The following is a 144,179-nucleotide window of genomic DNA, read 5'->3' as shown; positions in this document are numbered from 1 at the left end:
CTAGCAGAAATTGTGACTGCTTTTACTTTGCTGAAGGTATAAGATGGTAACAAAAATTTATTCTCTGTTCTGCCTTGTTTATCTTTTGAGTTCTCTGTAGACTCTGGATGCACTGATAAAGGGTTTTGCTCTGTTCCAGTCAGCAGTTTGGGAAAATGAGGAAGAGGAGGGTGGAAGTTAAGCTGATACTAAGAAACGTTTAGAGTTACTCTCCTATTAAAATCTGTGTTTTCTTCCTGGGAAAACATTTCAGTCAGGTGCATCCAAATAAAAATCAGTCACGAAGGGAATATTTATCATTTATTTTAGCTTGGTTGAATGATGATTTCTTAGTGCCACAGTTACTTTGTTTGTAATGCATCTCTTCACTGTGAGTAGCAGATATTCTCCCTCTGGTATAAAACTGATAGGCAATAAATCTATTTAAGATCTTGTAGTTCTGTGGGATTCTAGCCACGACTTTCACCAATACAAATGATACTCCAGATCACATTCTGTGTTTGCCTGAACATTAGATTTCAGTGACAGCCATCTTTTATTATACAACATTAATGAAAGCAGAAACAGAAAGCATGCTTCACTGCAAATATACTGAATCTTTAGTACAGTATTATCTCGCTACTTAACCTAAATTTTGCCTTTCTTTCGCTATGAACAGCTGATAATATCCACTGGGATAAGATATTTCTTTCAAGCACTATTTTAATTTTGGCTTTATAGATTCTGCATTTGCAAGAAATAAATGAGAAAGAAATAGATGTCACAAGTTACTATTTTTCCTGGAAAACATGATTTCCCTCTGATGTAAAACTGTTTATCATTCTTTGAAAGCATGACGGCACATCTATAAGTTAGAGAGTTGTTTTGTAAAAGGCAGCTTGAAGGTAATAGGGGTTGGAAGCCTTTCCATTAAGGAAAGGAAAATATATCTATTTTTTAACTCACACTAGATTAGAGAGGAGCTCAAATTCATAGCATTTATTTGTCAACAGTTTTGCAGTCCCTGATGCCTGATGTTGTGTATGTGCATCTCTGGAGACAGGAAGGAGAGAAGGTCATAGTGGTGAAAGGCTTGGACTACACATATAGCCTAGGTGAGAGGCATGAAACATAGAGAGTTCACATGATTTTAGGGTTGATCCTGGTCAGTGGAGATTTTTACATGTTTATAACTGTAGAATAATTTGTGTTGGATGGAACTTGTGGACTCATACAAACTCCCCTCCATTTAGGAATAATTTAAATGTTGGGGCAGATTGCCCAGAGACCAGCCCAGCTGATTTTTGAGTATCTCCGAGAATGTAGATGTCAAAGTCACTATGAGACAGATTTTTATAGGCAAGTATGTATTTCCCACGTGGAAACTACTGCAGATGAGTTTTCTGTATTTTTTATTTTCTGTCTCAGAATTATAACTAAATAAATGAACATTGTTTTGCTGAAATAAATGAACATACATTGCGGAAAGCATTAGAAGTGTTTTAATTGATGTCTATTAATGTCACTTTTATCTGAGAAATCTAATTGTTTTTCTAATACCAATTTTATCAAAACAATACTCCGTTTTTCACTCGGATTGTAGTTGAAGAAGTTTGTGCTTATGATTAATTTTAAAATTCAAAAGGAGATTTCCCAGATCTTGAGCTCTGGCAATAATAATAATAATAAAAAAAAACTTCAGGTCAAAAACAGCTCTTGAGGAAAACAAAATAAATGACCAACATTTACGAACAATTGTTGTTGGTGTTTTTTTTGTTTGTTTGTTTGTTTGTTTTGTGTGTGTGTCTGTGTGTTTTTCTATGTTTTTTTTTGTTGTTGTTTTGTTTTGTTTTTTTGTTTTTTTTTAATACATCTAGAGACTGCAGGGAACAATCATGATCATCCTTGCTGAACTCCTGCATAACCTAAACTACACAATTTCACCTAGGGACTCTTGCACATAATGTAACAACTTGTGATTGAATTACTAGAGCATGCCAAATTGCTGAAAGTTCTTACATGGAAATAAGTTGTTTGTTCTTTAGGAGTTCACCCTCGGTTGCATTACCAGCTTTGGATCTGTAGTAACATAATTGTCTTTAGTAGGAATTTGCTGTGATCTTGTCTTAGGATGATTGTAATTATAGGTGAGCTATGAGAAAACAAATAGTCATTGATTTAAGACCCAGTCAGTCTTGGCTGAAATTTTAAAATCTTCCAAAAATGTGTTTTGGATCCAATTACTTTTCAGAGAGTGCTCAGATGACCGTGCAGAGCCCTTTCTTCATATGAGCACCCTACACACTATTATTGTCTGCTGAGAGTAAAGACAATCTCTTCTGAGCACACCATTTGATATTATAGCAAAGCAAAGAGCAATAGTTTGCAGAAAATGTATTTGCTTACTCTTTTTTTTTCTTTCTTTCTGTAAGATAGACTCATTTCTTCTAATTACTTTTTGGACTAAACTACTGCCTGAATGGAAGAAAGAAATATATGCCCATTATGTTTCCTTGGTACTACCAGTTATTGTTCAGATCTTCCTATTACAAAAAATGTAATGGTGGTAGAGCTGTATTAAAACTGATATGCAAGAATCATCCCTGTCTAGTTATCAGAGAGAATCTATGCCAACAGCTGAGAATATACAACTTCTAATAAGAACTGGGCTAATATAGTGCGACTGTAATCCACAAAAAAGATTCATGATGACTTTTGCAAGCAGTGTGTCAGGATGGAAATTTAATTAATTTAAAACTCAACTGGTCAAACAGGCATATCAGCTCAGTTTGAGACTGAGTCCTGTGTATTCAATCCTGTGAAGTGCTGAAATCTGGTAACATACTGTATTTGAAAATGAAAAGCATAGAATTTCTGCTAAATGACATGGAAAAGAGCAGTGGCATTTCTGCACAAAATTGTCATTGACATATTCAATAGATGGCTGAGAATCCTTTAGCTTTTATTTGATTATTTAAACATGTGCTTATTTCCATGGTTAAAATTAAACAGATATTCAAGTGCTTTGCTGCATTTAAGTTGAACTATTTAGTGGAAACAGTTAATTCTTTCTCAGTGGTTTCATTAAAACTCTGTGGTTATTCTTGAGAGTTCCTTTGTGTAAATGGATTTGCTAGTAGGCTATTATCTTATCTACAAAACCAAGATAGAGATAGCAATATAGTCTAGAGAAGTGTTTGTAACTGTAGGTGCGTTTTTGAATGCATATTGAGGCTGCAGTTTTGTACATGTAAGCCAATGTAAGGAAAAACAACTGCATATGTTTACAATTTGTTTAAAATAAATAAATAAAGTCAAAGAATTAAGTCTTTAGGATTAAATCTTTAAGACTTAAAGTGGTCTTCCTTTCACCTAACTGAAGTCAATAATAATTAAGTCAATCATTCAGACATGTCAGTGAAGAGAGTGAGATACTCTGGTCTGAACAAAGACTAGGGAACTACAGTAGAATGATAACTTTTAGATGGCCCAAATTAGGTAAGACAGACCTTATCATTTCAGGGAGTCATTAAAGTATACCCTATTGTGTCTAATGCACTGCTCTGTAGCTATAAAGTGCACTGAGGATAGCATTTCACAAGCTTTCCATTGTTCATCATTTCAAATATCAGTCTCTAAAGTGGATATGATGTTACTTGGGATAAGCTGCTTGTTTTACTGACACATGGGACATGCAATTTTGGCTTTGAATAAGACATTCTTACAGCTCTAATATCTACTTCACTGTCTAACTCATGTCACCTAGTGCTCTTAACAGTTTTTTTGACATCAACTCAGGATTTCTCAAGAGTTTAAAAATGATATTTCAATTTAAAGCATTGTAACTGGAGAATAACACTTGTGTGCTGAATAAAAGTATAAAAACTGAATCTGGTTTTAATTGGAAGTGAGTTAATTACTCTGTACTGGGGCCTGTTCTTTTCAGAAGTGCTGTTAGTGAATTTAGAGAGTTCTGTGGAGAATAAATGTTAGGTTTCTTTCTTTTTTTTTTCCCAGTGTTTCACTTTGAGATTGGAGACTGCTCATTTTGCTGGTAAAATCTGCAGAAATCCATGAGCTGATAGTATAATATGCAATATCCAGCATGTAGAAGTATGTCAGTAAACTCTAATTGCATTTCTTCTACTGACTTATTTTTAGTCTTTCACCTGACATGTCATTCCATAGCAGATTTTATAGAGCATGAGGTGAATTGATATAATTAGCTTGGTTTCCTGCCATCTTTCTCATAGGTCAAGCCAATTAAAAGACAACCGAGGGAGACAGTACTCCAAACTGTAGCATATGGCACCATGGCACAAAATACATAGTAAATGGAAAACAAATTGGCTTAGATTTTAGCATTATATTTTAATTGAATATAAACCATGTTTGACTCTGATCCACCTTGAAATTTCCTTCTTTCTCTTGTTTTCTTATTTGCATCAAGAATAGAAACACTATTCTTGGGTTCTTGGGTCATGTTGTGATATCTTATTTGTGTATGAATGAATCCTCGCTGCAGCTACTTCAGTGCTCAGTATTTTTCTTTGGCTGTAAGTAGAATAAATTCAAAGCCAGAATTTATGATTTGTGATGTGTTTGGAAATTCTAAAATCAGTTTTACTGCAGTGAGCAATCCCTCCACTACCACAACCAACAAAGGAAATAGAACATGCAGTTTTCACATTTTCTTGACATTCAGAAAACAGTAAGGTTAACAACAAAGGCAAATATTTTCACTTCAAGTCTATTTTCCCAGCTCTATTCATTATCCAATTTGAGTCTGATCTCTTCAGACAGGGAACCTCCTTTTGCTTGAAACTCAGTAGTCCTGGGGAGTCTGATAAAAATGATTTTGTCAGGAGGTCTCTTATTATGCTTTATCACAAGAGGTGTGCACAGGATATTTCTCAGACACGCAGTCCTACACGTTTGCAAGATGCTAAAGGATTACTTGGCATGTCTTCAGCATGCACCAACAAGCACTTTGCAGACAATTCCTAGGCAAGACTCAAAAGTTAGAATGACCAAGGAGAGATTTTTGCTATTCATTATGTATTGTGATCACCTTCAGATAGAGGCAGAGAACTTGCTAGCAAGAAAAAGGCAGCTGAATGCTCCTGGACATCTAATTGACTAGGAAAGGGCTAAGGGTGGACGTAAAATGTAGTATGAAGATGTAATCTCAATAAGTATGCAGAATAAAGAGCTGGGATTTCCCATGTGAATCATAACATCTAGAAAAATGCCTTGTTTGTTTTCATTCTATTTAGATTATAGTACTTGAAGTAAGACTTTTTATTTCCCAGAATATAGTATATCCCTTGTCTCAACTCAGACATTTCTATTGGATTACAAAGAGAGAGAAAATTGGACTCTAAATCCAGGTAGAGAGTATATGATTGTTTAGAAGAGGAATTGCCTAGGGATTATTACATTTATAGGATTTTTGATTTCCTATGTTTTTTGCACAAAATAGTTCAGACTCAGTATTACTGTACTTTAAGTATAAGTATGCCTCAACTATGGTTGCATAGCTTCTGAGTCTGCTTTTTTATTGTTACTTTAAACACTAGCATAACTCAAATTTCCTTAGATAATGATTTATTTGGAACTGTGACAGTATGCAATCAGAATAATTTAGCATCTTTGTAAATATAGTAACTCCACACTTCTGGATAGCAGGCAAGCAAGATCAAAATCCAGAATAAAACTGTTTTTCCTGGATTTAAGTAATGAATAAATGAGCATATCTATATGCTATTCACTGTGATCCTTGAATGTACTTTGGGGTACTCTCTGATGAATTTCAGAGTGCAGAGCATGACTGCTTAATTTTTAATCTCATCTACAGTTAGTCCTTGTAAAATAATTATTATCGAATTAGATTCTCTGAAAGAATGAACTTGTCAAATTCACGTGCTTTATCTGCTGTGGCAGTTGATGTCAGTATAATAATACCATGCCAGCAGTGCTTAAGCTAAGAGTTTTGTCAGTTGCCCCATGATAAACTCTAGCATTTGAGGGATCTTTTTCATCCCAGTTCATCAAATCACACAGGTTTGACATTCAACATGGAGTCCTCAGGGTTTCAAATGTTCTTTTGCTCTTGATTTATGCTAACAATAGAATACTTGAAAGAATAAATGCTCAGGATTGTTGCAGTGGCTAAATGACTCTGATTAAATAGTTTACAGAAATGAATGTGGGCAGCTTCATTGAAGAAGGTATTTTTGGGTGAGCAAATTTGGAAGGGAAAATAATGTTGAACTTTGTTCTTATGCAGAAGAACAGGGGAAAGCAGCATATTTCCTGAATTTCTTTTATCTGAAGGTAAGGTGGATCCTCGTGTGTACTTGGTATTTGTAAAGCAGGCTTAGGGACACATCTCATTTAATTTTAAAGTCCTTCTCCTGTGGACCCATCACTTTAGACTCAGGCACTGGCCTTTCCAGGACATGATTCTTCTCAGCTTTTGTTGAAAAGTGAATCACACTTTCTGGTACTTGTGTACTAGATGATACATTGATGATACAAAGAGTAGGTGGCAAACAAATATGTGTATGCCAATGATACACATGATTACAAATGAATAGCTCATTTGCACTTAGCACTTTGGACAAACTGAGCAGACAGTGAGCAAGAAGAATGTTAAAGTTGGCAGGCAAAGCAGATAGATTTCCTTCAGGTAGAGCAAATGGTAATTCACTGCAATGGACATGGAAGTCTCCTTTATCAGCATAGCTGCATGGTAGGTTATATTCAACATCACATGGAAACTGGTTATAAACATGTACTTAAGTGGGAAAATATCTTTTTCAGAGTATATATTTTTTTTATCCTGTGTTACAGGTACAAATTCCATTGCCTCTCTTTTTCTCTATTAAAACTGGTCTAAACTTATGATTTTTTATGTGAATAAATTGCGTACATCATTTTTTTTCTCTATTTAGTCATATTTTTTCTATGTTAAAAATTCAGTTTACTTAACTGAGGAAAGTATTGTTCCCTTGTACATAAAACATTATGGGAACACTTTTTTCAGCAAAATTTAATTAGACTTATTATTTTAGTGTTTTCATCTTGGTATCTGAAGAATTTGTGTTAAATCTTTCTAGATATTTTTAACTGGAAATAATATACATGTACATAAGAAGTGAGCTGGGGAAAGAAACCTTGCTTTTGTGAAGCAAAATGTTTATTCTCCCCCAAAAACAGGGGAGAGAAGGTGTCTTTGTTAACATCACCTTTCCAAACTCCCTTTCTCTCCCTCTCTCACTCCATAATTTTTTCAACATTAATTTTAAATTATACAAAACCTCAACTTCTCTGGAAATTGATGTTATATGTTCTTTTAAAATATAGATCTGGACCTCATATATTTCCCTTCTTCACTCAAAACTGTTGCAAACTCTTGAACATAGTACACTAGAGGGCACTAGTGAGCTATGAATGTTGCCTAGTTTACCATTGGTGTATTACCAATATATATTAATCTCTCTGGCTTTTTAGATTCCACTTCTCCCCTAACTATATATAGGCTGTTCTCATAGTATAAAATCTTTTGCACAACATCACCAAATGTAATGTTGTTCTTTTTTTCACTGTTCTCAGGATTTGGTATATTTCTAAGATGTATATGAAATTGGTGAATTTCATTACTCCAGAAAATTACCCACTGATTAGTCTAAACCATTCCAACATGTTCAAGCTTTCCTACAATGCTCCCACTTTGCTCTTTGTCTGCTCTTCAGAGTAATAGCTCTTGGCAGCACTGGTAATACCAAACAGGACTGAGCGAATATGTGGGTTTACGTATTTCCCCTTGGAATTCTTTTAAAAGGCAATTTAAACCCTCTTATTCAAAGGCTATGAGCATAGAAACATTATACCTTGCTTCTGGATGTCGGAATGCAATACATGTGGCAGAAAAGGTGAATTTATGAAGAAAAATTTGCAAAATATAAGAGGACAGCATTTCTGTTTCTTGCTTGAAATTATGATATAGTTTTCTAAATAAGAGAATTTTTCCTTGGAGTCTAAGAAAACTAAGATGTACTCCATGTGTTTCTGTGTTGTTTTGGTTGTAGGTTTTTGTTTGTTTGTTTGTTTGTTTTTTAAACTGATCAGTGGCTTGAACTGAATGACATTTCCAAAATTGAGAAGATAGCCTATTCCCACTTTCTAGAAGTACTGTATTAATTCAGGAGACTGCCAGTAGAAACAATCCCTACAATCCCTATCATTTGACCTCTGCCTCTTGTCATATGGATTTTTCTTGGTTGTTTTTTTTTCTTTCTTTTTTTCCTTCTGCTCAAGCTGGTTGCTGGAATTAAGCTTTTCTGACAGACTCAGGATGGAGGAACAATTTTTTCCCATCAGCTGCCAATTCTGTTTGCAAGAGTGTGGAGATTTAGGGAACAAGTCACTATGACCTTATGTATGTGTAGTACATTTTTAAATGCCAATATGAAGCGATGATATCATTGAGAGGGGAACACATAGGTAATCTCTAATAAAGGCTTGAGATGCACTTTTTCTCTAAACCTTCCTTAGACAGCAGTAAATATTTTTAAATAGTCAGTGGCATTGCACTTTAAAGGAGTTTTGAAGGTGTTCTCCAAATAGCACTGAGGCGTCATCCCCAAACACCAGACCTGAATACCTGATCTGATAGTTGCTATCTTCATCTTTTTCTGAATTCAGGCTCCTATAAGTGCCTTCTTGTCCTTTATGTGGATCAGTTTCTGGCCCCAGTGTCATCAGTGGCAAGTCCTTGGGTGCTGAGCCTGATATGAGGGCCTAAGCTAGCATTTTGCTTTGTTTGTTTGTTTGTTTGTTTGTTTAGTGATGGGGCATAGGAGCTCTGAACTTATTGCATAATTGACTTTTATATTTAATATACTGCCTTCCATTACAGCAACATGCCCTTCAGGCCCCGCTGAAGTCCTGATTGATTTCTAGAAGCTTTTAAAGTTAATACTGTAGCTTGCTGGTATTTTTCAGTACATTTGATTTGTGTTTTTCTCTATTGGCTTCCTAATACATATGCAGATAGTGAAATATATGAGTGTTTCTGATTGGGAAGCACTATGATGAAGGAGAGGAACACCCAAGTTTGTTTTTCATTGCTTTTAATTGAAAATGCTACTAGAAAGCATTCACACAAAGCTGTCTGGCCTGTCAGCAGTCCTGGCGACTAGGACTTAAGTCCTAGGATTTTGTTAGTAGAAGTTATGGCTGTGTCCAAAAAAAGCCTGTTTTTACTGTTGATACATTTACTAATTTATGAAATCTTTGAAAATAACCTGCAGTCTTCAGAAAAAGCTGTACTTGAGACTCAAGTTTAGCCTGTCTGCCCTGAAAGTCCTTTTCACTCAGCTACTTGGAGGAGACCTGGTAACCACGAGGTTAATGCATACAGCATTTATTGAAGGCTATACCTGAGTGTTCTCCCTCAAGACCTTCCACCCTACAGAGAGTAGAACAGCACCTGCATAATGCCTGGTGCATTAAAGTTGATGTGGTGTTGAGCAAGTGTGGAGGAAGCCTGCTGAATGCTGCGTGTCCTACTAAGAAGACAGAAGAAAACCAACCACCTGGAGTCCAGCTTGGCCTAAGCACTGCTGCTGGCAATTCTCTTCCCCTGTGTTGTGACACAGGTCCAGAATGATCTGTGGACTGGCAAACCAGTGCCTTCCCAATTGCTTCCTTGTAGGCAGCAACAAGGGTCAAATGTCCGTGAAGCAGCTGGCAAAGCTGCCTCAAGCCACTTCTGGCTGGGTTGAGAAGAGGCTGCCCAGCAGCAGCCTTCATGATATAGGCTCTACGATGCAGTAAGACCACCTAGCTGCAACCCTGTGCTTGTCCCCATTGTCTGCTCCCTGTCACTCCAGGTCTTGCTGTGTCCAGGTCTGCCCTTCTATCCTCAACAGGCATCCATCGCTGGCAGCTGGAGATGAGTACTAAGTGAGCAGGGGGTTGGGCACAGCATCCTTGGCAGGTTGAGCAGCCCAAGAAATGACTGCAGCTACCAGTTGGCTCTGCCCTGGTTAGAAAATAAAACAGCTTTCCTCAGTCTGGGTGTCATCTCACAGTTCCCACACGTCAGCCCTTAGGAACTCGTTTTCCTTCTGCTGATGGCACAGACTGCTGAGAAGTCTGTCTCTTCTCAGTACTACTGAGGAAAACACTGAAAACTTCATGTCCAGCTCAGTGGATAGATTTGGTGCTTTGTGTTTTCAAAACACAGTAAAATAATTTTCCCTTGCTGCTCTCTTCATGGTTCTTAAAAAATGTTATCTTTATTTAAAGAAGAATGGCATCTGTTAAATCCAAACCAAATTGTGAGTCACTGAGTGTCAGAGCCAATGTTAAAGCTTGGGAATTCTTGGCTTTTTGTTTTGTGCTCAGTAAGTTTTGCCATTTTACCTCTTCAGCAATCAGAAAACTATCACTTAATAAGTATATACAATGTAAGGTGTACCAAGCTCTTCAGGAGGAAAACAGCAAATGTCTTTCAGAAACAACATAATCTCTTTTGTAGCTATGATAATCAAATATCCAGTGAGTTAGCCATCTGCACAGGGTTGAATTCACTGTGGAGTTGATAAGTGATACTACTGCCAGTTATCATAGTTTCAAGCAAACTGTTCATTAAGTTTTTGGCTGCTTTCTATCTGCATTCCTCTGTTTTCACATATTCTTGTAAAAGACTGTACCATGGTTTTATGCAGCCATATGAGAAATACCACTGCATGACTTCAGGCCAACTGACAGGTGCCATATTTTAACAATACAACATTTTTAATGGAGATCAAATAGTACAGTGAGAAAATCCTCCAAATGTTACAATTTTCTGTTCTTCAAAACAAGCAATAAAATGCATGTCAACATTTTGTACATAATAATGCATTTGGTTGGATGCTTACAGAATAATCCTGGGATTGTGATAACTAACAAGTGAACATAAAAAAACCCCAACGGTTCATTTTAGTGCAACTTTAGAAATTATATTTTAAACCCACTAATGTCAGTAAACATGATTTTGAATCTCCTATCATATAGATCAGCCCACATGTGAAAGCAAGAAGTAAATGAAAAGTCAAACGGAAGCAGCAGATTATTTTACATAGATCATGAGCTATTTTTAAATTGACACAGCTGTTTAATTTCACTGGTAGCATTTTCTTCTGATAGAGAAAAAGAATAACTCAAAATAATGTACATTAGTGAAACAACTAAAATATGTAATACAAGCTGCTTGTAAAGAATTCAAACATAAGCTGAACAATATTTCTAAACTTACAAATTTACTGTCAGTGGTGCATTTTCCCGTACAATGAGAAATTAGCCTGTAAAAATAATTTGCTCAAAAGCATATCATTGGAACATGGGAAAAAGTCAAGCAGCTCTGAGTGAGAATCCTACAGTGCTCCTGAATGCATGGGATTGTTTTCTCAGTGATTCTGATGCAATGTGGACTGATTGAAATGATTATCCATTGCTGACGGGGGTGTGTAGCTGTAGGTGTATGCAATATATTTGACAGAAGACTTGAGTGTTGCAAACTGTGCGTGGATTAAACTTCAGGAGCTCTCAATTTAATGCTTTTATTTCTTGGAGATTGTCTCCTTATTCTTTGTAACAGTGGCCAGCTACAGTTCTGCAGAGAGAAACATTTTATAGGCACAAGAGAAAAATAAAACAATGCAAGTGCCTTTTTTCCCACTCTTCTCAGAAGACAAGTTTGTGTCCTGGGAGGGTTTGAAAGCCAACCTTTAAGAGCACAGATGTGCAATATCTTTTGTGAAATGTGTATTTGATCTTCCTATGTATCATTGAGCATGAAAGGGATGTTTTGCTCTTTCATCCATGCATCACTTGTCACCACTTAAATAAAAATTGCAAACATTTTTGAAAGAGAATGCATGCCCAGAAGGATTTCATTTCCTTCAGAGTTCAGAATTCAGGGTGCCTGTTGTGAGTTGATACAAGTCCATTCTTCCTTTTCCCACTTTAGGAAATGTAAAAGGTACGCATTATCATGCAGTCTATAACTCAGTGAATAAAGCATCTTATAAAAATCTAAACAATTAAAACTCCTTATTTATGTAGCTGTCTGCTTGTAACATGACACAGTATATGTTTGGTTTTGGTTTAGGTTTAGGTTGCAACATAGGATATAGATGTGGTCTTGAGCATGATTTTGCCCTTTAAATTTCATCACTGGGTGTCACATAAGCTTTTTTATTACCGTGATACATCATATGAAATCATATGTAGACACAAATGTAAATATATTTATGTGTGTTCGTGTGTTTGATAAACATCCAGAATTGCTACTGAGTATCAAGACCCAGATTCTTTTGTACAGATTTTCCACACTGGCTGCTGTGGAGTTCAGTCCTTCCCTATTCATGACTGCTGGTCTAAGTCCTGTCACATATTATTATTGTTTGGGGCCTACAGTGGGGTAAGAATATGTTTCAGCTCAGGATTCTTTAATTATGGTGCAATCTCTGTCTCTACTGTGTTTTCATTAGGGGCTAAGTGGTAGCAGGGAAGGCTAGAGGAATAGAGAATACCTGGGTTAAGCAGATATGGCCATTACAGGGGGGCAGAGAGTCTCCAGTTCAATGGATGTTGCCCCAGTATGTGTCTACTTTCCAAATGTACATTTACTCAAACACTAAGTGTATCAAGTCATTCCACAGTTAATATACCAGGGTTAGGTATCCTCTCTTCACTATTAGTAGAACGTCCATGTTGTTTCTCTAAAATTCTTGATTCCTCTCCTGAGGGTCTGCACTAATGAAAGTGCACAGATGGTGATGTTTGGATACAGTACTTCAAACTGCACCTATTTCTTAAGAAAAAAACTCCTGTTGTTGCTTCCCATGAAATGTCTTGTTTTGATTTAGTAGTTCCAACAATTATGACTGTGGTGAGTATGGAAACAAAACAATAGGTTCTTATTTCAGGCTCCACAGAGGAGAGGAGCTCCTTTGTTATGTTGCTGAACTTCTGTGAGCGAGGACAGATAGTAAAGACAGCAAATATCCTTGCTTTCTCTTTATTAAACCTGTAGCAGTGGCGGCCTGCAGAGGACAGGGAAGAAGGTTGTGTTGCAAGAAGGCTGTGACATATCTCATATGCAAGCAATTCAATGACTCAATATACTCTTGTTCCAGAGTATGTCTGCACAGTGCACAGTGTGGTCTGTGTGTGAATACATATATCCAGAGGAACGAATCTGGTTCTTGCTGCAGGTAGGAACCTTCTTCTGGTTGAACAGTGTAGAGATTAAGTCTTTTTTTTTAAACTTGAAAATTCCAGTGATTTCAGTGGCTAATGGCTAACTGTCTTAGTTTAAGGAAGGATGGAATTGTTTTCTTCAGAATGTCTGGTTTGATGTTATGTTTTTGGTTCTAATAGAAAAACAATGTTGATAACAACACCACTGTTTATAGTTGCAACTAAGTAGTGTTGTATTGAGCCAAGGCCATTCTCAGTGAAGGGCCCAAGGAGATGAGGGGGAACAAAATTAGGACAGCTGACTTAAACTGGCCAAAGGGATATTCCATACCATATCACCTTGTGCAGAAGGAATCTTGAAGTGCATCACAGTCCTGGGAATATGCCTGTAACATATTGAGCACTTCTAATTTAAGCAGTACATCAGTTGAGACATAGATTTGTATTTGATGGGCTGTCTGGATTAAAATCAAAAAGTCATGACTCTGGGTGGGAAATATGGAAAGACAGTACATTTTGTGAGAAAAAGGGTCCTATAAGTCCACAAGTTCATAAGACAACTTCAGTTGTCTTCTTGCCTTTGACTAAAGTTGCTCTGTTAAGGAAAAAGGCTGATCATGAACAGTGCTAGATAGAATATTTAAACTATTTTTCTCCTGTCTCTTACTAATGTATTTTTATTAAATATTCATTAAACTAACTAAAACCAAAGAAAACCAAAACCCAAAAAAGCCCTTATCTTTTCAGTAGTAGACTGATGCATGGCCCTATAATGCTTAAATTGTACAGAAAAATTGGAAGAATTAAATACTGTATGAAGACATAGTCATACTTCTTCAAATAATAGGAAGAATAGGGAGTTATTCCTGACCTATCTTATTCCCATATTGATGAGGCTAGTACTGAGGTCCAGTAAAGGTCAATATAAGCAGAATTTTCATGGCTCAGCTAGGCCATATACACGTTGTTTATATTACGCAATGCACAGAACTTGCTTTGCATAGATGAATTTCTGCACATTAACAGAACATGAGGAATGTGTACCTAGGGGTTCACAGCTTATCTGTGGAAGTATAGTTTTTTATTTGCTCTCAATTCTTGTAGTTGTGTAGTATATTGACAAAAATAACAGAATTGCATGTCAACTAAAATATATTCTACATTTTCTCAGAAGTTGCAATTGATCTTAAGCAGTTTTATCTCATTAATGAACATTGTCAAGCATGACATAAAGATCTTCAGTTTCATGTTAGGCTACTTTACTTTTCTCTCAATGTATTCACCCTTTAGATACATTTGTGTATTTTTAAGAGTTGAGTGCAAAAAATGTTTTAATAAACAGCTTCTGACTCAGTAACTAATGGCTTCTACTTCAGTTCCTTTGTGGCTTAAAAACAAGTGTTTATTTAGAAAATGCCTTCAGCAAGGATACATTTTGGGATTTATTATATGTCACAGATTAAATTATTTCTTGTTTATTCCCTTCTCTTAAAATGCATAATTAATATTGCACAGTATGCTTAGATTAGTAGTTACATTTGGCTCTTTACTTAATTTTAAAAGTCATTTAAAGTGATCTTAGTGAGACTTAGCCTTAGTATTCTCAGAGCACAACCCATAAATCAGGTTAAATGTTTAAGTCAGGGAGCTTTAAAGCTGCTTTTAAATCTGGAGCATTGACAAAAATTACATTCTATCTAGGTAGTTACAGTAGTTTCTCACCCACCAATAATTAATGACACAAGTTCCACAGCTTTAAGCAACCACAAATCAGGCATCTCCATATTAATTGCTAGAGATTTAAGATCTACAAGCTTTTATTTCATTTCTGTGGAAAATATTCTTGATCTTCATTCTATATTTTCTAATCAGAAATAGTTGTGCAAGTCAGCTCACATGTGTTAATTACATTTCTGTACCTAACAGAATAAGGCATGAAAAAGTCATTATAATTACAAAGACAAATTTGAGTAGAAGCTTGTAGGAACTTAGGATAATTCAAGTGAGAAGAAACCTCAGGAGATGATCTAGTCCATCCTCTTGGTCAAAGCAGGGCCACTTACATACATTAGGTTGCTCAGGATTTTATTCATTTGGGCCAGAACATTTCCCAGAATAAAATTATTTGCAGCTACAGACTGTCTTCCTTTTTCTCCCATTACTGGTTGCTTTTCCCCTTTCCCTTTCTCATTTTTTCCTCATCTCAACTTCCTCTTCTATACTTCAGTCCTCTTCTTTGTATCAGCTCTAAAAAAAATAGTAGATTGATGGAGTGTGAACCAAGTTACTGCTAGCCTAATCATAGACTCACTTAAAAGGGAATGGAAGGGACTTTATGAAGTTATTTAGTCCACTGTGCCCTAAAACAGAAACTGCAAGACCTAACCCCCCTAGCATCTGTCACATCTCTAAAATTGAAAGCTAGAAATCTACCCAGGCAACAACTGGGACCTGAAAATTCAGAAAGTTTTTCTTATGTCCCATCTAAGTCTCTTTAAGCTCAACTTGTCCTCACAGATCATATTTTTAGATCTTTGATAGATTTCATTGCTTGGGAGAACAAATTCTCTTCTTGGTTGGCATCATTTTTGAAGTCTGATGTCCACAACTGGACACAATTTTCATATGGGGCCCTAACACAGCACTTATTACAACAGAAGAACATTTTCTAAATGATGCTTCTCTTTGCTTTCCCCTTTGGCTTTTACCTTTTTCACTACAGCACGATAATGTCGATTCATGCTTAGCATGTGATTTATTTATTACAAGGCTTAGACAGTTTCCTGAAGAACTGCTTTTACTTATTTTCCAGTCATTCTCATCACGATGTTTGCATAGTTGATTACTTCCTAACAGTAAAGTTCAACACCTGTCTTTATCACAGAATCACAGAATTGTTGGGATTGGAAAGAACCTGTAGAGATCAAGTCCAACTCTCCTGCTAAAGCAGTTTCACAGAATCACAGAATATCAGAGATTGGAAGGGACCTCAAAAGATCATTTAGTCCAATCCCTTTGCAGCATCACTGCATGTGTAATTATTCCATATTTTAGGGGAAAGGTAAAGCAGGATTTCTTTCACCTTTAAGTTCCAGGACATTAAAGCAAGGACTTTTAAAACCTTTTGGTTATTTAGTTTCATACATACTTATATAATGTTTTAAAATGGATTAAAGATTCAGACATTATATTTGGACCTTGCTGGTTATCTGAGCATAACTGAGACACAATCTTAATTTTTCACAGTATGTAACATTGATATATAGTATAATACATTGGATAACGTACCATATGCAGTCTTCCATTCACTACTTTCTAAAAATTGAAATTTAAATCCTTACTTATATTAACAAAAACTGGGCCTTCATTACGATCAGTAATGCCTTCTCTCAACTGCTTCCAGTTTGTAAAGAACATCTGAAAGGATCCTTCCTTTGATTATCAGGTCCACTTTCCTTTAATATCAAGTTGTTTCTTCATATTAAATGTTAATGTATAGAGAAGATTTGGGAAGCTATTATAGTTTGGTAAGGAGTACTGGCTCTGTTATAGTCTCTCATTAGCCAGCTAATAACTCTACTTTGTCAAGCTAATTCATTTTTTCCTGCAATCGTGATCACAGTGATAAATATCAGCCATTTCTGTGTTTGCTCAGAAAAGCTAAAATCCATCCCACCAGAAAAAGTGTCTGCTTAAAGAATGGTGTAGAACTGAGATTTTACATCCAAATCTTCACAAAAGCTCTGGAGTACATATGGGAAGTCATATGGTATGACAGCAGAAAAAAAAAAAAAAAACAGAAAAAAAAATTTCTCATGAAGAATAATGTTAATAATAAAGAAACGAAGCCTCCATGAAGGATTTAAGAATATATATATGCTACAAACTAAGATTAACTGATTCCATAGACTTTCAGCATTTATCACAAAGTAATTTTTTTGCCTTCTAAATTACTCAGGATAATACTATACTGTAATTTTTTATACCAAAGCAGCATCTTTTAATATGACTTTGAAGGCTACATTAAGTACAGGACATTCGTTTTCCAAAGTTAATTTACCAATGTAAGAAAACCCCTTAACTCTGTGCCCTTGAGAACATCCCACCCTAGACTGAGGATCTACACATCAATTATACAAAAATAAATAAACAGTGCTGTTTGTGGACTTCACTTTACGTAAAGATTTTTATAATGACTGTCTTAATAAACTTCAAGCCAACCCTTGCTTTACAAATATGGTACTGACAAATAAAATCTCATATATTAACAATTTTCAAATGGAACTCGACTGTACCAGAGCAATGCCAACATTCTTTGCAACTAATGCAGTCAGCACTTTCCAAAACAAAACTGTCAGAATCTGTAAGTCTTATAGTTTTGGGCATGTACAACACAATTTGTGGTATACTACACTTGATGTACCAAGTGACCTTGTGAACACAATGTGGGTGCAATTAAATGAGTGCTGTGCACTAGAGCGAGCTAACTCAGACAACTTGTAAGGGATGGAAACAGGCACTTAAGAGTATGAGAACGTTTTTGACTTTGTTTCTGACTGTGCAGTCCTTATTCTCAAAGGACTCTTACACAGCACCTTCAAAAGATGAATGTGCAGTCTAAAATTCATAGTTCTACATGCAACTAAAAATAAAGGGCTCAATAAAGACACAGGTTTAATGACCCATACCATTTTCCAGCTAAGCTATTCCTCTAATACAGATGCTAAAAACCCTGTTCTTTGTTCCACATGAGCTATCAGATTCTAATATTTCCACTTTTGCTCACTAGATGCTAGCCAGTCTTTTATCCTGGAGTCATCTAATTGGTTAACATAATTTCATGTCATACAGAGAAGCTTGTCTTATAGCTACCATTTTTTGGTCACTTTTCAGATTTGATGAACACAAGGCACTTCTGAGGCTAAAAACTTGCCTTTCCTTTTTTTTTTCTCTGTTTCTTATCCTTATAAAAATTATTTCTTCTGCCCCAAAATTCTTTAATTCTTTCCTGGTAGAGAAAAAGTATTCATTAATGAAATAGGCAAGTATCAGCTGAAAGTAACTGAGGGGGCACAGCTATCACAAGGCTGAGACTGAATGTTTGGATAGAGAAATTCTGTAAAAAAAAGCCCTTCGTTCTTGAAAGTAAGATTATTTTCCTGTGATTTATTGCTTACCTGACCTAATCAGAATGCCTAGTGGCAAATACTGTGTACTGAAGCAGTAAGTTAAACAGCTGAAACCTTCAGTGTGTGACAGCGTTGTATCCTCAGTAAAAGCTTTTAGTTTTACAGGCCTGGAGGGTAAGTTCCAGCACTTGAAAAACAGTTTAATAGGATCTCTGGAGGCAATAAGTTAATGGTCAAAGATCTTAATGGTCTACAACAATTGATGAGTGTAAATTTGTGCTGTATGGGGCTTATCTGAAAGAAGCTGATGAAAAGGTACTATGTGAAGGTAGCTGTTCATGAGATAACATCCATTAGACATGGTGCTATGTTTGAACTAGAAGAGGAAAGCAAGGCTGTAAAATCAGAGACAGTGCTCCTCAGAATGCAGCCAAGAATCAGCAATATTTATAGACTTGGTAGGTAGGTTTAGATCAGATGAATTTGAAGCATGGTTTTCAAGAGGCAGTGGGACTGGAAATTCCAGGTGAGCAAAGCTAATCATCTTTGTGGATTCCAGCCACAGCCTCCTTGTTGAAAATAAGGTATTGAAAAACAATAGTGGGTCTGTGATATATTGCCTACAGACACTAGCTGAAATTGATATTAGGAGTATTGACAATAAAATATAAGGGAATGTTAAAACTGTTGGTGCGTCTCTTTTGCTAAAACTGTTATTAAACAGATAACTCATGTTGTGATACGTAAGTTGCTCTGACAGTAATGCCTCCTTATTTATTTCTATGGAAACTACAAAAGATACGATGAATACAATAACACTATTTGATTGAGCAAATTCTCAGCTACAAAACACCATTTTCCAGCATAGTCATGACCATTAGCTGATTTGCGTGGCTGAGTGATTGAGATGCTCTTAATTTTCACAGAATCACAGAATCACAGAATTGCAGAAACACCAAGACTGGAAAAGACCTACAAGATCATCCAGTCCAACCATACATTTTATGATGTGACAGCTATGCATGACTATCCAGAATGTGCCTTGCCTTTCATGTCACCGTCACTACTGCTGAAACACACTACCCACTGCCTCACTCCGCTTACATTCACTGTTCAGTCTCCATGAATGTCAGTAGCTGAAATTTTTTCTACATGCAGGAATTCAGTGCCATACCTTTGCTTCATAAACACTTCCATGTCAGACACCATTTTGTCAGACTGCCCTTCTGCTGACATCTGTCATCCGGCAACAGCATGTAATGGAACATTGGTGGGAAGGTTCCACTTCTACTCACTTCTACTGCCACTAACATCCCTCTCTGACATCATGAGCCAATAAAATAGAAGGCGTTACTTTCATAACACCTCTTGTAGTTAGCTTAACTCAGTTCAACTTTTTTGCTAATTCTCTTTGAAAATTATGTTTAGTTCCATATTTAATCTTTTGTTTTGAACCGTCACATGTAAATAAAGGCTTTTCTTTCAACAGCATTCCTAGCTCTTATCTGTTTAGCTGTACTGGCTCTTCATACGACAGTACTGTCTTTCAAGTAAGCTTATTATGACATCCTTTGAGATGTTGTGATAGAACCTTTTCCCCCTCTTGTGAAAATGTATTGGAGTGAATGTGTTACTGCTCTTGTTGGAGTCAATATGAAGTCACACAAAAGCAAGAGACAAAAAACACGTAAAGGCAAAATTTATGCTTATGTCTTCCTGGTGTTGAATGACATTTGTGGTCTTCCTGTTGCAGATTTACAGTCTCACTTCCTGTTCTTCACCACACTGGTAAGATCAAGCCCAGAATGAACCTGTTAAAAAATGTTTTCAGTTGCCTTGTCGGTTACAGTCTCTCAGTGTTCTGGAAAATATGCAACTTGGACTGTCTAAAGCAGGTAAATGTTGAGAAATTACAGGAGAGGGAATATAAGATAAAGAAATGTGTTTTTGTTTAACTTAATTGGCAGTTGTAGATAGGAATAAATATCTAGATTGTTCTCTTTGGCTTTTATTTGTTTGTTTATGTTAGCCAATCTCTAGAAATTAGAAAGATAATAAGCTAATGCTGTCCAAAGGATTGAAAGAGGTAGTAATCATATTTGCTGAGGATAAAGAAGCTTCTTCCATAGGGCCAGTTGTCCTCTGGTATAACCATAAAAAAGGTCTCTACCATTTTGTTTTAAAAGACTATTCCTCTTCTCTACTTTTCTCTCAAACTGTTTGTTATATTTCCTTTTAAAAAGAACTAAGGGGTTTTAGAGATTCTCTGCTCTCCTTTACCTCATTTTCTACATATGCTTGAAATACATCTTGTTAAAAATAAAGAGTCTTTCTATTTGGACTACTCCAGCATCTCTGTGTATAACTGCCATGATCATTCATAAACAATTTCCATAGAAGATTAGAGTGACCAGCTTAGACAGTGTATTTGTAAATAAAATTTGTTAAGCATTAGTGATTCTAATTAACTTTCATCAGTTTTTGTTTTTTTTTTTCCTCAATGAAACTATTTGTAAATTCAAATTCCTGGTAACATGCTAGCATCCATAGTGCAGAACTGAATAAAAGAAGTCTGTTGAATAGGTCAGCATAACTTCTAGAAAAAGTAAGAAGAGTAAGAAACTAACTTTCTAGAGCTTTGTGAGGGTGACTTTAGGCACATGGAGAAAGGACATCCAGTAGACATTTTGGATTTTCCTGAAAATTATGAAGAGTGGATAAAGTGAACATAGAACATAGGACACCAAATTCCTCTACAATAAATCAATAAATCTATTCTTGCCTGATTGCACTTTTTGAAGCAACAGATTTCCCTCAGCCAAATGAAAGTAAGTCCACGTTAAATGAAAAGCATAAAATAGAATCAGTCTTGCTTATTTCTGTTATTTCTTAAATTGTAAGTAGTCCTGAGTTTGATATTTTTCCCTCCCTGTAAATATAAACATTAGAAGAATTTGAAAGTCTAAGCAAGTCTACTTGGCAGCATGTGTTCAATCATGCTTGTAATGATAGCTCTAATCATAATTCATGAGTTATCATGTATTCAGGTATGATTCATTCAAGAGAGAAATATACTGAAAAGAAATAAAAATTAGTGAAGTGGTCTGATTATCTACAGGTTGAAGAAAAGGATAGACATGAGGTCATTTCCCCTGTTCACAGTGGAGGGATTAGAGGACTCCCACATACAATTTTGGGGTTGAGGCTGGGACCTTTTAATTTAGAGAACAGATTTGTTTTTATATTCTTATAATCTATTTGTGTCAGCCCTACTTCTCTTTCTTGGCACTGGATACCCTGTCAAGTACTAATAAGCATGGAGCTAACTTGTGGCAATTTCACTGCTAGTGTATTGTAGTTCTTTCACGTTTTTGTCACATGTTTTTTAGATTACGAACTATTTGTAACCATAATTATCTACTCATCTGTTTTTAACTTTCAGTTATGTATGTTCTCATTCATGTCTGATCTGTGGGTAATAGGCATGGTATGTTATTAAAAATGTGTATGAAGCTTCTCAAACAACACCTAAAAAGTTTTTACTTTGAAAGAATAGCATTAGTTTTGTCACTTGACATCAGATACATAATGCAAATTCATGAGTTCAATGCACAAGGACGCATATTCCTGAGTAAGATATGATGGGCTTTTTTCATGTATTGTTCTATTTCTATTTCCTGTTATTATAGCAAGATATGGAATTTCGAAAGTGACATGTATACAGAAATTGACATACATTTATATAGCTGAAGAATCTTCCTTCTATTCCTCAGTCTGTACTGATGACAGAGGAAGATATAATATAAATTAGGGTTTAGTTCAAGTCTTGCAGAGTCTCCCTTAAGCTATCTCTTGGTCCATTGCTTTTCCTGCTGGAACTCCTTAGACCTTTTAAATACTGTTCTGACAAGCAGAGAGAACAAATTTCAGGAGTGGCTTGAGTAGATTATTCCAAACCTAAGAAATATATTTGCTTTTTAGTTCTGCACAGTATTATTAAATACATTTGTGCCTTTTCAAGTTTGATATGTTTAATAATTTCCTTTAATATTTTAAATGATATATTCTGCTAATGGCCAATATGTTAGCTAAATTATTATATGAAATAACAATTCTTTTTGGACTTACGTTTCTGCTTTTGAAAAAAAAAGGTAGGTATTAATTTTTCTGCAGGGTACTTAGCATTTCTCTTTTTCTTTTTTTCTTTGATAAGTAGTGTATATTTATAAAAATAAAGTTTAAAATAATGTTCGAGAGTGTCACACAGACATTTTTTTCTAAATGACAATAAAGTTAGATATGTCTGTGTAAAGCCATGTTTTGGTTAAGAAAAAAAATTCTTTTGTAGTGATTTTACTATACAACATTAAGTGAAAGAAGTACTTCCCCAACATTTATAAAACCAGTGAAATTTCATAATATTTATCTCACCTGAAAGGAGATTATGAAAGTGAAGTGTGAAACTCTAAACAAATTTGACACAAAATAGAAAGGTCAGGAATATGAACTGTTATTTAACTGGCAGTTACAGAACATTTCAGAAGAAAAGAATAATCCCAAGGTCTTAGTTTTCCCTTCCACTTTTCTTATTTACTTCACCAAAAAAGTAAATAAGAGGGTGAATGAGAGTGTTGTGTTGGTCACATGCAACCCGTGAGTTATCGAACAGTAACCCCAACAAAAGTGCAATGCATTCTTTATCATAGAATCACCAAAGTTGCAAAAGATGTCCAAGATCACCCAGTCCAACTGTCCACCTACTACAAATATTTTCACCCCAAAACATGTGCCTCAGTAGAAAATCTGAATGTTTCTTGTACTACTCCAGGGAAGGTGTAGTCAACTGAATGGGCTGTGGCAGTCACCAGGGTCCACAGGGGCCCCTTGGCCCTTGGGAAACCATGAAACCAGAGTCGCCGAAACAAAGGCGACAGGAAGGTGATTCCACCCTCCCTGGACAGCCCATTCCAGCTCCTGACCACTCTTTCTGAGTAGAAATTTTTCCAGTTATCCAACCTGACCTCCCCTCCCCTGCTGCAACTTGAGGCCATTCTTTCTCATCCTAATCCTTGTTATGCACAAGAGACCAACCAACACTTTGCCACAACCTCCTTTCAGGTTGTTGTAAAGGTCTATAAGGTCTCTTCTGAGACTCCTCTTCATCAGACTGAACAATCCCAGTTCCCTTAGCTGCTCTCTGTAAGACTTGTGCTCGACCCCTCACCAGCTTTGCTGCCTTTCCCTGGACATACTCCAGGGCTTCAGTGTCTTTCTTGCAATGAGAGTCCCAAAACTGAATGTGGTACTGAAGAGGCAGCTTCACCAGTGCTGAGTACAGAGGGATGATTACTTCCCTGCTCCTGCTGGCAATGTATTCCTGATACAAGCAGGATGCCATTGGCCTTCTTTGCTATCTGGACACACTGCTGGCTCATGTTTAGCTGAGCATTGACCGATAACCCCAGGTCCAGTTCCCTTACAGTCTTCCAGGCACCCTGCCCCAAGCTTGTAGCACTACCTGAGGTTGTTGTGGCACAACATAAGTTTATAATCTTCAAACAACAGCAGCAAAAAAATCTTGGGTATTTTTCTCAAAACATTTAGATATCTTTTTCTTGCTATCTTGATGTGTAACTATTTTTTTTTTTAAGAGAAAACTTTTCCAACACTTTCCAATGTCACAATCACTTCCAAAATATTATTTTTAACTAATATCTTTAGGCTACTTTGTAAAGAACAGCTTAATGACTATTTTCCTGTGCTTGTATGTGGTCTACTATCCATCACGTAGGTAGGCTCTGTTAGATCACAGGCTAGCATCTAGAAATGAACTGCAGAAAATTCTATATTATCAGTTGCTATAGATATGTATCTAAATGAAATGACTGGAAGCTTATAGAAAAATACATACTTTTTTTAAGAGACAGACGTCCTATGTGTCACAGCTTACATAGTTTTCACTGAACTATAAAGATGGGAAGCTGTCTTAAAATCAGTCTTTATAAAAATATGGTTTTTTTCTACTGGGCGTTTCCACAATCAAATCATAGCAGACATGATGAGGGAGAAATAAGAAAATATAATTGCCGTTATCTTTGTCTTTTAGTCAGACTAAATTTGTCCCATGTAGCCCAAGGCAATAAGTGAGAATCTGACTGCCTAAACTTCTTAAGGTCACTGAAGAAGGATAACCATCTTCTAGAGACTCTTATTCTAAAAACACTCTGAAACTGTATGTTTTCTGGAAGTACCTATCACTTTCACGTTAATTACAGAAGGACTGAAGATTTATCTGAAAGTCTGAGATATAGTACAACTCCTTCTTCCTACATGCCTGACAGTGCTTTCAAGGGACCACTACTTCTCTTCCAGGTTTCTTGTCAGCATACTGCTTGCCTTACAGAATGATGGAAGGAGACTTGTGTCTCCAGATAGAGATGAAAAGTGCTGTCACCCAGCTGACCTCACTGCTTCCTGATAATTACTTTGTGTTGCAGAATGTGAAGCCAGAGCATCCTATGCAGACATCAGCTGACACAGGGGTACTGCAAAACAGTGGGTTGGCCTTTTGACTATCTACCAGCGACTAAGAAAGCAAGAATAGATTATGCATATTCAACAGATTTTAAGATGCACTTGAGGGGCTTCTGAGCTTGTGCTAACTCAACCTTCAGTCCACTTGTCCTGCTTGAGTAGAAGCAAAGGGACACTCCTTTCTAAATGGAAGTAGATATTTGTAAACAAAGGATGTGATTGATGCTATAGCAACTATTTTAGAAAATCCAGAATGATAAATATGCTTATGCACTTATACACTGAAACACGTTATATTAGCTAAAGTAATTGGGAATGCAAAATATTTTTTCTAGTTTTTAAAAATTGGAAGTGTAACTGCCATCCAGGAAATTGTAGTTATGCAATAGAGTTGAAATATAAAAGACACCTATATGCAGCAGATTTTATTTAAAAGATGTAATGGATGTATTACCGATAGTTTAACAATAAAGCAACATTTGCTTTTTACAAGTGCTTGTAAAGATATTGAAATTGTATTAATTATTTTATTTCTTAGTATACTTGCAGAAATGTTTAACAGACTTTTACTTCTCAGTTTCAGTCTTGAGAAAAAAAACACGCAATCCTTACTGTTTCTAGTCTGATTTATTATTTTCATGAATCCAAATGATGTGTGAAATTGAATACAAACTGTGTTGAAACAGTGAAGTTGCTCCCAAAGCAATCAGCTTCCAAATATTTTTGAGGGAAATATTAGAAATGTCAGCCTGTTTATCTGTCAAACTTTCCAGTTTCAGGACTGGACTTTGAATAAACATAAATAAATAGATTTTTATGTTCCTAGGAACTCTGGGAGTAAGTCAAATGAAATGGCCTGATAAATGTTTACATTTAACTATTCAACTATTTAACTATTCAACTATTCAAAACTTTTCTGCTGTTGGTCATTCCTCTCCATGGAAGGAGACTTTCATAAATCAACAGGAATTCATACAGGTAACGTGTTTTACCTTCATGGAAGAGTTCACAAAACCAGGGTCACTGATGCTTATGAAAGTTTATTGGAACACTGCTATTAACTAAATCAATATTCACTCTTCATTAATACAATGTGCACCTATACAGCAATTGTTTGCCTGTGAGAATATTGATTTGTGCCAGCTGTACCCCTCACCTTTTCTGCTTTTCCCTGTGATTGGAATAGTTATATCTCCTGCTGAATCCATTGTTTTGCAGTTATAAAAGCACAAATGTAATGGAAAAGAAGCAGATCAGTGGGTATGAGGCACAAGATGTCCATTTATTTCATTTAGTAAAGAGTTCCCTGTAATATCAATTGGTAATCAATTGGTAATTGGTATCCATTTGAACCCCAGTTCCTCTCAAAATCATTGCTTAAAACATTTCACTGGAGAGTTATAGCTCAAATACATTCCATCAGATAGAAGACAAAACTTTACCTTACAGTCTGAGCATTTTATATGATTGGAAATACTGTCATCTTTGGTTTGTTGCAAACATCCATTATTGAGGAGAACGTGCAATTTACATGTGTTACATGTTACATATTTAATTACCATGTGCTCCCTTCTCCATTTACCATTTACCTTCCTCAATATATTGAATTAATTCAAATCAGACTCTATGTATATGTATTTGAGTGACAGAGAGAGAAAGAGGGAGAATGGGTGAATGATTATTAATAGCAATGGTGGCAAAGAAATATCAAGGTGTCACACAAGGCACCAATTGTAAAAAAAATGCTTGGGGATAGTAACCTTACAACACCCTGGGAGATTCACACTTTCAAATCTTGACCAAGCTAAGCTGTAAAATAATCTTAAAAAAACATTTAAGGTATACTAACTTCTGACAGTATATATATATATACGAATGCTAGCTATGCAAGAATTGTTAAGAGTGAATGAATTATGAGTTCGCTACTAGAGGGAGATGATAGCCTCCTGTAGATAGCAACAGACCACAACCTGTCTTTTCCAGCAAAAATAGGTTTGACTGAGTTGGATGTAACTGCCAAAAACTGTCAAGGAGTAAGTCTAAGCAAGGAAAATATGCATATTGGGCCTCTATTGTAGAGTCTTTTAGTTCTGCATGATATATCATTCTTGACAAGTCTGTGTGGAAAAGGGCTGATATTGGACATGTTCTCAGGGAGAAAGAAGATTCGCAGGTACTGCTTAGAGGCAGAACCACATGAAACCAAGTGGAAAAATTGAAGAAAGATAGCTAAACCTGTTATTGTGGAATGCATTCAGGATAGACACAAGAAGCCTAAAGTGCAGCTTGTTCAGAGGTAAGCATATTCTTTGCTTTTGCAGTGCAGTTCATAAGTAAAGTGATGTGAAAAATAGGACAGCCAGTGATGTGAATATTTGTCTTTGCCTCACTGGTTTTACTGTTGCATTATTTAGTCTTTGGGGATTTTTGTCAGGAGAAAAGATGGGGTTGGGAGGGAAGTAGAGAGGGACTGTTTACTTCTAAACGGTCCTAAGCTGTATGTTGTCTTCTCTCTTTCTGTCCAAATAATGTTGACCTCACAATGGAAAGTGATGACATCCTATGCACTTTCCAGTTGCTACAAAATGGAGACTTTATGAAATTGCTTGTTTTATATATCTGTATTTTACATATTGAAAATGTATTGGAAAAATAATCCTATTTCTTTGAAGCATGAGAATTTCTGGTATGCTTTTGTTTACTCTAAGCAACTTCTCAGTTTTTTTAACATGATGGCTCTAATATTTCCTGATGCTAAAGGACATAAGAATGTTTCAAAGAGGAACAAAAACTGTTATATCTGAGTAAGTTTTATGCTGAAGAATAAACGAATCAGGGAGCTCTGTGTCTATGGGAGAAATATTCTATTTTTGTGCATTTAAAACATTTCTCATGACAGTTTTGTTATCACCACAGACATACCTAAGATCCTTCTGGAAGTTCCAATCTTACAAACTTCTTTAAGTAAGTAATACATGGTCTGTTTATAAAATAAAAGATAATTCACTCTTTAATGTTTTTGATAAAACTGGAAATGCAGTACAGAAAGAGTTGTTATTGTCCAAACAAGTTAAGGCATATTTTCCCACTGACTGAAACTAAGAAAACAACACTTGGAGAAATAAATCACTGTTTTCTTCCATGTACATATGCTTGCCAGGGATAGGTTGTCCTCTTTATGTCAGACTCTAATCACTCAGAAAAGAATATCTAAACATCTTTAAAAGCTATCTCAGAGGTAAATACCTTTAGCAAGTTAGTATACAGAGATCAGTTATATTGCTCCCATCAGCCTTATTAGGAGTCTTACAGTTAAATTCCCATAAGCTAGTTGGAAAACTTACTCTGCAAAATGGAATCATTTGGAGTTGTCTAATAGCAAGAAAAACTGCTCACCAAGGAGTTCAACAAACAATTGGAACACTAATTTACTTCTCTCCTTGAACCGATAAATTGTTTCCTATTTGCACATACTGTCATTTGTTATGTTCATTCTTTTACTAATTTTTTTTCTCAGAATTATTAAGCATTTTTCTTCCAACATTCATATCCCCAAATATAGCATTGGATTGATTTAAGGAACTTTTATACTTCTATTTGCTTCTGGTTACAACTCCCTGATGATAAGCAAAACAATTCCTTTAATGTGTTTCTAGAAACAAGTCAATGGCAAAAAATCCTAAGGTTTATTTCTGCAAAATGCCAAGTCTCCAGACCTTTTGCTGACCTTCCTTCACCATTTTTTTGCTTACACTTTGATAAGCAGTTGAAAAATGAAAAATTATATATGGTGTTTACTACTTGGAAGTGTAGAAGATGCTCGTCACTTTGTTAATTTCAGGCAGATAAAGTCAGTATTTTTCTGTGGTTGCCTGGATATCTCTCTATTTCTTTAAAACTCACCAGGAGCAGATGTCCTATGTTGGAAGACTATTAAAATATAATAAACTTTAAGTTCTGAATACAATGTAGTGAATTTATTTTTTTAACTGTTTTAGAAGTCTTGCATGTGAATTTATGTATTTTACAGCATATAAAACCTTTAATCAGGTGAAGATTTTTTTATCAATCTGCTTATTTTTTTATTTACATATTCAATACAACATGGTTTTCTTCTTTATTTACTCGTTGAATAATACAAATTCTAACTCTTTACTACATATTTTTATAAAATTTCTGTGCTACAATGCCTGAATGAACAGTAATGGAATTACAATATGAATTTCCAATAGTGCAGTAGGCTGTTTTACAACTAATCTAATAAAGTAAATGAGATTATCATCTATTCCTTTAGTTTTTTCATGTACTCTGCTGCAACTAGGCAAGGCTGGTGTAAGGGAGCAAAGATAGCTTTAAACAATCTGCATTTCTCCAGTCTTTTAAGTTACTGAATATTAACCCATTTCTCTTCATATCATGTGATGCAATGCAGCCAAAGCTGTGTTATCTAGCTTAAGGTGACTTTTTCTGGTTCTGCATTAGAAACACCAGCTCAACCATTTCAAATTTCCTCACAGTAGGATTGCATCTCCATTTACTTGGATAATTTGCCAAATTTCAAGTTTTGTTAGATGATGGACTCAGAGCTTTTCAAATATGCAAATCAGGTTGTGCTCTGGCTTCAGCGCTGTCCTGTTATTCTGTGTACTCACTGCTAGCATGGTTCTTGATTGGCTAGGTGAGAGAGTTTATCTACATAAACACTCGCTGATCACACATATCATTTTCTACAGATTAGGTCCTTAAATCTTCTTATTTACCAGAACAGAGATAGCTAGAATGTCAGACAGCAATCAGATGATCTACAGTTTAGAAAATCTATTTTTGTAGAATGTTTTCCCTGACGTAAAAATATTACCATTATGTTGTGAAAAATGGCCAAACATGTGATAGTGTTAAAGTCATAGAAATTGGCCTGAAAAGAGCCAAGAGATTATCTAATCTCATTAAGATCTGCTATATCATATGTATTTAATTTTTGTGATGTATCTTTTTGTAAAGCATGTCTAATGACTATGTGACATTTCCAGGCAATTCATTCTAGTATTTTATGATCTTAACTTCCCCCTCACATGTAAAGAAAATCTCCACTGCTATAGTTTAGGTTCATTATGTATGTATGTATGTATGTATGCATGTATGCATGTATGTATGTATGTACGTATGTATCTGTCTGTCTACCTATCTGTCTTTCCCTTTGTCTCTTTCATTCTTGCTATTGCATGTTGGTATCTTTCCAACTGTTTTACTTCTTTCCTTTAAATACTATGTAAGTATGTCCAGTGTTCTAGCTCAGGAATTACATATGTTGGAAGACTACTGTCAAGACTTACAGATTTACTGTTTCCAGATCTGAAGCCCCTAAAACAGGAAAGATGTGGAACTGTTGGAGAGGGTGCAGAGAAGGGACACAAAGATGATCATAGAGCTGGAGCACCTCCCTTACCAAGACAGGTTGAGGCTTAAAAGCTCAAGGAGGGAAGGTTTAGATTGGATGTAAGGGTGAAGTTCTTTACAGAGAGAATGGTGAGGTGCTGGAGCGGACTGCCCAGAGAAGCTGTGCATACACCATCCCTGCAGGTGTTCAAGACCAGCTTTTTTTGTTGTCAGTTGCAAAACTATTGTAACTTTCTGTGCATTGATATGTTAAGAAGATTATAAAATCCAGAATCCACCATGGCATTGCAAACTGAGAAGGGCAATATCTTCTTACCTGGAACTTTTTAAAAAATTATTATTATCATTACTATTTTAAGTAGCAAAACCTCTTTTTGCCCAGCATTTCATTTCCTAATGATACAATTTCAGAGAACTCTTCGAATACTTTATTAGGGTAGAGTGCACAAGATTTTGAAGATGCGCTGATTACTCTGCTCCTGGTGATATTACAAGCAAATACTCATATTATGTGTACACATTATACCTTGAGTGTCGTGCCCTTCACTGCTATTGTGGTCATGGTTTTCAGATAGAATTGGGAAGGCATATGCAAATTGCTCACTCTCAGCTCAGTGAATAAGACAAATACTTTCAAGAGTTGAATATTTTAACAACTAACTTATTTGAATATCGTTATATGTGTGAATTGCTGCTGTCATATAAGGAATGCTTGGTGTTTAGAGTATTTATGAAATGAGTGGGTTTTTTTTTTCTTTTTTACTGAATATGACATAAACTATAATCATTATGGGCTCTTTTAATAATATATCTCTATTTCTAGTTTGCTTGCTCCTCATTGCTGAAGTACCCAGTACTAGTACTTAACTACTGAATGCAAGAACATTATATTCTTTTCCTTAAATACTGAGTATTATTGAGTAACCTAGTGTAAAGATTCAATTCCAAGGAGAATTGTTGCAGCCTGTTGTTTCAAGTATTTATAATTAATTTCTAGAGAGGTTATTATGCATTTTTACATACCTTCAGTATTCTAACTGCTGCGAATGAAAAAATAATTCCACTTGAGTTTGAGGATATGTTTAAGGACATACTTGAGGACTAAGATTCTCAATTCCCTTACTGTTCAGAAGACAAAGATGATCTAAGGATCTGTGTCAACTCTATAATAGTTACTTGGAAGGTTTAATCACAGTGGTGAATGGTGACTCAAAAAAAACCCAAACCCAAACCCATAAAACAACCATGGTCTAGAAAACTTGAAAACTTGAAAACAATGGAACAGTTAGAAAAATGGTATGTAGTTGTATGTGGTCATTAGTCACAGCAGTTTTTTGTGGGATAACAGAGTTGACTAGGTAGCAGAAAATATCACTCTCTTATATAAAGAATAGCCTGCTAATGCTGCGGTGCTTTTGTTTTTCTACCAGGCATATGACATTCCATATATATATGTTTTGAAACTGTCTATGCATTGATGCGTTTGCCATTTATCCAAAGTACTAAAATACTATTGATAACACAGTGATATTTAGTTATTACTGAGTAGTTCTTGTACAGTGACAAGGCTTTCTCTTTTTTGGACCTTGTCCAGGGATATACAAGAAGACAGGAGGGCATTTAGCCTGGATAACTGTTATGTGGATGTTCCACATAACGTCACCAGCAGCAGTAGAAGCTATGGAGACAGAGGGAAGGTAAATATTCCTTGGAGTTTTATTGGCATCAATCTACTTTTGGGAGGTGGTGATTGTCCTTCTATCACTTGTATTTTCATAGAACCACAGTATTGTAAAGGTTGGAAAAGACCTCAGGAGATTGCCTTGTTTGCTCCTCAGCCCCCCCACTAAAACAGGTTCCCTAGAATACGTTATACAGGAAAGCATCTAGGCAGGTTTTGAATATCTCCAAAGAAGACTCAACAGCCTCTTTAGGCAGCTTGTTCCAGAGCACTGTAACCGTAAAGTAAAGGAGTTTTTCCTATGTTTGTATGGAACACAGGAAGTGTTGTCCCTTGTACTGTCACTGGGCATCACCAAAAAGATCCTGGCCCCATCCACTTGACTTCCACCCTTTAATATTTATAAACATTGATAAGACCCCCTCCCCTTAGTCTTCTCCATGATGAACAGTCTTCAACTTCTCAGCCTTTTCTCACAAGGGAGATGCTCCAAGCTCCAAATCATCTTTGTGAGCCTCTGCTGGGATTTCTCTAGAAGTTTCATGTCTTTGTTGAACTGGGGACCCCAGAACTGGACACAGTACTCTGGACATGGCCTCACTGAAACAGACCAGAGGGGAAGGATCACATCCCTCAACCTGATGGCCACGGTCTTTTTAACGCATCCTAGGATCCCTTTGGCCTTCTTGACCACCAGGGCACCCTGCTGGCTCGTGGTTTTTATTTGTTTACTTTTCTTCCCTATTCAGTATTAAACTATCATTTCTCACTTCTGCTCTTCCTATTCTCTCCCCTGTCCTGCCTGACCAGGATCAACTCACCACACTGGGCAAAGAATCATGCCTCTTCTGTAAGAGGTGGAAATGAGTATTTGTTCTGCATCACTGAAATCCTTTATGTTGTTTTCTTCTAAAAGATTCCTATCACTAGAGGTTGTTGAAAGGGGACTTCTGATGAGGCACACTGTCTGGTCATTTCAGTGATGTCACTTCCATCAACATAAATAACTTCTCGTAATAGACAGGAGGATACAGTCACCACCTGAAACTTTAGTTTCTCTCCACGACTTTTCTGTTGGGAACCTTGACTTAACTTACTCTGTCAGTAGTAATGTGATAGAGATTGACTTCAGGCTGTAAAAATGCTAACAGAAAAAAATCATTGCAGTTTACAATTACTCTCTGAAGTCCCATGGAGGGTAGAGTTTAAAGCATTCAGGAAACAAGGCAAACTTTTACTTCAGTTCCATGATTATAAGTGTTATGTGTAAATAGATTCTTCCCTCCAGAGTTGATTAGTAATACTGATAAATATAAACCAAAAGAGGGGAATTATATGTATATGATCCACAAATCCACCTTTGTTTATATTTTCATCTCTTGTCCCTGACAATGGTAAAAATTGTGGAATACTCTATTAATTTCAAAGTCTAGTAATTATAGTTTATTTATGCTTGAGAATTTTGTTAAATTAGCATTAATAATCATGTTAAATCACTACCCAGAGACACAGCTGAAAGTTTGATCTTGTTTATGTCAACGATATAACAATAAATTTAAATAAATAGGCCCTGCCTCTCCAGAATTTTGGTAAAATGCTTAATTCCTGTCATTTCAAGGACCATTCATAATTACATTTACATAATTAATGTGGTTTACTTTTAATAGCACTTATACTGAACAGTGAGTGTCAGACTGAATGGCTGAACAGCATATGACATGAGAAAATTAATGTATTTCTGAATCATTCATTTAGTGGGGGAAAATTGTGTAGAGCACTGCTGAATGCCCTTCTATTACATTCTAGTCAAAACATAAGTGAATTGACATATGCAGTTGCTAGCTGAAGTATACTTCATGAGGAAGTGCTTGGTACTTGCATCATGAAACATTATTTGAATATGATTAGATTTTGTTTTCTTCTTAATTTCTCAGTAATGATTTAGAAAATAATCTGAAAAGTCTCTTTCTACTTCATATTGTTTACTAAGGAGGATAGTTGACGTTTTAACCAGCTGTTCATTGCATTTTTTTTAAATTTAACAGTATCAAAAGTAGGCAGAATGGGAACATTTCAAAATGTCTTAAATTCCCACATCATGTCTAAGACCTTCTAGATGAATGGTTAATTTACCACTCCAGCTCATTGACTGTGATCTCTGCTGCATAAACACTGTGGTAATTTTTCATCTGGAATATTTTTGACATACACTTTTGTAGGAAAAAAAAGAGGGACTATTATTACTGTCCTGGTTTCAGCTGGATTATAGTCAACTAGAGCCATTAAACACCCCGATGCTGAGCAGAACTTGTGCAGAACCAAGGACTTTTCAGCTTTTCATTTTGCCCTGCCAGTGAGTCCTGGGAGGGGACAAAACCAGGATGACTGTCCCAGGCTGGTTAAAGGGATATCCCATACCATATGCTGTCACACTGAACAATAAAGCCAGGTGTAGTGAGTTTAGGGGTGGGAAGCTGTTGCCTGGGAACTGACTACCCATCAGTCAGTGGATGGTGAACTTCACTAGTATTGCATGTTCTTTTGTTTTCCATTTCTTTTCTGCCCTATTAAACTGTCCTTATTTCAACCCAAAAGTGTTATCTTTTTCTGCCCCATCCCATTTCTGGGGAGTGCTGGGGCAAGAGGAAATGCTTATGCCTAAAGTGGGATTTCCATTAAGCAACTCAATGATATTTTGAAAGCAGACTTCTGCATTTGATCTAAACTCTTTTATACATCAGCAGAGAGAAATAACCACTTTTAAGGTTTTCAGCTTCCAGTCCTCTTCAGAAGTGCCACAACTAACTATGAAGAGAGGACAAGTAACTCCAATATGATCTCAAGTAGTTGCCTAGATTGCTCTCAGAGCTGAAAGTAAATCCACTTTGGTGGAATAAAATAGTCTTGAGGAGCTTTTCTTAATTTAATCTATTGCCATTTAACACAAAGCTTTGCTTAACCACTTGGGTGTTGAGACACACAAAAAAAAGCGCAAAAGGTAAAGCACAAGGAAAAACGCAAACATTAAAGGGAAAACACCTGTCCTCCCCCTACTCAGGCTCAATGTAAAACAGATTCCTTTCTTCATTTCCTCACTGTTTCAGATTGTTTCTGTCCCAGGTAGCACTCACTACTCTCACTTTCCTCTGTTGTTGCTGGCTTATACATTTTCATCTCTGCAGTTCCCTTAAGGCATGGGTGTCCAATCCTTTGGCTTGTATGAGGCCACACTGAGTGAAGACAAATCGTCTTGGGCCACATATACACACGTTGCTCCAGAAGTAATGCCTCCTATTTACTTCCACAAAAACTACAATGAATACAGAGAACACTATAACACTATTTGGTAGAGCAAATTCTCAGTTACAAAACACTGTTTTTCAACATAATCACTAACATTTGCTATTTATTTTCAGCAATGATGAAAAACAGCATGCATACTGTGCTCACAAAAATCTGCTCCAGCAGAGGTGCCCCACTGCAACACTGTTGCCACTTTCGAAACACACAGTTCACTACTTCACTGTGCTCACATCCACTGTTCAGTTTACATAAATGTTTAGCAAGCATCAGTGTATGTCAGTGGGTGCCATTTATTCCATAGGGAGGAATTCAATGACACACCTTTGCTTTATGTGCACTACCATGTCAGATGCCATTTTTTCAGGCTACCCCTCTGATGTCATGTGTTACTCAGCATCAAATGTAATAGAATATTGGTGGGAGGATTCAACCTCTCCTGCCATACCACATCTGATTTTGTGGGCCAACACAATAAAATAGAAGGCATTACTTTTGGAGCAGCCTCCATAAAATATGTAGTATAGTTAATGTACATAAGTAACAAAACTTATTTTAATCTTTTACATGCTTTATTAAAAAAAAAAAAAAAAGAGAGAGAGAGAGCAACAACAACAACAAAAGTGGAATATTCGACTGTTTTTGTGAAACTAATGAATCAAACTGGTTTAGTGGAAGTAGCTACAATTCTCAGTGAGCTCTCAAATCACTCATCAGATATTTTTGATGAAATTTTACTCTTCCTGTACCTCATCCTTGAAAATAGTTGTTCACAAATGTGCATAATGACAGAAAGTGATGATGTGAATAACGTGTTACTGTGAAGCAAAGGATATTTTTCTCTGCTGAGATAGGGCTCATGAAAGTCTCGTAAAGAGACGTGATCAGAGTTTTGAGTTGAGTATCTGATTGCAACTCTACACATTCTACTTGAAAATTCGAAGGTAGTGTCAACTGAAAATGGAGCCACAAACATAAATTGATTACTTTTTTTGCATCTTGAATCCTATTCTCAAATTCTTTTGTCAGAACAGAAAGCACGGCTGTGTATTTTTTGCTGTTCAGAGCACTGTGTTTATCAAGTGTATCAAAATACATACAATTATTTACCATCACTTGAGTGGGCACAGCACAGAACTGCACAACATTGCATTCCCTGTGCCCTGGTTTCAGTCAGCACAGCTTTAATAGTGCATTGACGGTTTGGTTGTTGATGGGTGCGTACCTTGGGCCAGTCAATGGTGAAGAGCTGTTGCCTTTACAGTACAGAGTGAAGGGTGGGCCACATTGCTAGCTGTGCCAGGCCATGTAACGGACACGCCTGCCTAAGGGTATAACCCCCCACCTGTGGATTTCAGTCCCTCAAAGATATCTCTCATCTGACATGCTGTGTTTCCTTCCTCCAGCTCTAAACCCTCAACAAAATTCTTCTACATGCCTCCCTTTCTCGCAGAATCACACAACTGCAGAGGTTGGAAGGGACCTCAAGAGATCATCGAGTCCAACCCGCCCTGCTAAAGCAGGTTCTTTGCAATTGGTCACACAGGTAAGGCACACAGACTGGTTTTAAGTATTCCCATAAACTCCACAACCTCTCTGGGCAACCTGTTTCAGTGCTCCGTCACCCTCACCATAAAGAAGTTCTTCCACAAGATTGTATGTAACATCCTATGTTCAAGTTTTAGGCAATTACTCCTTGTCCTGTCAGTACACACCACTGAGAAAAGCCTGGCCTCATCCATTTGCCTCCCACCTCTCTTTACATATTTATAAAAACTAATCAGATTCCCCCTCAGTCTGCTTTTGCCCAGGCTTTCCTCATATGGGAGATGCTCCAGGCTCTTTATGAGCTTCTGGTCCTCTGTTGGACTCCTTCTAGGAGATCTGTGTCTTCTAAATGTGACCTCACCAGGGCAGAGTAGAGGGGGAGGATCACCTCCCTTGACATCTTTTTAATGCACCCCAGGATCCTAATGACTGTCTTGGCCATAAAGGGCATACTGCTGGCTCATGGCCAACCTGTTGTCCACCAGAACATCCAGGTCATTCTCTGCAGAGCTCCTCCCCAGTAGATCATCTCCTAACCAGTAATGATGCATGCAGTTATTCCTTCCCAGGTGCACTCTACACTTGCTCTTGTTACACTTCATCAGTTTTCTCTCTGTTCAACTCTCCAATCCATCTGGATCTTGTTGAATGGCAGCACAGACTTCCAGTGTGTCAGCCACTCCTCCCAGCTTTGTATCATCAACAAACTTGCTGAGGATGGACTCTATCCCTTCATCCAGGTTGTTGAACAATATGTTGAACAAATCTAGACCCAGCACTGAACTCTGGGGAGCACTGCTATTTATAGACCTCCAACCAGACTCTGTGGCACTGACAACAGTCCTCTGAGCTCTGCCAGTCAGCCAGTTGTTAATCCACCTCACCATCTACTCATCTACCCTATACTTTCTCCTCTCTCCTCTTTTTTACTCCCCCTGCAGTGGCTGGAGGGTTCCCCCAGCTGCAGCTGTTTAGGGGTATGATGGGCTGTTTGCATCAATGTAATCTCTGTCTGGAAACAGCTGCGTTTGACTTAGATATCCTTGGTTGATACCTATTTCTTCTTTCCTATACACGTGGTTAGCACAAAGTAGAAACTCGATATGGAATCTCGTATTAGAAGTCTTCTATGAAGTGTCAATTGATGATAAGAGAATAGAAATTATTTCAGCTTGAATGTTTCTCTTCTGCCAACAGGACTTGTGCAGGAGAGAGCAGATTTGAAATTAATGATCTTAAATTGAAATGAGGATTCTAGCAGTTTTTCTTTTTTTGTGTGTCTTAAGTGAAATGCTGGCTAGAAACCATACCTTGGGGTATTGAAATTTTACCAGTAAAACACATCAGGGAGCTGGGTTATATTTTCTGCCAAAGTCCAGAAGAAGTCTAACCACCTGTAACACATGAAAGGACAATCACTTAGGGTATAAGTTGTAAAAGTGTTTGTACTTCTCCACTGTGTTTTTGCAGTCTTTGTATTGGTACACGTGAGCTGAAAGAGTCTGTGTAGGCAAAGTAAGGAAGGGAGTTTTTCATGTGTTTAACTAGGCTTCAGAGAATGAAGAGCCCAGTGCTACTAGAACTCAGGTAGCTGTCTTGGATTATAGCCATTAAAATTTAAGTGTGATTTTTATTGGTGGAAACACAAGTGCCTGGGGAATCTTTATGTATCCTGAGTTTAACAGCTGTTAGGTTTTTGCTCTGAAGAGACACAGTTTGCATTCAGTTATTTTAATTTAGACTTAGGAAATTGTAGGTCTATGTTTCTTTGCAACTGTAGCTAATACCACTGACTAACACTGCTTCCTAGATTTAGTGTCATTAAAAAAAAAAGTAAAAAAGAATACAACAATTTGTGAAATGGCTGTTGAAGTTGCTTGTCTTGCAATATCATTTCCTATGGTATAGTCTCAGAGAAAATAATTATAATGATTTAGCTAAGGTATGTGAACTTTTTGCATGCTTTCAGAGTTCACCTGCAGAGAAGGAGAAAATACTGGATATTCTTCTTTACTGCTGTAGTTCAAGTTTATAAAACTTAAGTATGCCAATATTTCAGATTAGGTCTTATTCATGTTATGGATTTGAAATGAATTGCGCTTCAAATAAAAGTGAAGACTGGGTATAAGTGATTATAAAATGAGAAATCAGAATATGCAGATAATGCTTGGTAAGAAACATTATAGTGACAGACTATTTACCAGTGCTATAATCTATCATATTAATATAGATTAATGAAAAGTAATAATGGCTGAATTTATTTTTCTTCCTTTGCAATGATATTTCTCACATTGCACTTCTAATCTCTCTTGCTATTAGTAAGATAATTGAATGTGGGATAGTCATTAAGAAACTTGAGGTAATAAAAAAGAATAGTGTTATGCAAACACACAGTTTTAAAATAAAGCCCCTCTAATACACGGGACATTGAGGATGTTCAAAAGAAGGCTGGTAACAACTCCTAAAAATGCCATAATGTGTAGTCACAAAGCTATTTCTGTGAAAATTGTGGGTTTTGGTTTTTTTTTGTTTGTTGTCCTGCTTTCACTTCTAGCCAGCTTCCCTGATTCATATTTAGTTAGAGCTAAAGCATATGGTTTAACATTACAAGCTTTGTGCAGCTGCAGCATTCATTTGGGCAGGGAATTGTAGTATTGCTCAGCTCTTACCTGGTAACAGGTGCAAGAGAACCTTGTGGTCTTCTCTGAAAGCAACGCTCATGAACAGAAGTCTGTTTTCTCTTTGTGTAGCATAACAAAGACTTGTAATGTCCTATCAAGCTGTGAATAGTTGTCTCTAGTTATCATTACAGTTACTAGTCATTGGAGAACACAAGGGAAGGGTATCTAATGATAAGAAAATCTGTCCTCTTTATTAAAGCTTGAGAGTACAATCCCACTGTCACACTAGTTTTAAGAAAAGATAGCCAGAGCAGGTCCCACTGCCTGCTTTGTATTACAGTCAGTCTCAGAATTCCTTTCTGAATGTATAGTGAATAGTACAGTGAATAAGATCATTGAACCAACTCAGGCAAGGAGAAGGAACAAAAAGATATTTCATTATTAATTTTATAATTTCCCTCTCCTTTGTTTTTGTTTGCAAAAAAGAAAAGAAAGATGCTTTAAATATAAACTTAAGAGCTGATTATGATAGTTACATTATTTTTTTTCTATTTAAAAATGTAAAAATTAATAGAGTTGCAGAAATTACTCCTTTTTCATTGTACTAGAGTTAGAACATCAAAATCATTTTTTTTCAGGCAAAAAAAAAATCAAACAATGTTTTTTTCATGTTGCAACATGATAAGGTGTTGTGGTTTAAAGCTCTGATTAAAATCAGATACATTTTTCCCCAGTACAGTGTGATACATTATGGCATTATTTTTGAGAGTGATAAGAAAGTACCGAAGTCTGAAGTTTTTCTCAGAAAATCCTTTGTTCCAGCTAAAATTATTTTTATAAATGTGGGCTGTCAAAAACTCAGCAGTTTCAAAACTGAACTGCTGTAAAATAGGTACATGCTAAAGCTGGTGGAAATACTCTGATACTACTTGCTTATTTTAGTGTTTAAAAATATTAGAAGTTAGAATTTTTAAAGTCCAAGCCCCTCAAAAAAGCATAAAAAATATTGAATGAAGCAACTTCTCTAAAACTGAAAGTTTTGTTTCTAAATATTGAACTGCTACTTTTAACTCTTTTATTGAAAAATATTCTTCAAGTATATATTATTTCCAAAGTATCTATTATGATGAAACACTATCTTTGAAATGGGAAACTATTCTGCCTTCAATACTCTTGTCTAACCATGCTGTCAGCAGAAAAGTGAGTCAGATGGCTCTTTTTGCACTGTCTATGGAAAAATAGCAAACAGTGGTAGAGACAGAAATGGAATTAAAATGTAGAAAAAAATCCTTTCATTCTTCCTTGTGTGGCATAACCAGTCTCGCTCTTCAGATTGTAAAATTGTGAAAACCAGCAATATTTCATAAAACCCAGAAAATCTGGACAAACGCTGATGACTTAAGCAGCATTCTGTGGACTGAATGCACATAAAGTATGTACCTTTTCAGACACAAGATATTTTTATAGGAGAGATGGACCATTTATAACCATTAAATTCCTCATCCAGGCTCCTGACACAACAGACAATGTGATTTTTACATACTTTTACTTCCACCAGTTTAATGAAGAGGAATTGCAAGATGGCTGCATCCCTGAAGTAATTCTTCAGCTGGGGTAAGGCTGAAATAGCCAGTGATCCTAATGAGGAAAAATGAAAGAGCATCACCACTTAATTCATCTCATTATTGGCTCTTAAAATAGAGATAAATGGGAGAGAAATAAAGAACAGGGAAACAGACATGCATTTCATTTCTGAATTGTTATCCTGCTGAGGCAATATGTATGGCCAAGTTGGTCTGTGTGTGGGAATTCTCTGCCTGGTCTGTCAGCAAGATCTGCTCTTTCAAGTTGTGTGACAAGGGCCTTGCCTTAACCATCAACTGCTTATGGACAAGTTCTGTGGGAATGGAGGGAAATACCAGCTACCAGCAGCCTATAAAAGATGGTGGTTTTTAGCTGAGAATACAAAGGCATCAGGTCCTGTTTATGGAGCATTTTCTTCTATAACCCATGAATTGCTTTGAAACACCTTCCTTTTCCCCTTAGGTGTCTCCCTGTCATCTTGTGTATCATGTACTCCCAGCATGTTATGGAAAGCATGAGACATATCTTCTGATTCATAGAACACACTTGTGCTTTGACAAGTGTCTGCCTTTGTTTATTCATTTACTTCAGACAGCATATCTCAACATGTTCTGTGCTTAAAAGAAAAGGAAAAAAACATTTAAATACAAGCTTATGAACAATTTTGCATTTTACATCCTTTTGTTTTTCAAAATATTTAAAAACGATCTACTGTTGTCTGATTTATTTATGGCTATCCCTTTCAAAAAATCTTTATTGGACTGCAAAATTTGAGATATTTTTAATTCTCTTTTTCTCATCATGTTTGTTAAGTAATTCACTGATATTTCCATTCATTAGCACTTGTCTTCTCAGATCCTAACCCTACTGATGTTTAGGCCTTTTAGAATGTCTTGCAGTAACAAAAATCTCAAAGTACATTTCTTGAATTTTATTATTGGAAGTGTCAGTTAGGTGAAAATGCAATCTAAATACAGTGTATTCCAGTATGTCTCAGAAATAATTCTAGCTATACAAAAAAAGGAACTTTAAGTAATGTTCTCCCACAATTTTTATAACTTCATTGTAGGAGGAGTTTTAAGCATCTGATTAGTGGCTACGTCTAATGTTTCAAAATAAAAATGTGAAGAGAACTGCCATGTGTGTCCAGCTTGGTATATTTGTAAAGCTAAAGCTTTACAACAAAGCAACAAACGGTCAGCATAAATAGAACTGGATAAAATTTATTAACACTTTAAAAATGCATCGATAATTAAAAAGAAGTAGCAATGATTGACAAAAGGCAATTATTTTTATCATAGTGTTTGTAAGCACTTTTCCTAATGCACACTGAAATGAGATTCTTAAGGAAAACTAGAAAAAGAACTCTAGATAATTACTTTTTTTTTGTAGAAATGGGTGCATTTGTGTCCTGACAAAACTTTTTATTAAGGAGAATATTTAGTTATACAAAAAGCTACTTTTTGAGGTGTTACTGTTTGCTTGTTAAATTGGACATTAAAAATGTTTAACTTGTAAATTGATGAAAAAATGTAAATTGAGACAAAACATGATTCATTTCATAGCCAAGTGTAATAAACGTGCTTGCAAAATATTTCACAAATAATTTTTTAACTGTCATGTAGCTAATACTGTGTACAAATACCTAATTTTCAATAATATGTATTTGTTTTTTGTAGAAGACTAATTTCATTAACTAAAATTTGGATGGGAGATATTCAGTGCTTCACATCAGCCACTGAGCTGCTTTAGCTGCATGAAATACATCTGCAGAAGGACTTCTGTTTTTTATTTGTACTGGGGTTTGTGTACAATTAGCATCTTCAAAAGTCAAACCATTGATAGATATACCTAAAACTATTGCAGAGGGTTTGTTTCAGCAGTTATTCTTATAGCGTCTAGTTTGTGGAACTCCCTGCTGTGTAACAGAAATTGCTTAACAGAGTTGGGTGCACATGTTCTTGTGTGTTAGCCAAGACTGGATGTTAACAGAAACTGATAATATCAAGAGGGTTAATAGGGTTAATTAAAGATTAATATTAGTTGATATACAGGGCTGGGTGCAAACAGATAGGAGACAGGGTCATACCTGGTCAGCCTGGAGTGCAGAGAGCGAGCTTTTGCTTTTACTGTGTTTGATAATAAGTGCAATCAAAATATTACAATATGAAGTACCCAGGACAGGAATAACTAACACTCTAATGATAGCATGCCCAGTTTATTATCCCAAAAGGATGTTTTTGAAGCACTAACCTGTTTGACTGTGCAGGGAAGATATATTTCTATTTTTTTTCCAGATACTCAAACCATCAAGTTAGCAGATTCTGACAATGCATTTTTCTTCTGTTGAATTTATATACTAGCTACATAATTAAATATTAAAAAGGTTAAAAGAAAGCCAAAAGACTACTTCAGATGCAACTGGCTTGGAATCTCTAACATCCAAATGCTTAAGAATTTCTCCTGCAATTGAGCAGATAAGGGTACAAGTTCCTTATCCATTAGGCTATATTCACACTAAGAAATTAAACGTAATGAAGACTGATCCCTCTCTGACCATAATTTTCGTTTGTTAGAATAACAACCTGAACCGTGCTATCTTTGGGAAAACATTGCTAAAAGCCCTTCTAAAAACAATGCTGTTGAGATGTTCCCTAGAACTTATTTACAAGTGTAGATGCAACCATGTTGACTCGTGTGAGGCAGGTACCAACAGTCCATTCTGCAGCAGTTTGTAGTACAGACTTGGAATGACTCTGAACAAATATGAGCAAAGAAAGGAAATAATTTGAGAATGAAAGGCATGGAATATTTTGTATATATCTGCTAGCAGAAATGTAAACATTTATATGGATAGGGAGAGAACACCCTGGTGCCAGCAACAATAAGATATTGAGAGCAAGTTCCTAAAGATATGGCTAGATCATGTACTGGTTTCAAAAAATACATGCTCAAATTAGGATTTTAGATATCACATTTAAATTATGCATATTTTACTTATCTGCTTCCTGATTTACTCAAGCTAAGGGGCCTTCTAGAGACCTTTTAAGCTGTTGCTTGATAAAGAGATAAAGCTGTGCTGGCTTCTCTGCCAACATATGTAAGAAGCATTGTGCTGAGGCAGTGCTTATCACTTGCAAACTGGTCACTGTTGGATAAGTTAAGTTTCAAGTTATTAAAATATGAAAAAAAAATATTATCATGTTGATCATTGCTGTTTTAATATATTGTTGATATAAAATGTTATTAAAGAAATGACATTTTAAAAATATTTAACTCTGCTGTTATCTCAGAATACTTTTAGCCTTTTATAATTTAAAGGCAGAAATTGGGTGACATTAGTCCATTACTACAGAATTCCCTCTGATTTTTTATCTGTTTTAGAATGTCATTGAACAGTAGTCCCAGTTATTCATTAATATTCAGGAGGTGAAAATCCACTTGTTATCTCTTTGATTAATCCAGCCTATTGTGCTGTATAGCATCTATCAAAAAATATTCCAAAATGTAATGAATTACTATGTGACTGCAGGAAACCATAAGGGATATTAAACTAAACTTAATCTTTTTAACTAACAATATTCTAAAATGAATGCAGAACATAGAATTACTCAATAAATGCCAGAGTAGAAAGCTTTCTCTGTAGTTTTTGATAGATATTCTTGCTGCACACATTCCCTCTGAAGGGCATAACCACTAAAAAAATAATAAAACAATATATCTTTTCTTTCCCTTCAAGCAAATAATAGGCGCTGTAGAAACAGTTTTGAAAAAGAGCTGGTGTACAGAAGTTTCACTCAAAAATTTGACAGTTTGGTTATTGACTTCTTGTGCATGTTTAGAAATTTTTATAAGTAATTCATTTTGAGAGTAACAAAAGCCATAATTAATTCTAGGACAAGTTCACCTAAAACCTTGCTCATCTCTCTGTGTGAAAGCTTTCCCTAGGTGGCACTCCTGAAGAAAGTTGTTCCTTGCCCTTTGGTAGTAGCAGATATACAAAAGTGACCTTCCTGAGACCAACTGCATGTTTCACCCCATAAAGTGTCTGGAGGTTGTCAAGCCTCCAGACAATATTTGCAGAAGGTTATAGAAATTCTGTGCACAGAAAAAGACCAAAGAAAATCCCTTAAAATGAATTGTAGTTTCCAGTCAATGTTTGAATAGATATGATTTGTATGGATAGTCAGGTTCTTTACCATCCGTTGCCTGAATTATGCCTCCTACTTCCATAAACAAACATACATGCGTAGTGGAAAGTGGAGCATGGAAAATTTGTTCTGTGATCACATCTGTTCTTTTTCAATGCATCTGCTTGAGAGCTCTCTGCAGAAAAAAGGACATGACTTTCAGTATGTGTGGACTGGTGTAACAAAGAAGTACAATAGGCTGTTTTGTAATAGCTTTCCACAGGCAGTTGTACCAGAAGTAAGGTAATTATTAGATTCCCAGAGTTCATTTTTGGTTTAAAATTGTTCCATTTCCTCAATAAGAATTGAATAATGAGACCCAAACCTCCCAGTCTAAATCTAATTTTACCTTGATTTTTTTAAAAGCTTATTTGTGTGTTGGTACAGAGTTTAACAGAAATCATGGACTACTGTGACTTTTGCTTGAATGAAGGCTACCCTGTTGTGTTTGCTGAAGGAGAATTAGAAAAAAGTGGCATTAATAAATTATGAAGCAGTTAAAATAAAACTGCAGGCTAGCAGAACAACAGAGCAGAGTACAAAATCAGCAACACAAAACCTACACATTTTACATCTGTACAGCTCAGAATACGAAATAAGTGTGTGCAGTGTCTGGGATGAACACCTGTGAAAGTGAATATTGCTGATTAGCTGTGATAATTGTTGATGCATTTGACAGTGCATTGCATCTCAGGCTGAGAGAGAAAGCTGAGTGCTTTTAGCTCTTAATGAATTCAGAGGATACAAGAGCAGAATTTTTCAAAGGTTCATCTCATGGAATTGGTGCTATCAAAGACAAGACTGTTGATATGTCTTCTACTCTTTTAAAGTAACAAATGGAAAAAGAATATTGAGTAACACAAAGGGGGTGTTTGTGAAGTTCAGTGAGTGTGAGGACAGTTTCTGGAAAGGTCTGTTTCCAAAACAGTGTTTCAAAACAGGTTCTAGCTCTAAGATAACCCTATCTCAGCCTATAAGTCCATATTTGTTCTAACTGAAAAGTGAGACAATTCAAACTATTTGTTATGGTCCACCTAGGCTATGACATTTTGTCATAGCACTGAACATCACAGAAACAACTCAGACATCTGTTTGTGGTAGTACTGCAGGGAAAAAAACACAAGCAGTTCCAGGGAGGCTACATCTGATTTCTGGCGTTGGAGAAAATATAACAGAATTAACAGAGCTTTTCAGTGTAAACCACGAAAACAGGTTTTGCAATGCTTGTGTTCTTGTAGGCACTGATCTGGTTACCCCATTAACTTCCCTGGGCTTTTAAAAGCTGTGTAAAGCAAAGCAGTGTACCCGAAGGAGCACTTCAACCACAACATTCTTTCACACCAGCTGAATTACAAAACTGACCTTGATAAATAGAATTACTTTTCAACTTTCAGTTCCCTGCACGTTACTTTTGAAAAGGATTTAATACATTTTTAGAGATCAGGATTAATCAGTGGAACACAGGAGAGCACTTGGGGGCCTTTGTTTAATACCAATGGCAGCAATTGGTTATTATGAAAACTATAAAATCCTTTTAACTGGGTGTATTGAGTATACATGCTTTTTATACTAAATGGTAATATAAGGCCCAGATTTGTGAAATCTCATGTTAGGAGGAAGACAAATTCTTTATGCAGGCAGATAGTGATGGAAGAAGGGGGAAAGTCTTCAAACTAAAAGAAGAGAGATTTAGTTCAGATGTTAGGAGAAAGTGTCTTATTCAGAGGACTTTGAGGCACTGGTACAGGCTGCTCAGAGAAGTTGTGGCTGCCCCATCCCTGGAGTCACTTAAGGCCAGGTTGGATGGGGCCCTGGGCAGCCTGAGCTTGGAGGGTGGAAGCCCTGCCCATGGCAGGGGTTGGAACTGGTTGGACTTCAAGGTCTCTTCCAACTCAAGCCATTCTATGATTCTGATTCTATGATTCAGCTGTAAAAACACAGAAAGTAATAAGTAAAATAATATCGTATGTAACCAAGTAATGCAGTGCATAATAATAAATCAAACATAAAAAATACTTATTTTTAATATTCATGCATAGTTTCTGTGTAAATCTCCTTGGCCTGGGTTATGAACAGAGTACTACCATAGTGAGAAAGAAATCAGAGGCAGGGGCAAAGGCTGTGTTACAGAACCAACTAGACATACGGCAAAGAGATCCTGGATGCTAGTCTGGTTTAAAAAAGTAAAATAACTAAAACTTTTCTGATGAGGTTTTGAAACCTATTCAGAAAAACTTGTATATATGTCCATAGCATTTGATATTGCTTGTTTTGCTATAGAAATGGAAATTTTGATGACCTGTCATACATTATTTTTTATATACTCTGTTTTTAATTTTTTTCTTCTCTTTTGCCAGGAAGGGTTATCAACCCTTATAATTTCTTCATTCTTCTACCTCAATTTTTTATCAGATTATCAGTTCTCTGAACAATAACTTAAATAAATTAGGAATAATAACCAGAATACTTTGTTGCTTTAATGACTGCAATAAAATTCCATTACTTTTTAACCAGACCTACCTACATGTACATAGCAACATCCACTTTTGCATTTCATTGACTTTTTGTCTGTTAGGATTACAGTAATTAAATTGATTAGTTGCAATGATATTTTACCTTCTATAATTAAATTAATTTTAATGGTTAATCCAGTAACTATGTTTATAAAATGTTTGGCATGGGTCTCTGGGTAGTAGGAAAGTACTTTAATCTGTAGATTAAATCTTCTGTACCTTTTTTAAAGATTCATCAGATACAATATATAATTTGTGGCTGATGATGCAAAGTCAGCATTATAACCAGAGCAGGTAAAGCAAAAACTGAGTCAGACCCTTTTCTGCAGAACAGTTTGATTCTGTCAAGATCAAAACACTTCATAAAATTGATTTTGATTTTGCCAATATGTCCTTTGGAGGCAAGGGAAATAAGAGAAAAAAAAGAGTCCTGAAAATGTTGAAACATGCCATTTTTATAAATGAAATGCATTAATAATTCCTTTTGAATTTACCTATTGTCCCATATACAAAACAATCAAAATAGAGAAGGAATGCTTAGATGCAGAATCAGATTTTTTTTTTTTCTTGGAGTATATGCCCTATGAAGAGCAACTGAAGGAATTGGGGCTGACTAGTCTGGAAAAGGAGGCTGAGGGAATACTTTATAGCTCTCTTCCAATATCTGAAAGGTGTTTACAGCAAGAGTGGGGGTTGGTCTCTTCTCACTGGTGACAGATAGATGACAGGAGGAGTGGAAATGGCCTCAAGTTGTGCTGGGGGGGGGGGGGGGGGAGGGCTGGGGAGAGGGGGAGGGGGATTCTATGATCACTGTCCTCTGACCCTGGCTATTCAGCCAGTTTTCAGGGCACCTCCTTGAACTTGCTTCAGTTTTGTAACAATTGCCTTCAGTATGTACTCCCCCTGTACCTTAAAATATTAAACATTTCTGAGAAATGAAATATTGAAACTGTTTTTAAACATGAGACAGAAGTTTAAGCAATCTTTTTGAAAAAGTAAAGCAAACTGAAAAGGCTTCTTGTTCTTTTAACCCATTTTTGAATTCATATGAGCATCCCTTCCCTTCCCTTCCCTTCCCTTCCCTTCCCTTCCCTTCCCTTCCCTTCCCTTCCCTTCCCTTCCCTTCCCTTCCCTTCCCTTCCCTTCCCTTCCCTTCCCTTCCCTTCCCTTCCCTTCCCTTCCCTTCCCTTCCCTTCCCTTCCCTTCCCTTCCCTTCTTCTTTATATGTCTTGTTCTGATAATCAAATTATTATCAGACAGACTGAACTTAAATTTTTTCTTATTTCAATTCAGAACATAAGGCCCAGAGATTGTGAGCTGGTCTCCAGTAAGTGCCTAGGGAACATGCAGATCTTCCTATATGTATGCTCAGAAATGCCTCCTTTGGGACCCGGTAACACTTGCCTCCTGCTGTTCCTGACTGTATTTTCATTTTTTACTTCACTATCTTGCAAAGCACTGATAGCCCATGGTTGCAGCTGAGAGCTGCTCAAAATGCATGGTTATTTGTTCTTGAGCACAATATCCAGAATTACTAACTTAGAAGAGAAGAATATTAGCTCTGAAGTCCTTTCCAAACCAGAGTACATATCTTCCCAGTACAAAAAAAGAAGTACAGGAAAAGTACTTACAGCTAAGCTGGAAGGTGTTCTTTTGATTGCTAGGTACCCTGTCACTGAGCTTGGTCTGCTTCATGTTTTAGGAATCATGAATTCACTCATGACCACACAGAGATCAGTTTTTTGGGAAAGCTACTCTTTCTATTTCAGAATAACCTACAACTTCAGGAAGAAAACTGAAGTATTATTTAGAAGAAAGAGGCAGGTTCACTTGCTTTATTCAGCTGATTTAAACCCAGAACACTAATATAGCAACACAGAATATGTTATTTTTACAATATTCCAGCATCTTAGGTGGTATCAGTCATGATTTTTGAAATGCTTTGAACTGCCAGCATTGATCATGTGTGCCAATGAGAAGGAAGACAAGGTACACTTAATTCTATATTGCTGTGAAAATGACCTGCATTTATCCAGTAGATGTATATTTGCGACCTGGTGTAGTGAATCTGCTATGGCAGAGGGGTTGGACTTGATGATCTCTGGAGGTCCCTTCCAACACCTATGATTCTGTGATTCTGTGATTTTGTGATTTCAGTAAGACATAAGGAAGGAGAATAATTGTTTTACTGGGAAATCTCAGGAGTGCTCTACCCTATGCAGTGTATCCTAATCTGGTTTGTGAGTGACTGTACACAACCCCTCTTCCAGTCCTTTCTCACACTTGTACAGGGTGCCGTGACTGCATATACAGGCTCAAGAGTACAGTGAGAGAAAAAATATTCTGCCATTTTGCATTACTGTCCATGTTACACTTACAGTATGGCTCTACTGTCAGACAGCCTAACAGTAACTTGCATAATGTAAATTCATGATAAAAGGAATCTTTTTGTGTGAACAGTTATGTTTTTCATCAGGATTTTAAAAAAGGTAATAAATATGTACAACTCCCACATGACTTCGCCCATCATAATCCTGTTCGTATTTGCTCCTCATTTTGATATAAAAGAAAATCCCTAAATCTTACTGACTTCCTCTATGTTAAAACAGATTGCCTCCAGCTATGGTATTCATATGCCACTGCCAGGAGTTTCCACCCGCCAGTCCTTTCAAATGCTGAAGAAAGAGCTCAGACCACAGCAGAGAGGCTGCATGGATTCTGTAGCAAATTTTAGTTTTGAAGACAACTACAGTATGTAGCCTTCTACTGCTTAATGAGGCTTCACAGCTGCAACTCTAGTTGAATTTGCAGTTCTAGACAAATTCTAAAAGAGCTCTGTGGCCACAGGTAACATTTTGGCATCCTAAGAAATTACTGTGGTCCACCACCACAAGAATCTGACAAGTAAAAGTCTGTTTTTAAGCTGTCTTTTCAACCTTCTTTAGAGTTTGTAATCAGAAGTAGTTAAAGATGCTTTTTAAAATGGGAAAATGGCAGTCTTTCACAGGACACACATAGGTAGGTCTTAGCCATTATGACTAGCAGTAAAAGCCTTCTGCATGGTGTTCATTTTCTCAGATGTCTGTCTATCTGCTTTTGACAACAGCTCATCACAGCAAACTACAGTTTGATCTGTAACACTTGTGTTTGTTTTGCTATTTTGTGCATTAAAAGAGTATAGGCTACAAGTCTTTACTCCAGAGTACATCTTGAGTAGTTTATTTAATGTGTTTTTCTTTTGATGCATATTCTTATGTATGCCTGTAACCTTTTGCTTTAATGTTAAAAAATGATCAGAGTCAAAACCATGAGAGTTGAATACCACATGATTATTCTTTCTCAAATCCAGAGCCATCAGAGTCCTATCCTGCAGAGGGCTGATAAGTGCTTTACATTTTTCGAATATGGTAGAAAGTGTGGCCTTTCCCCTTTAGCCTTGATTAGGGTTGGGATTTAACACATGCTGCCTCCGTATTTTCTGTGATTAGATTGTCCTTGGGCAAGTGCATCCAACATGTGCTAGGCAGGTCAGTGATCAGTCTTCCTCAGGGAAAAGAACAAAACCAGAAATATTCATTATTCATTACCATCAGACATTAAAGAACACTCTAGAGATATCTGCTGGTTGAGTGCATTCATTCTACAATATTATTATTATTTTACAATTTGCTCCTCGTGTCAATCATTACCATATGCTTTGGTTATTTTAACAAATTAGTGTTTCTTGTCTTTGTATGCACTATCCAGAGTGTAATTTTTACTATATTTTCCCCTAGAAACATTTTGTTCTTTTAAACAATGTTCTCAGGGCTAAGGAAATATTTTCTGTCTAAAAATAAATAAATCATGCTAAGGCATGATCTTGAATTTAATAAGAACTGCTGAATATTGAAAGCGTAAGACAATTCTCTGTAAGATTTTAACTCTTTTTTTTCTGTATTGTAGTGAAGTGAATGTACATTTTTATTTAACTACATAAATATTTCTTATAGAAGAATAGTGACTTTTTTCTCCTAACCTTTCTACATCTAAGTTGCATTCTTGTATATCTTGAAGTTATGTACTCTGAACCTATAGGCTCTGAACAGTTAATTTTGCCTATTTGCAAGGAGCCAGTATGGTTCCTATGCAACACAAGTTCTACTTAAATTCAGCTTTAGAAAGCATAACATTTCACAAAACCACACAGTAGCTGAAGTTGGAAGAAATTTCTGGATTCCACCTAGTACAATTGCCTGCTCAGAACAGGGGTAACTAGAGTGAGTGATATCCACAGTATAAAAAGGATATTAAGGTACTTGAAAGTGTTCAGAGGAGGAGGGCTTTAAGGAGAAGCTGAATTTCTTAGTTTGTCTAATATGGAGAAAAAGAGGCCAATTGGTGACCTATTTCTCTGCAACTTGCTGAGGGGAGAGTGAGGTGCCAGGCTTTTCTTCCTGGTAAACACTGATAGGATGCTGAGAATGGCACAGAACTGCACTAGGTGAGATTTTTTGTCATGCGAGTGGTTAAAGACTGGAACAGGCTTCCTAGCAATGTGGTTGATGCTCCATGCCTGGCAGTGTTCAAGTTGGTTAGTCCTGAAGTCATCAGGCAGTTGGACTAGATAATCTCTGAAGGTACCTTGCAACTGAACTCCACTATTCCATTCTTTGCAGTCTGTTTCAGTGTTCAGCTACCCTCACAATAAGTGGAGGGTTTTTTCACATATCGTAACGTAATTTCCCATATTTCTGTTTATGCTCATTGCTTCTTTTCATATCACTGGATCAGAGGGAGAATGAGAGCGTTGTGTTTGTCACATGCAACTCGTGGGCCATCCAACAATAACCCCCACAAAAGTGCAATGCATTCTTTATCATATAATCATAGACTTACCAAGGTTGGAAAAGACCTTAAAGATTATCTAGTCCAACTGTCCATCTGCCACCAGTATTGCCCTACTAGACCGTGTCCCTATGTACACCCTGTGTCTCTCTGTCATGTATGTACACACTGATTAGATACTCCTGAATCTTTTGCTTTTAACATACAGCATTCTTCTTCTTGTTGCCATTCACATCTCTGACCACATTCAGTAGGTACATTGTTCAGGTTTGCATTGCTTCCTTTTGAGTCACAGGAAGTTGTTGTTTTTTTTTTTAATCAAAAATATCAAAAGTACAACAAATACATTGCTTACATGTCAGTAAAAACAGCATGTGTTATGTGAGCTTGCCAATATCAAGCTTTTTTTCCCAAACGGGTGGGAGTGGGGAGGAGGAAAGAAAACTTTCAATATTAAATATACTCAAAGAATTTAATACTCAAAGTTGCTGTGGAAATTTTTATTATGTGTGCAGAAAATAGACTTTCTCTTGCAATTACAATAATTCTCCCCAGTTTCTGAATATTTGCAGAACTGTAAGTGGGCAGAAGTCAGTCATTCCTGTTGAAACATTTGACACATTCTTCATTGCTTTTAGAGCAGGTGAGCCTTTTGCCCAGCAACAGTTACAATTAAGACTGATGAAATCATTACATGCGTTGTAAACATTCAGTTTATCCAAATAGAGTTTGGCAACGCCTTAAAGGTCTTCTGTCAGGTTCATTCACTGTTTAATTATTTGTTTTTGGTACTGAATTTCAGTATGATTGTTGTCATTTGTCATTCTGCTCTGTTATAGGTACAGAAACTGATTTTTCATTATATGGCTGGTGGTTCCTAGAAGGTTTCAGTTAAGTAAACATGAAGGATAATAACATCTCCTGAAAGTTTGCAGTCTCCTCATGAAACAAAAGGTCTCTTTTCTTATTACTTATTAACTACAGCAATGAAGGCAGTAACTGATGTGCAAATACTGTAGTTTCCTAAAATCAAATTTAACTTACTTTTCTTCATAGTCATGGCTTGTAACCAAGCCAACCAAGTAATATTTTGAGGATTAGGCTTTTTTCACTTCTTGCTGCTTAAGTACTTTTAAAGAGAATCTCACAAGACTCAAGATGTTTGTCTTGATTTAAAATGATGGAAAAGTCACATATACAAAAGTCCCTTCAGTAGCTTAGACTCTGTGATTTATCTGCAGAGTCTTATTACATTTTGTATTTTCACAACCTGTCCGATAAAGTAGGTAATGTGTGATATTTCCATTGATTAGCTCGTTAGGATTAAAGCCATAGAAAAATACTGCAGGACTGTAATTGTGCTAGTAATTTATAAACCATACATTTATCTTCACCTTCTCTTGTATCTATAAAATATATCTTGTGGCCTTTCAAGTGATAAAGCCTAGACATCAAGACATCAAACTAGATAGATGTGTTTTTGTACTGTATGAGCAGCAAGGACCACAGCAATACACGTAGTTAAACATTTTTAACTAGATTTTTTCAATGGAGGGAGAACTCAAATTTCATTTAGTTTTAATCTTCCCTTAGCATAACAAATAAATAAACCAGATATTATACAAAATACAAGTGTAAGTGTGGAACATGTTACATAGAGAAAGGTTCTTCACATAGGCTGACATAGATGCCTTTCCTTGTTTGTTGCCTATTCTTCCCACAGAGATGACTGGTTTACTTATACAGACCACCTGTACCACAACTATACCATACACTTCTTTAAAACTTATCCCTACAATGATTGGAAGCACACAGAGACAGATAAACTAGAGATTTTAAATGCGTATTTTCAATTCATGCCACTACCCACTTTCGTATCTCTGTTCCTCTTCCCCACAAAGAAGACAAGGTATAGATCTCCTTTCTGTAGTTCCTTCCTTGTTCCATTTTCACCTTTTTCTCTAAATTTAAAAACATCTCTTGACCTTGCTCTGCAAATATGTCTTGTTCATTTTCAAGGAAGAATTGTGTACAAAGCTGTTCAGTTAGAATGTTAATAGAAAACAATTAAACTGCCTTCTGTGTCAATTTCTGTACTTTTTGGCTTTTCTCACAAATGTACTTGCAGTTCTTTCCAGATAAGGCTTGTAATGCCTGGACCCCTTTAGCAACTTTTCATCATAACTCTAAAACTGTTTGACAGCAATGGAAATTGCCTCAATAATGCTCATTTATTTGGCCACAAAGGTGCTGAAAGTCTTAAATAATTAATACATGCAAAACACTTCAAAATCTTTAATTTAAACAACGAGGTGGCAGCTCTTAAAATCTGTGATTTGTCTTGAATTCTATGAGAATATTAACTAATTAATAGAGCATTGCCTGCTTACTATTTGACACTGCTTCTGATAATGGGGTGTTTTTGGTTGGTTATGGAAATCCTACTAAATGCAAAATATTGAAAACAAGTCTCTCTGAATGCAAGTGATGAGAGAATTTTATACATGAAGGACTCTGAAATATATAGTAAGTACAAAAGCAGTGAGACTTAAATGAGCTATTTTTGTTCCCTCAGAATGACTCCTAACCTTATCTGAAATATATTTGGAGCCATGATCAGGGGTTTCTTATTACTGGGGGAGCTCAATGTGAAAAGATTAAATCACTGTGTGCTGCAGCAGCCACTTCAGACAAGTTAAAGCTGCTGTGATTCTCAGCAGGAAGAAGAGTATATTAATCTTGGCAGAACTATGTTAACACACTACTTCTGCTGTATCCAGAGTGGTAAGAGTACATTTGGTAACATGGGTAGCTGCACCTTTCCTTCCTCCTCTCCCAGCCCTAAAATTAATCTAGCTCTTTAGTCTCCTTTTCCAGCTACTGCCAGGAATTTGCAGTTTTTGTTGACTGACAGCAGCAGCTGACAGCACTCAGGCTTTCTTATTCTCATCTTGATGTCATCCTTCTTTCTATACTGCAAAGCTGATGATACTGTTTGCAGCAGCTAGGCTGTGGAAATCTAGCACTGTGCACTGTACACTTCAATTTAGACATCTGCCTAAACAGCAAATTAGCCCCACCTAGTATTAGGTATGTGCACCTGAACACATGAACTCCCCTTGATGTTAGTGCCGAGAAAGTTATGGTTAGAATTCTATATTGATGTATTATCAGGCCTTCACTTGATGATGACATAAGCAACTTTTCAGAAGTACTTCTAAAGGACATCTACTCAATTAAATCTACCTGTGCTGTCAAGTCTTAGTCCTATGACTCCCACCCAATAAAAATTATTATTTGGAATTACTATGTGGCCAGTTACCCAAGGAGTTACCCATATATACCTACCTCAGTATTCCCATTTGCACATTATTAAGAATATCACAATTTTGGCACTGGCTGATGATAAGAAGTGAGAGCACCTAGAGTATTTGTGCTTGTGCTGAAAGACCAATGTTCTTGTGCAGGATTTAGGCTCTTTTATCAATGTTATCCTCTCATATCCAAATCTGCACTACTTCAAGAGAAAAATAAATAATTTTTTCTTAGATATTTGCTTTTTTTTTTTGCCAAATGTGTAGCAGCCTTTAGCAGTTATTGTCTCTCTTGGCAGAATTTGACATTGGAATTTTCCATAACTCAATTCACAGCAGGGCTAATAGGCATATGTATAATCTGGTTTGACTTATTTGCTTCCGTGTAGAGTAAGCTACATCCATGTAATACAATCGAAGCTTTGGCATGTTCTGAAGAGCCACTGTAGATCTTCTATATTTTTAATACTTATATGCTACCCTTAGGATGAATTTCTCATCAATGTGCCATCATTTTGTTGCATACGTAAAAGACAGCCGTCTATTTGCACTTCTTTTAGATCATCACACTGCAGTCTCTTATCCTAGATAATGACCTCTATTACATATAATTTTGGATGCCACATACTGATATGAGGTTAAAATGCTTTATTATTTCTGGGTTATATAGTGTATTATCATTTGTCTTCTAGTGAATGTTGTCCACATTTTTCCAGTATGTGAAGATGATTTTTTACATACTGTACTAGTATGACCTGTAATCTTGTCACTGGCACCTGAGAAATCTCATACTGATTTTAAAGTGCTTAATAAATTACAAAGCTCAGCACCTGAAACGTCTTTTAGCATTTCTTCCCAACCTTCCATTGTTTTATATTTCCAGTCATTTAGGCTGAGCTGTAGTTAATGATTATACCACACACTGTCAGTCTTTTTGAAAAGGTTTCTTTACCTGAGCTTGGTGGCAAAGATGACAGCTTTAAAAGGATTTATGTTTCATTACAACTTCGAGAGGCAATGGCAGCCAAAACTCAGGCATGTTATTTCCTATTTGATGCCTTCTGTCTTTTTTTCTTATTAGTACTCTGAATATGGTTTTTCTCATAGCTACCCTGGATGTCTCAACATCCCTTAGGTGTCAAATTTATTTCAGTTAATCGTAGATATGCATGCAAAAAATTTATTTTTGTGTTTATACTAGTTTAATATTAAATTATTTCACACTGGTGGTAACACTTGTTGCTTGCAAATACCATTTCCTAACAAAATTATAAAGCTTTTGAAATGGAATAAAGACAATTGCTGTAATATTTTACTTAATACATTTGTTTGATCGCAATGAAACATCCAACTTGAACATCTTTTCCTTCTTGCAGCTTTGTGCAAAAAGTTCAGAACAGTAAATATGCAGTCAGAGATTTGGGTAATTGACTGAGAACAAAATCATGATTTTTGTTTTGCAGAAACAAATCAGGGAGTAGTTTGATCACTATTCTATGCAGCGTTTCCTCTCTGTGAAGCTTGGGTCTGCTGCATGGTAAATTAACTTTGCAGTGTAGGGAGGCTGAACATACATGCCTATACACATGTATATCCCTAGTTGGAAGGGAAATGTAGGGATCATTGAGCCCAAATCCTGGCTCCAAACGGGACCCAAAAATCATACCATTTGTCTGAGCATTGTCCAGACACTTACTGAACTCTGACAGGTTAGGGCTGTGGGCACAGCCCTGGGGAGCACTGTGTTCAACCTTATAGCCTACAAGTAGCTGGGAAACTAGGGAGCTCAAGGGAGCTGGAAAATATTTGTATGTCTTCAGAAGTAGGAGGTACAAAATTTCAACTAGTCACCCTAGAATAAATGGTGCTTAAAACAAAACACACATAAGGGATGCAGAAATTAAAAGGAACATGTGCAATGAGAACCCTTTAGTAAAATGACCTTCTTAAAAGTCTCACCATCCATTATAAACCTGAGGGTGTTGGTAGATGGCACTCCCAACACTGAGATTCCTGAGATGATTTTCAGTTTGGATGGGCACAGAAATTTAAATGCCTCCTAAAATTTAACATGTATTTTTAAGTGTTTTTAGAATGAAATACATTTTACCATGCATTCCTGGAACTGTATGCAGATACATTCATTCTGCCCACAGTCCTATTTCAAATCCATTTCTAAAACAGATTTTTCTTTCTATAAAGAGAGATTTTCTATAGCAACAAATCATATTTTCTCTTTTTTTTTTTTCAATTACGATAAAAGTCATGATAGTAAGAAAAGAAAATTTATCTTCCTTAGTTTTCTTTTAGGTATTTTTCAGTCTAAAATCTGTGATTTATGAATCAGAGAAAATGACTTTTTTTGGCACCTCAAGTGTTCCATCCAGCTATCCATGTTTTGCAATGGTTGTCATCACTACGAAATAGAATACCTCCTTTAATACTCTTTCTTTTATAACCTCTATGTAAAGTCAAATACCGTCATTATATGGAAAGTCAAGAGAAGGAAAACATTCTCAAAACACTTAGAAATATTTTTTCATTTTCAAAGTGAAAGTAAGTGACAGAGATTTACATTTCATTGCAGGGCAACAGTGTTTGTGATCTTAAGGTGTCTTTGAAAATTTTTCTGTTTGTGAACTTTGAAGATACTCAGAAAGCACATGACTGCGTGGGAAATTGAAACCTTCCTCCTTTAGGTAGTTTTAATTTAAATAAGAGTTTTTGTCTGAATGAATACTGTTGTTGCAGTCTGACATTATTTCTTTGTTTTTCCATTATTTTTATATCCTACATTTGTTGGGTCACTGTTACTTTTCACTTCTACACAGAAGTGAAAGACTGTCATTTATACATTTTTTCTTATCACATATATTTTTATATTTTGCATTGAAATTGAGGTCATCTTTTTAACTAATATTTTATAGTCAATATTTTCCCTTTCTGGAGTTGAACTTTTTTTAGATTATGTTGTTTAAGATTACACTCCCTCCAGTCCTTTCCGAGTAGTCATTACCTTGCCCCATTTGCCTTTCTGCTTTTTGGGTAAAATCCAATCCCTGCTGTGCAGGTCAACATTTTTCCTGTGAGATAGAAACTGCTGATTATCTTTTCCACATTAATCTCAATCATATACTGATTACACTCTTACCTATTTGATTGCTCTGGTCCATCCTGTATTTCTCCTTGAAAACACAAATGACCCTTGAGCCTCATCTGATTGTTAAAAGCCTTAGTGGCAACAGAGAATCTTTAGATCTCAAGTTCATTATTCTTTCTAGAAACAGTGTCAGAACCTTTACAAGAATGACACATGGGCAAACTTCCTATTACTCAGAGTTAATTGCAGCTGGAAGAGCAATCTCTGATTTCCTTTAAGAGCTACTGATAGCAATCTTAATCCATTTGCTAATAAAATCTCTACCTTATGTTTTGAAGGAGTTCAGTAACCAATGAACACTTCTATTACTCAGATTGGTTTATTAAAACTGGGGTTTCTCAAAAAAAAAAAAAAAAAAAAAAGAAAGAAAAAAGAAAAAAATCAAACTCTTTTTGCTTAGGTTACCTATCTATTTATTTTTTTAAACTGTGTTACTTAATTATGTCAATGTACGTCCACTTTCAATAAATATATTTGTTATCATCCAAAGGACACAGTTTCCTCGGTAGCCTCAAATTCTGCAGTAAATGCCCTGCAGGCATTTTGATGCGTAGGACTTTGCACAGTAAAATTATGTTGCGAATTTCTGTCCTCACTGAAGCACCATTGTTCTTCCTCGCAAAATCAAGCTTCAGTAGTGTGGATGATACAAAATTACATACAGACTTCCAGTCCTAGTATTTTCAAACCCATTCATCTTCTGACATAGTTTACATATCCTCTTCTATTGGGGATAGTATGTTAATTTTCCTGGTCTCCAGAAGGGTATGTGAATATATGTTGAATATGTTCCTTTTGTTGAAAATAGCTGTTCTTTCTGCTTGAGCTACATATCTTCAACCCATTGTTTTAATAAGGGAGGAAGGAGAAGGTACGGTCTTAGATGTTGAACATTTGCAATTTCCTCATATTATTCCAAGCTGCAGAATTTGGGTAGATTCCTAGTGGTGTGTCAGAAGTAGCCCTGCACATTTTTTTCTCCAACATGATATTTTTCCATCAAAAACCGAAGCATCAGCTTATTTGATGTGAGTCTCTCAGCTGGACACAGCATGACTTTGTGCTATGCAGAGCAGCATATAAGGGATTCCAAATATGCAGGATTCTGCTATGTGCATAATTTCCTTTCCCCTCTCCTCTACTTTTTCTGTATAGAAATCTTACTGTAACAGTGACAGAGAAGACTCAGGAGCAAGTTAGTTTTGAACCGAGAAATACACTATTTCTTAAGATTAACACAGTTTCAGTACTCCTGTTCATACTACGCATCAAGAAAAAGCAGTGAGTTGAAGGATTCTTATAATTTCTGGTAAGTGTGATACAGTTAACGCATTGGATTTACAAGTGGTATAATCTTTGTGTTTTTTCTCCAGCAAAATTTCAAAATTTGTGTGTTGTATCCTCTGTCTTCTAAGCACTGCTTATGGATACAAGACAACAACCATCTCTTTGTGCCCCCTTGTATATTACTAATTAACACTATAACTTTCATCAAAAAGCCAGTAGGCATTGATCTGTTGATCTCTCAAGTGATCAGCGACATGAAATTTTTAAATCCTTGTTGCTGCATCGATGGACATGGGAAGAGCCACTGATGTCATCTATCTTGACTTCAGTAAGGCCTTTGACATGGTTTTCCACAACATCCTTCTGTCCAAATTGGAAAGATATCAATTTCATGGGTGAACTGTTCAACTGGTTGTAGGATTGAGTCCTGAGAGTGGTGGTCAGTGGCTCCATGTCTGGATCTAGATTGGTGATGAGCGGCATCCCTCAGGGATTGATGCTGAGGCTGATATTCTTTAAAGCCTTCATCAATGATACTGACAGTGGGATTGAGTGCACCCTTAACAAGTTTGCTGATGACACCAAGCTTTGGGATGTGGTTGACACAACAGAGAGATGGAGAGCCATCCAGAGGGACATAGACATGCTTGAGCAGGGGGCCTCGGTGAATTTCATGAGGTGCAAGACCTTGCATCTGAATCAAGGCAACCACCACTACCAAAACAAGCTGAGGGATGAAAGGATTGAGTGCAGCCCTGACAGAAAAAGACCTGGGAGTACTGGTGGAGGGGAAGCTGGATGTAAAGCAGAAATGTGTCCTTGCAGCATAGAAGGCCAACCACATTCTGGACTGCATCAAAGGAAACATGGCCATCAGGTGAAGGGAGGGAATCCTGCCCCTCTATTCTGCACTGATCCAATGATCCATAGAATGGAACAGCTCTCCTATGAGGACAGGCTGAGAGAGCTGGGGCATTCAGCCTGCGGAAGAGAAGGCTGTGAAGTGACCTGACAGTGACATTTCAGTATCTAATGGGGAGTTACAAGAAAGAAGGGGACAAACTCTTTAGCAGAGTTCGTGTTGATAGAACAAGGGGAAATGGCTTCAAGCTCAAACAGAGTAGATTTAGATTGGATATAAGGAAAAAGTCTTTTACAGTGGGGGTGGTAAGCCACTGCAACAGGTTGCCAGAGATGTGGTTGATGCCTGTCCCTGGAGGCTTTCAAGGCGAAGCTGAAAAAGGTCCTGGGCAACCTGATATAGCTGTGGTGTCCCTGTGCATTGCAGGGGGGGTTGAACTAGATAGCCCTCAGAAGTCTCTTACGACTCTGAGGATTCTATGATTCTATGATTCTATGATTCTAAATAGGATTAGTCTGGAACATGGCTGAAAAGCAGCATACTGATTTTGCTACTTTACACATACATTGATTATAACTGTTCTTGTAGTGAAAGAAGATTGTCCTTCATTAGCTTGGCACAAGCTAGCAGTGCTGAATTCATTCATAGGAAAAGTTATGAAATTGCATAGATAAACTGCTCTCAATGAGGTTATGAAGACTTGCCAATTTTGTTATGAAAATGTTTGAAGATTAGGCAAACTGCATTTCAGTAAAATAAAAAGATCCTGCTAGAATATCTTTTCTTAGTATTTTTATTTCTCATTCAAGTAGAAATATGAAAAAGAGATCCTTTGTGTTTGTTTCCATGTATGTATGCGTGCAAAAGAAAAAAAAAAAAAGAGAAAAAAGATTTAGCTAAGGATTTACTGCAAAAAAAAATGGCAAAGTTATATTTTTGCACACATTCATCTAGGACATTTTCTATGATAGACGAAGGAAGCTGAATGAAATGCAACAGTTTTGTACAGCTTTACACTTATTTCATGTAATAGCATTTACCTTGTGACTGACTCCATTGGTATGTCTGGGTTGGGAGAAGGAAATAATTTCTGAACATTTCATATGCTGTCAAAAAAATCTTGCTCAAAAACTATGGTACTTGAAGAAATGTAATTTTTAATTCAAAGTGTTGAAATGGTTCTTCTCCAAATAGAATATTAAAACTGTGAAATTTACATATTAATAGTCTGATTTACATATTTATTAGCTTTTTAAAATTTTGTTGCAAACAAAATGTTTCAATCTGGTTTCCGGATAATTCTATTGCACTTCAGTTTCTGTGTGCACATACACCACTGACACACATACTGTCCTTTGTCTAGATTTCACAGAATGTGGCTTTTTTCCTCAAAACACTTGTATCATTTCCAAGAAATAAGTTTATTAGGGAAATCTCAAGCAAGAAAAACAAAGCAGTAATCATTTCCATTTTTTTTTCCATTTTTATTCCATTTTTTAATATTTTCAGTTTTTTAAATTAATTTGTAAGATTTTTTCTCAGAAATGTATATTATTTTTATTGTTATGTGCTAACAATTACATATGAAAAGTTAAGAAATGTAGTTTTTAAAGACACATTTTTAGAGATAGCTAGCCATATCTGCAATTAATATTTGTATATATTAATATTTGGTCTATTTAGACACCTTTCATAAATTCAATAATTGAAAATAATTTTTCCTCTACAGTGTTTCAATATTAAAAGTTATACTAAAATTTAACATTCTGGTGAAAACGCCACCTCAATGTAAGCACTCCTTTTAAAATGTTAAAATGTCACTAGATGTAATGCTAACCAAAACACTAGGATGGAATCAGGATGTATAAGCCCCTCCCTTAATATTCCTCCTAGTTGTCTCCATTATCGTTGTCACCAGACAGGGGAAGATACACTGAATAGTAGCAAACAGCAGTTAAGAGGTACAAATGGAACATGTCATACTGAGACAAAGCAGTGCAAAAGGTCTGCATGTCCATTCCCATGAAACACTAAAACAGTAACTTCAAATGGAAAATATTTCAGTTTTGGAGTATCTCTATCTGAAAATATAATGTGTTTTGTTGGGAAGTTTGTGGGATGAGAGAACTGTTATTTTAAAACAAGAAACAAGTCATAAAAATTCTTTTTAGTGATCAATGTGTGGATTTTGAAAGTAAATTCCCCATTAACTGTCACAGAAGACTTCTGGTCTTATGACCAGGTCTCATTCACTGAGGGATCTGGGTTCTGGACCATTAAAAAAAATTCTGAAGGAAATGCTATTTGAAGTCCTTCGGGAACAAAGTGCAAAATGATATATTTCACCAGAAATATTTAACTGTATTCTGAATTCCTCTAGAATAAAAAACAAACACGTTTTTCTGAAAATCAAATTCTTCTTCTGTAAATTCATCATAAGAGTCATCATAACTAAATTACTGTCATGCTAAAGGCTTCAGGTGTCAGGATTTTCTGCAAAAGGAATTAGTTTAGCCTCAATCCAGAAATCAGAGGTTATGATGGGAAACTGGGCAAGCTTGATGATTAAAAGAGGATTTAAATAAAACTGTTTCTGAACTCTAGTGCAGATCTCCTAATGAAATGACAAAGCTATCTTTCCTTTAGAAAGCATTTTGACAAAGTTCTGTATTTGAGGTTAATGACTGTGTACCTGGTTGGATTTTTCAAATAAATGAAAAGGAAGCAGGGAATGTGATGTATAAAGAGAGGAAACAAGAAATAAAACACAAACACCAGCTACTGTGTTAACAGAAGTGTTAAATAATAATATTTCAATAAAATAAATCCTCTGTACAGGATTATATCCTGTCTGTTCCACACTTCACTGTAGTTAGTGGAAACATTGACACCAATTTCAAGACACTGAAAATATCAATTAAAATTTTGCTTTACATTTACATTACACAAAGTAATTATACTATCAGTCTCCATATTATAAACGCTATTCTGCAGTTTCCGTCCACCTGCCACCAATATTTCCCCAATAAACTATGCCCATTAGTACCTCTAGATGTTTCTTGAATACCTCTAGGGATGGTGACTCAACCACCTCCCTTGGCAGTCCATTCCAGTGCCTGACCTCTGTTTTGGAGAATAAATTTTTCCAAAATGCCTCCCCAGGCACAGCTTAGGTCATTACCTCTCATCCTATCACTATTCACAGAATCACAGAATCACAGAATTGTAGGGGTTGGAAGGGACCTCCAGAGATCATCGAGTCCAACCCCCCTGCCAAAGCAGGTTCCCTACAGCAGGTCACACAGGTAGGCGTCCAGGCGAGACTTGAACATCTCCAGAGAAGGAGACTCCACCACCTCCCTGGGCAGCCTGTTCCAGTGCTCCGTCACCTCACCGTAAAGAAGTTCTTGCGCACAATTGTGCAGAACTTCCTATGCTGCAGCTTATGTCTGTTTCCGCTTGTCCTGTCTCCATGTACCACTGAAAAGAGACTGGCCTCACTACTATGGCCCCCACACCTCAGATATTTATAAACCTGGATTAGATCCCCTCTCAGTCGTCTTTTCTCAAGGCTAAACAGACCCAGTTCACTTCTTCATAGGCTTTCTTCATAGGGGAGATGCTCCAGGCCCTTCACCATCTTCGTGGCCCTCCGCTGGACTCTTTCCAAGAGGTCCTTGTCTTTTTTGTACTGGGGAGCCCAGAACTGGATGCAGTACTCCAGATGAGGCCTTACCAGGGCAGAGTAGAGGGGGAGGGTCACCTCCCTCGACCTGCTGGCCATGCTCTTTTTAATGCTCCCCAGGATGCCATTGGCTTTTTGGCCACGAGGGCACACTGCTGGCTCATGGCCAACCTGTCATCCACCAGGACACCCAGGTCCCTCTCTGCAGAACTCCTCTCCAGCAGCTCATCCCCCAGCCTGTATTGGTGCATGCAATTATTCCTCCCTAGGTGTAAGACTCTACACTTGCTTTTGTTGAACATCATCCGGTTTCTTACTGCCCAGCTCTCCAGCCTGTCCAGGTCTCGCTGAATGGCAGCACAGCCTTCAGGCGTGTCAGCCAATCCTCCCAACTTCGTATCATCAGCAAACTTGCTGAGGGTGGCCATTATCCCCTCATCAAGATCATTGATGAAGATGTTAAACAAGACCAGACCCAGCACAGACCCATGGAGGACACCATTGGTTACAGGTCTCCAGCCAGCCTCTGCACCACCAGTGATGACCCTCTGCATTCTGCCAGTCAGCCAGTTCTCTCTATTACCTGGGGGAAGAGGCTGACCCTCACCACATTACAACCTCCTTTCAGGTGACTGTAGAGGGTGGCAAGGTCTCCCCCGAGCTTCCCCTATTTTAGACTAAACATTCCCAGTTCCCTCAGCCACTCCCTGTAAGACTTGTGCTCCAGACCCTTCACAGCTTTTTTGCCCTTCTCTGGACATGTTCCAGGGCCTCGATGTCTTTCTTTTATTGAGGCTCCCTCATCCAAGAGTCAGGTCGCCCAGTCATTGAAAGAGGTGAAGGATGGTCAAGTGAGGTCTGCTTTTCATGAACCCATGTTGGGTGAACCTGATCCCCTAGTAGAAAATAGCTTGGCAATTTCTTCTTCCAGCTCCCTCAGCACTTCAGGTGATTCCCATCCAGTCCCACAAACATGTTACGGTCCAAGTGGAGTAGTAGGTCTCCAACTGCTTCCAACTGAATAGCGGGGAGTTTATTCTGCTCCCCATGCCTCTCTTACTGCTCAGGGGGCTGAGTACTCTGAGGATAACTGACTTGAGTATTGAAGATGGAGATAAAGAAGGTATTGAAAACATCAGCCTTTTCCTCTTCCTCAGTGACATTGTTCCCTGCCGCATCCAATAAAGGACGGAGATTCTCCTTGGCCTTCCTTTTGCTGTTAATATATTTATAAAAACATTTTTATTACTTTAACAATGGTATCCAAATTATGTTCTCGCTGGACTTCACATTTCTAATTTTCTCTCTGCATAACCTAGCAATATCCTTGTACTATTCGTGAGTTGCCTGTTCCTTCTTCCAAACAAAATATCAGTATCTTTTTCTTTCTCCACTTTACCTTCAAAAAGAGTAGGAAAAATGTAATGAAAATCTTATGATACACTTACTATCTTGGGTGGAATGAAGTCTGCGTAGTATGTTAATATGCCCTGCATTTCCAAGATTATTTTCAAATTTAGCCTGTTTCTTATTTTAGAATTGACATGTAAGTTTTCCTTACATATCCAGATTCTACCTATTTGTCAGACCTTATCTGTAGGTTGTCTGTTATGTCAGCCTTCAAAATAATGTGTATACAGTACAGCTTAAATGTAGTAATACGGCAATTTATTTCAAAAATAGACCGGTTGTACAGTAAAATATTTGTATATGATAAAGATAGCTTTCAACTCTTATTGAGAACAGAAAATGCCAATGCATTTATTACGCTTCTGTTGAGGATTTCTGTGTGGGATTTCAGTAGGTATTCTGTTTTGCAGACATTCCTTATCTATGCCAATAGAGTCCGAATTGTACAGCTCAAGCTGCAGTTAGTCTTGAAAGAAAAGCCTAGACAGTGACTTAGAAACGAAACCTATATTTAGTTACATTTATTTTAATACTTTCACTCTTCCAATCCTCTAAATGTCATAAAACCAAGGTCATTTAAATAATGACAATTATATTCCTACAGTTTGAGAATTTCAAGTTCTGAAAAAGATAATATAAATTTCTTTTGCTTAGTTTGACTTGATATAAGCATAATTTTTATACACAGTTTTATTACTTAACAATTTTCAATTATTAAATATTTAAGAAACACCTAAGATTAAGGTGAATCCTTACATTCAGTAAGCAATATATCAGATTATTTTTCACTGCACACTGGTGAAAATGCCTATGATTATGGCTAGGGCAGATGTGAATCTCGAATTTTCCCTTTTTGGGAAGACAAGAACAATAGCATTTAAATATTATAATAACTGGCAATACAATAATTTGATTTTAATTTCCATGAATGTATAACATGCTCCTTTTAGAAAGCCAAATGACTAGCTGGTGCTGTGGCAGAGAGAGACATTGATTAGGTTCTTTCTTTTTCCTGTGCAATCACATAAGCACTGTGACAATAACAATGAATTATGCGACAATAGCAACAGAAATTTGCTAGATAATGAGTTCTCTGTGAATATTTTGCAGGTGACATGAGGGCCTGCTTTGGTGAAGCTGTGTGCAACAATTCTGAGATCAGACAAGTACATTGTTAGGGTGGTACTCAGGCTAAGGTAATTAATAAGAGAGGACCAGGACAGGTGTGTGAGCACATCTTGTCATTGGGTCTCTCTTGATTTTTGATTACCCACAGATCAAATATCTGCATAGGTCTAACCTGCATGAGCAAATTTCAAAAGTGTGGTGAGATATATAAGAAGAAATGTATCCCAAAAGCCTGCAGCGCTGGCAAGCTCTTGTAGCAGATTTTTCAAAACTAGCCCCATCTTCGAAAGAATACCTTCAGAAGAAGCACCTAAGGAAATGATATCACAAAAGTACTTCCTCTTCCTCCTCTTCTTCTTCCATGCCTTCTTTATTTTTTTTTTTCAATTATGAAAAATAAACAGTTTCCGTTTGTTAGTATAAATATAAAAAAAATAATAATAATAACCATCCTCCCCCCCAAAATTTTTTAATTAGAAAACCTTCTGGCTTAAAAAACAAACAAACAAAAACAACAGATTTAAAAAATTCTATTCTAACATTCCTGCTTAAAGTACAAAATTAGTTTTGGTAAAATGGAAAGCTCTCTTGTGCTTACTTGAATGGTGGAAATTCTAAAACTAATGGAGACCATGGAAAAAATTATTTTAGAACTTATCTTAAAGGAAGTTCTTGGTATAAAGATGATCTTTGTTTACCAGTTCCAGGTTGTCTGTTCCTTTGGTTTCACATTTCTGCATTGCTAGTGTGTGATACTGCCTGCATCACTATTGTGGCTTTAATTTTTTTTTTCTTTTAGGATTTTTTAACTAAATGACATAGTTTAAAATGTGTATTTTACCTCTGCAGAATTCTGTCTGAGCTAAACACACAACACTGCACTTTATCTCTTTTATACACTTCTGCAGATTTCTCTCCTATAATTAAAAACAAATTTTCTGCAACATACACTTTTCAATTTTTATTAAAATGATGTGTCTTTTGCCCACTTATGTTTTTACTTTGCTCCTTTATTAAATAAAAAAAAATAAATGGGTCTTTATTAAATATCCCAGTTTTGTGGGAAAAAAAAGTCATAGGACATGTGTTTTGAATGTAGTAACTACTGTTGAAAACTTTAGGGTTGCTTTATTTATTTATATATTTTATTTATTTATTTTAGCATTTTCAGCAAATAAGCAAGAACAATAGCTGTGAACACTTAGTTCTATAAAGTTGCTCTCTGGACATTGGGAACTTCAGATTATTGAAAGAAAATATTTTCAATTATAATTTTATATAGTTTCTCATTGAATCATATAATGGTTTGAGTTGGAAGGACTCTTTAAGATCATTAGTTCCAACCTCCTCTAGAGAAGGTCGCTCAAAGCCCCATCCAGCCTGGCCTTGAATTCTTCCAGGGAGGGCACATCCACAACTTTGCTGGGCAACCTGTTCCAATGTCTCATCACCCTCACAACAAAGAATGTCTTCCAGATTTTTTATCTAATTGTACATTCTTCCAGTTTGAAGCCATTTCCCCTTATCCTGTTGCTACCTGCCCTTATAAAAATTCCCTCCCTATCTTTCCTATAGGCCACCTTCAGGTACCTTGAATTGAAATACAGAAGAACTTCAGGTTCAATTTTATTAAAAAGAAAAACTCTATGGAATAGATATGCCCATTTTCTTCTACACTAAATCTCTCTCATTACAAATGCACTGCAACTTTTCTGCCATCAAACATCGGAGCTTTTCAGACTTCTGTATTGTTTGTATAGATAGAGCTCAGAAATACTGGCTGATCTTTGTTTGACAGACTATCATTTACAGTGTGATGCAGGAGTGAATGAAGTGAATGATGCAGTGTGATGAAGAAGGGGTCTTTCTGTCAGCATCATCTGCCCTCTGTCCATCACTCTTGCTGCATTCTTCTACATGTGAATATCACCACGGGGCTGACTTAACCAAGGAATGAGCCATGCAAAAGAAACAAAAAGAGCTCACAATCTTTCTCTTCACATTCTTCTGTTTTATCACCTGTGCATCATAAATCACCAAGCTCAAGACAACATAAAGCCTAAGTTAGAAATCTGTGATGAGCTAGAACCAGAGCTCTTGGAGCACCTCTGCAGTCTCTGCTTTCTCCACCATTCCGCTCACTGTGCACAGTGATTCCAAGATGGGAGTGTAACACAGTGTGCTTCCCTGCACAGTCAATTATGAATGCTTGGTTATGAATATTTAACATTATGATTAACACTGGAATGAGTACTTACATAACTTTTATTTGTCCCTTTCATCCTGAAGGATCAACAAATGCATCTATATCTTATTGCACAAGGACTGCAAAAAGGTCTCTTAATCCAAAGAGGGGAAAAAATGACTGTTTTAAGAGCATAGCACATCTCATTGTTATTAATGATAATAATAATTCCTGGCACTAGCTGTATGTTCCACCCTTTTTATGAGGCTCTCAGGAAGCAGTTTATAATCAGGTAGTAGAAGTCTTCACACATAGCAGTTTCAATGTACGGATAAGCTTATTACTTACAGCTATCTGTAGGAAAGAAAGGTGGAGGCATACACATTAACTGAGTTGCTCTGGTCAACAGCAGAGTTATAATTGGACATCAGAGGAGCTTTGAAAGAGTTCACATATTCTCACTTCAGTATTATGCCTGTGAACTAAATGTCAAGATAAGAGGTGAAAGAATCTAAGGAAGAAAATCCAATTCCACACTATTTGGATAATTAGGATATTCTAGAATTGAATTAAAAAGTTTTCTCTCTTTTTGTTGTTGTTGTTCTGAGATACTAATTCTAAAAAACAAAAACAAAAAGCAAAACCTGAAGCATGATAGAAATTTCCAGAAATTGAAGGAATTAATTCCAGTACAGTAATATAGAGAATTGTTACACTTGCACTGAAACTATTTAGTCCTTAGGACAAATATTTTGCATGATGTTTAAACCAGAATCCTCACAAGAGGAAAAAATCAGCTCAAGAACAATAAGAAATTTAGTATGGAGATATGGGCTGAGATATAGACTTTGATTTAGCCAACACTCTGTGTGGTGATGGATATGTCCATATGCTGTATGGCAGTCAATATCAGGGCTTTTCTCATCAACAAGGGGAACCTGGATTTTAGCTTTTACATAGCCTGCAAAAGTTCCTATCTACCTGAGCCTCACACTCAGCTCCTGAACTTTTGAACTACAGACTAATTTGCTCTTGATGTCCTGGAATGGGAATCATGGCTGAAAGACACATTTTATTCCCTGACCTTTCCCTGACCTTTCCCTGTCAGACCTTCATAAAGGCAAAAATATTTAATCAGCCTTGGGACTAGTGACACAGTGAACTCAGGCAGCCTATTTAGAGCTTGATGGAAAGAGGAAAAGGGAATGTTGACATCTATTCCCTGTTTCTGCTCTTTATGTGTACTTTTTTTTGTGTGCAGTGTCTTATCTTTCTTTAGCTAGTTAGCCTTCTTTCCAGTTCTCCTTGAAATCTCATAATTGCATCTCTGTCTTCATGGTGACTGAGCTTCCAGCCACCAGGTGAGTAGAAGGGACTACTTCCTCCAGGCAGAATAGGGAACATGTATGTCTGCTCTAACATGTGCCTCAGTTTGCACATTAGGCATCTACACACTGTTTGATATCTTGCATTAGGTTCTTCTGGTTGGATGCCAAAGTCAGTCTCTGCTGGAAGAAATCTTAGAGAGTAGGAGAAAATGTTTCCATACATTATAAATCATCCAGATCCATTTATTTCTCACTCAAGGTGAATATCCTCCATCTCTTCTCCTTTCAGTCCTCCTAAACCCTTTTAATTACCTTTGCTGATCATGTAGATTCAGATACAACACTTTGTCTGCAGTACCTGGATTTAGCAAACAGCAACCAGCTATCTTTTCTTTTGCTCTACGTATCAATCATTCCAAAGAAGATATTAATCTCACAAGACTTTATAAAATTGCTTTAGCTGCTTCTGTAAATAGTTTTCACTTTACAGTAGATTCTTTGTACAGCCCCATTCATTTACACATCCATATCAAAGAGAAAACTTCTGCAAGATTACATATATAATTAACAGCTGTATAATTAATGAATTAGCTGATCCTTCTCTCATTTTTGTGATTTTAAAACAAGCACTGTGAATATTTTAATATGGCCTTCTTAAATATTTCCCCTTACCAATCTTTTTACGCAGAAAATGTGTCATATTTTATTGTATTAAAAATAAAAAGCTTATTACTCTAACATCAGTAAAGATATTTTTAATTTCCTAACTATCATCCCCATTCTGCTGTGGTCAAAACTGAATGTGAGCCTTTTTAAAATAGGCATAAAGTAAACCGCTTGTTGAATAGATCATCATTCTCTCATTAACGCTTTATTGTTCATGAATTTGTTATTTGTAGAAGTATTCCACTGCAAGGCAATTTGGCTACAACATAGTTCCTATAAAGAAGTACTTTTACTTTTAAGTAACATATAAAAGTTACATGAAATATATGTTTTTTATGCAACTCATTATTACCTAAAAACAGGAAAGTCCTCCTCTTAAATTCTCTTCCTGTTAAGAAAAAATCAAGTTACCACAGATGACTTATTATCATAAACACTGAGACTAACCAAAGAATCAGATATGTGAATGAAATCTGAATGTAATACTTGTCAGTGAATTCATAAGGTCATGCAGGAGATCTGAGAATCCTTTAGAGAGATTGCATTTTGTTCAGCTTGCCATGAAGAGGCACCTTAGCCACCAGTCTTTGTGAGAGAATATTGATTACCAAAGAACTCCATAACATCAAAAATCCTCCACTATTACTACATAATCTCAGGACACATCAGAGAAATTGAAGTTCGAGAAATAAATTTAGATTCGAGTAGAAAAGCCTCATAGTCCCTTACCTGTTAACTGGTTTCTATCAACAGGCAATTATATTTTATACAACATCAAAAGGGTTGAGGCATCATGTGGGAATAGGGTAACCTCTTTTTGCTTAAATGGAAAAATCATTCATTCATTATATTTCATGAATATGTTAACAAAATTTTAACAACTGCCTAGATCCTTTTAGTAATGACATGTTTAAATCATCTGGGTATAAAAACCCATTACAAGATGTCATTCTCTTAGTGAAAGGTCACAGGTCATCCCCAGGGTGATGCCTGCCCTTATAAATGCATTTAGTGATTATAAGTCATGCGGTTATCCTGATACTCTGACGTAAATTTGCTAATGAATATTTAGTAGATGTAGTAAAGCACAATTGTGAAAGGAGAAAAGTAAGAGATAACATGAAGATAAATCAGACTTAAGTTGGGTATGACAGACTATAAACCTTTCTTAAAATATTGCCTTTAAAAACACTGAAAAAATAGTCAAGGCCTATTGTGTAAGAAAGGTACCAAGAAGCAAATAGCTAGATGCTGTTCAGTGCTTTCCTGAAAGTTTTTTTTTTTGTTTTTGTTGTGGCTAGAATGGCTGACATCTCTGACTACACATTATCCTATAACTTAGGAGTTGTAGGAAAAAACAAAATCAAGCCCTGATGATAGTGATGTATTTTGTCTGTTATTTAAAAAACATTTTCTTCTATTGTGAAAAGAAATGCTTTTAAAAATTGGTTTTAATGTGGCTAAAAACCTATTTGGAAGCTCACTATTTCGTAAAGTTAATTTTAAGAGACAATGAAATTAGATGCAAGCTAGATGCAAGGAAGATATTTGTTTGTGTATGAATCTTGTCAGAGTAAACAAGAAAAATCTTATTTAGTTTAAATTTAAAGGAATTACATTTATTGGGATTCCCCTTCTATCTTTTCTTCTACTTTCACCCAACAAGTTGCTGTGACAATAAAAATCAGTTAATACATAAAACATGCAAAAGAAAAAAAAATAAAAAACACACACACACACAAAAAAAGAAGAAAAAGAAGAGTAAGGCTGCTAAGTGGAATTCCCCTAAGATCTTTCAGAGATTTGGCAGAAATGAAAAATGCTTTTAATGTTTTACATGCAGAAAAACTCTGCTTTCTTTTTTATTGCTTTCCAAGCCCTCCAGTTTTAGTTGGGCCCATGAAACTAGCTGTTGAAGTTGTACTAATTGCTCAAAAAACCATGACTAAAACAAAAGAAACACCATTATGTATCCTGTGATGTATTTGTTAGAAACCTCCTTAGAAGTTTGAATTGAATACAGTTTCTACCACCAAACCAATAAATTCTGAAATAAATTTTCTTTTTTTTTTTTTTTCAGGATCAGAATCAATTATCCACAGCTCAAAGCATTTCAGAGAACATAATGAGAGTATGATATTAAGCAGTCAATTGGACTAATCTGAGTGACCATCAGTACTCCGAGCAAAAGGGGCCTTATTATACTTACAGTTATTATACTGCTCCACTTACAAGGTTACTTAGAAATCTGCACTCTATCTATCAGCATATTAGAGACTAAAATGCCAAATCATCAAACTGGGAGCCTTAATATACCACTTAGAAATGGTGAGATGAGAAAAGGCCTATATAAAAACTTAGAGGGTCTGGGAACTCCTTGACATTATTCTTCTTCACATCCTGAAGCAATCGTTCATCTGAATGATGTATTGGAACTTTTCAACTTTCTGGAAGTTTTTTGCAGCTTGTGACTTCCAAGAGACACTCTCGCATTGCAGGTCCACATTTAAAAGAACTCACTGAAAAGAATATATTTCATTTATATAGATATATTTTTCAGATTTGGCTAACAAGTGAAAGAGCTAGATGGCTAATGAAGGTGTTGCTACTGCATTACAGGATGTGGAACCACAAGTAATCAGAATATACAACATGTTATTTGCATGACTGGAGGATCTTAGCAGAGTTTTTGCTCTCACGAAATGCCAGGGAGTGTGCTTCTCATGTAAGAGAAATCTTCAATCGTGTTTTATAGCGATGGCATCATAAATGTACAACCATACTGCCTGCTACCCTATGCTTGTAGAGGTTAGATGTAAGGTGGATCAGGATCAAGAAAGAAATAGATCATGGAATCACAGAATCAGAGAATCACTGGGGTTTAAAAGGACTTCCAGGGTTCACTGAGTCCAACTGTCCCACGGGAAAGCATTTGGATGGGTTTTGAATATCTCCAGAGAAGAAGCCTCCACAACCTCTCTGGGCATCCTGTTCCAGTGCTCTGTCACCTTCAAAGTAAATATTTTTTTTCTCATGTTTGTGTGGAACTTCCCATGTTCCACTTTTTTCCCACTGTCCCTTATCCTGTTGCTGGACACCCCTGAAAAGAGTCTGGCCCCATTCACTTGACTCCTACCCTTTAGACATTTATAAGCATTGATAAAATCCCCTCTCAGTCTTCTCCTCTTCAGACTAAACAGTCCCATGTCTCTCAGCCTTTCCTCATAAGGAAGATGCTCCTGACACCTCAGCATCTTTGTGGCCCTCCGATGGACTCTCTTGAGATGTTTCCTGCCTTTCTTGAACTGGAGAGACTAGAACTGGACACAGTACTCCAGATGTGGTCTCACCAGGGCAGAGTAGATAGGATCACCTCCTTCAACCTGCTGGCCATGCACTTTTTAATGCATTTCAGGATCCCAATGGCCTTCTTGTCCACAGGAACACACGGCTGGCTCATTTTGTCCATTGGGACCCCCAGGTCCTTCTCTACAGAGCTCCTTTCCAGCAGAACAGTCCTACCCTGTACTGATGCATGTGATTATTCCTCCCCAGGTGTAGTACTCCACACTTGCCCTTGTTGAACCTCATCAGAATCCTCTGCCCAGCAATATAGCATACCCAGGTCTCGCTGAGTGACAGCACAGACTTCTGTATTATGCCAGCCACTATTTTCAGCTTGATATCATCAGCAAACACTGAAGGTGGCCAGACCTCTTTTCCATATTCCATAAAATTTCATTTGAGTTCTTCCATGAACGTATTGCTTATCCTCTCCGGTCTCCTCCTACCTTTGCCTGATTCTTAGGAATGCACCAATTTTGAGCTTAGAGGAAGAGGTACTTGAATGTCAATCAACTTTCTTGGACAGCCTTATGTTCCAACACTCTACTTCATAGGAAGCCTCCAAATATGTCCTTGAAGATGTTAGTTGACTCTCCTGTAGTGCAGGGCTGTTCTGCTTAAAACTGAGAGCTTAAAACTGAGAGCTGGAATGAGGGAGAACCTGGACTGGGACTTTGGAAGAAATAAGCTCAGTATGTAAGTTACTAGAAAGAAATCTGATAGTGAGAGAAAAAACATGAGTGAAATTCCTTTTTCATTTTCTTAGCTGCACTGACATTTCTCACTGATATGCTTTTGGAAGTTGATGAAGCCACACTTCAATTATAACTGAATTATAGGCCTTGACTAGAAAAAGCTATTTTGCTTCTAATTCAACAAAACAAACAAAATTGAAAGAAAACTTCTGCATAAAGATACATCAGGGCAAAAATGAATATATGGCCTAGCAGAAAAAGGAATTTATTTGTTTGGATTATTCTTATACCAAAACTGTCAACTTAATAAGACAAATGAAAATCTAATGCCAGCATGACCTGATTTTGACTATGAAACTAAGCTTAGAGATTGGTTAGCTTTTGGAGCTACTATTGAATGTGCTTCCTTGCCTGTCTAGCAGAAATCGTTGGTTATAATCTCAAACAAGCTGTTAGAAACACTGACACAGACAGCAAAAGAGAATTAATGTATAGCCAATAAATCTGCTCTCTATTGCATATTCATTTGTGGTATCGTAGGAGTATTTCTATACAGCATTTTTCAGACAAATGTGAATTTACACCATGCCAACTGGAGACAAGCCAACTCCAATCCCAAAGTTATACTGCTACAGTTATGTGACATGATATTCAAGGTGATAAAATCACATTAAGATTATTAAAAGAACAATTTGTTTACTGTACAGTGTACAGTTTATTGTGCCAATTTTATGAGAAGACTACCTCAACCACTTTCATGACAATTTATTAGCACAAGACGGCATTCTGGCTGTGAGACTTATTTTGCTTGTCTCCTTAAATAATTCAAAATGTACTCAAACCGTTCTCATCTCTAATCTGTGTCCATCTCTTCTAACTCTGTTTTAAAGTCGTAATTTTCTTTCTTTCTTTCCTGATTTGTCATCACTCCTGCTGTTGACTGTCCAAATGTTTCCATTCTTGTTCCTTATTCTGTTGCCTCTGGGTTCACAATTCCTGTCCTTCCTTTAGGAAATAAACTCTAGCCTAGATTGCTTTCCTAAGGACTCACAATATGATCATCCATTAGCCCAGCACTAAGAAGAAATAGAATGGATGAATATGTGTGATTGCAAAAGTATTTTGTCACGGAGTTGACCAGATCAATCTATGTCCGTGACAGGGGCGACAGGCCTCTGCCCTCCCCCCCCCACCCCAGTCCCACAAAAATGGGAAGGAAGGAAGGGAGGAAAAGAGCAGCGGCAACAATCTATGGAGGAAAACTTATTTTACTATAATATCGGAATACAAGATAACACAATAGATACAATTTAATTTAAATTGGGATGAATAAATCAGACAAGGTGAGAGAGGGAGAGTTCCCGGGACCGATTCAAACCTGAAAAGCTTGGAACGGCTAGGAAAGCACCCTCCAGCACCCACTGCAAGGCAGCAAGAGAGCGCCCCCCCCACCCGGAAGGGCCAGATCCCGTGACTGCTGTAATGTACAGTGATAGGTACTTGGAATTGGGGCAGTGACACTTTAATGCCCCGTACACTACATGATGTTTTGATGTGGAATACTGAAACCCAAAAACAAAAACAAAAAACATAGAACCATGACATATTTGTACATTCAGTGTAAACACATGCAATATACTTTTTTCTGTATTTTCTATGTTTATATTTAGTATTACATAGAGGTATATAATTTTATGTATTATATAAATTTACATACTGATAAATTTCCTTAGCAATAGATATTCTCAATGTTGTTACTGGTCCATCTTCTACTAACAGATTATTTAAATCTATCAAATTCCATCCAAGCAGTATACTTTTTAGGCATTCAAACAGTAAAACATACATGAAAATTATCTTGTACTTCATTAATGTTTCATTTCAATAATAAACACATTAATTCTAATTTGCATACTTAAAGTGGTCTAAAACATTCTAAAAATATTTTCATTCAAAAATTGAATTGTTTTAATGCAGACTTTTAGTTGTTTAGTAATAAGTGAGCAATGAAATCTTTGTCCTCACTGGAGAAAAGGTATCCCTTCCGTTTTTGATTTATTTTTGAAGAGTTCAGATACTTTTATAGCCTTACAGTTCACAAAAAGTTTTATTTATTAAAAGTTGGTCTCAATGTTCATTTTCATTTAGCTGCTCTATAATGAAGCATTTATTGCTAGAATGTTTACAGTTGGTGCAGAGATAAATCACAAACAGGAATTTAATTCTTTGCTAGTTATTCATATGAGTTCCATTACAACCACGCTGCAGGCAGTGATGCACTTCAAGGATTGTGCTGATGCTGATGTTATAAAGAAGAACAAAGTTTAAATGGTCTGTAAATGTCAGCAAAATCTTGATAGTAAATTATGACCTTGCTATTGACTCCTAAGTACCTTTAGCTACATTTTATGCATTTCACATAATGAAAGTGTAATGCTCCTCAAATCGCATAAACAAAAGGGTAGCACAACTGACCACACTCATGAACCAAAAGAGAACACCAGATATTTATCAGGAGTTCTTTGAAGTTATTTATAGAAGTTAAAGTCATCTGTAGGAAAGCAATAATATCCAGAAAGTAGTGTTGCAAGAAATACTGGTGTCTGTATTCTTGGGGGAATTAGATCTTTTTTTATTATTTTTGTTGGAGTTCAATACACAGAGCTCTCAGATTCAGCACATTAAACTATCTTTATTCTTAAGCATAAAATTGGAATTCCTGGCTTGCTTGTAATTTATATATTGAAGCTTTGTAGCTCTGAGGGGATACATGACTGTCCACTGAGTGTCTGCCAGCAGCACAGTCCATTGCTAAGATAGGTGCCACGCCAAACCGAATTCAGTAATATAAAGCTGATTATGGATAACAGAACCACAATTTTGTGCCTGACATATAAGTGACCTTGTAATCTTCTCCTTAGAATTCTTGCCAGCTTTCCTCCCTCCTGCCACTCTCTTTCATTGTGTTTTAAAATTAGATTAGAAGGACTTTGGGGCAGAGACCATGCTGTCTGTTACATACCAAGGAAGAGCTTATATTTTCTGCACAGCAAATGTATCTATTGTGGAGACCATTTTTTAAGTTCAAATTTGAAATGTTAAAAGTTCATATCACCCTCATACGCATTCCTTTCAAAATCCTAAGTGGGATTAATGGAAGAAAGCTTTATGTTCATTTCATTTCACAGTAACTAAAATTCACTCCATTGGCTCCTTTCTTTTCACAGAATTACTCAGTTTTGCATGCCTTAGCTTTTTCTTTCATATCATTTTACTTTTTGTTGAAAATGTGGGTATAGTTCCAGCAGTATTAATAATATATATATTCATATATTTGCCTAACCTGAATTTTATTTATTCTTTTTTATAAAAAATGTTGCTGTACAGCAAGGCAATTTCTGGCTTGTATCATGTTTAAGATTAGTATCTTCCTATGCTGCTGATCTTCTGTTTAGAACATAAAAGGAGTTATAAAATCGTTCTTGAAAGTCTGTTGCAAGAAGAAATGAGTCCTGTTTTTGAAGGCAGGAGAAAGGAAATAGATAGAAGAAAGCTTTTTGAATGTGGCACCATTCAAAACTGTAGTCATGATAGGCACAAACATTTGTGATTCTCAGCTTCAGAATAGCACTGTAATTTTGGAATGCCTCTTTTGCAACTGTCAGTAAACTAGAAAAGGAATTATTGCAATTCAAGAAGCAAAGAATCATCAACCTCCTTTAGTGTCCTTATCAGAAATAGCTACTGGCTTGTACTGCTAAAAATGGCTTCTGATGAGTACACAATATTACACTGCAGATACATTGAGTGACTTTTAGAGGGCATATGAATTCTGTACACTAGAAATCAGCAGCTCCTTCTGATATCAAAGAAATTCATGTGATGCCTGAAAGTTCTTACATTTGATTCATCAGAAGCTAGCTAGGAAAAAATAATAAATCAAAATCTGTTATTGACAGAAGCACTCAGGAAGGTCAGAGAGCTAAAATGTTCAGCATTTGACAGATGTGGTCAATAAAAGTGGCAGTTCTCTTTTGACCATGCAAAGGAGCTGCAGACTTTGAAATACTCACATTGAATATCATCATATTTTTAGAAATCCCTCATAGCCAATACACATACACTAATTAGCTTGGCTTTTGTAACCAAGAACTAGTGAGGATGCTGAAGATGCTGACATGGTTTGGACATGGAAACCTTGCCTATTAGTGAAGGAAGGTGGAAGCAGACAGCAAGTGAACTCAACAGGCCTTCTGTACTCTTTGAGTTTAGGCATCGTATAAGCCATAACATGTGGTTGGTTAGAGAGAGCGTTACACAATCTTCTGCATGTGCTTGGGAAAACTGATGTGTGAAACCTGATGTTTCATATCTAGCTGTACAATTAATTCTGGTAGATCACAGCCTATGGCCTAGGCACAGACCCTCGCAGCATCTAGATTGTATCACAGTTCATAGTCTTCTGGTCATATTCACCGTCAAGACAATTTAAGGCCATTATCCCTCATATATTTAAGTACCTGTTGAAGACTCACTTTTACAGAGTTGTTTATCAGAGATTGATCTCTACACATAGATATATGTGCACAAACATGATGCTGTATAGAGTAACTTCTCCAAATATTTTGATACAGTTTCTATGTTCTCATATCAAAGATAACATCTCCTTAACTAACTATAGATTCTACTAGAAACACCAAATAAGCACCTATTGATATTTGACATCATTCTTGTTCAAATTCTGATGTGCAATATTGCATTAAAATATATTTTTTCCCAGTTAGGTATCACTACACCAGGTTTTATACCACTTTCTTTAAAGAGACAAGACTTCAGCCTTTGAGAATTAAGCAAATGTTACATAAAAACTTTTAATTTTATGCCTAAAATAGCACTTGCACATGCAGCATGAATTTGCTGACTGGGGAAAAGTAAACCAAAATTTCCAGCACTTTTTGAAAATACATCATGTCCAACTGAAATATAAAAACAAAAAAACCCACAACAACAAAAAACCCACGAATTAAACCAAAACAACAGAAAGTACTACACATGGCACTTAGCTGTTAAAGTAATCCACAGTACATTTTGTACTGATATTCCTACCTAAAATGGAAAAGGAATAAAATCCTCCCTGGCTAACTCAGTACACACTGAATATACTATCGGTTTAAGTGATTTGCTTCTAACAAGCCAACAGGAGCAGTAAAATACCCAACATCACTTTTATTTTATACATTTTATTTTATTTTATTTTATTTTATTATTTTATTTTATTTTATTTTATTTTATTTTATTTTTTATTTTAAATTTATTTCATATCAATATACAATTTTATTTTGTTTTATTATAGTATTTTTTTTTTTTTTTTTAATGTGAATTTGAAAGGAACCACAAACAAGCTATATACCCTTGAGAGACAAAAACAGACTTGTGAAGAAGCCTTTGGAATTGTGTTGTTAGTGTTAGTAATTCTGGGCTACACTGAGACATTTCACCATGCCGGTGAGAGAGAAGATTAAATCCTTCTGTGTGTTGTACAGTTAACTAGTGGCAAGTCCTCCCGCAGGAAAGATGCAGGAGGAGAGAGAAGGCTTCTTTGGCAGATGAGAGCAGATGAGATGTGAGCTGCTGGACCGAAACACTGGAACAGTAAAATATTATTGCTTGTTATCAAGGTCAAAAGGAATTTTTAAGGTTGTGCAGTCTCTGCATCATATTTAACAATCCCATATGCAGTAGCTGCAAGAATAAAGAAGAACCTGGCTGCCCATCTACTGGCAGAAGGGTCTGGAGTGTGTTGTTCAGTAATTGCAGAAGTGATCTGTTTCATTCAGTATCATCACCTTAACAATAGGCACCATGGACCTGTGCCTAATATAACAACCTGCTCATGCCAGACTTCAAAAGCATGTATTGCACATATGTTCTTCTCACAGCCAGATATAGCAGCAATTAGCAAACACTATGGACATTGTGTAGAACACTGAATGCTGATTGTCATTCTACTGACTAAAACAACTGGCAACCTCTGAGAAGTACAGCTCACCAATCTCAGAACCTCAGCACTGCAGCGATCTTTTTTTCATGCAATAGGGCTCAGCATTACTAATTTGCTGGCATTATTTTCAATCTTACCCATCAGATTGAAAAGTAGAAAGTAGCAGTTACAAATTCTGAACTGATTTGCAGTTGTGCACTTTTACCTTCAGTTGCAACCTGCCACTGGACTCTACGGTGTCCTGTTCAACATGGCTTTGACTTTCATGTTCAGCAACACCAAAACTAAGGGAGTAAGATCTTTTTTTTTGCAAACTCCTCAGCAGATAAAATGAACCTCAAAGCAGTGACTTTACACTTGCTTATTTAGCTCTGTTCTGCAAAACATTAAAAACAAGTCATGGATTACTCTTTTCCTGAATTAGTAAGCCAAAAGTTGAAAAACACCAATCTGCCAATGCTATCATCTCCTGCCCTGACCCTGCAATGCCCTCTTTTATCCAGCCAAATTAATCAAGACAGTACATTTATTTATTTCAGTAATCACAGGCTTTTTTTCTTGCCCTGAATTTGTTCATATTTTTGGCATACATGAAAATCTTCATTTCAGTATCCTTTGGAAGTTATTATAAAATCTGCTTTTTCTTAGCACATTTCCCCTCTAGTAAAACTATGGGAAGTTTTGCCTACATGCCTTTAGATGAAGTCTAAAAAAAAAAAAAACCTTTGTAAAGAAAGCTTCACTTGAAATTGATGATGATGAGTATAAATATGGTATTCTAGACAACTTGTAATAATAGATATAATTCTTTTCATATTCTAAGCACTGGCATTCATGGTCTATTTCACACCTGACTCCAATTCTATTAAAAATGAATCCAATTGCAATATACAAAAATTAGTTTCAGAATGTACTATGTAGCATTTTTTGTTCAACATGACCAGTATTTCTCCTTCATGTAATCAATTTTCAAATCAAATATTTGGGTCTGAAAAATAACTTCAAGCTTGGAAGGGTGAAGGGTGAAGGCGTGTAGCTCAGTGTCAGTTCCTGATCTCTCTTTTCTACCGATAGGCTAAATATAGAAACTCTCACTTCCAGCATTTCCAGTTACATTCCAAAAGAAAAACAGTGACAGTTATTTTTGATTACATGCAAAAGAATTAGTAATTTCCCCCATTGTAGACATCTGTATACATATATGTACATTCACGTGTGTATTCATTGTTCTTTGATGGTTTCAAAACTAATTTTCTTCTAGATTGCACATATAGTTCTAGAAGACATTCTGCAGAAACAGCAAATATATAGAATACTGTCCAAAAGTAAAAAATTTATAATGAAATTGCAAAGCTTTGAGGTATTCTGTGGGGACTGGAGTAAAAATGGTAAGAAAAAAACCAGAGTGAAATAAGAGCAGACAAGTTATACCAAAATAAGATTATACAAAACAAAGAACAAATGCAGATCTTGAATAGGAAGATGAGCAGATGAACAGATTAAAATAATTAGTTGTCATACTGTTATGACAGTAAAATTATTTCATATGGACTGGAGAATGCAGAATAAAATTGTGGTATGACTAAAAATACACATACTCCAGCATTACCATGGATTTTTTTTAATGTGAACTTTAGATATTTAGATACAAATTTAGATGTTCAGATACAAAACACCTGTGATTTTATAAATAAGGAATCGCATGTTGTTGAGGTGCTTACAGTTCTCCAGCCAGTGTCACCTTAACACAAGTCAAGACAGAATTTGTGGACAGTTATGACAATTACATCCAGAACAGAAGAGACAGGGCTTAGTTCTTTTAAATTACATTACAAAATTCTACTGAATTTCACTGTTTTTTTTTTTCCTGAGATTTCTTTCAAAACATGCATACCTTTTTCCATCAGGAAACATCCAGTTGTCTGGCATACAGATTGATTTAAGCAAGTCATTGATTAGGTTTGTATGTTAGCATCTTAAGTGAGACGCCTAATATTTGCAAAAGAAATTACCTTCTTTTTAATGTCATGTGGTTATGGATCCTATATATAAACTGCAGTTGCAACTCTACTTCAGAATCTATGCCATTTATTCTTTATATTTACTTTCTTTCAAGAATCGGTCAATCTGCCTTAGTGAACAACAGACTTTCTGTAAAACATCATTTCTTAAAAAAAAACCCAAAAGATAAGCTACCCATTGGGTTATTAGAGTTCTGAAGGGCTTAGTGGTCTAGGCTGTGTGGACTCTATTGTGCATGGAAAGAGTAGAAGAATCGCAGTGGAACAAACACAAAAATCAAAGTGGCTGCCAAAATGTGTTGCCAAAATGTGAGGCAACTGTCCATGAAAATTCAGCTTTCCTCCCTCTTCAAACCAGTCTGTTCTTAGATACCTTTCTTAATGTCTGAGTTGTCATCTTTTCAATCTCAATATTTTCCCAATTTTTCTTTTTATTCTTCGTTGTATAACAGAATAGTCAGAGCAAAAATAAGGACTAAGAACTATCAGAAGTATGCCTGATGAATTTATGCAAATGTCTAATTAGGATCTATTATTGAATACATGGAACTCTTCTTCTTGCCCCCTTATTTGGTGAAATCACATTAAAATAATAATACATCTTAATTTCAGATGAACTTTGCACCTTTCTTTTTCAGAATACCTGAGCCTGAATTTTATAAAAAGCAACTGAACATAGGAGCCAAAATTCATGGGGAAAATGAGGAAGAACTAAACATCTCCTGGGGGGCATTTGTATATACTTTTTTCCACTCTTCAAGTAATCTTAAATTGATGTATGTCCAAGTGGATTGGATAACTTAGGAGGTTGGTTTGTCCAACATTTTTTTCTTACCCTCCTTTGGATGAAAGCTGTTCTCCTACAGAGTACCAGATGAATATCTTAATGTGTTCAGAAAAATCCTGGCGAGAGAATCCCCATTTGGCATATGTTGTTTGGCTAATTCACTTTCTGGCATTTTTCCATCTGAACTACAAGGAAAATTATACCAACTCAGTGGTACAGATCTCAGCAGGACTGTGCCCTAAGCAACACTAGAACAAACAGCACATTTTAGGGCTTTCTTTAAATTTAATTTTGGGAGAGATTAAAAAAAAAAAAAAAAAGCATTAATCTCACAATTATTTTTTGTCAGCATATATTTTCAAAAAGATATATACTTCGACGTTTACTGCTGTGCTTTCAAAATACATTATCGGTAGATTGGACAGCTAATAAGCTAATATATTGTAATAAACTGAACAGTTAATACCTATCTGGAGTAGTTAAAAGGCTGGATTTAATATGAGATTATCACTGTTTTCAAGCGTTTAGTTGTGATGTTTATAATTGATAATTGAAGAGAAAGAAGAAGGCAGAAGCTTAAAGTTGGGATCTTACCCTTGGAAAACTGCCACTTTTTCCTTCTGTGCTTAGTAGGGCCAAATGCTTGCTTTGACACTTCCATAATTTAAGGTTTTCTTACTTTTATCTGTGAATGTGAATGCAGAAACAGAGACCTTCTTGGTTTGCAGTGGCTCCCCTTTTTCCTTTCTGTTTTCACTTGACTTATATAGTCTTATATAGTCTTGTATTTTGTTCAGAAATCCATCTACAAATTGCGTGTCCAGTACTTCTTTTTTTAGAGACTTTTGGCAACATCATTTCCCCACAGAACAGAATATCACCTTTTGTATTAGCAAATACTGAAATGTTGAAAATTTAATATGTAAAGAAATATTGAAAAATTAGCAGAAGTTTTTTAAGCAGAGCTAATTTATATATAGCCATGTAGTTTAGGTAAAATTAGAATAGCCTTGAATGATAGACGATAAAAGGCAATAAAAAAGAATAAAAGGGGGCACTTCAACCACTATAGTGAAGCCAACTGAGAATCAGAGGTGAAACAGAGCTGAGACATAAATAGCAGTCACTTGTGAAGGGCTTCAATCACTCACCTCTGCAACTATCTCCATGGCTGTTAATATAAAAGACCTAACATTAAAAATGACGGATAGGAGAGATATGGTGGAATGTAATTAAATTTGGGCCCTCTGTCATTGTTTCTGCCAAATAAAACAACTGAAACAAACAATCTGTTTATTTTGTTTTAATATAACACCACTAAATGAAAAAGAAGCCCTAAATATAAAGAATGAGCCACCTGCCAGCACCTGCAAAACCACCTCTGAAACTGAATTTCCATGTATAGAATCGTAGAATCGTAGAAAAGACCTAAAAGATCATCCAGTCCAACCATTCATCTATTACCAATAGCTCCCACTAAACCATGTCCCTCAACACAACATCCAGTCTTTCCTTGAACACCCCCAGGGTCGGTGACTCCACCACCTCCCTGGGCAGTCCATTCCAGTGCCTGACCACCCTTTCTGAAAAGTAAAACTTCCTCATGTCCAGCTTGAATCTCCCCTGCCGTAGCTTGAAACCATTCCCTCTGGTCCTATCACTAATGACACGAGAGAAGAGGCCGACCCCCAGCTCACTACAACCTCCCTTCAGGAAGTTATAGAGAGCAATGAGGTCTCCCCTGAGCCTCCTCTTCTCCAGGCTGAACATTCCCAGCTCCTTCAGCCTCTCCTCATAAGCCCTGTGTTCCACACCCCTCACCAGCTTTGTTGCCCTCCTTTGAATACGTTCCAGGGCCTCAATGTCTTTCTTGCAGTGAGGGGCCATGTACTACTCCTCCTAGCAGTAACCTTTACCATAAAGCCCAAAATAAGAGGGGAAATGATTAAGTGTTTAGTGAGCTGGAGCCAGAACATAAGATATGTTGTAGCATTCTCTCAGTTTTTTGTCTTACACTCCCTTAATCATTGCTTACGCTTTAAAGTCAGTCATTTTCAACAAGGTTGTTTCTCTGCCCTTTTCAGTGCAGTTTCCAGCATAGCAGGATCCTTGCCTGGGTTTATTATTGTGATAGTTTTTAATCAGTATAAATAATCTTGATTAGCATTTTCCCATTTAAGATTATGTATGGCATAAATGACATTTCCATGATCAGCTTTGGGAATTTGATAATATATTTTTCAATCTCCTTCTAGTCTACACGAACTTCCCTTTTTATTTAAACTGTTCACTCATAACTCATGCTTTCTGTAACAGTGGCAACAGAAGGAGTGAAACAAAGGCACACACTAGTGTTTTCTAAAGGCATGGAGCGAAGTTTTTTTTGCAAGTTTTTCAAAGCACAAAACACAGTACATTAACTAATGACAAATGTGTGATGAGAAACGTCTGATTACCACAATTCACAACTAGTGAAAGAAAAACTACATATCATTAGTAGCATTAGTTTTTAAACTTTGTATAATCCCAAGATAGATTTTATATGAGCTTTATTTAAAATTATTTCATGCTTAAATATTTTTCAACTGAGGAAACAAGTGAAGGTTCATGGTACTCCAGACTTTTGCATGCTGTGTCGTCTCTTTTCTTGGATAAAAAAGGTAGCAAAGCAATATATGAGATGTGAGTGGCAATGACACACAAGCAGGCTTCATTACATCTCACTTGTTCACATCTAGAAAACAAACTCCACAAACTAGAACAAACAGCTCCTAGAGAAGCTAATAATTACAATGAAGTCATTACTGTTTAAGAGCTGATGATAGCAAATGTGTATCATTTCAGCTGAAGAACATTTCATCAACCATAAACTCTAACACAGAGGTAGGTAAAGAAGAAACTAATTTAGCTACTTGCTCTGTGTGCCTTATGAGCACAATCAATTTCCAGTGTCCTCAGGTCCTACAGAAAACATTTATTTGCAATTCAGTTGAAAATTCATTAGTAAAACTATTCCCTCAGAAAATTCATTGACACCCACCAGTACTTTTATTCCTTTTGGACTCTATGTCATCTACCATGGCTGATCTTGAGGGATACATCCCTAATTTTCATTTCCCACCTGGTAACTTTCTACATAAAAACTTGAGTTTAAAAAAGTAATCCTCTGCAACAGGCAGCCTTCAAAACACAAGAGCCATTGATGTTTTAAGGGAATTCTCTTTATGTATATCCTATCCAGATAAACTACAAGGTTTTATCAATGTTAGTGTATCAGTTATGTTTAAATTTTCCACAGATAATGATAGTAAGGAGGCATGGTGGTCAGCTAATATTTGTGTGGTATTTATTCCTTAGTGAATCACAGAATTACATACAACATAAGAATAAAATATTGTTTACAGATTATGCAGACAGAAGTTAATTTTAATGAACTTGATACCAAATGACTATTACAGATGTTACATCTGTTAGAATAAGCATTTAATTTATCTCTCAAGTAGTTGTTAAAGTAATATTTAAAAAGTTTTAATCTTCAATGCAAATGCATTTACATTTTTCATCATTTTGAGTAAGTCACTGGTAACTTCTGCATTTAAAAACAGGAAAAATAATAGGAAGAAGATTATAGAAATGATGGCTTCATTTCAATCCCTTCTTGGATTTGATAGATGATGTCTTAAAGGGAATTTATGTCTAAGTCCTGAAATTTATATTTCAGGTTCTTTCCGTCAAGAAATTCCAAAAGTACCCATCTGTGTACCCTCCCCAGTCTCCAGGTTTCATTAATTCATTAAAAAATGATATCTTATTAGTTCTTCTAATACCCTTTTTAACTTAGAGTTTGGTTTACTATTGGTGAAAGCTCACAAATGTTGTGCAGAATTTTACATGACTGTGAATGAGTCCAGAGAAGAGGCCTCGGCACTTAAATCACTAGGGACTTCACATATAGGTCTTTTATCACTGTCTCAATTTCTTTTATGGAGAGAAAGTTGTGTATGAGAAACATCTTTCTGTTGAGCTAGATGGCAGTGTATAATATTTTCTTTGCCAACACTAATTAGCTGAAAATGTAATAAGTATTCTTACAAGTTAAACATTTTTTTCCAAGAGTATGAACAGTTCTGTCCAAAGGCTTTGTGAGTTCCTGGTATAAATAATCAAGAAAAAAATTAATTCTGAAAATTTTAGAAGAAAATAATAATTTATACCAGTATTTTAAGAGCATAACCATGATCTCAAACTTTTAATTTGCTTTTTGAAAGCATGAAGAAACTCTGTTTCAGAATTCCTTTAGCAAGAAATTGTAGGCAGTAGCAGCAATAATTAATGTCTTCACAATGTAATATTATGGAAAATGCTTGTTACAGCATTATTCTGTTTGACAGACCTCTCCTAGGACTGCTTTCCACCATCTGGACATAATGTGAATAATTGCTTGCAATTGCATATGTTAAAATGCTTGTAAACTTAAACACAAAGCTGTTACAGTATCTTTTCTAGAAGGTAGGGCTACCAATCCTAGAAAATAAAGTACTTCTGTGTTATGATTTTAATGATTATCTTTGGGATACAGTAAATATTCTATGCTTTATGATAATTAAATCAAGAGTGGTTGTCTTCCCAAATTATGTCATGCAAATTATGTCATGAACAAGTCACAAAATTAAACAAAATTAGGAAAGATTTCATCCTGTTATATTTCCTACAGTTTCTAATTTTATTCCCTTGAACATATGCTAAAATTTTGATTGAATTTTATTAAATAAAATCTAAATAAGCTTTTTGATTATATTGTAATCACTTATGAAGTATATACATCAATATAAGGGGATTTGTTAAGTTTTTAAAAGTTAAAAAGTCTTTCTTATCACTTGTTCTAGCTTTCATGAAGAAGTTATCAACACTGGAAAGTCTGCATGTATAAAATTAGGTGATTGTAGCCTACTGTTTGATATTTGGTTTGAATGTTTTTACACAAACCCAAATTTCATTAAATGCATCATACCCACAACCATAAGGTTCTTTCCTGCTTTTTTGAATATTGCTACTTCAATACTACTTGAAAAATTTGATAAGTAACTTAAAGAGGTGCTTTCAATGTCACTTTCTGCAGAAAATTCTAAATCAGTTTTTCAGCACCAGAATAAATACACAATTCATCGGCACAGAAAAGACCACTCACTTTCTTGAAATCTGTGTGTACAATCTATTTCAGCCAAGGCCATATTCAGTCAGGCACAATATCTCATATTTTATCTGGTTTACACACAGACAAATCAGCTTCTTGCACATGACTTTTCTCCTTGTAAGCTGCTGACTCCAAGCAGAAGTCCCTAAAGCTTTCAGTAGGCATTTAACTGAAGATTAACAGTATCAACTATTTCTCTTTCTGTCCTGCTATCAAAACAGGGATCAAAATGATAGTATTTATGTTTTCCTCTCAGCTGCTGGAGTTTCTGATACAAGTAAATAAGTGTTTTTTAATGATGAAGGAAACACTGATAGGAAGAGAAAATACTCAATCACACTGAGAAACAAGAAAGAAAAATATCTGTTGATGACAGTCTAAACATTACTAAGCCTCAGAATTACTGGAATTGTATAAATATATTATTATCACAGAACAATTCTTTTGTTTGTCTGTTGTTGGTGATGGTGGTGGTCTTTTTTCATGTTATTTTTGAGTTTATCAGCTATTATTATTTTCAGTGAATAATAAAATGAATGTATAAAAACATTGCTAATTAGAATATGTAACAAGAATAAGGCTGCTCTTTTTCAGAGACCACAAATACTTCTACAAAAAAATAACCAAAAAACAACCAACTGGATATGCATCTAGATATTCCAGCTCTCCTTGTATATACAGACATAAACATTGAGGAATGAAAGTTCCTTTTTGTGAAAGAGTAGTTCCTATCATGGAAATGTCAATGAAAACATAAACAGCAATAAAGATGCTGAGTCAGTTTTCTTGGGAAATTTGCAGACTAATCACAGTTCAGAAGAGAAACCAAAGTTGCAAACTGGGAGAAGATTGAATTTCATCCACCTCCTTCTCTGTTGTTTTTTCATCGCTTGTGGTCAAGGAATGAAGTCAGAGCAGGCTAAAGAGTTCATAATGCACTATAAGTTATCTGAAATGCACGTGGAACATACCCAGGATTTGCAGAATTTGTTAAAATTGTTGCTAATAAATTCCCAACGACAGGTATTTGATGCTGGCAGATGATTGAAGAACATCAATGTGTGTTCAAAGACTACCAAGTTCTTCTGTTTTTCCCTTTTTCTCTCCCCACCAATATCCAATATAAGATGGTTTTCACCGTCATTTCTCGGTTTTTCCTTCTTTCACTGTGTATAAATAGTATTACCACCTACTAACAACAAATAACATTTTAGATGATCACCGCTTCTATTTGGATTTTAATCACTTGCCAAAGCCATTTGATCTGAAAAGACAATTTGAAATGCTGTGTGGTGGATAAAAAGAAAACATCTGAAGCTTTTATATTTTATAATGTAGAACTGATAGAGAGGTTCTTACCTATTTTTTCATTATTAAAGTAAAACAAATTTATGCTTTTTTGATAATTAAAATAATATAAGAATGTACAGCTGAAACTGTTCATTAAAGAGATAATTTGTCAAGGTGATATAACTGACTTAATTAGTGGAATTGCTCCTTTGATTGTTTTTTACAAAAAAAACATGAATGGTTGATTATTACTGATATACTATGAAAAGAAAATTCCTTGGAGATAACTTTCTTCTGTTTTACTTGCTTTGCTGTCTTTGTGAGAGGCAAACACTTTCTATCCTGTTTTGTTTGCTGAGTGTGAAACAGGCAGGTACTTAAATACATCAAGCAGAAAAGCTGGATTTGCGTGTGTAGCTGATGTATTTAAAGAGGAGTGAGAAGAGTACTTTGATTAAAAAAAAAAAAAAAGCAGCCTGAACTAATTTTTGTTAATCAGAGTGTTTTAGTCTGAAAAATGAAGAATGCAAGAATGTGGCTCTTGTCTGCAGAAGTTGAACAGCTATTCACTTGCTTCTTATAGAATCTCAGAATCACAGAATGTTTTGGGTGGGAAGGGATTTTAAAGATTTAGTTCCAATATCCCTGCTATGGACATACACTTTTCCCTACAACAAATGTCCTTGCAAATGAAAAATAAGAAGGAAAAGGAGCAAGAGATGAAACTGTAGTTTCATGTGTAGTTGCCTAAACGTAGACATAATTTTAGATGCCAGCTTAGATCCTGTCTGTCTGCAGGTGATGACTGGATGAGCCTCTCACAAGTATTTTGCTATATCTTCCTGTCCATGTGGCTCTGCATGCTGTAAAATATCTGACATGAAACCAAAATCCTGCAAGCAAAAAAGTATGAAAAGTACATGACACAGTATTTATCAGAATGGTAAGAACAGGTAACCAATTTAAATGATGATCTTTGCAGCAATGGTCTTAGTGGACATACACAGATTACATAAACTCAGGCTGGGCAAAGCTCACCAGTACAGGAGATAAGAAGAGCTTGTGTGAAAACATTTCCTTTGAAATAAGTGAAGAAAAAACTTACAAATGATGCAGGGACAAGAAGCTTTTGAGAAATCTGGAGGAAAAAAAAAAAGGAAAATAGTCATAAGGTGTGGTGTGATGAGATCAAAGTGAGGTGATATTCAGAGTAGTCATATGGAGAGGAAAACAGAAAGTTCTGTGTTGATGGCAGAACATCCCATATGAGATGCGAAACACTAAGACAGAAAGACAGATCTGAGAGATAGAGATAATTCACAGAACAACAACAGGGATTTTATAATAAAGATGATAGATGAATCTGTCCTTGTTGATGAGGTCAGATGACCAGAAGAGAGTATCAGTGAGTCTTGTAATAGATCTATAGAATCTATATCGCTGGAAATGGATGAGAATCATCTGGAAGAGAATCTGATAGACCTGGTAGAAATGAAGGACAGCCAGAATAAGATGAAATTACAGAAGACAAAAGAGGACTAGATTTTAAGAAAACATTTGTTTTAAAAAAGAAAATACAGAACAAGAAGACAGAGGACAATCTGCTGATTTTACCATTTTGTTAAAATAAACTTATCTATGAGTATTTTTCAGTGAGTGTAAATGACAAACTAGTCTGAAGATGGAAAGCAAAATTCTTTATGTAAGTTTAGACATTTCATTATTATATCTAAGCAAAATTTGAGATTTATTTTTGAATCAGTGAAAAGGAAGAGCTAAATGCTGAATATTATTTGAGCCCGTGTTTTATGATTGAAATACCTTCCCACTGATCAAACAAATGTCCAGCTGAGGCTTAGATGACTGCATGCTTTCTATACTTAATAACAAGGAAATACTCAAATAAGAGGTGCTCCAGACAAATGGGAATAGTGCTTTCACAAAGAATAAACAAAATCGACAACAAGCATTAAAAAAGGAAGAATACAAATGATGCAGAAGCTGGAGTCAGAACAGAATGAACTGTCCTTGATAAAGTCCACTCTGTGAGAGGATGCAGTGCTTCTGGAGCAAGACTTTCCTGAGCCTGGAGGACAATTTTATGTCTGATATACTCTACTGTGACATTCAGTAGCTGCTGAGAATCTCAGAGAAACAATTCATTTGTAGTGAAAATCAGCTTTCCCCATGAGGCCAAAGAAAATTGTGGTAGTGTTTATAATGTCAGTGAAACAAAATTATATTATGTCAATATTGCAATAGTCTCCAGATAGCTGTATATTTAAGCTGGTGTTAATCTTGAGAGCTGAAAAAAAATTGGTACTAGACAGGGCTCAGCATGTCCAGCATCAACTTAAAAAAATAAAATTATAGGGGACAGAATTAATAATAAGCTTTGCAGATTATCCATATATATTATCCTCCTAAAATCCTGCGTACTTTTGACCATTTTAATATTGCACAGTCATTACAGCTGGTCCTCACCTAAATCATTAGCAGCACTGTGAACAGAATACAAAGTCTTTTACAGCATATACTGTGATATTCTTTGTAACTAGAATTTCTTAGGTCCCTTGATTTGGTTCTTCTGTGCTGGTGTTGCATGAACCAATTCATCTGTGGAACTGACAAATCAATTCCTCCAGATTTTGGAATTCTCTAGGCACACTCTTAGATGTAGTTTGCATTTAATTTATTGGTACCTGCCACTCTTTGTCTAGAAGCAGTACAATCAGCATTCTATTTAATAGACTCATTTAACTCAGTATCTCTCTCTTTTTTCTTGTTTCAACAGTGAGGAAGCCATCCTTGACAGAAATAAAAGGAATGAAGAACAGTCTGCACTTGAAAAGTGTGAATAGAATTCTCCCAGTGATTAGCTTGATCACTCACTTAACAAAACCAATATGGCTAGTATTGTCCTGCATCCAGAGGTGACCTTTTCAATGCTTTAAATAATGGAAAAATGATTTATGGTGATGCATCGCATACTATTACACTTTGACAAGAATAAATGATGTTTTGAAATTTTATAATGCATCAGTTTGCCCAAGTAATCCATAGGTATGGCACCTTTATTTGATAGGGGCCAACATTTATACACTTCCCTTCTAGAAGCATTATTTAGCAATCAATCTGATTAAAAATAATATTAATGACATAAATGAACCATTTAATAAATTAAATAAATGCTAAAAAAAAGTAAACATGTATAAGTTAAGTATTTTACATATGATTGGAAGCCATTATTTCAGTTGTGTATTTCACTGTAATATAATTTGAATAAATTATACTAAAATGCTGGAGTTTATAATACAACATTTACTACTATTTAGAAATAGCATAAAAAAAAGTATATTTTATATAACCATGAAAAGAGAGTTTTCACTGCTTTTTGCCTTTATTTTTTTAAATCTAAGTAACATTCTGGTTCTTCTTTCCCTACTTCTCATCTTTCTACTTCCCCAGTTTTCTGTATAACGGAACATAAGACCTGCCACAGAACCCTATGAAAACAAGATTCAGTAGGAAAGCATCCAACCTCAGCTATGTTTATCTTGATTGAACTACATATAATGTCATCTACCTGCTTTGGTAGAGAGATGACACCATGTTCAGCTAACCAGCGTAGAGGATTATTTTAGGATTCATAATGGTTAGATAAAAAATATCTGTCATGAAATTGGCCTAAAATATTCTATATATGGAGTAGAAGAAGAATGCATCTTCTGCCTTTCAAATATGAATGACAAAGACTACATTTCAAAGCCTTTAATGAGTTGTAGTAGGATGTATATTGTAGGACATGTTAGTTCAGCTATAATGAATGAACTTAAAAATAAAAACTCTCATCTTTTAAATCTAAATCTGAATGAGAAGTGATACCTGATGATTCCAATATTTACTTTGAATGGTAATAGCTTATGTTAGTACCTTTTTTATAATATTACACTAACATGAATGAAGCATTAATCTAGTTAAAGTTGTTCACCATATTTAAGAAAAAAAAAACTACTGTCAGCTGTGTAGAACATAGAAACATCATCTTATTTCTCACAATATATATTTCTTGTGTGTTTATATAAAGAAGAAAGAAAAGGTAATTAATCTTTTTTTTTTTTTTTTTTTTTTTTTTTTTTCCAAAATGTAGTTCAATTTATAAAATGACAGAAATATTCAGATCTGGTGAGTTTTCAGGAAGAAAGCTCTGGTCAGCTATCTGAATATCTGATTAGTATTTGAAAAAATTAGCAATAGAAAAATTTCAGTTTGAATGCTTGGACTGAGATGCTAAAGATACCTGTTACACATTCATGCAGGTATTTTCATCTTATCCAGATCATCCATACCAGAGAAGAAATCTTCTGTAAAATATTCCACTCCTTTCTGCTTGTCTGTGTGTATGCTGGTAAACCAATCTACTGGGATCAGCTGAAAGCATTTCTAATTAATTCTTAGGGAAATGCATCTACTTGTACATGTGTTTATATTATTATTAGTAAAACTGACTTATGAGCAACATTTACATTATTTTGTATAATGACATTTCTCTACATGATTTTTCTGTAAAATGTTTCAGTTGCACATTAATTGAAATCTTATGATCTTGTAAGAATTTCCTGGCCAGATTTTTGTAATTTCAAAGTTTGATTTTCATCTTTATTCTGAAATTAGTTTTTTACATTGGATTAATATTACAACTGCACTTCTATTTTATTGTAAACAATGGGGCTGTTATATATTGCTTAGAATCTCACTGATATTACATGCCATCTAGTTGTTTTTTTTTGTTTTGATTAGTTTTGTTTTTTTGCTAGTGGCTACTTGTACTATCCTGACTGTTACTGCAGCGTAATAGGCTGCCATGTGTCTAATCTATTCACTGAGAGTGAGACTCATGCTATTGTGTACCACTAGCTCATCAAATTCTTCCCTCTGCTACTCCCAGTTACTGCATTAACAATTGGTTTAGAAAATCAGTACAGCCTAGAAACCTCCTGCACTGTTTGTATAATTTTATGTTGACCTCCAGCATAAGCTGCAGCTTCTAGACATGCCTGAGTGAAAGACTTCTCCAGTAATCTGGGGAAATAATGGCATCTTCTTAGACCAGCAGCCTTTAACAGCTTTCTGACAATATACCTGGCACTATGTTCCCCTCTGGTGTTTTTCCCTTGCATTTTGAAGGCTAAAGAAATACAGATTGAAAAAATGGAATTGTCATATTAAAAAATTGCCTGGACTGCCAGGTTTAAAGGGCAGTCATCCCTATATGGATGGTGAATATCTCATACCCCCGGTACCAGAGCCTCTATTTCTCAACATATAGGGAAGTTACTCAAAAAGGTACCTCCTGGAGGTTACTAATTAGATAAAGCTGTGTCTGACCTGCTTCAATGCTGGTGAGTATCCCACTGTAACACAAAATTGATCTAGAGAATTCCACAAAACTGCAGGGTCTTCTCAACTTGCTATCATGACAAACTTCTCATATAACAGGCAGTCTTAACTCTTGGCATAAGACCTGTAAGTTTACTTTTATGTAATATGTTTGTTTGAGAAATGCAAAAGTTGCCTATGTGCTAGAAAACTGCCGTGAAAAAATTATTTTAATTTTTAGCGTTTAGGTTTATATTCAATTAATAGACTGCTGTAGGTTTTTCATCACACTTCCAGAAAAAGCTTATATGCTTGAGTTAAGAGTGGGCACTGTTAAACAGAAGAACTTCTTACTTAGCTGTATTTGTTAATTAATAATATTTGATCAATGGGGATCCACAAATGCTTACTTTTGCTTGCTTGTCTATTAATGATAGCATATTCAGTAAAGTATGTAATAATTTTGAGTGTTTTAGAACACTAAATGCCAAAAAATAGGCAGGCCTATTCTTAAGTTTTTCCAGTAATTTTTTTGTCTGTTGTGGTTTTCCTAGGTGAATTGCAATTTACTGTAAAGTGTGCATGATGTATTGATATACAAAGGACAATTCACTGCATGACAAAATGCACAAATATTCAATGGTTTCTTGATTATAGATTACTAAATCAAGGAAAAATGGACGAACAATTTGAATCTAACATTAACTGTGTCTTTCTAAAAGAATCCATACCTGAAGTAAGAACTTTGTTAATGCTAAATCTTATATAACATGGATCTTTTAAACAAAATTGGAGACAAAGCAATGTAGGTGAAAAGGGCTTTTGAGGTAGAAAGTAGGGTAAGGAAAATAAACTGGACACTTCATAAAATGACAAAAAGTAAATTCTGTTGGTTTATCTGTTCATTTACTGTTGCTGAATCACAGTTTTCTGGGTTTTTAAATATAATAAATATTTTTTAGATGGACAGCTTAGAGGATATGGATGTATAGATATAGTACAAATTGCAAGGGGAAATTTTCAAGATAGCTTTGTTTGCTCCGAAAAGCATACTTTCCTTGCAAGAATTTTTGAAAATCTTATCATGAAAACCTTTCATATCTCTTTTAGCTAAAGGAATGTCACCATTTTTCATTGTAGGCACGTGTTTTCTGTAACTCACAAAATTTAGTTTCAGTTATGCATTAAAAAAATCAGTAAGCATGACCACATTACTTCACTTGCTTTCTGTGGTCTTCTCATGTATTTTTTAACTGAATGAACCCATAAACTGTCTGTCTGCTTCTTTAATTAGTAGAGGATGTAACAAGATTGTTTGGGATTCCTTTGGAAGGTCCAGAACAGTAACAACTTTAGGAAGACAATGATTAGAATTACAAAGACATTCAGGTAGACGCTTCTGAAGATCAAGAAAACTTATTCCCTACTGCAAAATATATTATTTTGACACTTCATTTCCTTTTTATGTTGTTATTGTCTTTCTTCTATTATAATTATTATTGTGTGGTATTCTTTATCTTTGGTGTCTGGTATTTTACTTGGGAAAAAGCAGTCATTATGTGTGGATTCAGAAAACTATTTCCTCCTACTTTAGCATGCCAGGGACATGTACTGCCTTCTCTGCAACATGAGTATGGATTGTCTGCTTGGTTCAATTCATCTGTCCCCTGCTACTGAAACTAATGCTATTTCTCAAGTGGCATGCACTGAAAGTCTTCACGTGAAACAGTTGATGAATTTATTTCTACATTATCAATTAACAATTTACTTAAGTATCACATTATTTCTTTATTTTAACAGACATAGCTTTCATATTTTCATCTTTTCTTATATGACAGTACATGGAAGTTCACACCAAAAAACTATTAAAGCTTCAATATCTTGAAAAAAGACTACATTAGAGTGATTTCTTTCAGCCTCACACAGAATCACAGAATGGCCAGGGTTGGAAGGGACCTCAAGGATCATGAATCTCCAACCCCCCTGCCACATGCAGGGCCACCAACCTCCACATGTAATGTTAAACCAGGCTGCCCAGGGCCCCATCCAACCTGGCCTTGAACACCTTCAAGGATGGGGCATCCACAACCTCTCTGGGCAGCCATTCCAGTACCTCACCACTCTCTGGGTAAAGAATTTCCCCCTGATGTCTGACCTAAATCTCCCCTCCCTGTCCTCATAGGGAAGGTGCTCTAATCCCCTGATCATCCTAGTGGCTCTCCTCTGGACCCTCTCCAACAGCTCCCTGTCTTTTTTGTACTATGGGCTCCACACTTGGATGCAGTATTCCAGATGGGGCCTCACAAAAGCAGAGTAGAGGGGGGCAATCACCTCCCTGTCCCTGCTGGCCACCCCTCTTTTGATGGACCCCAGGATACCATTTGCCCTCCGAGCTGCAAGAGCACACTGTTGGCTCATATTAATTTTGTGAGCTATCAGGACCCCCAGGTCCTTCTCCACAGGGCTGCTTTCAAGGACCACTCCTTCCAGCTTGTATGGATGCCTGGGATTCCTCCGGCCCAAGTGCAAAACTCTGCACTTTGCCGTGTTGAACCTCATCAGGTTCACCCGGGCCCACCTTTCTAGCCCCTCGAGGTCCCTCTGAATGGCATCCCTTCCTTCAACCATGTAAACCGCACCGCTCAGCTTGGTGTCATCAATGAACTTGCTGAGGGTGTACTCGATTCTGTCTTCGATGTCATTGATAAAGATGTGAAAGAGCACCAGTCCGAAGACAGACCCCTGGGGGATGCAGCTCATTACCGGCCTCCACCTGCACATAAAGCCATTGATGACTACCCTCTGTCTGCAGCCTTTCAACCAGTTTCTTATCCATTGAGTGGTCCACCCATCAAATCCACATCCCTCCATTTTGGAGATAAGGATGTGGTGGGGGCCCATGTCAAAGGCCTTGCTCAAGTCCAGGTAAATGACATCAGTCGCCTTTCCCTTATCCACCGATGCCGTCACTCCATCATAGAAGGCCACCAGATTGGTCAAGCATGACCTTCCTCTGATGAAGCTGTGCTGACTGTTACAGATGACACGCCCATCCCTCATGTGGTCGAGCATGTCATCCAGGATGATCTGTTCCATGATCTTCCCAGGCACAGAGGGGAGACTCACCGGCCTGTAGTTCCCAGGGTCCTCCCTGCTCTCTTTCTTGTAAATGGGAGTGACATGACCCTTCCTCCAGTCATCTGGGACCTCACCTGACAGCCACGACTTTTCAAAAATGATGGAGAGTGGCTCGGCAACCACCTCAGCCAGCTCCTTCAGAATCCTGGGATGCACGCCATCTGGCCCCATAGATTTATACACATTCAGTCTCATGAGGCGGTCTCGGACCTGCTCTGTCCTCACAGCAGGGGGGGGGGATTTATCTCCCTGGTCCCCACCTAGAGTTTTAGGGATGCAGGGCTCGGGAACGTGAGAAGTTCTGGAATCTTGTCCACCAGTGAAGACTGAGGCAAAGAACTCATTCAGTACCTCAGCCTTCTCATTGTCCGTTGAAGTGAGTTCTCCTTTTACATTTACCAAAGGAGGCACACTCGCTTTGACACATCTCTTGTGGCCAATGTACCTGTAGAAAGTCTTCCTATTGTTTTTCACGTCCCTCGCCAAGTTCTGCCTGTGCCTTGGCTTTCCTGATTGTACTTTTGCAAGCCCGGACAGCATCCCTGTATTATTCCCAGGTGACACTCCCTTGTTTCCAGAGCCTGTATACACCTTTCTTCGCCCTCAGCATGCAATGCAGGTCCTTACTGAGCCACACCAGCTTCCTACCTCCTCTGCCTTACAGATATGATGGGGTTCTTTTCCCGTGTTTTATATGCTGATTCATTTCTTACATACTGAATTAGTTCTATTCCACCTACTAATACTCTATTCGACCTCTGTTCCTCAGTAGAAGGAAGCTTTTAAGTGTATATAAATAAAAAAAGGAAGGAAATATCTTGCTTCAGAATCTGTTTGACAATTACACAAGGCTGTTTACACAGTTCAGCCAGTATAATCATTTGTTGTAAATGTGGGAGAAGATCATTCATACAAATATTGCAATATACATGATCGAATCACTGTAGTTTTAAATGACATTGAAACGATGAAGACAAAACAGACTAAATGTGGATTTCAGAAATGTCTTCCTTTTAAAGACTGAAGCAACCATTAATATTAATGAACCTATGAATTTATGAACTCTGTGAATCTGTTTTGTTTTGTCTGTAAAGGAAGAATTTCAGGTAAAACTATGCTTCTGATAATGTCCGGGAAACTAGTTCATCAGCACTCTGAGTGACAAAATGTGCAACTTCCTCAAAGTAGTTATACGTGTATTGTTGTCCTCCAATGTGAAAGACTTTACAAAATCTAAAGTCTAGAAAAATACAGTATGACTTTGTGTAAGACTAGGGAAAAATTCATTTCAGACACTGTGAGTGTTTTATTTCTGATATCAAGAAACTGGAAAGTGATACATAGAATTGCTCATTTGTAAAAAGTAGTATCCTGAGGAGGACCAGCCACATAAGCTTAATGAGTTGTTATCATTATGTGATGCAACTTAACCTGTTGATAAATACAATTTATAAATAACAGTTATAATAGATTACCTTGTTGAGTAATTTGTTTACTCAGTTGTAGTCAACATCTGCCAAACATGGAGGTTACACTGTAGCCATCCCATCTATGGCACTTTCCTTGGGAAATTGATTGCATGCACAATCTTTTGCTTGCAATTGTTTACAGTTAGTTTCCCAATTTAGTTTGTGGACAGATTTTTGATATGAAAAGACAGTGGAAATAGCACAAACCAAGTTACGTCAGAGAACAGCTGGGGATATCTGCAGCTTTTTATCATCTTTCCACTGACTGACACAGACATCCAAATTTTACAGTGAAATATAGCCAAGTGGAAGGGTTTGTTTGCACTGACTACCACAGAAGCAGTAGATAAGATTTATTTTGCGTGTTTAAAAAGAGTCATCTTTCCTTATTCATTGCTAGCGCTCAAAGTAACACAACATATGTTCTGTACATACTACCCACGTTAAAATACAGCATAAATGGTCCCTGAATAGATATTCAAAAAAGGCTTCTGTGGAGTCTTATAGGCCCCTGGCTTATGAGTTCCTTTAAAATAAGGACAGATAGCTGGTTTTGATAAGAGGAGATACCAGGAAAAAATATCTGGGAGAGGAAACAAAAGAGCATTTATTTGGCTAATGTTATAATGTTGAAGACAGAACAAAATAGGAAAAAACATTGTTGACAGATTAATGATGTTTCACTTATTATGAAAACTCCTTCCTGACTAACTGCATTTTCAGTTCAATGTAACTACTACATATATGTATATATATATATACACACACTGAGATCCATGTTTACAGTTCTGTAATCTATTCCCTGTCACATAGTTCATGTGCTGTACAAGGCAGAGCTTAATCCTTCCATTTTATTTTTTCTTATTTGCCACTGTCTCTTCTATTTCTTTCTAATGGATTAGATTTTCTTGTTAATAAGCCTGAAATTCAAATCCTACCAGCTTTGCTTATACATGAAAGAGTATATGGACATCTGTATTTTTGTTGGTATACTTATGACGTGTTGACTCTGATGCTCATTTCACTGACTAATGATTTGATGATCTAAACAAATACACTCCCTGACTGTAAGCACAAATTTTCTGAGAGCTTACCAACAGAAAAAAAGACACTCACAGAAAACTATTGCTTATGTTTTCAAAACTAATCTAAAATAGAGGAAGCTTTCAATTCAGTGATTAGGAAGAGAGTTTACTCTGCGAGGAAAAAAAAGACAGAAACTGATTACTTCATGCAGAGCATCCATTAGAAACACAAATAGAATCTGAGTCAGTAATAGTGGAAAGAAAGAATTCTAAGCTGACAATTATGCTGTTATCATATCATGCACTTGGGAGTCCTCTGGTAGCAAACTTTGTGAAGAATTACTCACTGATGTATAGAGAGGATATTAATGTTTTTCAGAAGATGCAGTGAAAGTGTTATTGAGTCTCAAGAGTCTATGTTTTGATGAAAAATTAAGAAGCTTCCAATTATCCCTGTTTGAATGGAGAAGATTTTTAGGTAACAAAATGAAAAACTCCAGAACCATGACTTGGAATGATAAAATTAATAGGGAACAGCTTTCTAGCTTCTGTGAAGCTAAATTCCCCACAATACTGAAGGATATAACCTAGAAGACAGAAAATTTGAGGTAAATAGGTAGTTCTGGGAGAAATAGCTCATAAAGAAGATAGTGAATGTATTAAGATAATAGAGTATAAGAGTTGACATTATGAGGTACTCATAGTGCAGGAAAAACACACTACCTTCAGTGTGTTCTTTATTGCATCCAATCATTAACATTCTCTTCTCCAAAGCAAATTAAAAATTCAAAAAACAAAACAGAACAACAACAACAAAAAAAGCCGAAGAAGAAAAAAAATCTAATCATAACATCCTTAACAACCTTAATAAAAAATGGAAGAATATAACATTTCAAAGCTTTTTCTTTCTTTTTTTTCCACAGCTGTGTTTATAACTTATTTTTTTAAGGCTTTTCCATGCCCACAGAACCCATTTTCAGGCTGCAGCCTCTTTTTGCTGTGGGTACAGCTTCCACATTTAGTGATGTAGCAAGCACTAAGTGTAATTTGCCCTTTGGTTCCATGTTCCTTTCCAATTCTTGGCATGTGGGAACTTTCTCCTATCCAAACTTGAAAACATGTCTATAACTTAAAAACAAACCAAAACAACAATGAAAAACACCCTTACCTGCTTTTTACTTTTAAAAAAATAAATATATATATATATCAGAATTTTATTATCAAAGCTTGATCTTACAATTAATATTTTCATAAAATCTACAAAAAAAGCAATCAAGATTCGCTTTATGTAACTTTCAACATTGATGTTTAGAGAAATGAGCTTGCCATAGTGAGTGATTTCCTTTTATAGAGTTTATCATTTGTCTATCTTGCTTTTAAAGGTACAGATTCTTCAAATCATTCTAAACTTCTTTGAAAAATGCTTTAAATCATTGCTTTAAATCATTGCATTTAAATCATTCTGAAAGGCAGATTTTTTAGTAGGATGGACAGTGGTAATTTTTAACTGTATTTAGTGCTGACTGTGGCACAAATTAAGAAGTGTTACTACTTCTAAAGTGTTTATCTTGTTTTTGCAGTTATACTCTGGGAGTGTGTGATACAGTTTGGAGGAACTTCTTTTCAGCTGTGAAAGTGAATTATTAAAGAATCCATTTCATTTTCCAGGGAATCTCTGGGATACAGTTAAGAAAGTCATAGGACAAAAATATAGGAATACCCAAGCAATCACATTTGTTTATTTGATTTTGTTTGTTTTACAATCTTCAATGTCATTTTTTATTCATTAGAATTCACAGGAGTAGCCTTAGCTTAGATCATTTCTTCTTCAATGTAAGCTGTAGCTTCAAATAAGTCATTTTGTGCAGTTAATCAGGACTCTCAGAGGAAACAAAGCATTAGCTTGATTAAGGCTCTGTATTGAAATTGAGACATTTTAGCTTTGTTTCTTCCCTCCATCATTTCTGGTTCTGCCATAATCTTCTGTTAAAATTTTTGAGCTACAATCTATTGCTGAATCCCTTGTTTGTTCATTAAAAGAACTGATAGTAGATCATGTATTTAAATTGCAATTCTTTGGGGCAATAATTGTTTCTTTCTGTCTTTGCATTTAGAAGCAAACAAAATGGAATGTGTATATGGTTTTGCTTATTTGTTTATTTTAATACAAATCCTAACAGTCATTCCAGTAGTGTTAAACAAAGCCAGGTATCAATGGTATTCCACACTACATTTATATCATTGGCCAAATCTTCATTCAGCTATCTTCAGGACTCCGTAATTTGTATTTTTCATTGCTGAACTGAAATTTGTACTCAATTCTACCCCACAGCTAGAGACATAATTTGCTCTGCCTCTAGAAAGCCTGGTACAGACCCAAAATTATCCCATGAGCAAAACCAAAATAGAATAGAAGAAAGTCACCATTCCTCCAACCAAGTAAGTCTCAGAGCATTGCAAAGCTGTGCAGATACTGAGGGAGGATGTCAATATCCTTATCTCCATGTCAGAGGATGGGTAAGACAACTCCATTCTAAACTTTTTAACAAAGCTAGGAAGTGAGGTTTTGAAAGTAAGGGTAATTAGAGAAATACAAGCTATTAGATTTAGCATTCAGAGTAAGGCAATTTAATTTTGGAACCATCTCACTGTTGGTGATAACTGTTGCTGGAGGAAAGAGTTTTAATACTTGAATGTGATCTACCCACTAAAGCGAGCTTTTCTATTTGCAGTGAATGCGGTGCATGGAAAGTGGCAGCTACTTCCATAATAGTACAGCTTGCCACTAGCAGCTACTAAGCAAACTGTGACTTCTTTCACAATGTCTGTGGAATTCAATTTAGACCCTATCATGAGTATGAGCAGGTGATTTGGCTGACTTTTCCTGTGGAGGCTAACAAGTTGCATTATAGTGCCTGGATACTTCCAATGGGATCAATCAGGATATGTTAATTGCGCCAAGATAATTTTAAAGTGGTGTAATGGGAAATTTTGTTAACTTGGGAGAAATGCTATATTTTTAACAGTGAGGGGTATTGTTATTATTATTCTTTTGAACAGGTGGTCTAACAGCATGGAAGGAACCATGCAGCTGACAACAAGAGAAAAGAGAAGGATACAGAGCAATGAACCAGCAGGAAGTTCAGAGTTTGTTTGGATAATTTGAAAAACTTATTCGTAGATGGCTCATCTGCACCAAGAAATACAGTACTCTCACAATGAATGCATTTGAGCAGCACTTTATAGTGCTTTGTCAATTGCTTCTTTATCTATCTGCCGAAAGATTTAACTAGGGAAAATCCTGGTCACCTTTTACACAGTATTGAAAAAGTGATAACTGTTCACCTGAGGTACAAAGAGAAAAAGAGGAGATAAAATGCTTTTGTAGTTCTTGTAAAGTCTTATCCTGTTTTTCTAAATCTGAGCCCCCATTCCCCTCCACACACACACACACACACACACGCACGCACACGCACACGCAAAAAAAAAAAAAAAAAAATACCCAAGAGAAAACAATAGATAATTTGATCATGTGTTTCTGATGCCGACTGCTATGAGTAAGTTCTTATCAAGAAAAAGACAACCCTCACCCTAGGCCCATGCAGCAAGTCCCATTTCTGGCTGAAGGCAAGATATGTTTAAGGAAGAGTAGAGTACTGTTGATTGGAGGCTCTACTAGAAAGTGCAAACAGCTTACATAAAGTTATGAACATGTAAAAAGGGAGTTCATGGAGCACAGGATCACAATTGATAGTAGGTAAATAGAGAAGAATTGGAAGTTTAATTCAGTAATGGTATATATTAGGTAGTCCATAATAAACCATAGCTTAGCAATGCTTTTGCTTCTATGGTGGCAGTAGTTGAATTAAACCTTGAGAGAGTTCTTTACAAGGACCAACAGGAATGAATGTTAACCACTTCTAGGCTAGTGTTACAACTGCTGGCGCAAGAGCAACAGAAAATCTGTACACCTCAGGTGCTTCTTCTTGCTATGCTATTAAGGATAGACTGTTCCCTCTTTGCTGACTCGTAGAGAACTTATGCCTGCAGTTCTGGGGGTGTTTCTGACTGTAAATCCTGATAGAGGCTCCAGCTGCTTCCACTCGGCCTTGAATTAAGTGCTTCTGCTCCGAATATGGACACAGCTAAAGATACAATCTCTCCCTTAGGATTTTTATTAGTTCAGATGGCTCTTTCTTCAGCATGCTGACTATTGCAAATCCAGCACTGAAAAGAACATCTCTCTCCATATGGGGTATGCAAACCTTGAGCATTGTTCCAGGATCACAAATTTCACTTTGGGAGCAACAAATTTATTGGCTAGATAACAGAAATCAGGGTGATATGCTGCCAGGTGATTTCAGAAGCTTTGTTACAAAGAACATATGAATGTGGAAGATGAAGAGGAGAAGATAGTAGTTTTGAGACGTCAGTAGATCTATGCGAAGAAACTACTGCTCACAGCTCTGCTTCTTACCATGACTGTGGAGCTGGGCCACTACTGTGTAATGTAGTTTGTTTAGTAATGTTTGTTCAGCTGCTGAACAAGAGAGAAAGCAAAAAAAATGCATGTGTCATGATAAAGTGAACCATATATGCAGCAGTTTGTTATATATAAAAAAAAGCACAAACTTTAGAATAAATTAGTTACAGAAAAGCAGAATATTGCTCTATGACTTTTTCCATTCTTTTTCCAAGTTATCAAAATAAATGCTAACTGCACAGTAAATACTGTCTACATACAACATTATTTTACAAAATAAGAGTGTTTCCAGTGACTTGATATTAATGCTGAATAATGGCTATCATTTGAAAATTATTTATATTTTTTGCTATTTATAGCCTAAGTTGTCTTTTACTTATCTTTTCATTACTTGAGGAGCCAGAACACAATATGATGCAGAAATGAGAGAGTATGCAAAGTGGCTTGAAATAATAAGAGGTGTTTTTTCGTTCACATGGCCTATCTGCTCTAGAAGGGACAAGTGTACGATCAAGGAAAGGAGACATGATGTGCTGGAGAAAAATGACTGGCAAATACAAGCTGCAGTATGAATGAGTGGCAGGACCAGTCATTCATCACTGGAAATGAGGAGGCACATTTCTAATAGAGGCTTTTTATTTATTGTGTTTATCCAACTTTTAGAATATTTATCTTACCAGGAGGTAGCCAAAGTTGACTTATAAATCTCATTTATTAAAGTGTATGGTGAAATGCCTATTGACAAGATTGTAGAATTGTCCTATAAAACTTCATTTAATAATAATAGATGATTAGAAAAGACTGCTGTGACAAACCTAAAAACATGCAGAGATTTAATGGAGTCATATACAAAGTGAAACCAGATCAAAATTTATGAATATATCAATGTTTTCATCTATGCTGTTGTCTTTATTTATTGATGTTGATATGTGTTTGGGATATTTACAATAATACAATATATTCTTTGCTCTGGGGAGATCTATGAAAGCTATTTCTTTCCTTATTGCTTTTCGAATTTATTCTGAAGAACTGTCAATTCAAGACAAGTTAGATTCAGGTCCATACAGAATGAGTGTTCTGTTCTGGAAATGGTTCCACGTCCACATATATATTTTGTGTTTTTAGAACTGACTTGGCTAATGATCCTCTACAGACCTTAGTCCCACCTCTGCAGTAAATCATTATATTGGCTTCACTCAGAAGACAGATGGAAATCCCCGACTTCAGCATTGCATGGCAGAATGTTACAAAGTAAGGAGGAAAACTAGTTCACCTATCTTCTCTTGGAGATGATAAAGCAGCATGCCAGAATCTTAAACTGGACCTTTTTGAATAAAATATTCCATTCTGGAGTGAAGGTTGAGATGCAAGTTGCAACTATGAGTAGTCAATATGGAAACATTTAGCTGAGGGAACGTTTCAATCCCACTGGGAGTCCATAAAATTTTATTAAGAAGTTTACACATAATTTTCTTATGTAAGCTTGTTAATATTCCAGAAGACGTTTTCATGATAGTAAATAATAATAACTTTTTAGTGATAAATTGTTTTTCACAAATGCAGTGATGGAAATATCTTTTTTTTTTCTCCTCAATAAATACTACCCTGTTGAAATGTGAAATGGTACCAAAAAAAAAAAAAAAAAAAAAAAAAAAAAAAAATTCTAACTAGAAATGGATAGCAGAAAATGACCTTATCAAATACATGGAAATTGATGCTATCAAATCTGTTAAGTGTTCTGCCATTATGCTAGGAAGCACTTCTCCATTAGCTGTTATAGTCATTTAGCATTTCATTTTGCTATGGCTAAAAAATTAAATCATTATTTAAACTCAAAAGCATCAATTCTATTTTTATCTTAGTGAGAAATTTAATTTGTTGTAATTTTCAACAAACACAGAAGTAGAAAAATAATGTCCCTGTCATCTTAGAAATAAGACTGTACCCTCCGAGTTTTATGGCATTTGCTTTTCTGCACTTCTTGCAGGAAGGTCTAGAATATTTGAAAAGTTGCATGGAAAAGTTTTGCTTTGGATTCTCTTATTTCCCTATACTCCAATGCATGTTATTTTACTGATTCTGTTCTGTATTTCTGTATTTTTTCCTCTGATTGAAAGATAAAAAAAGACTTGATATTTTATTGTTTACTTTCATTAATAATCAAAAACACAGCTCTGAATTTCAATTGTTTTATACCTTAGCTTTACAATTTATAGGATATGTTTGTTCATATCTTAATAATTTTTATTTCTTTCTTTTAAAATTGGATTTTACTTGTCTCCTAACAAAATTACCACTATAAAAAACACCAAATGAATATTGTATGAAAACTTTTCTGTAGAAAGTTTAGTGGCAGAAATATAGTCCTTTATTAAATTATATAGGTTTCTTTTCATTTCTTCATTTTTTTCCCCCAATATTTATTATACCCTTTCAGTTCAATAGCACATTTCCATGCAGACATTCTGATAACTTTGGCCAAATACCTTTTTTTAACTCTGCTTTGCACAGAGATTCATTCTGAATACATTAGATGGTAGATCAGAAGCTTGACTTGCAAAAATCCATTGGTAGCTTAGAAAAATACTCCTATTTAGGATCAAAACATATATTTAAATATGTGCTTGAGTGCTTTTCAAAACTTACAATTTAAATGTTACCTCATTTTTCAAATTTTATGGTCATTTTTTGGGTCAAGAGATGACTGCCACACAGTAAAAAATAATGGCATACAAATGAAAGCTGAAAAACTAGATGTTGATCTTCAAATTATTATCACTGACTCAATTTTTAACAGTAACTTTAATGTATTCTTGTGTGTTTTTACTCATGTTGCCTACTATTCTCAGAGAGAACGTGTATTTATAACTCTGTCTTGTCAGTTGATTCAAGGTTAAAGACAGTAGTGATTACAATAGAACTTGAATTTACATACAGCATGCATATTAGGCAGATTGCTCTCTTTAAACACTTTCCTAAAATAATTGGTGATAAACGGTAGTGGGTGTTACTGTTTGTGACAAATCAATGAGTTTTTCCCTCCTTTGTAATATTCAGTAGCCCTACTGTCACAATCTTTTATGTGGAATACCAGATATCTCTGGAAATCTTTTGGAATGTGTCAGTGCTGAAGCTCCATTATTAGAATGAGTGAATATTGAGTGAATACAAACCATGACAAATTAGATAAATAAATTCTGGTACTATCCATAGGAATTTTACATTGATTTTCCAAATTTGTTTTCTTTCCATTTTGCTTTCCTATGTTCCCTGCATATGCATATACAGAGAATGAATTAAAACATACCTAAAACAAGCATGTGAGAAATTGTTAGAAATATGCAGACATCCTTTCCACTTTGCCATCACACGTAATAGTCAGTTTGGATTATCTGAAATCTTCAAATATTTTGTCTCTGTTTTGTTTGTTTGTTTGTTTTCTACAGCAAGAGAGACACAACAACAAATAGAGTGTTACAATACGTACTGAAACAATTCCTTTTTGTTGCAATTCATGTTAGACCCTTTTGTGCAGCTTTCTTTATTTCTTTATAATCCATCACCTACACTTTTTCTATAACCTTTTGAAGTAAAACACAGAACATTAGCTAAAGAAATTACATTATATAAAAAGATTCTATCAGATGAAAGACCTCTGTTTTTAATTTACTCTGTGTTGACACAGATTTCTATCTACTATCACTTTTCATTATCAGGCTGATGAAATAGAATTTGTGCAGTGGATATATAAAAAATTCACTGAATGGCTATCTGTCATAGTCGGAAAAGGTATTATCTGTCATCAGTGGAGACTTTATTTACTTTTGAAAGTATTTGCCCATACACAGAATGTCAACCATAGCGTCCTTGTTCTTCCACTGCAAACAGTGTAACAATTAAAAATATGGGAGCAAGTACTATGTTACATAATATGCTTTTATGCTCACAGATTCTTTCAAATACCCAATCTGTACACATAACTAAATTTGAAAAAGGAAAAGGTCCTGGAAAACATAAGGAAATGTTGATTCCACAAGACAATAATATATGTATCTAATTTTAAGCATGTTTGTAGAACTTTTTAGCATGTACTTTCTCCTGAAAGGAAAAAAAAAGAAAACTCACCAATATAATAAACCATACCTAGTTGTTTTAAACATTTCATCTCAGTATACCAAATGTCTCTCTTTTGATGTGGGATGCTGTATGTATAACGCTACACATCAATTTTAAATTTAGTGTATATTTGGATTATGCTACGTTAAGGACTTTAATAAATTTTATTTCCTGTGTAGTTTTACTTCCTATCAATCTTAGTTGCTAAGAAATCATAGACTGAAGTAAAAGAGTTCAGAATGCCTCTATAAAATTTCTTGTGAGTGATTTATGACTTTACTCCCTTTGAATGAAAGCGTAGGTGTAATGTGTATTACTTAAAAAAATGTTCACATTAGTGAAATGCTGAGTTGTATGAAAACTAGAGGCAGAGTCTAGTTAAAACCCTTGATGAAGGGACTGAATGAGTGAATCACATGGATATTTTCTGGGTACTCCATTTCTAAATTTCTATACTTCTAAATTTGGGAGGAGACTAACGCATCTTTGAATAAGATGCTATTCTTTTGGGCACATTGCTTCCTGCCACCCTAATGGTTATTCAGCTAATTGCAGCAGTGGTAATTCTATTGTAGTGGCTGCAGTTCTGCATGGAAATTGCTGATTACAGTTTATTTTCAGGGTTAGGGACAATTCCCAGCACAAATGGCAGAAGGTTTTACAAGAATAAAAAAACACAGTAAAAATCTTAAGATTCACTATTTGCCCTCAGCAAGGACTGATCTGGGAGGTGGACTGCAAAGCTACAAATGAGAGGCACTGTGTTTGCAGGCTGTCATCCTGACAGGAGATTTCAACTACCCAGTTATCTTCTGGGAAAGCAAGGTAGCAGGCTGTAAGCAACTCAGGAGACTCCTGGAGTGAGCTGAGAATAACTTTCTGGTCCAGGTATTAGACAAACTAACCAGAGGAGAAGTGTTATTCAACTTGGTACTCGTCAGAGCAGATGAGCTCAATAATGCAGTTAAGACTGGAGGCAGTCTAGGGTGCTGTGACCATATCCTGGTTGACTTTATGATTTCAAGGAATACAGACCTAACAAAAAAGCGGTCAGGACTCTAAAATTCAGAAGACCAAACTAAAGAAATTAGTGGATGAGATCCCCTAGGAAAAGGTCCTTAGGGACAGAGGAACTGATCAGAGATAGCAGCTCTTTACGGACACTTAGAGTGCAAAACCTCTGCATCTTCAAGTGTTAAAATCCATCTGGAAAGGCAGGTCAAACTGCCCCTGGTCAAACTGAGATATAAGAAGGAAATGTATAGAAAGCAGGGAGGTGTGGTCAGGAAAGAATATGTGGTTGCTGTCCAGGTGTGTAAGGATGAGATCAGAAAAGCCAAGGCACACATGAAACAGAACATGATGAGGGACATGAAAAATACAAGAAGGAATTCCTCCCCTGATAAAAGAGAAGGGAAAACTGTCATCAACAGACATAGGAATGCTGAGGTACTCAATAAGTTCTTCACCTCAGTCTTTACTGCCAGTCAGACTTCCCACTTCTGTCATGTCCCTAAATCTAGAAGTGAGAGATGGGGGAAGAAAATCTCTCTCACTGTAAGAGAAAAGCAAATTTGAGACCACCAGATGCAATTGAACACGCAGAAATCTATGGGGCCTGAAGAAGTCTATGGGGCCATCCCAGTGTCCTGAAGGTACTGACTGATGTACTATCAAGATACTCTCCATCATATTTGAAAAGTCATGACTATCAGGCAAAGTCCCTGAGGACTGGAAAAAGGTAAACATCCCTCCCATTTATAAAAAGGGTAAAGGAAGACCCAGGGAACTACAAGCTGATGAGTACCTGGGAGTATCTGTACCTGGGAAGACCATGGGACAGATATCCTCCTGGAAGTCATCTGAGACTTCCAACATGGCTTCAACAAGGGCAGGTCATACCTGACTAATCTGGTGGTTTTCTATGGTGGAGTAACGTCATCAGTGGACAAAAGGAGAGCAACTGATGTAATCTACACGGGTTTATGCAAGACAACTTGTGGATGACAACCCTGCCCATTGCAGAAGTTTGGAAGTTGGTGGTCTGTAAGATTTCTTCTGACCCAAGTCATTAGAAATATCCAAAGAACTATCATGGCCTCACACAGACTGATAGTATTTTTCCATGGGCTCCAATCTGCAAATATGAAGGCCATCACTTCATTCTGAATCTGCACTGGATGAGGCGTGCACATATCTCTTGGATTAATTTCTTTGTGAAGTTATATGTGGGTTCTGAAAAGCTGCAGACACATAAGGTAACACAGGGCAAAATCCACTATACGCTAGAACCTGTTGCAGACTAAAGGAAAGATTAGTCTATACAGGTATGTCTCCCACAGTATTCCTGTTTATTTTTCAGTTATTCTTTTTTGTGAATGTAACTGAACAAATGAGAGTACAGAAAAGGAAAATAATGTTGTTTTATTTTTGTTGTTCGTTTGTTTTTCTTAATTTCAGTGCACTACCATCCCACTTAGCAAATGAAAGGGAAGATAATTAGGAGTAACATCACTGTCAAATAATTGCAGTGATCAGCCAGCTTGTCATGATTACTAACTCTTTTTCCTAACTCTTTTTCCTAAGGAGAGAAACAATCACAAAATGAAATTGAGAAAACGAGTAATAATGTGTACCCATTAAGAACAAACTGATTCTCTAAGATTATTTCCTTTGCAACAGACTTTAAGAGAAGAGAATTTCAAGTTAAACATCAACTGATGCTGTGATTCTGTCTGCCAATAAAAAATAAAGGCAACTGTGAAATCTTAGGATTTAAAATAGATTATGAACTAAAACATCAAGGGGTGCTGAACTGACAGAATATTAATCTTGGGATTTTTTTTAATTGCATGAATTAAACCAGTAGTGGTATTTACTGAAAACAAGTTAGATCGTGTGCTAAAGTTTTGTTTTCTTTCTCACTACTGTATATGCAGCACCATGGTACTCTAGAGATATTACATCTTCTCCAATGAATATTTACTGAGATCTGTTTCATGTGATAAAAAGAAAATAAAATAGATTGCTATCCACCATATGGCTAAGGTGGATAGCCATATAATAAACTAGAAAGATTTGTTCACTCACTTTGAAAGACCATCAGATAATTATATAAAATAAAGAAAATTCATAACTGAAAAAAAAAATCCTAACTTAAAAGAGCGAAGGAAGATATGCATGAAGGAATGCTTAATGCTTGCCTTATTTCTATTTTAGGTATAATTGACATGAATTCAACGCTTCCCACTTCACACAAAAAGGGTAACGCTGGCATAAAACTGATGTGTAGGTGAATAATCATGGTCCCAATTTTCTCTAATTCTAACATGTTAAGATCTAGTGCCTTTTGAACTTTGCATTTGTTTATTGCCCAGTGGTACCGTGCATTTTGGTTCACAACAAAATGATGTATCTGAAAATTAAATCATACATGCCACTGAAGTTAAGGTTTATTAATCAGGGAAAGAGAATAATAGTCCATAACCTTTAAGTGTTCTATCTGATTCTACAACATTTTCTGTGGCTGTTATGACTAATGCCTCTACTATTTCAGAACATTTTTTATACTATTGATTTTATTATTATTATTTTACGCTCAATAAACTTACAGTATTTTTTTAACAATTGCATGTGATTTGCCTGAAAAAATGCATTGTCTCCCAGGAAAAGGAGGCTTTTAACAACTTTGAATGTGCTGCATACCACTGAGGTACAGAGTCCATTACATATCTATTTCATTTCAGAGTGCACCAGGCATAGACAAGAGCATTTTGTTTGATTAATACCATACAAGATCTACTATCAAAATATTAATATCCTTTAAATAGACATATTCACTTAGTAAATGAGATATCATCAACTTTTTCTGTTGCCAACATGGCAATATTTATTGGTTTCTCTGCTGATAGTAGCTAGAACTCTATGATCTTAAAGAAATAAAACATGCAGACAGGACAAGTAATAGAGTTTGCATTCTTTATACATCTGTGAAGATTTCTTTCTTGCATTTATTGTTTCAGAGATTAAAATTGCCAAAAAGAAACAAGAAACCACACTAATAACAATAAACAGAAAGTCTACAAACTATCCTCTGCAAATGAACACAGAGGGAAAAGCGATTCACTCTTCTCAAATCTCTATGGAAACACTTAATGCAATACCGTGGATTGCATTAGGAACAGAACCTAAAAAAATCATAATTCCTAAATTTACAATCCATGTAACTGCATAATTTCCACAATTTTCTTCAATTATACATGAATTCAGATTTGATTGAACTTAAATTGAAATTTGTGGCAAAGTGCCCCGTGATTTTACAGAATGCATGCATCATATGAGTAAAGACCACAGAAAGAGATACTTCAACTAAAAAGACAGTCTTCTTACATCAATGAAGAGCTACAAAGCGGTCATCAAATTTTGACTGGAAATATGAAAGGTAATGTTCACTTCATTAAGCTGATTTTTAGATCCGAGAAGTAGAGTGAAAAAATGGTCTTGGAACGCAGTGACCCATGTATTTCGGAGACACTTTAGTTCCAATTTTTCATCCAGAACAGTGTGTTACTGGTGGTGGTGGTAATGGTGTTGTTTTTGCTACGTTGAACCTCATTAGATTCATAAGGGCCCATCTTTAAAGTTTGTTGAGTCCCTCTAGATGGCTTCTCTTCCTTCTAATGTGTCAACTGCACTTCTCAGTTTGTTGTCATTGGCAAACTTGCTGAGGGTGCATTTGAGCCCATCATTGATGTCATTTATGTAGATGCTGAAGAGCACTGGTCCCAGAAAAGACCCTTGGTGGACATCACTCATCTCTGGCCTCCACCTGCACATATTGCCATTCAACCCAACCCTCTCTCTATGGCCTTCCAATCAATTTGTTATCCACTGAGTAGTCCACCCCTCAAATCTCTATCTCTCCAATTTAGAGATAAGGATGATGTTAGGTGTACACTCTCCAATGGTTTTATGTCCTTCTATATTATAAGGCCCCAAAGTGCACCCAGTGATTGAGGTGAAGCCATGCCAGAACAGAGCTGAGTGGGTCAAAACCAACATAATTTTTGTCTTGGAATGCTTCACCTTCTATTTAATATCTGAAGATAGAAACGTCAAATCTCATCTAAAAACCTGTTGTCATAAAGTATTAAGACTGGGATCATTTACATTAATTAAGTCTTATCCTTTGCCTTTGCTAATTACTTATTCACCACATAGTCTTAGTATAAAGAAAAACAGGTTACTTAATGCAGCTCTTTCCAGTTGCTCTGGTTGCTCAAGGTGCTGTAGACATTAAAAGATGAAAATAGCAAAGTCTCAATCTGATTTATCAGTGACATGAACTATTTTTTTCAAACTGTGGCAAATTGTTACATTCATTACATTTTCAAGCACATCTACTCATTTCAAAACATGATTTACGTTTAAAGACATTTAGTGCCATTTACTGCAATTTTATATTACAATACTAATGTAAGCATTAATTCAGCTCCTTTCTCAAGTGCACTAAATTCAACTCCTTTCTTTTAAGTTATCTTTCTTTTACCTAATTTTCAATAAGTTCTAGTAAGCATCAAGCATGCTACTGCTGCTCTCACAATAGTACATTTATGACTCATTCTGTTTTTAGACTAATAATAATTTTACTTAATTATGAATTATGTCAAGATTATAAATGATTGTGTGGTCTCCTGAAAATGCAAATTGATTTCGCATGCTTTTTCTCCTGCCTTTTTTAAAAATAGACTTAATGTTTTGATAAAATCCTTGTGTATTTCCCCATGCAATTATTTAACTTGTAATGTGTAATTTCTCTTTTATTCACTACTATTGTAATGCTTTATTCCTCATCTGTTTCAGATGTGTAAAAAGGGGAATGTATCCCTTGTCATTCTGATGCACACTGATGTTTATCTTTGGCTGCTGAACCACAAATCTCTGAGTAACATGTATTAGTTATTCACAACACAGTATGAGCTGCTCAGTCACACATTGTAAAGTTTGGGTGCAGTCTGCAACTGCTGCTGGAAATGATAAAAAGGAAAGTAACCTACTAACTTTCTTGGCATTGCTTGATCAGGAGATACTACTGTGCCAGTCTGAAGAGTGCTACACATGGTGGTTTATGAGGGAACTGGTACAACAGAGAGCAAAAACATCAGAGCAAACTAAACAGCAGAGTGACCTGTTTTTCCTGGCTCTGTGGCACACAGGAAAGGTACTGAAGTTCCTTTCACCTGCTCTATTTCAACCATTTTCATATTTCAGGGAGAAAAATCAAGGAGGGCAAGTATTTCTGGTTCATTAAAAAAGGAAATGGAAGAAGTTATTCAGTTTATCACCTGACCAGTCGCAGGGTCTCTGGGGGGTCTTTGGCAGAGTTAAAAAAGTACTAAAATACATTTATTCTTCTTTTGCACAGAAAAATCATCCAAGCCTGTTTTATCCTCATGGCATTCTAAAACTAATATATAAGAAAGACAGTGAGAAAATGTCAAGTTGAAAGTGGCTGTACATATGCATAGACTTTTCAAGTGATTCTGGAAATCTCACTATATAAATCTGAGAGAAATGCAAAATGCAAAATGCAACCTCCTCTGTAACAAAAACAAACAAACAAACAAAAAACCACAGGATTATAAAAATGGTTTGTTTGATTTGTTGTTTTTTGTTTTTTGTTTTAATTTTTGTTGTTGTTGTACTAGTTTTCAATGAATGTAGCAATGTAAATAAAGCCCAGAGTGCCTGAAAGAGCCAATGTTCTTTATTTTTCATTTTCATTTTCTCATAGATTCTACCCCAAACTTTTTGAACAATTTAGATGCAGGCAGAGGAGGCAATTGCCTGGGGCAGTCACTATCTACACGGGGCAACTTACTACCTACATTTTCTTTGAAATCTGTGCAGATCTTTTCGCTGAGGAGAGCAAGGAAATATTCAGAGCAGCCATCACTGAGCAGCAGCTGCTAACTTCCCCTCCTCTCATGCAATCCCAGCAGAACGAGCAAATTATGTCTTCCAGTCTTGTCTCCAACCTTCTTCCAAAGCTTAGCTATTCAAAACAATTTTCTCCCTAACTTTCCCATAGCAAGGAACAACCTTAACACAACATTCCCAGAATGAACAAGTTTAATTTTGTTCAAGCATTCAAGAAACACACAACTTAACAAAGGACTCAAGTAAAGAGCCCTGAAAAGAGCAAAACAAAAGTTTTTACTTTTATTTTAAATTCCACACAAGTGAGGTTCTGCTGTGTGTGGGCTTCTTGTTCTGCAGCCTGCTAGACAATTTAATGTTGTTGGCTACACCCTAAAAACTGTCATGTATGATTACATTAGTTTGAAAAATATGGTTAGTATTGCCTGTACCAAATCTGTTGGTGTGTATTTATCACCATGTATTTGTACTATATGATCCTCTTGTGATGTTTGATTTAATTGGTATTACTTCATTCAGTTGCAGTTCTGATGGTGTATTACAATTTTTAAGATCATTAAACAAAGCCATTTATATAACATGCTGTAATTTGTTAAATATCATGATTTCAGTTTTTCCATTATTTCTGTCTGTATATATAAAAAGCAACTTGAAGGAATAAAGTGTGAGCCAGTGAATCAGCAGATAAGAAAGTGTTAATTTTAGAAATTTTTGAATTTTCTGTGAAAAATAATGAATTACAGTACTGGGAAATGTTGACAGCTGTTTCAATTAAAAATTAATAGCAATCAATTGAAAAGTTAAGACAGTTTCATTGCATTACTGGGATGTGTTCCTACACAGGTTTAAATTTCAATTTTCAGAAAAGTACAGTGTATAGTGTAAATGGATTTTCTTTACAGCTCATTTGTACCATGACCACCTGCTCAGTTCTCATGTTGCATCTAAATGCAACATGAAACCAGCAGTCAGTGCTTCATCACTTTTGGAAGTCACTGAAATGTCACATTCTCATAGAAAATCAGAGTATAATGAACAAAGCTGGAGACAGTATCTGGCTCAGTTGATATTTTTGATATTTTTTAATTTTACTTAATTTGTAAATATTTTTCCATTTTATTTTTCAAGAAAAAAAAAAGGATTACTTGGTTTTATACATCACCATCCCTTCCAATGTTATTTTCTATTCACATTGTGTTAATGCTTTATACTAAAAAGCAGGTTAATTTTGTCATGTAGTTTCAATTAGCTCTAATGGAGTGTAAGTACAGATTCAAAGTCTATTGTGCATGTCATCACACAGAGGAGGAAAGGAAGTAAAAGCTATTATTTTGATGTCTTGATAAATTATGTTCAATATGTTAGATTAACAAAATGCATGACTAATATCATATGTACACACGAGCTGTGACAGCATTTCCTAGTGTTAGTAAATCTAAGCACTGGCTGATATCCAGTTCTTTTTTTAAAAAATAAATGCAAATTAAGTCCACATCTTCTCATTACACTTAGTAATTTAGTTCTAAGTGTTCAAATCTAGTTATTATTGTTGGCAACCTTTATACCTTAGTTCTCTACACTGAATTAAAATAATAATAAAAATAAAATAATAATTATGTCTAGGTTGGTCCCAGAAGATAGTTTTTCTTTCTGAAAGCTCATTGCAGACATAATAAATCACTGCTTACAGACAGTGTTTGTTGAAACACAGTAGACTTGCAGAGACTGAAGTTGTTTCCAGACTTCAACATCATTCAAACTAACGAAAAAGTTTCCTCTGAAATAAAATATAACTATCAGAAAATGATATTGCTCCTTTGCTATAATAAGATCTTTTTAAAATCTTTTTTAGCTATGATGTACCTACTGAGACCTTGGGTGTGAAAAGATACTGAGAGCAGAGAGCACTGAGTAAGAACGTGATTGGCTGCAACCCTGTATGACATATCAAATAGCAATAAGGAAAGAGGTTTAACATTTTTTCTAGGTTGCAAAGGATCTGTTCCCTGATGCCAATTCAAGGAGTATTGTGGTGCTTTTTTCAGGCAAAGTGTATCTCCGTTCTTCCAAATCTTGGTTTACAGATTCAGTTAACATCTAGAGGCAAATTCATAACATGAATTCCACAGCACAAGCTGCCCACGGATAACTCTAGACCTAGACATAATATGGATCTCAATGTGCTTCATATAAGGTAAAAAGCCCCTGGAACAATTTGTTTTCTAGAATGGTTAAATCTATGTGGAAAGTACTATTATCCTCAGCAGTTGCTGATAGAGTCAGAATGATGATTTAAAGGCGTTCTTTAGTGTTGTTGAGATGACTACAATCCTGGAAAGGTGTTCTTAAAATATTTACTGAGTTCTGTACAGTAAGGGAGTAACACTGTGGTGACAGAGGACAAAATCCTTTTTCTGAATGGCAGACCAGATCTTGCATCACAGGGGGTTGTACCTAGGTCTTTTAACTAGTACACATGCCTATACTCAGCAAGGTATCTTGCACAGTCTGAGAAATGGGAGTTGGAATGTACAGAGGAAGTAGTTCTCAGTACAGTCTTGATGAGAGTCAGATGAAGTGAAAGTAGTGCAGAAAGTAGTACAGCTATGATCATGGCATGATATGAAGAAATTTGTTATCCTGCACTGTATTTTGGATTCCAGCTTTGGATAACAGTACAGACTGGTTTCTTTATGGTATGGTGGGTATGCTCCAGCTGCTTTACAGACTATTTGTGCTCCAGATATTATCAGTGTGCCATATCTGAAAGATATAAAAAATCTATACTGCTTTTCCTTGAGTATAACAGTTTGAGAATGCTGAAAGAGGCTATGTGTAATGGAAGGCTAAAATTTTATAAGCTGCCTGCTAAGCCTGTTCAACCCAAATCTTAGTATTTAAGAGTTTGGACATAACATACAGTGACATTTTTTACTTTTATTTTGGACATCACTGACATGAGTGAGAAACACAAATATGCTTCATCTGTTAACCAAAGAATTAAGTCAATTATGTATACAACTTCCCAGAAGATTTGTCTTGGAAATGTCTTCACAGTCTATTGGTAAATGATGAATAAATGAACAAATAGAATCTGACTGAATTACATTTTATTTAACAAGTTCTTTACCCCTACAGGGGCAGTTTACCCTGTCCGTCACATCCCTGAATCTCCAGGCAGAGGCTTGAGAAACAAGATCTCTCCCACTCTAAGAGAAGAAGAAGTTGGAGACCACCTGATGAAACTGAATATGTACAACCTTATGGGACCAGATGACATGCATCCCAGAAACTGTCTGATGTAGCTGCCAAGCCACTCTCCATCATATTCAAAAAATTGTGCCTGTTGGGAGAAGTCCCTGCTGATGGAAAAAGGGAAACAACACTCCCATTTTTAAAACATGTAGAAAGGAAGGCCCAGAAAAACCACAGTTTCATGTCTAAGTTGGAGAGAGATGGATTTCAAGAGTTGACTATTCATTGAATAAATTGGTTGGATGATGGCAACCAGAGGGTTGTGGCCAATGGATGGAAAAATGACTGATGGATCAGACTCAAAGATTTATAGTAAATGGTATTACATCAGGCTGGTGGCCAGTCCCTGGTAATTAGGTAATTTAGGGTAATGTATCTTCTATATTTTCACCAATGAATTTTATGTTGTACTTGAAAGTATACTGGGTAAGTTTACAAACAATACTAAATTGTCTGGAAGGAAAGAACTGTTGACTCCCTTGAGGGTACAGAGACCTCACAGAGACATTGGCAATTTAGAGTTAAAGAGCTAATGCTCCAGGTCTGGGTACCTGTCCCAGAAATGCAGAAGAACTACATTCCCCGGAAGACTGTTTGTTGTTCTGTTATCATTTCTGCTCAGGAGAACAAATATAAGGCCTTGGTAGGTCACCTGATATCCCTCTTTTCAATTTCCTCCCCGCTGCTCATCCCAACTGTGTGCATCACTTCAGAATTAGTGTAAGTAAGGCCTTCAGCTTTTGTACAATCTTTTTCTCATTATATTTGATTTATTAGCTTCAATTCTAATTATATTGTATTATAGTGTGTTATCTTGCATTCCGATATCTTATTTAGTAAATTAGTTTGTTTCTTCTCAGATCATTGCCACTGTTTTTAATTATTCAGGGTCCCCTGTTTCCCTTTTCCGGAGGCATGGATTCACAAATCTCTCCTCCCCACTAGTAATGGAACCGGGCCAAACCAGCCCGTAAACAGTTGTAACTGAGTAATTGCAACAACTGAGTTGTGACAACTGCAAAAGCAAATGCTGGATTCTGCACCAGAGATGATACAGCCCTGGATATATATACAGACTGGAGTATGAGAGGCTGTAGAACAGATCCATAGAAAGTGATCTGGGAGTTCTGGTTGACAGCAAGTTGAATATAAGTCAGTAGTGTGTCCTGGTATCCAAAAGGTTAACTCTGCATCCTGGGATGCATCAGGCACAGCATTCCTAGCTGGTTGAGGGAAAGGATTTGTCCACTCTGCTCTGTACTGGTGTGGCTTCAACCTTGAGTACAGCATGCAGTTTTGAGCACTACAAAATAAGGACATAAAACGAAGTCCACAAAGATGGTGAAGGCTCTCGAAGGCAAGATATGTGAGGAGTGGATGAAGTTGCTTGCTTTCTTCAGCCTGGAGAAGAGGAAATTGAGGGGTGGCCTCATGCAGGGGATCAGAGAGGGAGGTGCTTATCTTTGCTTGCTGGTGACAAAAACATAAGGAACAGCAAAGAGCTGTGTCATGGGACTACCAGGTTGAAGTGTTCTTTAGCGAGAGGGTGATTGGGCAGTTGGAATAGGCTGCCCAGGTGTAGGAGATCATTCTTTTACACAATTGTCTCAAAGCTTGCTGGGGACAGGGACAAGTCCAAGCAAGTCCTGGGCAACGGCTGAGAAATCCTTTGTCTGAGGGACTCAGATGGACAAGGCCAGGGGCAATGAGAGAAAGATAAACCACAGATTAATGGCCAGGAAGCAGTCTTTTGTGTGGGCTTATCTCGAGAAATATGGCCATCTCAGGATGTGCTGCACACGACTCTTACCCAAGTGCCCAGGGATGCCACGATGGCAGAAGAAGAAGGATAAAAAGGGGACCTACAATCATGAGGTTAGGTTTTCTGGCAACAGATTCCTCATGAAGAAGAAGAGGTTTCTGACATGAGAAGCCTCACGACCTGCCTCTCTCCCTCCTGGACTTGCTCTGCGTTCTACCACGATGCTGAAGAAGAACAAAGGTGTCAGCTATCAGATTCCTCACTATGGAATTTTTGCATGCTGACGGACTCTCCTGGGCCTGCTACCTGAGTCCTGCTGCTTCCTCCCAGATTGGCTCTGCAACTTCTTCCTGCTACCTGCTTGCTGCCCAAGGCCACGCTGCTGCTCTCCACCTGCTGCTTTTGCCTTGGACTTTTGAAATGTCGTGCATCGGGACTGCTGCTGGATCCTGGTGCTGACTATTTTTGATTTATGGGTCATTCTCTCTAGAAAGAGTTGGACTTAGTGGTCTTTGTGTGTCCCTTCCAACTCATGATATTCTATGATATTGTGATTTGTAGCTACCTACTAGCAATAGCCACCTGCTATTGCTAATGTCAGCTATGCTTGCACAAAAATTATTATTACTGCTCTTGAGGATCTCAACTATGAGAGCTTTCTTCAAAAGGCACATATGCAGTTGTCAAAGAAGCCTATTCTTTCCATTCCACAAGGCATCTAAAAATCACCTGGGGATAAACTCATCATCTTTACCTCTGTCCGTAGTTAAGAGATAAAAATAGACCTCTGGAAGGAGTGTTTCAGATCCTCCTGAAATATGAATGTAATATGTATTTTTCTCCGAAACTGGCATTTCTCACCAGTAGCTCTAGTGACTTATATTTAAATTATATTTAAATTAATATAATTTATATATTAATATAATAATAAATAATATATACATAAATTTATATGAATAAAATATAATAAATATCATAACATATTTAAATTATCTGTTGATAAATCTTACAGTTGGTATGTTTTCATTTAAGATTTCTTAGCATGTGAAATGTAGTCTATGCATAATATTAGTTTTGACTCCATGGCTTTGAAATTATATGATCAACATAATATCAAAAATAGATACACAAACAGTCATAATGACAGAGGTAATGATACTAGTTGTATAAAATATTTTTTAAAATATATTGTTAAATCTTTTATATATGTGATAGAAATATTAACATCATAGTAATGAACATCTTTTCTGGTCTGAAAAGCTTTGATGGATTCTAAGGATATGGGCTGGGATTATATATAGTGGGAAATACATTTTCCTTTTTAGAGATTGCAGACCTGTGTCAATACTGGTCAAAGTTTTCAAAAACTCTCACTACAATTAAATCAAGAATCCATACATGGATTTCTTTTCAACATTACGTACCCTTAGGTTATTCCAAGCTAGATGCTTTAGTTATTTGCCCTCCTGAAAATCTCATCTAAATAAACACATCTACCAGAAATATACACTTTTGTATCGAGTACATATGTAATACAGTGTATCACACAAAATGTATTCTATTCTATTCATTAAAAGATTATAAATCTTTTTTTGTCCCAGAAATTCAATGTTTGTTATTACTAAACACCTACAGGACTTAGACTCTGATTAGTCTGTGGGTTTGTTTACATGTACATCGTACAAAAATTCTTCTAAGCTTCAGAAAAAATTGAATTTTATTCCCATACCACATTTTTAAAATTTTCTAAGTATATTAATTTTATGAGCTTCTCCCTTCTATTTCAAACCATTATTGAATATTTTATTACAGATATTATTTTCTTAGGTAGTCATTAAAGATTATCTCAGCAAAATATTTAAATGATAATAATCACTGACTCAAGCTTAATAAGCTCATTCTTTCAAATCTAAACACTGCTTTTTTCTTATTCCTTTTCTTTCCCCTGTCAAATCAAATCTGAGTCAAAATTTCCTATGTCTTGAACTACAGCCCTGTGTTTTACTGATTTAAAATTACATACTGCACTCCATGGTGCTAATCCAATTTTATAGTTTTATGCTTTTTACAGGAGCAAGTGTTTGTGATGTAGGTTAAAGCACATTAAAATTCTAGTTATATCTAAAGTTGTGACAGATCAGGTAAGGAGATGAAAAGTGAATCCTTCAGGGCAGAAAGGGACAGTCTTATCTGATGTAGGTGAACTAGATACATGACAAATATTTCATGTTTTTCAAATAGACGGATATCATAGCCATATAAGAACATTCCACTAAATGTGCTTCATTACAAGCAGTTTCATATGACTTCATGCACTTCAAAATTCCTGATTATGACTTCCCATCACAGCCAGAACTAAATAACATCCAAATTAGTTCATTTAGATCTTATTTAAATGCATAAAATAGAAAAAGAGGATTGCAAATCAATTAGCAACATGCTTTCTTCAGTGTAATGAGATAAAAACAATCACTAGTTCAATGACTGTGGAAGCAAAGTCAGTGTGCTGCTTTCTTACCCATTGAAATGTGAAGACAAGTCACCAGACTTTGTTGTGAGAAGAATGAAGAGTCCTATTTTGGAAAATCAAAAATGGTAAATCAAAAAAAAAAGAGGTACAAATTTGTTCTCAGACAGTCATTTTCTTTTGATCGGTCTTGTTTGTTTAGATGTATAGGTCTTCTGATCAAGGCTTTCCTGTTTCTGTTTGTTTATGTAACAGCCAAAACAATGTATCCTCTAGATGATGCTTTAAAAAAATTAGTAAACTGTAGTTCAAAAACCTTCACCAAAGTCAAATTTTGGATTAGTAATTTATTCTATAATATATTCTAGAGCAAAATTTCATTTTGGATCATTACTTGAGTAATGCATCAAAATCCACGACAACTTTGTGTTTATGCTGTATTTGTTATAAGCAGTCACAGTATAATTCAAAAATACTAAAATATTTTAATGTAAATTCAGTCATGGAGATTAGGGAAGCAAAGAGATTTTGTCTTTTCCAAGAAATTTCATTACAAGAAGTATCTCACAACTAGTGAACTGTGTTGCAGGAACTTAGTTATCTAGTTCAATCATTCCTGAAAAATCAGAGCATTTGAGCTATCAGAAATCATTTGAAACAAAATCTTTGCTCATGCTTTTGCAGTGCAAATTCACTTCTTGGCATATTTTATGTGGTACGTATTTCATCCAAAATCTACTAGATGAAGTCAAAGGCTATTACATTGTTGTCATTCAGCTCGTTTTGATGAAAAAGCAGTTATGTATGGCAGATTAATGCAAAGAGTGGCCATAATCACTGTAGGTTAGATTAAGAGTTTATTAGAAAAACACAAGACATTTAAATTAACCTAAATGACCATCATGTCAGTTCAAAAGAAGCATGTGCTTTAATTTGTTAAACTGTAACCTTTACTATATTAGAAAAATACTTTGACACAAACACTTTACAAATGTCAGCAGAAAATCCATACTCTATTTCTCCACATTGGTTTTGTGACACAGTGTTTGCTGATATTCGTCAAGGGATAAGTTACGATTGATTTCTTTCCACCCTTACTCTTTTCTCTTGTATTACAGGGAATTAAAGGGCAAAAAGTGACTTGTTTTGTTTTTGTTTTTGTTTTTTTCCTGTACCATTCATATGGATATGCTACACTAGGTAAATTTAACTGCTGCCTGGAGCTTAAAGGTCAACAGAGTCTCTCAAAAAAGCTTTGAATGGTAACAGTCAGAGAAGGCCAGAGCATCTTTAGGTTAGGCAAAAGTAGTACTGAAGGTTGGTTTTAATATATGTATTTTTCTATGCATATATTGCTCCTATGTATTTATATATCAAAACTGATTTTGTTGAAAACAGTTTGCTTTAAGGAACCAGTAATATTTTTTTCCTTAGGATGAAATCTCTTAATTTTCAAAACTCTGTTTCCATCTGTTCCTTTCAAACACCTGTAAGATTTAAAGATTCTTCTTTTATACTTTGGAAGTGTGTTCCCCTGTTGAAAGAATATTTCAGTTTTGCTAATGCATTTTGACATGGATGGGAAGGTATGATAAAAACAGATTGAAAAAGACAGATCTTGCAGATGATTCAAACATATAACTCCATGTTTATAATTTAAAAAATGACAATGACCTGTTAATACACAACAGATAAATGTGCATATATACATAAATACATGAACACACACTCGTATATGTACGTCTCAGACTCAGAAGAAATAATATATAGCTTTGTTAGTGTTAAATTAAGAAACTAATAAGATCACCGTCTTTCACATTATAAAAGACAGAAACCAATAAAATCATAGAATCACAGAATTATAGAATGGTTTGGGTTAGAAGGGACTTTTAAGATCATCCAGTTTCAACCTCTACTGTGGGCAGTGTTGCTGCCCACTAGATCAGGCTGCTCAGGGCCAAGTCCAACCAACCTTGAATGCAACCAGGGATGGGGCTCCCACAGCTTCTCTGGGCAGCTTCTGCCAGTGCCTCAGCACCCTCTGAGTAAAAAACTTCCTCCTAGCATCTAATCTAAAATTTCCCATCTTTTAGTTTAAAACCATTTCCTCTTGTCCTATCACTATCAGATAATATCAAACATCAGTCTCCCTTCTGTTTATAATCTCCCTTTAAATATTGGAAGGCTGTAATGTGGTCTCCCTAGAGACTTCTTCAGGCTGAAAAAACCAAACTCCCTCCACCTTTCTTCACAGGAGTACTCCAGATCATCTTCATGGCCCTCTTCTGGACCCTTCTCAACAGCTTGGCATTTTTTTTTGTGGTGGAAGCCCCAGGCCTGGCCACAGTACAAGAAAGATGTGGAGTCTGTATTTCATGTGAATGTAGTTGTCTTTTGACTTCTGACAAAGATGGGCATTAAGAGCATTCTAAAAAAGCCAGCAAAGCAGTTGAAGAAATGTAGGAGACAGACAAATACCTTTCATCCAGATATAGGAAGAATATGTAATTAAAAAAAAAAAGAAAAAAAGAAAAAAAGATTAGTAGAATAATACCATACATGTATCTAAATTTATTCATAAGAATGAGAAAGAAGAATGTTTAGAAAGCAGCTCAGCTTTGCAATATTCATGATTTGGGTTGGAGGAGAAATGATTATTTCTAAGAATTGTAAGAAACATAACACAAGTTCTGTTCTAATTTCTTTTTGATGTATGAACCTCATATGTTACTAGATATAGTTCTCAAGGATTGTAGATAAAGATATCATAGACTACATATGATTTAACACAGGATTTGACTGTGTTGGATATAGATCACAGTTTAGGAAAGAAGATGAAAGTATTTCTTTCTGCTCATATCCGCATACTCAAAAGAATAGCCTCTTAAGTTGTTCGTGAAAGGATGATCCAAAGGTGTTCCTACTCCTTGCACAAAACACTTTTTTTACACAGGAATAATGACAAGAAAACGTAACGTTAATTTGAAAGAATCTTGGAGATCATTTACAAAGAATAGGCTATTCCAGGTGACTATCTCACAGCTGCATTTGTGTGACTTCACCTCATGAAATGTGATCTACTAGCTTTTAAAGTTATAAGCAAAAAAAAAAAAAAAATCTTTATACTAGATATCACTACATATCATCTGGATGATGAGCTGCGAGATGTGGTTTAGTGCTTGTGGTAGCAATGGTAATGGCAGGATGGTTGGACTAGATGATCTTGCAGGTCATTTCCAAACTTACGATTCTATATTTCTATGATGCACTGTACACTTCAGCTTTCTGAAGGTTACTCTTCTTAGTGTAAAATAATCAGGATCTTAAAAACAGAGGAGATCCTTGCTGAAGAGAAAGAAAAAAATGTTTATTTCCTGAAAATAAAAAAAGAAAGTAGATAAAAGAAAGAAAAAATTTCCAGAGTTCTTTTTTAAGAGAGAAATGTACTTTTTAAAATATGTATTTCCCAACTTTTATATTACCATATTGCTTAATAGATGTCAGCAATGGGATACTTGATCCCTTTTGATTATGCTTCTGTTGAACTTTAGATTGCAATAATCAACTGTCTGTACAATTTAAATTTTAGATTATTTAAGAAGTCTTCAGAAGCACAGACATTATAATATGAGATGATAATTGTCGTTGTTATGAAAGAGGCTGCTAAATCCAGAGGGAATGTTCATCAGCATACTGTAATCAGTAGCTACGGAGAATACTTAATTACATTTATTTAGGTGACATGTTGATGCAGTAGCAGTGATGCTGAAAGCAGAACAGTTGGCATGAATTAGCATTTATAGCCATGTGAGAGGGCATTAAAAGACATCAATATCAATATAAAATGTCTGAATTGCGTGGCTGTTTATAATAATCTGCCTTACCATATAAACTACAATGCTCAGCATACAACGCCATTGGGCTTACATTTGCTCTTATCTTTGATGCCTTTTAAAAAGGGAAATTGTTACTTTGTATGTGATTGTCCAGAATTAAATGTTCCTGGTGGATTAAAATATTATAATGGATAAGCTATATAAAAGAAAATGAAATACATGTGTGGAATATTCTTATAACTCTAAGCTGCATCTTTAGCATAATTCTCCTGATTATGCTAGGTATCAGAAATAGTATGGAAAAAATTATGAAAGTAAATGTTTTCATATTTATAAATGTTACATAGATAAATGCATATAGTTTAGTAAAACTCATTGGGGTTATTGTTGAACAGTTTCAGAACTTGTGCACATTAATATATTTTTCTATAATGCAGAAAGTGCTTATGACTTACATAATGCATGTATATATGAAGTATTTGGCCTCCGTATGAAACCAGTGTTAATTATGCCATAGTCTGTGAATTTCTGTACTTTCTACACTCTTTTCACAACTTCATTTTACTACTTAAATCTTAGAAATAAAATCTTAAAAGTTATAAGCTGTAACTATAGTTAATGAGGAATTAGTAACTTTCTCAAAAGCTTTAAATATCAGCCCTATCCATTTGTTAGCATTCATTATATGTGTTATGGCATTTTGCCAGAAATCAAAGAATTGTCTTTAGAGCTCTGTGACCATCTTGTGCCTCCCCTTACATTACAAAAGTATATGTAACTTTTGAGATACTTGCAAAATCTTTATCTTTTTTGAGAGTTTCTTTAAAGCAAAAAGTTTTACTTTGCATTCAAAGCAAAATGTTTGTTTTTTTTAAATATATATTTTACATATTCAACTCAGTCTCCAGGATTATTATTTTCATCTTCATCATGATTAGCTGTACAGAGGTCTTACTCTGTCATCTGCATGCAGAATACCCGAGCTTTTGGAACGAAGAACACAATTATGAGATATTTTTTCAAAAATTACTAAGGATATGCAACAATGTGTTGTAGTAAAAACGGGGCAGATGCATTCTCTCTTGGTCATTTTGAGAATGAGCTTACTCAGGGATTATAACTGGAAAAAGTAGTTGGGTAGATTATTAATTCTGCCTCTTCAGAATCCTTAATTCTGTTTCTTAATTTGGCTTTTTGGTTTGTCATCAAGATAAAAATAAATTGTACCTTATTAATTTTACACTGTACTTCAAAGTTATCTTGCCTAAAAATGTTTGTGTGGCATTAATGTACTGCATTAAATCATACATAAAAGATTGTGAAAGATGCGGTGGACAGGGGCTTTCTTTGTTTAGTCTATGGTTGCATTCCTTATGTGAGCTCTCCTGGAGAAAGAAGTAGTGAAAGGAGTTTAGGACAAGCATGGAACAGTGGAAGTAAGGTATATGTCTGCAGTGACAGGTACAAAGTGACTTGCTTCTCTGTCTGTTTAAATTTACAGAGAAAGTGATTCCATACATTATCCTTTTGATGAAGCCCAATTATGTAAATCAAGAATATTCAGAATTTAGTTTATGTAAAAGTAATGAAAATGTTTTAAAAACTACCTGTTATCCACTTTCCTCATGTCTTTTGTCTTTTTTTAATGAGCTGCAGCATTACAGGAAACTTAATAGATGTGTAAGGCAAAAAATCCTAACTTTTAGACTCCCTCTATGGTTTCTGTGACTGTGAGATCAGTGTTACTGAAGGGTCAGTGCATAAAAGTAATGTGTTGAGGAAAGTTAGCCCAAATCTATATAGAAGGGGATAATAAGAACAGGGAAGTGCTGGAGCTTTCTCTACGTATACTAAAAGCGATATAGAATGACTTTGCTGCCATTTAGAATGAGAGTTGAGATCACTGCCTATAACTGGTAAATCTTGTTCATGATTGCTCTTAACATGAAGATTAGGGTGTGAAAATGTGAAAAAATCACAATTCTCTCTCTCTTTTTTATTTTTCTCTATGTAGTTGACTTTATCAACTTATAAATACAGAAATGAAGAGGTGACAGAGACTCTCAACTCTTGCATGAATACAAGAGAGAGTAAGTTCTGTTCATATAATTTGGAGCTGCACATCAAATGAGTGGCCGCTCCTGATAAAAAAAGCACCCAAGTTGCCATTAATTAAAAATTAATTAGGCACTTGCTTCTGCAGACCGGTGTGGATCCAAGACACTTCCAGTTAGATCAGGTACTCCACCAAAGTCAGACAACACTGTACACATTTTAGATTACATTCTCAAGTGGAACTGTCTAAATCGTGCTGGGATCAAGGAGATTTTTGAAGCCTCAAGATGTTACAAAACAGAGTAGGATGCAGTTGTGAAGAAAACAATGATGTTAAAACTGTAAATATAGTTTTATTGTCAATAAATTTATTTAATATTGTATAAGGTAATCAAATATTCTGAGACGGCATACTGTTCCAATTCAGTCTACTACAGATTCTTTTTCATGTACAAATTCTGCAGACATACAAGTATTTTAGTTTTGGTGTTATTGTTGTTTTCTAATTCATGTACACCAAGCTATTGATCTTCAGTTGCACTGTTTATATGGAATTGATAAGTTTAACCAAATCAAAGTATGTATTAAATATAATTTTTATAGCAGTTTGTTCTATTTTCATTCTCCCTTTACAAACATGACCAGGATTATTCAGTGATACAAATAAGTGATTATTCAGTGATACAATTAAGTGATACAAATAAGGTTGTTATATTACCATTTCTTTATATTTTCAACTCCAAGGGAGATTTTTCTATGCCTGTTAAATGGGAGACAGAATTTGATGCTCATCTTATTACTCTGAAGGGAAACAATTTTTAAGGAAGAACTAACAAACAAAATGCTATAAATCTTACCCTGAGCCCCTTCTTATATTAGGCTAAACCTATGGTCACTAGTACATTTCTACCCCCAAGCTCTTTGACCAGCTCTCTAAGGATATCATTAAAAGTTGTGTATACTGTGTTGTATGAGAGAGAAGAGGCATAAGATGTAGCCTGCATGGCTTAGTTATGTAATAAAACAGCTCCAGTTACATGTGGTGTAATGTGCTTGGGAGAAAGCAGCTGCAGAAAGCAGAAAACTAATTTAGAAAGCTAGTGTTTTAGGACTAGGTAGTAGGTGGCAAAATTTTTTAACAGTCAGTTGTTGTTAAAGTCCAGGCTATTAAAAGTTTTCAGGAAAGTCTTTGACTTTTTTCATTAAGATATATTCTGTAGAAGGTAATAACTAAGTCACAGCTTTAGTTAAAGGACCAAACTGATCTCTAACGGCAAGGCTGCAAGTGTTGATACCAGAGAGAAATTTGACAGATTTCAAATATCAAAAGCTTGTTAGAGAATAGCATTTTTGCTTTCAGATAATAGAGGCTTATATTGGAATAACAAGACTACCAAGTTACAGAATGACTTTGCATTGCCATACAATACCTTTAGCTTTTAAACAGATGTAAGGGAGACATGTTACCTCTTACTCCCTTTAAAATCTTAGTTCAACAGCCATTCTGTCTTCTGTAACAAAGCAAAAAACAAACAAACAAACAAAAAAAAACCTCTTGAATTAGGAATTCAAGAAAATTTTTTTTCTTACATTTGCATGATTATATAACAATCAAATGCTGAATAATACAGCTTATGCATTTTGAAAATAAATAAATCAGTTTAGTATTTGTATAGAAACATGTTCCAATGTTATTTTGAATGGAGAGAGTTGAGTTTAGCTATTGGTATGGTTTTCTTAAACTTGTAAATAGTACTTTCTTCAGAGGAAGGTCAATGATCTTGGATAAAAAAAATAATTTCTAATAGTACTTGATGAGTACACTGTTGTATAGAGTGAGATTAGGTAAGTATTACTGGAGAGATCTTATTCCTCTCTTCAAATAACTGAAAAGTGATAGCAGTGAGAATGGCGTTGGTGTCACTGATGGCAGGTGACAGGATGAGAGGAAATGGCTTCAAGTTGCACCAGGGGAGATTTAGGTTGAATAACAGGAAAAACTTATTTACAGAAAGGGAATGTTAAGCACTGGAATAGGCTCCCTGGGAAGGTGGTTGAGTCACCATCCCTGAACGTGTTTAAAAACCATTTGGATTTGGTGCTCAGGGACATGATTTAGCAGAGGGTTGTTAGAGTTAGGGTAGTATGGTTAGGTTGTGCTTGGACTTGATGATCTTGAAAGTCTTTTCCAACCTGATCAATTCTGTAATTCTACAATTCTACAAATATAAATAACCTATATTAGTTATTTAAGCTGTTGCTGAAATCAGTACAGAAATATCACCATCAACTATTCAACTCATCCTATAAAAACTACCTAAAAGAAAGGTAGGTGGTACTGTTTGGAGGAGCCATTCTACCATTCTACTTGTATGAGACCTGACTTCTGAAACTAACCTCATATACTTACTGCAATTTCTTTAAAGCTACCTATATATAAATGTGCATATATCTGTATATTAAAAGAAAACAGAAAGAGGCCCTAACTATCTAACTATCTAACTATCTAACTTCTCATCCTTCACAGAGTTTTTCAAAATATTGACATGTTACAAATTGTTACAAGGAACTGTCAAGCATGCATATACATTTTAATTTTAAGCATGAAGTATGCTCATATGTTGGAACATGATTTCAGATATGTATTATCAAAATGAGTTATTTGTGACAATCTGTTAATCTCTGAAATACTTTCTTCAGTGCAGAGATGTATTATCAGCAAGCAGTTGTTACTGTTGGTTCGGAATCTCAGACAGTAAATACGGCATTATTAGATATTTAGCAATTTCTGTCTGTTTGCACAAGTATAGTAGATATAAATAATATAAATGAAGTAAAATCTGTAGTAGATTTAGGCTTTAAGGTGAACTATTGAAGTTAGAAGGATTTATACAGTGTTAACAAGAGTTAAAACAATTTGAGAACTAAGTTTTTCATCCACATTATGTAATATTTATTTTTTTCATGCTCTTTAGGAACTAAGTCTTTTAATACCTAATTCAATCTTCAACACTGGGAATATTTCTAGAAGATAAGAATTGCATCCCTTACTATACATTGTTACTAAAAGTTCAACCCCGTTTTTTTTGTCACTCAAGTCTATTTGCCACATGGAATTTACAAGTGGAAATTATCCAGTTAAATTTTGGATAAGTAGAATCATATGATCAAAAAGTGGGTTAGCTTGGAAAGGACCTTAAGCACCTCTGGTTCCAACCTAGAGCTGAATCCGTATTTTAGCTAGCTATTACTTATGCATCTTGCAAGCCAGGTTTGTTGGTTTTTTTTGTTATCAGGAGAGACAATCCTTCTCCAGAAGATGATTCATCATGCCTATGCTAGACTTTTAGCTCAGTTTTCCTAAATCTCTACTTATTGCCTGAAATATGAGACTATTATCCACTGAACAAGATAAACTTGACTGGAATTGGGAACAAAAATTTGTTTAAAAATGTAGTATCAATATAGAACCATTTATGTTGGAAAAGACCTCTAAGATCTTTGTAGTTTTGTACATGGAACAATTTAAAAATAAATTCAGATGAAGTATGGAGTAATGTTTGATCCTGGATAGCGCAAAATTGTTCAGATTGACATTACCGATATAAGGGGCATAGTTACCTGGTCTGCATGATTACATCTCCATTGAAATACATCAATTGTCATACATTTCACAGGGAAATCTAAAAAGCTATTCCAAGCTCCTCCCAAAATGATTTTGTAAGTGTGGAACTCAGCAATTAATGAACTCTTTATTAAATAAAATCACAATAAAGATGAGTCATGCTAAGTCGAACATGACAAAGAGGATCCAAATCACCTTGGTTTACTGGGTGTGTCTTCAGGCCCAGCATCTTCCTTGCCATTTCTGACTGGCCTAAAGTCTCAGCAGCTGTGGTGGAGGTCATACCAGGATGTGAGACTTAACTTCTATTTGTGATGACAAATTCTCTACATTTCATTGTCTGACTTTGCCTGTTCATTACTTTTTCTTACCATTAATTTTCATTAAACAATCCTATGATCAGTTTTAACTTTTGTTTTAGTGTATGTGCTTGAACTGGAGCCAGCAGTGTGCTCTTGCAGCTTGGAAAGCAAATGGTATCCTGGGCTCCATCAAAAGAGTGGACAAAAGGGACTGGGAGGTGATTGTCCCTCTCTACTCCACTCTTGTGAGGCCCCATCTGGAGTATTGTGTCCAGGTCTGGAGCTCCCAGTACAGAAAAGACAGGGAGCTGTTGAAGAGGGTCCAGAGGAGGGTCACAAAGATGATCAGGGGGCTGGAGCACCTCCCCTACTAAGGGAGCTGGGCTTGTTCAGCCTGGAGAAAAGAAGGTTGCGGAGTTACCTAATTACAGCCTTTCAATACCTAAAGGTAGCCTACAAACAGGAGGGGAGTCAACTCTTTGAAAGGGTTGAAACTGCAGGACAAGGGGAAATGGTTTTAAGATGAAGGAGGGAAGACTTAGGTTGAATGTCAGGGGGAAGTTCTTTACAGAGAGAGTGGTGAGATGCTGGAACAGGCTGCCCAGAGAGGTTGTGGATGCCACATCCCTAGAGGTGTTCAAGGCCAAGTTGAATGGGGGCCCTGGGCAGCCTGGTCTAGTATCAAATGTGGAGGTTTGTGGCCCTGCCTTAGCAGGGGTTTTGGAGATTCATGATCCTTGAGATTCCTTCCAACCCGAGTTATTCTGTGATTCTGTGATTCTGTGACTGTAAAATCTGTTCAAAAACTGTTTCGGAAAAGATCTTGCTGAAAGCAGAAGAACTGAGATATTTTGCAAGTACAAAGCACAAAGTATCTTGTGCTTGAAAAGAGTATGTAAGTAAGGAGGAAATATGAAGTTGTTTTCATTTTAGGTGTCCTTCTAATTTCTTAATCAGCGGTATAATTTCAAAACAGGATGTATATTATACTATATACCTATCTTCTGATCTGAGAGAAGTCTTACTTTCTTCTAAATATATTTTCAGTTAGTATTTTTTTGTATTCTTTGATGTAATGGTAAAAATTCTAGGGACTTGTGGAAAGTAAAAATGAAATGAGTTTTTAAATCATGAGAGAAGTATTATAAGGAAATGTGAATGATAATTTAATGAAAATTAGATGTTTACAGATCCAATTCTTCTTTATAGTCTAGACTTAAATTATACCCATTTATAAAGCAGAAAAACAGAATTTTGAAAACAAATATTCATCCTCTATCATTTACTCAATTACTCAATTGATAAAAACATTCAATTACATTTCCTTCTTTTTTTTCTGGAACAAGGTAAATATTTTTTACTTAGTTGTTCATCAGAATTATTGACCATAAGCAAGCAGTGTTTTGCATACAATATTTAAATATGAATATTGAGTCTTACACAGCTTTTAATGACTAATTTAGAAATGTAATTCAAAACTTCGTTTTATCTTTTGAACAAAAAATGCTGATTTCACACCACATGCACTTTCATGATGCTAGGCCATGTTAGTTGACTATTTTATCCAAACCTATAAATGAATGTTCACATTTTTATAAATTTTTATTAATTGTACTTTTGTATGTAAGGTTGCAGTGTTTATTCAAACAGAATGAAAATTTCACCCAGAAATGCTGATTCAAATATGTTTAAATATTCCCTTGAAAATGATATTTTGCATTCTCAAAATCACATTTTTCTATCTTGTAGCACTCCTGAGTTGGCACAATTTTAAGCTTCATTTCCTAATCAGATGGTAATATTGAGTCTCCTTTTTTTCTGTGTAGGCAGCTTTCTCACATGATATCTCACTTGTGATGAACCAAGTATCATAATCTTCAGAAACCAGCAAAGGAAAACTAAAGGAAAACCCTGAGGCTGCATCTCGCAACTTGCAATGACTTTGTGGAGCTGTAGCACAACACTGAGGAATTTATGCTTAATATTGAGCCAGTGCAAAAAGAAATGTCTGGATTTGTTGTACTGTAGAATTTTAACAAGAAATAAAAACTTTTTTACATTTTATTTTTCACTTGGAACACAACAAATATTTATTACAAAATGAAAGCTTTCGTGAAAACTAAATGTCCTTACAAAAAAACACTTGGACCATAATATTCATACTCTGACAGAGATTCAGATTTATATTGGCTCCTTATCAGGTTTCTGAAACTTCAGTTTGCCTATTTTCTCTCCATTACTTAGGTACAGAGAAGAACTCAGGTACACTGACTTTAGTGGGACTTCATTCATTTTATTGGCTATGCTCCAGGCAGTAAAATCTGAAGCCCAGGAGCATTCTCCAGCTGTCCTGTTTTGCCTTTAAGACTGTAGGTAGTTAATTCAGTTTCTTCCTACATCTTCCTACACCTGTTCTTTTTTCTTTTTTTTTAATTTAAACAAAAGAATAAAATTAGAAATCAGAAGAAACATAATAGCATAAGATAATTACAGAACCATGAAAGTTTATATAGCATTTGACAGGATTTGTTGCATGTAAAATTTTGCAGCTGAGCAGGTATTTGTTTCCTATGCTCATCTGAGATTTTGCTGTCAGCTTTGAATTCGTACAAAGAGCACAATAAAAGTAACATAGATTTCTATTTGCTTGTGTTGTTATACAATATTTAAAGTGGAAAGGCTTTACAGTTTGAAAGGTTGTTAATGGATTGGAAGGCAATCTTTATACAAAAAGAGACGGAAAAATAGAATATGGAGTAGGAGGCATATGGTAACTCGGATGAGAAGCACTTCATGCTGGGAGAGAAATTCCTCTTCTGTGGTGTGCTGAATAATGTGTTTTGGGTGTTTCTCTTTGTTTATTTGATGCCCTAAAAGCAACACAATTCCTGTGAGGAAATAAGTATTTTAATGAGTTTTAGACAGTCATGCCCTAGAGAAATGCATATCTAGTTATAAAATATGCAAAGATAGCCCCAAATGAAGTTAGCTTCATTTTTAATGTTCCGTGTTTATTGTATTAATATTTTAAATAACTCAGTCAAGATGAGAAGCTTCTGCTTACATGTGTATAGCTATACATTTTTAATTGACATGTAGCTTCTCCAGGACCGGAACTCATTTGATGAAAAAGCTTTTAAGAACAGATTGTGAAATTAGTTTTATGCCTGTCTCTTGAAGTTGTGTGTGAGTTTGTGGTGAGTTGCAAAGACTACGATTGATATTTTCCTCAAATGGAAGTACCCAAGTGCTGTGAAGTGATATGCAACAGCTGCATCCTCTGTTTCTAAGATCAGAATTTGCAAAGCTAATTTCAATTTGGTGCAAGGTGAGATTGACAATTGTAACTAAGAACGCTAAGTGCAAGGATGCCCAAACCAATCAATAAGAAATGTGGAAGAGCAGTGCATTCTTGAAACACTGTCTCCTGCAGGGAGTGCATTCCCCCAGATTGTGAGCCAGAGTTCTGATTTTTACAAATCTACCTGATAAATGCACTTGCCCAGTAAGTGGTGTGTTACTTCCTGGGTTGTTGATGGGGCTTGCATTTGGTACTTATTAGACAAAGGAACAAAATTAAACCAAAATAACTTTGAAAGCGGCCTCTCAAGACAGTGTCTTTACTGTTGTACGAGCTGAACCAAAAATAACCTGCTGTCCTTTGGTTTATGTAGCTTTCACTGTTCTTGTACAGAGTGGCAGAATAATCTGCAAAAAAAGTTAAAAGTCAGCACCCCCCCAAGCTCTATAATTAGCAGTCTGTTATGATACACCAACTCTAATCCTAATCTCCCTTATCCTTTGGTTGGGGGCAGAATGTCCTGGATCTCCTGGAGTAGATGTTCTAACTAACAATTTTTTGTGGTTTTATGATTTTTGTTATTGGTATTCCACACCTTAACATCATGTAATGCACTGGGAATTAAAGAGTTCATGCAGCAGTTCTGTGGATTATTGATAGTTCTGGGTGCCTAGTCCCAGAAGAAAAGAATGAACTACATCTCCCAGAACACTTCATTATTCCATTTTCATTTTCCATTTAGAGGGAAAGGTAAAACTGCCTGGGAGTCATGGGAAGGTTGCTCTTTCTGTTCATCTGTACTGTGTGTATAGTTCTACTCCTCAGCTGTACTGTGCTGTACTGTACTGCTCCCCAGCCATCTTACCTTCAGCATTAGAGTAAAGCCTTAATTTTTTTACATTCTTTCTCTGATTTATTTTATTTTTTGGCTTCAATTCCAATTATATTGTATTATATTGTGTTATCTTGCATTCCACTATCGTATTTAGTAAATTAGTTTTCTCCCTGAACTTGCTGCTGCTTTTTTTTTTTTTTTTTCCCTTCCCTAGACCCATCTCCCTATCTTCCCCCTTTCCCAGGACATGGGTCTGTGGGTCCCTCTGCCCCATTAGTCACAAACTAGGACAAACAAAGCCAGAACCATGACACAATTCATTTGAAGTAATTGTTTATGCAAAGTTTGTGTAATTTATGAACCTTAGATGAAGCGGTGTGGTAGAAATTTTCCAAAAATTTGTGGAGAAATGTCTGTTTTATATATATCATATCATGATCAACTAGAGTCAGGGACACAGTAATCAGCTCAGCAAAGGCTATGAGTAGCCTTTATTCAGAAATTTGAGAAGTCACTGTTCAAAACAGTAGTGTATCTCAGACACATAGATTAATTTTCTTTCTCTTCTATCCCTCTTTCTTTCCTTCCGCATCCATCCTTTGCACATTAGTATTCCCTTATGCTTGTGTGAGACTCTAAAAGCTCCTACCTGCTGTGTTTCTGTTATATCCAGAACTTCTGGTTAACTAAAAATACATTTGTATTTTAACAAGGCAATGTCATTTACTATTTCTTCAATCATGTCTAAGGATGTCAACCTTTTTACCTCAAGATGACCACATGTATTTATTGCAGGTAACTTCAGATTAATACACAACTTAAACTGATAGTCTTGAGATGAAAGTTTTTCTGTCCCTTTGCTGTAGTTAAGCCAAACTCCAAAAATTCTCCATTAAACATGCCAACAAGAAAGACATAATAAAGACTGCAAAATATTTTCATTTCTGTAATAATTCCTTTTTTCAGATGTAAAACAATGTTAAAATAAAACTCAGTCGATAAATGACAATTCTAGAAATAATATCACCCCCAGCAACAGACCAGTGATTGATTGATGTTATACATTAGCTAAAAATAAAAATGGTCTTCACATTTTTTCCTCCTACATCCTAGTTGTTAATCTTAACCATGTTCTGATCTAGCCCACTCTCGTAGAAATATTCCAGAACAGTTCAAAAAGTAGAAAGTAATCTTCTATCCTGTTCATATTAATAACAGAATGTCATTTTTTTCCCAGTTAATTGCAGAAAATATGTGTTTCTCTCATATGGGCAATTTGTGCAAGAAAAAGAGGACACATTCAAAATCAAAGAATGTATTATATTTAGTTGGTCAGGGTACTTATATCATTTTCAACTTGGACTACGTAAGCAACAGCATGCTGAATACTTGTTATAACTTGGGCTATTTATTTGTTCTGTTTTGTTTTTGCCTGACAATATTTAAATGAAAACTTTCAAATTTCATTTAAAACTACAGTGTCCAAAGAAGTAACTTTATCTGAAACCATGCAGCGTTCATATTTCTTTTCTTTTGTCTGTACTTAATGTTTAAATCTCAAGTGAGCAGCTTTCTGGCTCTGCAGTGAATATGCTGTGACTAGAACAACACCAGGATGCTACTGACATTTTGCTGATAAGGTTTGCATTAAAATATATTCACAGGCAGCCTGTTTTGCAAATGTATGCCACTGCACAACTTTTATCAGTTACAGACATACTTAGTTTTTATACTTATAACTTACCAAAACATTTGCCAGCAAGTTATCCCAAAAGATTGAGAGATAGAAGGTAAAGCATTTATAACTGATCAGTTACCTGTTTTGTCAAGATGTCAAAGAGGATCAAAACCAGTCATAAAACCTTATTTTTTTCACCTGCATTTATTTCTGTGGAAATGTTTTGTGCAAATGTAGACTATTAGCATGATCTTTCTAGACAGTCTGGATCATATATCTATATTTTCTTCTCATTTTTCTATTCTCCTCAGAAAATCTAACTGTAAAAATGTATTTTCAGATTGTTTGTACGTGTTTCTAGTCCTTGCAGAGTGAATTATCTTTTTTTTCTGGATTATGCAAAGCACTCCAAAACGTATAGTTTACTGTTTTTATTTCTCAGTGATGGGATATTATTAGTATTACAGAGAAAATATGTAAGCATGGACAAACTTATACAAAGAATATCACACAATAGTTTGCTATTATCCAATCCAATTGAGTAATCCCAATCAGATACAATAATAAAACCACCATTTGCCTCAATTGAAATTACATCTATTTTAATAGAAATTATTATTTATATTGCAGTTAGTGGTTAAAAATTAGCTACTGGTATTTGCTACATCCTACTGTGGCATTATTCAGGTGGCTAGATGCATTCAAGGCTAGATGTAGACTCTGGGAATGTGGATCATTTCTCCATAGTCCAAGCAGCAAATAAAGAACTGACAACTCAACTCACAAACCCCAGGGGAGTTAGAAGTCTGGGTCTTGTGTCTGGTTTTGGGCCCTTCATTGCAGGAAAGACATTGAGGTCCTGGAGTGAGTTCAAAAAGGGGCGACAAAGCTGGTGTGGGGTCTGGAGAACAGGCCTTATGAGGAGCGGCTGAAGGATCTGGGATTGTTCAGTCTGGAGAAGAGGAGGCTCAGGGCAGACCTTACTGCTCTCTATAACTACCTGAAAGGAGATTGTAGTGAGCTGGGGGTTGGCCTCTTCTCTCGTGCAACTGGTGATAGGACCAGAGGGAATGGCGCCAGGGGAAATTTAGGCTGGATGTTAGGAAATACTACTTTTCTGAAAGTGTGGTCAGGCACTGGAATGGGCTGCCCAGGGAGGTGGTGGAGTCACTGACCCTGGAGATGTTCAAGGAATGGTTGGATTTTGTGTTGAGGGACATGGTTTACTGAGTACTATTGGTGATAGGTGGATGGTTGGACTGGATGATCTTGAAGGTCTTTTCCAACCTTGGTGATTCTGTAATTCTGTGTTGCTGTGATTCAGTTTCCCCATGAATTAGCAGAATGCCATATACCTTTGTAATCTTCCCTTGAACTTTTCCATTCCATAGTTTTCCATTTGCACAAGCCAGCAAACCTGCTGACAGTTTTTTGGTACAGTGACAAGATGGAGTGAATACTACTAGAAGTGCTGTCTGTACACTAGCACACATGTATGAGCTCAAGATTTATTGAGTCCAGTGTAGGATATTTGGTGATGATTTTGTAGATTCAGCTGAAGCACCTAGCTCTGGACTTCACAGTGCCCAAACCTTTTGTGGATATGCATTTTACCTCATTTCCCCTTGAGCCAGCTCAATTCCTCAATTAATATGGCCGTTTAGATGCACTCCTAAGCTGAGGTGAAGTTCCAAGAGGAATCATAGATCAGGTGCAGCAACAAATTGAGGTAATCTTTTCTCACCCTGCACATACACATGTTGTTTGCTGCACTGCATTGGCTTTTTGCATCAGGTCAACATTGGCTTGGAGATCTCTTCAGAGCATGCTGCGAGACAGAGTAGTTCTTACACAGTGTTATTATTCCTGTACTGCTACTGTGTTGAGCACTGGGACTGTATATACTAGTAAATGAACTGTGCCTAGGACCACTGTCTAACACTGAAAACAGCTACAACAGAATTGTTTGCATCAGTATGAAACGATCCTTGCTTTACATAATAGGGCAGCTGCAGGCAAGTTTCCTGTTGGGAACTGGTCCTGACCAGTGCTAAGTGTTGAACTGTACTCTCAAGTTGTTGATGACTGCTATTTGGCACTGCCCAAAAGCATGCCAGGGGCAATTCTAATAATTGAGCTGAGCTGAGTAGAGAGCTGAGCTCCTAAGCCCAGAAATGTTTCCTCTCTCTAGTATATTCATACCCTTGGAGCACAAACTGCACTCCTGCCTGACTCCTTTTAGCTCCTTAGCCTGTTGCTGTTGCTAAGTTCCTTACTGGGGGAGATCTCTTTGATTTTAAGACAAGGCATTATACAAAGGTTTACCAGATATTTTAATTTTCTTTTTTTCCTTTTTTTTCCTTTTTTTCCTTTTTTCCCCTTTGTCAAGATCTTTCTTTTCTGCAGCTATGTAGTATAGTTTGATGCAAAAAATCACAACATCACTGTCTATTTTCAATGTAAAGTAATTGATGCCCCCATATTTCTGCCTTCCTGTCTTGCAAAAGTACTCCTGGGGCTCTTAAGCTCTAAACTGCCTGTCATTTTGCTGGTTTAACTCTTTTATATGAACATAAAAGTTTTCTGCTTATTAAAAATATAAATGCTGTGTCTACAATTTCCAAAAGCCTTGCTAATCATAGAAAGGTCTAAGAAAGCTCCAAAGCAATTATATCTTGTAATTAGAAGAAATAAAAGTTCCCAAATAGTTTTTAGTGAATCACAACATTTACTCGTTTGGAGCCTGCAGCTATGTGGATGAGATTAACTGCTAATTGGAGGAAGAGAAAAAGAATGAATAGAAAATGAATTTTATGTTTTAAAATAGTGTGGGCTCGTATCTGATTTACAGTGAGTTTCTATTCTGTTGGCTTTTATTTTCCTCTTCTCTAGAATCTAGGAAAGGAATTGAAATGTATTTTTATATATACAACAATGTGCTTGCAAACTGCAGGTATTTTTCAGAAAGAAAACATGGAGAAGAATGGCTAAAGCCTGTCTGCTCCTCACAGAGACTTTGGCATAGAGATTTTTCCTTAAACATTCCATGTCTTTGCCATTGCCATAAAAGTAAGGTATCATGGAGACTTTAAGGCACATCAGAAGGAGACATAGAAAGGCTGAATGGAGTTTCAATCCTTCTCATACAGTCATAGAATGGCCTGGGTTGAAAAGGACCACAAAGATCATCGAGTTTCAACCCTCATGCTATGTGCAGGGTAGCCAACTACCAGACCAGGCTGTCCAGAGCCACATCCAGCCTGGCCTTGAATGCCTCCAAGGATGGGGCATCCACAGCCTCCTTGGGTAACCTGTTCCAGTGACCTGCAGAAAAACTCCACTCCTAAGTCCCTAGAAATTCTTTCCTCAATTGTACAAGGTGCTCTTGAGCTCTTGGATAATTCCAAAGGCCACATTTGTGAGACTGATATTTAGTGCTAGAAGTATTACTATATCCTTCAGATGTTATACTTTTCCAGATCTTGATCACAATTAAAATTCCCTCATTATGTGCAGTGTCAATACTGAAAGCCTGTGTAATTTGCAGAGGCTGCAAATGGTTTATTCAGAGTGAAGTAGTAACTGGAAAGTTC

The 144,179-nt window shown here is 36.0% G+C and overlaps 1 long non-coding RNA gene across 1 annotated transcript; it reads left to right on the top strand.

The window, feature by feature from the left end:
* Window positions 1-27,030: 27,030 nt before the first annotated feature.
* Window positions 27,031-94,955, top strand: LOC125689254 (uncharacterized). The gene is made up of 5 exons (XR_007375140.1): window positions 27,031-27,198; window positions 27,819-27,866; window positions 31,894-31,996; window positions 36,687-36,826; window positions 93,716-94,955. It is a non-coding gene; the product is annotated as an uncharacterized LOC125689254 (long non-coding RNA).
* Window positions 94,956-144,179: the final 49,224 nt, after the last annotated feature.

The sequence above is a fragment of the Lagopus muta genome, chromosome 2 (genome assembly GCF_023343835.1).
Source record: "Lagopus muta isolate bLagMut1 chromosome 2, bLagMut1 primary, whole genome shotgun sequence".
NCBI lineage: Eukaryota > Metazoa > Chordata > Aves > Galliformes > Phasianidae > Lagopus > Lagopus muta.
The sequence above is the reverse complement of the archived record's forward strand: the minus strand, read 5'-3'. Positions and strand labels throughout refer to the sequence as shown.